Source organism: Dendrobates tinctorius, unplaced genomic scaffold (assembly GCF_039654945.1).
Source record: "Dendrobates tinctorius isolate UK_male_01 unplaced genomic scaffold, ASM3965494v1 ptg000030l, whole genome shotgun sequence".
Lineage (NCBI taxonomy): Eukaryota > Metazoa > Chordata > Amphibia > Anura > Dendrobatidae > Dendrobates > Dendrobates tinctorius.
This window is the reverse complement of record NW_027361698.1, coordinates 53,292,459-53,436,637: the sequence shown is the minus strand read 5'-3', so window position 1 is coordinate 53,436,637 and position 144,179 is coordinate 53,292,459. Positions and strand designations below refer to the sequence as shown.

Genomic DNA, 144,179 nt, shown 5'->3' with positions numbered 1-144,179 from the left:
AAAATGAAAAAAATTAAGGCTAAAAAAAATTTTTGTAAAAAAAAGTACTTTATCATTTTTATGGATCAATTTGTGAGGCACCTGGGGGTTCAAAGTGCTCACTATGCATCTAGATAAGTTCCTTAGGGGGTCTAGTTTCCAAAATGGGGTCAGTTGTGGGGGAGCTTCAAAGTTTAGGCACACAGGGGCATGCGATCACCGTACCCTATATTTAGCGTTGGGTACGTTTACCGTGCGCTGATCATGCGCTGGTATGTTTTTGCTGGCGCTGCGCCCTTTTGGCGCTGCACCCAGTGCACAAAAGTGCACTGTGTTGCATTTTTGTGCACTGGGCACAGCGCTAAAAGGGCACAGCACCAGTAAAATCATACCAGCGCACAGTCAGCGCACGGTCAGCGTACCCAACGCTAAATATAGGGTACTGTGATCGCATGCAGTGTCATGCGATCAGAGGAGGAACTGACCGGAAGGGGCACGTCCATCGGTGGGGCTTAGCGGCGGTCCTGCCCTGTGCCCGAGAACGCTAGTGTGAAACTAGCCAAAGAGTGGCAAATAGCCCTAAGGGTGCTTTCACAGTATGCTTTGTCCCTTGTTCTTAGGGCTTATTGAGGCTTATGTCTGAACCTTAGAAATATTATATATAATCGATGGTCATCAAACATAAAAAAACCTTGAAAATTATGAATTTTATTAAATATATTTAAAAATGGAAATAAATCCAAACTGAAAGTACAAAAAAAACAAGCTATAAATAATCATTAATTACCACCCTATAGATGCCCTAAGTAGCCATATATTCTAGGTCTTCCTTTTAGTGAATGTCGGCACCCTAAACATTGCCAGAAATGGTGCACCTGCTCCACGATGGCTGTTCCTGTGTATCCCAGTATATCCCTATTTCTTTTTCCCTTAATAACAAAGACCTGCATATAAAAACTCTATTTTGGGTTTACTTGTGTTATCTTCATCTAATATTTAAATTTGTTTAGTGATCTGATGCATTTAAGTATGACAAACAAGCAAAATAATAGGAAATCAGAAAGGGGGCAAACACTTTTTCACACAGGGCCCTAAAGGTTTGAATTTCTTTTGAACTTAATATTACAGACCTTCATTTAAAAACTGCATTATGTGTATACTTGTGGCATCTTGGTCTAATATTTAAATTAATTTGGTGATCTGAAACATTTAAGTTTGACAAACATGCAAAAGAATAGGAAATCAGGAAGTGGCAAACACTTTTTCACATAACTGTATATAATACAGGATGTCAGGAAAGGCCAGGTGGTTGACCGCGATGTGCAATCTGACAGGCTGATAGAGCTAAGTAGACAAAATGAAAACGGAAAACTGCAAATACAGACACCAAGAAAAGCAATGACGAAGGGGCAAAACTTGATTGGATATAGAATCAAAATAGTATCAATTTTGGCAGCTTCTACTTAGACCTACCACAGAGCCATCTGGTTGTCTGTACACTTTTTTATGTGCTGAAGCCTCATGGCAGACTTTTTTTTAACAAACCAAAAGACAGTTTAAAATGTTTGGTGTATTTGGTTTCTTTATATTATTATAGAGCAGGATGCCTCATGTCCATTATTCTTTATTTCTTTCAACAAAAACATAGCCATGCTTTCTTGTTTTCATCTCTTCAATAGTATGTTTTGTTTGAGGACATGAAACACAGTGTCCCAAGCGTAAAAATATTAAATGTTGTGAATACGCAACCATGTCCAACACAATATTAAAGTGTTTCCTTTATATTGCTATTGTTATTTCAGGTCCTTGCAAACCCCAGTCTTTGAGATAAAGGTGCTCATGGGTACAGGGACTGGTCCTGATGTGAAGATTTAGACAGCAGTGTGTCCGAGTAACCGGAGTGAGGCTGGAACACTGAACATCAGCAAGTGGTTAGTGGTATGCTTTTACAAACTTGTTTTTCCCATTTTTTATCTTGATTGTTCTTAAAATGGCCTTTTTAATTGTGCTTAACCCCTTTATGACCAAGCCATTTTGTAGGTTAAAGACCAGGCCTTAATTTTGAAATCAGACCACTGTCAATTTATGTGCTTATAACTCTGGAACGCTTCAACGGCTCCCGCTTATTCTGAGAAGATTTTTTCATGACACATTGTACTTCATGTTAGTGGTAAATTTTCTTGATATGACGTGCATTTATTTATGAAAAAAACGGAAATATGGTAAAAAATTTTAAAATTTTGCAATTTTCAAACTTTTAATTTTTATGCCCTTAAATCAGAGAGATATGTCACAAAAAGTAGTTAATACATAACATTTCCCACATGTCTACTTTACATCAGCACAATTTTGGAACAAAATTTTTTTTGTTTGGAAGTTATAAGGGTTAAAAGTTGACCAGTGATTTCTCATTTTTGCAGCAAAATTTACAAAACCATTTTTTTAAGGACCATCTCACATTTGAAGTCAATTTGAGGGGTCAATATGACAGAAAATATCCAAAAGTGACAACATTCTAAAAACTGCACCCCTCAAGTGTATTAACCCTTTAGGTACTTCACAAGAATTGAAGCAATGTTGAAGGAAGAATTAACATTTAACTTTTTTTCCCTAAAATTTATATTTGGACACTTTTTTTATTTTGTCAAGGGTTTCAGGAGAAATTGAACCACAATATTTGTTGTGCAATTTCTCCTGAGTACACTGATACCCCATGTGTGGAGGAAGACCAATCTTTAGGCACACAGCAGTGCTCAGAAGGGAAGGAGCATAATTTGAGATTTTGAATGTCAAATTGGCTGGAATTGAGAGCTCAGAAGGGAAGCAGCGCCATTTGACTTTTTTGGCTGGAAACAAGAGCGGGAGCCATGTTGCATTTGGAGAGCCCCTGATGTGCCTAAACCTCCCACAAGTGATCCCATTTCGAAAACTAGACCCCAAGGAACATATCTAGATGTGTGGTGAGAGCTCTGAACCCTCAAGGGCTTCACAGAGGTTCATAACATAGAGCCGTAAAATTAAAAAATCATATTTTTTCCAAAAAAATTTTCTTTTCATCCCCAATTTTTATTTTCCTAAGGGTTAAAGGACCCCAAAAGTTGTTGTGCAATTTGTCCTGGGTACGCAGATACCCCATATGTGGGGGTAAACCACTGTGATCGCCTTACTGCGAGCCTTGGGAGGCAAAATGCACAAATCCACAAAAGGTGAAGAATTGGTTTTATTTTTTACGCTGTTCCTCGTGCAGTATTAGTGATTAGGTGACTTTATTCCTCGGGTTGGTGCGATTACAGAGATACCTGATTTATATCCTTTTTTCGTGTTTAGCTTCTGTCACACACTAAAAGACGCTTTTTTTTTGGAAGAATTTTTTCTAAGAAATTTTTGCATTGCCATATTTTGAGAGCTATAATTTTTCCATATTTTGGCCGACAGTCATTTCCAGGCTTGGATTACTTTATTCTTCGAGTCACTACAATTACGGCGATACCTCATTAATATCGTTTTTTTATGTTTTGGTGTTGTTTACACAATAAAAACTTTTATAGAAAAAAATAATTATTTTTGCATCACTTTATTCTGTGAGCTATAACTTTTTTATTTTTCCACTGATGGAGCTGTATTGTGGCTTGTTTTTTGCGGGCAATATGTCGTTTTCAGCGGTACCATGATTATTTATATCCGTCTTTTTGATCGGGTGTTATTGCACTTTTTGCAAGCAGTATTATGATTCTTCTTGGAAAAAGTATAATTTGTTACTTTTTTGTGTTTTTATTTACGGCGTTCACTGAAGGGATTAACTAGGGTGACGCTTTTATAGATGGGATTTTTACAGATGCAGTGATACGAAACGTATATTTTTTGTTCATTTTATTTTTTTTACATAAAAATGTGTATTTTTAGGGGATTTTGTTTGTTATTTTTTATTTATGTCATAGCCAGCTGTCGGCACTGTACTGTCACTGCATGTTTACATGCAGTGACAGTTCAAAGCCATGACGTGCACCGTCCGTCCTGGTGCGGTAAGTTACAACCGCCCAAGACGGACTGTGCACGTCCATGGACATTAAGGGGATAACAAGGTTTTGGCAGCAATATCATTTTCATAAAAAAATCCAATCCAATATAAACAAGCAACATATATACAGAAGGCTAGATGTTTCATTTGACCCAACTGTCAGTCAACTATATGGATCTGTAGACACATTTTAATTGTTTATTTTTATGCCAAAATGTTTGGATCCAACTTTTGGGCATATTTTAGTAATTTTTGTTTATTTCTTTACATTTTATATAGACTTGGACTTATGAACATGATGGAATTCAGTGCTGAACCATTTCAAGAAAAGTCACAAACTTACAAGAAAAGCGACTCTGCTCCCTCCTTGCATCACCACATCAAATATTACGACTAACTACAGTTTGTCGTGCCCAGCAGGGGCTACCATCCGTAAGTAAAAACATTGTGTTCACATTGACAAATTGCTTATCTTGCATGCTATAATTTTTGCATTTTTGCAGCTATTCCCAACATAGAGTACAGCACAGTGTTTACTTGTCAACATCAGGTCATAATACTGAGAGACTACAGGATGCCGTAAACCCCCATGATAAAGGTGGGGTAGCACAGATTCAAAATACCGATGAAACAACCACTCATAAATTTACTATTCATGGAGGAGGTGGCTGTCCTCTATTATAAACCTGCACAGATGAAGCAAAGGGTACCACTCACACAGATACATGTGATGCACAGTGTCTGGCATGTAGACTATTAGTGATTTCCTTGCTATTAGAATAGGTAGGCTGCACAGCACTATGTACCTACACCTTACAAGAACAGACACCAAAATGCATCCAGCCAATATTATAAGGCCTGCCTGTATCCTGCATAAAAATAGAAACATATGCAATAAAAAGATGAAAAACATGTATAAAATGAACGTGAGGTATGAGTCTAGATTTTGGTAAAAATATACCACCTAAAGTTTGTAACACATGTTAGGAATCCTCACATTTTTCCATTTTTATGCAATCGGAATGTGGATGGAAGTATGCAAAACATATATTTGCAGTAATGAGACAGCCTGCTTTTACTGGCAACATCGGAGAATCCTGACAAGTGATGAGCAAATTTGTTCGGAAAGCGATCACGAAACATAAATTCAGCACAAATAAGGCACATTCAGATTCATAATCAGAAACCCAAGCAAAATTTCATAAAATTGGTAAAAATCTGTAACATTCATTAACAGTGCGGGAAAATGGTTGAGTTGCCACATAAGTATTTTCAGCACTTTAGCAACAATAAGGGTGGTGTATCATGAGCGTTTGGCACGTGTTTGATGAAAGGAGGGGGTTTGAAGTACTCAGAGGCGTGGCAATCTTGTAAACAGTCATTTTTTCCCCTAACTTTATGTGTGCACATTGCGGCCAACCAATCAAGGTGCAGGAAACACCCACAATGTCCTGACACAATGGCTTGTGTCATTGGCTACTGAAATCACATGTCCTTCTACATATAAATAGCAGACATCTTGTTTTAGCGCCATTTTGATACTGTAACAGCGCATAGAGGCTGCTCATGACGCTGGCACTGTTAACATCAAGATTTTAGCTAGTTAGTTAGGCGGTTGTATATCAGTCAGATAGTGGAGCTAGCTACTGTCCAGTGTGGCTGTTAAATTTACCCTTCAGCATTTTTTTTCTTTTTTGGACATTACTGAGGTGCACAAAGAAAGCCAGCAGGGCACATGTTGTGCACTGCTTCTGTTGTGCTCCATGCATGAGTATATCATTCTAATCAATATTTTTTAACTAGCTAAAAATGAAAAAGCCTGCTGCATCCCACATTTTAGCTAGTTAGCTAGGTGGTTATATATCAGTCAGATAGTGGAGCTAGCTAGTGTCAAGTATGGCTGTTAAATTTACATTTCAGCATTTTTTTTGTCATTACTGAGGTCCACAGACAAAGCCAGCAGGGCACATGTCCTAAAAATTCACTGCTTTTATTGTGCTCCATGCACAATTATAGCATTCTAATGAATATTTTTTCACAAGCTAAATGTGAAACAGCCAGCTGTATCCCATCTTGTCATTTAGTGCTGTGGTGAAAAAGAGAAGACTGAGAGGAGACTTAATAGCTGTCTACAAATATTTAAAGGGCTGTCACATTGTAAAAAGATCAACTTTATTCTCATTTGCACAAGGAAAGACTAGAAGCAATGGGATGAAACTGAATGGGAGGAGACACAGATTAGATATTAGAAAAAACGTTTTGACAGTTAGAGTGATCAATGAGTGGAACAGGCTGCAACGAGAAGTGGTGAGTTCTCCTTCAATGGAAGTCTTCAAACAGAGGCTGGACAGACATCTGACTGGGATGATTTAGCGAATCCTGCTTTGAGCAGGGGGTTGGACCAGATGGCCCAGGAGGTCCCTTCCAACTCTACGATTCTGTGATTCTATGATTCTATGATATAAAACTGTCTTCAGACCTAAGGAACATTAAAAACAGTTAATTTTTTTCTGTTGCTAAGTGTGAAACAGCCTGCTGTATCCCACGTTGTCATTTTGTGGTGGTGATATGAACCTGTCTGCAGACCTAAGGCACATTAAAAAAAATTAAAATTTTTCAGTTGCAAAAAGTTAGACAACCTGTCGTATCACACTTTGCCATTTGGTTGGGTTCAAATAAATCTGTAGAGACCTGATCCAGAGGCCACAAAAAATTCTTCTGTTATTAATGTCTTACAGTAAGGGACCTGACTTTAAAATAGTTTGTAGCATCTAGTGTGCAACAGAGGTCTGATAAATAGGCCACAAAAATTCTTCTGCCATAAACTTCATACAGTAAGGGACCTGACTTTAAAATACTTTGTAGCATCTAGTGTGTTATAGGGACCTGGTCTAGAGGCCACAAAAATTATTCAGTTTCTAGTGTCATACGGTAAGGGACATGACTTTAAAATAGATTGTAGGATCTTGTGTGTTATAGAGGCCTGATCTAGAGGCCACAAAAATTCTTCTGTCCCTAGTGTCATACAGTAGGGGACCTGACTTTAAAATAATTTGTAGCATCTAGTGTGCTATAGAGGCCTGATGCATAGGTCACAAAAAATGTTCTGTTATTAACGTCATACAGTAAAGGACCTGACTTTAAAATAGTTTGTAGGATCTAATGTGTTATAGAGGCCTGATCCATGGGCCAAAGAAAATTCTTCTGTTAATAATGTCATACAGTAAGTGACCTGACTTTAAAATAGTTTGTAGCATCTTATGTGCTATAGAGGCCTGATCTAGAGGCCACAAAAAGTATTCTGTTCCTAGTGTAATACAGTAGGGGACCTGACTTTAAAATACTTTGTAGAATCCAGTGTGTTATAGAGGCCTGATCCAGAGTTCACACAATTTTTTTCTGTTATTAACGTCATACAGTAAGGGACTTGACTTTAAAATAGTTTGTAGGATCTAATGTGTTATAGAGGCCAGATCCATAGGCCACAAAAAAATCTTCTGTTCCTAGTGTCATACAGTAGGGGACCTGACTTTAAAATAGTTTGTAGCCTCTAGTGAGTTATAAAGGCCTGATCCATGGGCCAAAGAAAATTCTTCTGTTAATAATGTCATACAGTAAGTGAACTGACTTTAATATAGTTTGTAGCATCTAGTGTGTTATAGAGGACTGATCGAGAGGCCACAAAATGTCTTCTGTTCCTTGTGTCATACATTAGGGGACCTGACATTAAAATAGTTTGTTGCATAACTTCTTTGCCTCATCCACACTCAAACAATTCTTTTTTCTGTGACTAACATGATACAGCACGCCATATTTCAACTTGGAATTTACTGTCGCTGAAATTCAGCTGTTAGCCGAGGTGGTGTAGAGTTTAAAATCTAATTTTTGTTGCTAATATTGTGCTCCTACCACACTATCTGAGAAACATGACTGGGGAAAAGCGAGGCCATGGTGGAAGGGGAGTTAGGCTTGGTGTTCAAGGTGTACATGGGATAGGTGATAGCGTTTGTGAAAATACTAGTGAAGCAACGTCACATTCTATGCAAAGACAACAGACAACTTATGTTACTGGACAGACTACACCAATACCTTTCTTTGGCAGACACACAGTGGTACGCCTTGTCAATGATGCCCAGAAAGAGCATGTACTCGAGTGGATGGCAAGCGCAGCTTCAAATGGTCTCTCCTCTTCCTCCACCTTAACATCACACCCCAGTACAGTCCACAGAGGTGGCACCCAAACTCATCTTGCTTCCTCCCGCAACCCAACTATCCAGCCGTTCAATTGACTCTACTGAACTACAGATGGATGAGTCTGAAGGGCTGTTCACACATTTTATGCCATGTTCATCAGAAGTGAACTCAAAAGCTTTGCAGAGTCAAGAGGAGTAAATTTGCAACGATGTCCAAAATTTTTCTAGCTTGGATCCGGGGCAGGACAAAGTACGGTCCGAACAGCTTCCTCACCCTCGCTATCAGAAATTAATCCCCGGGGGGGAGATGATCCTGATGAGACTCAGATATCTGAAGCTCACGTGGACTGTACTGTGCTGACAGGGCAAGAAGAGGAGGAGGGTGACTCCAAAGGTGAGGAATGTGATAACACAGAGGATGATGATAATGAGGTGTTTCATCCCATTCGGCGTGATCATAGAGGCACACAGTTGAGTAGGTCATCTGAGGAGGAAGACGAGAAGGTTATGTTGCACCGTACATTGCAGACATGAAGTGATGCAGCTACGACGAGCAATGCATCTTCAGTCACAACTGTCCCTGTGACCAGCAGCGTCCAGGGGTTTGCATCTCACAGGGGTGGAAAGGGTTGCCTAGCCTGGGCCTTTTGTGACACTGCAAAGGATATGCCAACTCACGTAATCTGCAAACTTTGCAAAAAAAACTGAGTCGAGGTAAAAAGTGCAATAATTTGACTACTACATGTATGAACCTTCACATGCGCAATCAACATACTTTACTGTAGGAATCTCACTGCTCAAAAATGCTGATCAAAGGACCTCAAAAATCATCGGCTGCCCCATCAATGGCATCTGCTGCTTCCTCCTCCTCTGTTACCGTGCCACCTATTGATACACATGTCTTTGACCGCAGAACCTCGAGCTCTTTACCCGCTTCAGTCACACTGACTGAGAGCCCGCCTTAAGCTGTAATGGAAGCCGACATGCCTGCTGTTTTTGACTGATCTCAGAGAACAAGCAAACCACAAGTTTCTCAACCCACAGTAAAATCTCTGGCTGCACCTCTGTCACAGTCCAGCAGTTTGTTCGGTTCACCGTACTCCACTCTCTAAGCACTGCAGGAAGTCCACGGTTCAGCTGTTGTGGTCACATAAAAGATTGCTTACTCCTACGCATGACAAAGCTAAGAGGTTGAATTCGACCATCTCCAATCTATTGGCCACGGAAATGCTGCCTTTCCACCTGGTTGATGCAGATGGTGTTATGAATGAGTCACCGAAGGAGGTAAAAACAAAAATACAAGCTAAGTCCAGAAAACCGGAGAGGTTGGTAGCTATCGGATTGCAGACCCCTGATCCTATCCACAACAACTAACAGTAGCCGTGGGGGGTTCTTACGATGCCCTAGACCCCTCGATCACAGCCGGAGAACTAAATAGGCCTAAAGAAAGAAAGGGGAAATCTAAACTGCCCCAGAGCAGACCCCAAAGCAATAGGAAGCCCCCAACATATAATGACGGTGAAGCAAGATGAAAACACTAACACAGATAGAAAGATAGGTTGAGCAAACGATGGGGCCCAAGCTAACTAAAAAGGACAGGATAGAAAAGCTGCTGTCTGTAATCCGTAAAAAACCCTACCAAAAAATGTCCCAACCATCTGATCAAAAAAACAGGCCCTGAAGTCGCTAGGACTTCAAAATGACTATATCAGCACTCAGTTAAATTCTGAAGACAGAGCAAAGAGACAAACTGATCAGAGACAAAAATGGAACTCAGCACACCCCCGACCGCAATGGCTGAACTCCAAAAAACAAGGTAAACAAAACAAAACTAATAAGTTTAATAGCAAAAACTTATCTTTGGGAAGCAGGAATCAGACTGGTCTCTAAGAATCAAGCAGAGAAATCACTAGCGACTCAGAAGGGCATCGGCAGCCTTATATCCAGTCAGAATTTCCTGTTACCCAGTCATCATCTACCAGATCAGGTGTTTGGTAATCAGCCTCACTACCTTCCTTCACCAGAAGAGGGAGTTCATCAGACGTCGACGGTGAAGGGGAAAATGAACTCACAACAGATGGTTTCTGAAAGCTGATGGTCGTCGCAGTCTCCCAGTACCAATTACCCAGTCTCCATTATTTTTCTAAGAAAGCTGTGCCTCAGCTACTCCAGCATGTTGCAGATAACAACACCCATTCCTTGATAAAATCTGTCTGCCAGGGTGCATTTCACCACAGACACTTGGACGAGTAAGAATGGCCAAGGGTGTTATAGCTCGCTGACTGGGCACTGCGTGACTCTGGTGGCTGTGGGGACAGGCACTACTCCACAAGTCATAAAATTCCCTAGGCTTGAAGGCCAAACCTTTACATTTAACACTTCCTCCACTGCTTTTGCCTCCTCTATCTCCTCTAGGGCCTCCAAATGCACCCTCAATGTCTGCCTTCATGAGACACGTGTTCCAGAAAGAACATAAGCTGTGTGCTCATTTCTACCATTCGCACCTCTACTATCAGGACTCCTAGCAAAGGGGGCCTACATCAATAAATCATCTACCTCATCTTACTGTGACATTCAATTGAAAGCTGTAAACGCTGTTCCAGACCCCAATACCTCATGCCTGGCTGATTGCTGCAGTTCCATGCTAAAATTTGAGCTGTGGGAGAATTAAGGCCATTTTCCTGGTGTCTGTCCCTCATTTTATATGTTTTGGCATCATTTGGGGCCGTTATAAGGTGTTGTGCATGAATGGCGTTCGGTTATGTTAAGCGAATATTCAAAGAATTAATCGGCAAATATTGCAAATTCTGCAATCGTAATTCAAACCGAACATTGAAGTATTCTCTCATCTCTATTCTTGACATTGTGTGCTGTGCATGCTTTTAGATTTCAGAGGTCTCCAGTCACATAGTGTGACTGCAGACTTTCACCAGTAGACTGGGCAACCCCTTTAATCCATAATGTTTGGCTATATATTTTAAATAATATTAAAGGGCTTGTCTGGTGAGTTCAAATTAATGTGGATATCTTTAGCATATTTCAAAACATAACAGATTGGTTGGGGGGCATGATGCCCTTCACCCCTATCGATCTGATATATTTTTATTGACCCAAAGGTAGTCCAATTATTTAGAAAATACCTGATAAGCCCTTTAAAGTGAATCAGTCAGCAAGTTTTTTGCTATGTAATTTGAGAGCAGCATGGTGTATTGGCAGAGAGCCTCATTCTAGTGATGTATTACTTTTTTCTCTCCTGTAGATATAGTAGTGATTATAATGCTGAGCTGTAGAGATGAGTGACTTTTCCTTTTTTCGGGTCGAGTCGGGTTTCATGAAACCCGACTTTCTAAAAAGTCAGGTTGAACGAAATCGGCCAACTATAGGGAAAAGTCGAGGTCCAGCTGAAACACGAAACCCAATGCAAGTCAATGGGGAAGCAAAGGCGGCAGGGAGTGGAGGACAGTAAACACACCTAAAGTGCCCATTTCAATGCCAACGACATCAATTCTTATTACTTAAGCTTGGCAACCTTAATTTACTTTATAATAATAGTTACGCATTGAAAACTGGGGGTTATTTGGCTAAAGTTGTGGGGGGGGTAGGGCTGGCACCAGGTTTTCGTGTGCCCTGGGCCAAAGAGTGTCAGTGCACCCTTTAAACACATACCACAATTCATAATGCTCCGATACGGCACAGAAATATAGGCATAGTACAATGAAAAATACTTCACTGCTTACATGACATGACTGATATCTATTTTAAATTCTACAATAGCTAAAAAAACGGACAGTATATTACTTCATACAGTATAATGGCCACCACCTAGTGCGCCATACAGAATAATGAGCCCCATATATTTCTCCATACAGAATAATTGGTCCCATATAATGTTCCATACAGTATATGATGAGCTCCACATAATGCTACAGTATATATTGGTCCCCATGGATGATGCTCCACTCTATTATGGGCCCAAATAATATTCCATATATAATGGGCCCCATTTCTAATGCTCCAGTGTATAATGTGCCCCGTAAATGCTGCTCCAGTGTCTGATGTCCCCCATTTGGAATGCTCCAGTATATGTTGGTCTCCATGGATGATGCTCCAGTGTCTTATGTGCCCAAATAATGCTTCATATATAATGGAACCCATTTCTAATGCTCCAGTGTATAATGGGTCCTGTATATGCTGCTCCAGTGTCTGATGTACCCCATTTGGAATGCTCCAGTATATGATGGGCCAAATGGATGATGCTCCAGTGTATGATGGGCCCCATATATCATTCTCCAGTGTATACTGCTCCCCAAAAAAATGCTCCCAACATTTAAAAAAATTAAATACCTCTTCTCGCTGGGCACTGCTCTACTCTGGACTCCTCAGCATTGCCATTTTAAAGCTCTCTGCACTTGTACTGTTTTGGTAGAGGGCATACAGACGTGATGTCATAGGAAGGACTTTCAGCTGCTGCAAATGGAGGAATTGGAGAAGTCAGAGGAGGAAGAGGACAAAAGCGAGCCTTTTTTCTGGCAACCTATGTGTTATCAGGGGAGGGTGGGACAAAATCTTTTGAAACCCATGCATGGTTAATTTTATTGAAGGTTAGATCATCAACATTTTGGGTCGACAGACGGGTCCTTTTTTCAGGATTGATCCAGCAGCACTGAAGACTCTTTCAGATAGCACACTACCAGCAGGGCAACCGAGCTCCTGTAAGGCATATTGTGCCTATTCAGGCCATGTGTCCAGTTTTGAGGCCCAATAATCAAAGGGGAATGACCTGTTAGGTGGAACATCGATATGGGAGGAGAAGTAGTTTGTAACCATACTTGACAACTGCTGTCTGCTGTCACTTGCAATCGATTCTGTATAAGCTATCGTGTGCGCGGGACTTGAGAAATCAGAACACAACATGGTCAGGAAAACCCTGTCTCCAACGCCAGTTCAGCTGTGTGCACCACCAATACCTCTTCCATTTTGCCCACTACGGCTCGTGGGAGAACCAGCTCCGCTGCTGTGTGCTGGGAATGCCTCAAACAACCTGTTTACCAGAGTTGCTTGTTTGTTAGCCAATATTAGCTCTAGGTTCTCCTGTGGCATGATGTTGTGTAATTTGCCTTTATAGCGTGGATCGAGGATGCTGGCCAACCAGTAGTCATCATCCCTCATCATTTTGGCAATGCGGGAATTCCTTTTTAGGATCCGCAAGGCATAGTCACACATGTGGGCCAATGTTCCAGGTGTCAATGCTGCATTGCCAGTGGTAGGTGGAGGAGCACTTTCTGGCAAATCCACATCCCTCCAGTCACGCACAACCCCTGTACCTGACCTTGGCACACCCACATGTTCTCTTGCCCCCTGAGAAGCATCCTCCTCCCCAAAATAACCATCCCCCTCATCCTCCTCCTCATCTCCTCTCCTTCCTCCACCTCGTCCATGACAGTTCCCTGACCAGACAATGGCTGACTGTCATCAAAGCTTCCCTCCTCCTCCTGTTCCTCTTCAGCTGTGGATGCCTGATCCTTGATGTGCGTCAAAGTTTGCATGAGCATATGCATAAGTAGTATGCTCATGTGTCATGAACTCATTTTCTGCTCCACCAGTTGAGAGTTCCCCTTCTGTTCTCCCTCTGGGGGTGACAGGAGGTAGTGTGCTTGGTTTAAGTGGTAGTGACCTGCCACCTGATGAGGAAGATAACGATTGGATCTCTGGAGTATCAGACTGGATATAAGTCAGCCGACGCCCAATCCGGGTGCTGGTGATTCAGTCTGCTTCTCAGGTCCTGAACTTCAGCTCTATTCCAGTCTTCTCAAGCTAAGTTTGTTTTTTGCTAATGTTCACACTTGCGCTTGTTGGTCAATTCAGTTTGTTGTGTAATCAGCCTGCCCCTGCTGGGGCTATGCTGAAATTCCCCTCCTATTAATCAGTATTTGCCAATCTGCTTTTTGTCCCTTATTAGATTGGCCTCTTTTTTGCTCTGTCTCAGAATATATCAGAGTGCTGATATAGGTTTAGAAGTCTAGTGACTTCAGGGTTAATTTTGCGATCAGAAGTGTTGGACAATATTTTTTTAGGTTGTTTTTGGTAGATTGCAGACAGTGTCTTTCCTTTACTGTCCTTTTTAGTTAGCCGGGCCCCATCGTTTGCTCAGCCTATTTTCATGCCTTTGTTTGTATTTTCATCTTTTCACCGTCAATACATGTGGGGGGCTGTCTTTCCTTTGGGGTCTGCTCTGGGGCAGTTAGGTTTCCTCTTTTCCTGCTTTAGGCTTATGTAGTTCTCCGGTTGTGATGAGGCGTCTAGGACTAACGTAGGAACGCTCCACGACTGCTGCTAGTTGTGCGGTTAAGATCAGGGATCTGCAATCTGCATAGTTACCAACTTCTCTGGTTTTCTGAGCCTTAGCTTGTTGTCTTGTTTTTCCTCCTCGGTTTCCCATTCATAACAGAATCACCAGCCATACCACAGATTCTAGGGTACTCAAAAGCAGGAAAGAATTGTCAGAGAAAGAAAAAAAAAAGAAAAAGTGTCAGAATTTTTTTTTTTTTTAATGTATTTTTTCCTCATTTTTTCTGGGGCCGTAGGAGGATTTTTTTTTCCTAATAGAGATTAAGCAACTGTCTGATCGTGTGGAGCAGCTTGCTGCTGAAGTACAGGGAATTTCCAACTACCTTATTCAGTCACATGCTGCTGAACCCAAGACTCCTACTCCTGATGTGTTTTCTGGGGATCGGTCTAAATTTCTGAATCTTAAGAATAATTGTAAATTATTTCTTGCTTTGAAGCCTAACTCATCGGTGAGCTCTGTGCAGCAGGTTAAAATTGTCATCTCCTTGCTGCGCGGCGATCCCCAAGATTGTGCTTTTTCTCTGACACCTGAAAATCCTATTCTGACTAATGTGGATGCATTTTTTCAGGCCTTGGGGTTGTTATATGATGAACCTAATGCCGTTGATCAAGCTGAGAGAACCCTGTTGGCATTAAACCAGGGTCAGGATCCGGCAGAGTTGTACTGTCAAAAATTCCAAAAGTGGGCGGTCCTTACTACATGGAATGATAGTGCATTGGCAGCTCTCTTTCGGAAAGGTTTGTCAGAGACCGTAAAAGATGTTATGGTGGGATTTCCTGTTCCCTCTGGTCTGAATGGCTCTATGTCATTAGCCATTCAAGTTGATCGGCGTTTACGTGAATGTAAAACTACACGGGAGGCGCTGCCACCTTTTGAACAAATTTCTGAACCTATGCAATGTGATGGGGTTTTGTCTAGGGCGCAACGTCGGGAGTTTAGAAGTCATAATAAGCTGTGTTTTCTCTGTGGAGATGCCTCTCCTACTATTTCTGTCTGCCCTAAACGAGAGAAACATTTTGCACACACATTTGCTGTGGGCAGTATACAACCTAAGTTCCTTTTGGCAATTATTCTGATCTGCTCCTTGTCCACATTTTCCACTAAGGCTTTTGTAGATTCAGGAGCAGCTCTGAATCTGATGGATTTGGACTTTGCTAAACGTTGTGGTCTGTCCATGATGCCTCTGCAGACGCCCATTCCTTTGAGGGGTATTGATGCGGAGAATAAACCTCAGTTTTGGACCCAAGTGATAATGCGAGTTGCCCCAGACCACCAAGAAAATTGTAAATTTTTGGTGCTGCATAATTTGCATGATACTATTGTTCTGGGGTTCCCCTGGTTGTAAACTCATAACCCAGTTTTGGATTGGAAATCTGTGTCTGTGGTGAGATGGGGTTGTCAGTGTGTTCTTAGGGACGCTCCTGTTTTCTCCACCTCTCCTCAGTCTCATGATATTCCTGATTATCTGGCTGATTTCTCTGATGTTTTTAGTGAGAGTAAGCCTCCGTCTTTGCCTGCTCATAGGAGTTATGACTGTGCAATTGAGCTGATGCCTGGGTGTAAATTTCCCAAGGGTCGGATTTTCAGCTTATCTGTACCCGAACATGATGCTATGCGATCCTATATTAAGGAGTCGTTGGAGAAGGGTCATATTAGACAATCCTTGTCACCGTTAGGCGCTTTTTTTTTTGTGGCCAAGAAAGATGGTTCATTAAGACCGTGTATTGATTATCCTTCCCTTAACAAGATGACGGATAAATATCAGTACCCATTACCACTGATGTCTGATTTATTCTCCAGAGTTAAGAGTGCCTGCTGGGTTACTAAGCTTCACCTCAGGGGGCGTATAATCTTATTCGCATCAAGCATGGGGATGAATGGAAGACGGCGTTTAATACTCCGGAGGGACATTTTGAGTACCTGGTGATGCCTTTTGGGCTTTCTAATGCCCCTTCTGTCTTCCAATCCATTATGAATGATATTTTCCGAGACTTTGTGGATAAGTTTTTGATCATCTATCTGGATAATATTTTGATCTTTTCTAGTGATTGGGATTCCCATGTGGAACATGTCCGGACTGTGTTCTGGATTTTGAGGGAGAATTCCCTGTTTGTTAAGGGATCGAAATGCCTCTTTGGTGTACAGAGGATTTCATTTTTGGGATTTATCTTGTCTCCGTCGACTATTGAAATGGACCCAGCCAAGGTACAGGCCATTTATGATTGGGTTCAGCCTACTTCTTTGAAGGCTCTCCAGAAGTTTTTGGGGTTTTCTAATTTCTATTGTAAATTGTATTGTCAAACCACTGACTGATCTGACCAAGAAGGGAGCTGATGTGATGAATTGGTCTCCTGAGTAGAGTTGAGCGAAACGGGTCGAAAAATTTCAAAAGTCGCCGACTTTTGGTAAAGTCGGGTTTCATGAAACGAAACCCGACCCTAGGGTGAGGTCGGCCACAAGCTCGGCGACTTTAGCGCCAAAGTCGCGTTTCAAAAGTTTGTTTTCCGCCCTTTTCAGCCAATCAGGATCCAAGGACACTGTGGGCAACGTGATGACATAGGCAGGGGTCACCACCATCTTTGAGAAGGGCATGCAAGTGATTGGCTTGCTTTGGGGGGCGTTACAGGGGGTATAAAAGGGCGTGCACGCCGACCGCCATGTTACTCATGCTGATCTCAGAATAGGTAGAGCTGCTGCTGATGATGATTCTGTAGGGAGAGCGTTAGGCAGGGAAGAAGACACCAAAAACTGCTTCTGCTGATAGCGATTTTGCCTGTACAACACACCAGTCACTGTGTGTGCAGTGCAAGTGGAGGCTATATTTTGCTGGATCAGCTGTGTTGATTGTTAGGCTGCCTTATAAGGCTTCCTGATAGCTGCATTGCTGTTTTCCCACTGCTCTGCAAACTGCTTTTTTAAAAGCAATCCAAATATTTTTTTTGTCCTGGTGAGGTACTGAGCGTGCATTTTTTCACACCATACAGCGGTGTATGCTCCTCACACAGTACCGTGTAATGGCTGTTATCACGGCCACAGTGAAGCTATCTGTGTGTGGCTCTGTAAGGATAAGTCGAGGACATGTTCCGTTCTTACATACCTCCACCTTCTAGTTTTGTCTGGTTTTCAACCAGTTAAGTATATTTGCCGTTTGATCACATTCAAAACTATAGAGAGACAGAGTGTGTCAGTCTGTATACTTAAAAAACACGGAGCTTGACAATTTTACGGACACCGGACAGCGGTGTACGTGCACGCTCCTCTCTCAGTACCATGTAACGGCCGTTATCACGGCCACAGTGAAGCTATCTGTGTGTGACTCTGTAAGGATAAGTCGAGGACTTGTTCCGTTCTTACAGACCTACACTCTAGGGAGATTCCTATTCTGCCCAATTCTATATACACCTTGTAGTTTGTCATACACTAGCCAATTTCTGCCTGTGACATAGCGGTGTGATATTCACTGGGCCTCACACAATCCAACAGTGTCCACAAGTTTGTTCAGAAATTCTACATCTCCTCTGTCCTGTAGTGACATTTTTCACACCTTCGACATTGAGCCTGTGACATAGCGGTGTGATATTCACTGGGCCTCACACAATCCAACAGTGTCCACAAGTGTGTTCAGAAATTCTACATCTCCCCTGTCCTATAGTGACATTTTTCACACCTGCGACATGGAGACTGTGACATAGTGGTGTGATATTCACTGGGCCTCACACAATCCAACAGTGTCCACAAGTGTGTTCAGAAATTCTACATCTCCCCTGTCCTATAGTGACATTTTTCACACCTGCGACATTGAGCCTGTGACATTGCATTGTGATATTCACTGGGCCTCACACAATCCAACAGTGTCCACAAGTGTGTTCAGAAATTCTACATCTCCCCTGTCCTATAGTGACATTTTTCACACCTGCGACATTGAGCCTGTGACATAGCGGTGTGATATTCACTGGGCCTCACACAATCCAACAGTGTCCACAAGTGTGTTCAGAAATTCTACATCTCCCTGTCCTATATACACCTTGTACCTTGTTTTACATTACTATATAGTTTGTGGGATTTTGTGTACATTTTTACCGAAAATGAGGAAGGCTGGTGGAAGAGGCCGTGGAATTTGGCGGGGATTGCCAGCTGGTAATGATGGTGTTGGTGGTGGATCTGATGGTAGTGGCAAAAGCAAAATAAGGCCGAATGCAGAAGGTGTTGAGCCTGCATCATCGTCTGGCTCCACAAGGCCTCGAAGGCTTAGTTTTCTAGGAGTTGGCAAACCGCTTTTAAAGCCAGAGCTTCAGGAAAAAGTTTTGGCTTACATTGCTGACTCAGCCTCCAGCTCTATCGCCTAACTCTTCTGAAGTTGTAAAAAATAAAAGCACTGAGTCGTCATTGGAGGCTCATGTTCATGAACCACACCTTTCCTTGTGTCCTTCACCCCAGCCAAGATTGAAGGATGACGCAGGCCATACAACTGATTACTCCATGGAGCTGTTTTCACATACCATGCCTGGGTTATCAAGTGAAATGGCGAATTACCCAGGCCAAGATGAATCTGACATGGAGTGCACTGATGCACAGCCACTGATAGATGATTCTGCTGGTATATTCACTCAGAGCACTACATTGTCCTCGCAGTGTACTGAGCCAGAATCTGACCCTGATGAAACTCAGGTGCCCCTTCCCGCATACTATACCACCATACACGATGACACTGAGGAAGGTGCACATGACATTGAAGAGGAGGTGATGGATGACCCAGTTGTTGACCCAGATTGGCATCCATTGGGGGAAGAGGGTGCTGCTTCCAATAGCTCAGATGAGGAGGAGGAGCATCCACAGCAGACATCGACATCGTAACAGCTGTTATCTGGCAGGCCCGAAGCACTCCAAAGACAGGTTCCAAAAATCAAAAGAGTTGCTGGACAGCTTGTCCAGACGGTCAAAACAGCACAGCGTGCTAGGCCGCAAAATGTCTTCCAAAGTAGGAAGAGTGCAGTGTGGCACTTTTTTGAGCAAAATCCTCATGATCAGGCCAAGGTTATCTGTAAGAAGTGCGCAAAGACCTTTAGCCGAGGGAAAAATCTGAAAAATTTGAATACCAGTTGCATGCTTAGACATTTAAACAGCATGCACTTGCAAGCGTGGACACAATACCAAACCTCAAGTACCACATGTGCAACTGATCACAAAGAAGGTAGTCAGCAACGCTACATTGTTTCCCCCACTGTAAGCCTACCGGTCAGCACAGCAGCAAATGTTGAGGTGTCGTTGCAAGGCCAAAGCAGTCAGGGAATCCCACTGTTATATCAACGAAAGACAGAATCTAGGCCATCAGAAAGAACATCAACTCCATCACCATCATCAACCCTCTCTCAGTCCACCCTGTCCACCGCTAGTTCCACCATATGCAGCTCTCAAGTCCAGCTCACCCTCCCAGAGACTATGAGTAGGTCAAGAAAGTACTCAGTCACTCATCCGCGTACACTGGGTTTGAACGCCCACATTGCCAAACTAATCTCGTTAGAAATGATGCCCTATCGGTTGGTGGAAAGCGCATAGGGCATCTCCGTGCACTCAAGCAGTCAGTGAGTGGAAATGTGCACCTCACAACAGATGCATGTTCCAGTCGGCATGGCCATCACTGCGCACTGGGTTAATGTGGTGGATGCAGGGTCCACAGGGGACAGCGGTGGTGGGACAGTGCTGCCTAGCCCACGGTATAGGAAACAGTTGGCTGTAGGCGTTCGACCCTCCTCCTCCTACTCCTCCAGAAGCGAAAGCTCGTCCACAGAGCGCAGTCGTACAAGCACTCCATCTGCAGCTGCCACTGTTGCACACGAGGTGTCCCCCTTTCAAGCAGCTAGTGGAAAGCGTCAGCAGGCTGTGTTGCAGATGATGTGTTTGGGCGACAGACACACCGCGGAAGTGCTGGCCGAGTACTTTCAGCGACAAACTGAGTCATGGCTGGGCAGTATACATCTTGAGGCAGGCAAGGTAGTTAGTGATAATGGCCGTAATTTTGTGGCAGCCATAGCCCTTTCAAAACTCAGCCACATACCTTGCTTGACTCACACCTTGCACCTGGTGCAGTGCTTCCTCAACAATTATCCGGAGTTAACAGCCCTGCTCCAGAAGGTGCGAAGACTGTGCGCGCACATCCGCCGGTCGCCTGTACACTCCATTCGTATGCAGAAGCTGCAGCAATTGCTCCACCTTCCCAACCACCGCCTCATTATCGACATTGCAACAAGGTGGAACTCCACCCTGCACATGGTTGAGCGGCTGTGCGAACAGAGGCAGGCCATAATGCATTTGTGGGAGGATACACAGCCAGGCACTTTGAGAGCAGACATGGAGTTGACAGATGTGCAGTGGTCGAAGCTGAAAGACCTCTGTAAAGTCCTTCAGTGTTTTGAGGAATGCACACGGCTGGTAAGCGCAGACGACGCCATCCTAAGCATGAGCATCCCACTTATGCGTCTGCTCATGCAAACTTTGACGCACATTAAGGAGCAGGCGTCTGCAGCCAATGTTGATGTGGAGGAAGAGGAGGAGGGAATTATTGATGACATTCAGCCATTGTCTGCTCAGGGACCTCTCCTGGACGAGGTGGAGGAAGAAGAGGAGGAGGAGGATGATGATGGGGATAATTACTTAGGGGAGGAGGATGCATCTCGTGGGGCAAGTGAAAATGTTGGCGTGGCAAGGTCTGGTACAGGGTTTGTGCGTGACTGGAGGGATGTGGATTTGCCAGAAAGTGCTCCTCCAACCAGCACTCGCAGTGCATCATTGACACCGGGAACATTGCCCCACATGTCAGATTATGCCTTGCAGATCCTAAAAAGGGACCCCCGCATTGCCAAAATGATGAACGATGACGACTACTGGTTGGCCAGCATCCTGGATCCACGCTATAAAGGCAAATTACAAAACATCATGCCACAGGAGAACCTTGACCTAATATTGGCTAATAAACAAGCAACTCTGGTAAACCGGTTGGTTGAGGCATTCCCAGCACACAGCAGCGGTGATGGCTCTCACACGAGCCGTACGGGCCGGGGGCAGCTTGGCAGAGGTGTTCGTGGTGCACACAGCAGAAGTGGCGTTGGAGACAGGGGTTTCATGACAATGTTGTGGACTGATTTTTCAAGTACCGCTCACAAAACTGATAATACTGCATCGATGGAAAGTGACAGGAGACAGCAGTTGTCAACTATGGTTACAATCTACTTTTCCTCCCATATCGATGTTCTCTCGCACAGGTCATTCTCCTTTGACTATTGGGCTGCTAAACTGGACACCTGGCCTGAATTGGCACAATATGTCTTACAGAAGCTCGCTTGCCCAGCTGCAAGTGTGCTATCGGAAAGAGTCTTCAGTGCAGCTGGATCAATCCTGACAGAAAAAAGGACCCGTCTGTCAACCCAAAATGTGGATGATCTAACCTTCATTAAAATGAACCATGCATGGGTTTCCAAGGATTTTGTCCCACCTTCCCTTGATGACACATAGGTTGACAGAAAAATGGCTTGCTTTGGACCTCCTCCTATTCCGCGAACTTGACCTGTTTCGCCTTTTGCAGCAGCTGAATGTCCCACATCAACATATGCCACTTTGTAAACCGCCCTAACTGGGCTGCCCCCCCCATGGCCGGGGTCACCACCTAGTGCATGAAACCGTGCGAGTGCCATTGCCCTGGACAGGTGGGTAGGCCGACTCTTGGGCACGGGCACTGGCACAGGGTCCCTCATAGTGCAATCAAGTGTCTCTGACGGTGGTGGTGCACACCCGCCGTCAGACACGCCGCCGTACTATGAGGGGCCCAGTGCCAGTACCGACGCCCACAAGTGTGCCCCCCTTGCTTGGGCAGGGCCCCAGCATTTGCAATGTTTACCTCTCCCTGCTCCTCCGCTGTGTAGTCTGGGCTGTCAAATCCTTCACTGGTAGTGCCACTACAAATTGATTGAACTGAAAGATGATGGTTAAGATGTAGCTATGCCCTGTCCTGCTGGCCGGGCTCTAGCTCCAGATGATCAATGACTTCCATTTCTTATAGACGTCGACTCACAATGACATGCAGTGGTGGTTTATCATCAGCTTTCACAGTTTTCCTACTCACAAACATGGGACATTCCGGCGCACATTTTAAAATGTGCCCTCTCATGCCAATCAAATAGAATCACCTACGGCCTGTGGTTTCTGTCTTTTGCACTCCAAAGTTACGTGACACATCATGATAGCCAGTGAGCACCATGTTTACATCGCTCCCTGTGATAAAAATTTGATTGAGATGAGTAACAGTGATGGAATCAATGGAAGTGCGATACAGCAAGACTTTATTCACAAAAAATGTTTTCACTGTCTCAACACAAATTAATTGAGGGTCAGCATCGCCTATGAGAATTGTGACGGAAGTTTTTCCCGTGAATAGTAATTCCTAGATTTCTGCAATCACTAGCCTTTATGTCAGTAATTGTATGCATCTCATTTCCTATTGCGGAGAGGCTGGACTGTATTACTGAGACAGAAATATATATGAAGATTTAAAAATAACACCAAAAGTATATAGTTGTGTACGCCTCAAATGCATTTCCTTTTTTCCACTTTTTAGATTGCTGTGTAATCCATACTGAGAACACGGAGATTTTACATGTTTAAACTATGCTATATATACCTGCTATCCAGTGATAAAGTACCCTTTCTCAACTTTGTACAATCTGGTCAAATCCATACTGGGCCTGAGAACATCTGAGTCTGCCTCCTGATCTATAGACATATATTTTTAATGTGTAAACTAGTCTACATATATATGTGTTATCCGGTGAAACTGTACCCTTTATCAACTTTCTACAATGTTGTTGAATCCATACTGGGCCTGAGAATGGCTGCCGAGCTGTTAAGCAAGCTACAGCACCTGTGGTTTGGACACGTAATTTTTTCAGGAATGACGGTTAGGCCTAACTCCGGAATTGCGGTTGACCTGAACTTACTGGGAAATCATCGTGCGCGGGGAATAATCTGAATCCCAGATCCCCATCACTAACGGAGTTCAGCAGGTTATCTGCACCTGTAAGCGACAAAAGCTGGTCCTTTCAGTGTAGCGTACATGCAGCCCTGGACATGTACGGGAATGCTAGACCTGTTATTGCTCGATCTCACGTGCCAGAGCCTTGCTTATCCCTCTAGTAAGCTTGACGCGTACTGCGGGGGCATGCCGGAGTCTCGGTTGTTAACGGAATAAAGCTGAGAAATCGCTAGCACAACTACAAACACACATACCACACCACACACAGAATCGAAAAAGCTTTCAAAGTGTGCATCTTTTCTTTAGGTGGCATGGTTGTGGTTTCCCGGGTGGAGTCCAATTAAGCCACAGGCTCCACTCCTGGTGGTGCCCTTTTGGACATTCCTTTAAGGTTCAGCTTTGCAATCATACTCGCCCGGAAACCAAAAACTTTGCCTTCATGGACGCTGTTTGGAGGTTCGTGGGAATAACGCCGCCCGATAAGCAGTCGGCATATGGATCGCCCTCCCAGGGCTGTGGGGTACTCGGTACCAGGCCGGTGTCAGTGGGATGTGTCACAGCAGCGGTGACCCGGACGGTGGCCCTGGGGTCCCATGTAAATGGCGTGTTATAATGGTAAAGAGTTTATATAGATAGTTTGGTGCCACCTGTGGTGTTCGGCAACATAGATGTTAGGCCGACGCTGCATGCAGATACTCTAGGACTGATGGTGTTGTGCAGCAAAGATGGTGAAGCTCCCCACAGGTGGAGCTGTAGTCCCAGGGAAGTTTAGATGTAGTGATGGGGGAAAGGCACAGGCGGTGTAGGTGCTGGTACCCAGATGTAGCAGTGCTGGAATAACTGTAGGACACCAGAGCGTGCAGTTCCAAAGCTTTACTCACAGTCTGCAGGTTACACAGATGCCTGCCTCCGTGCTGTGTCCTCCGGGTCAGGACCTCAGCCAACCTCCGGGACCAAAATGGAAAGCTCCCTTCCAGCACTCCGCCAACATGTACCTTCCTGAACGTCTCCTTTCTAGCGCTTGTGGGGGAAGCACTCACAGGACCGTGGTTCACTGAAGCGCCTCCTTGTCTAACAGATGTTCCTCAGACTTTACTTATATGGCAGACAGCTGTAGCCTTTTCCTTCTGGCTCCCACAGGTTGATGCTGGGGCCTCCGAGCCTTAGTTGGGTACAGAGCATTTATAGCTGCTACTTCCCACGGTTTCTGCTCCAGGAACGTCAGTGTCCCTACAAACTCGGAGACCGGAATCGGGACCATGCGCCCCAGCTAGGAGTGAGCCTTAACTCTGCTCATCGTCCAGCTCCCCTTCTCACGTCCACACACTTCCTCTTCCCTGCACAGAGTGCCCTAACTTACCTCCTCCTGACCACAGAGAGCAGTTCCTCAGCAGTCAGGTTCAGAGGTCTCCCTGCTAGCCTGGAGTGGGAAATGTGTTGTGTGTTGGTTTCACTGCTAGAGAGATCCTTCGTTGCTCCCAAGCTTGACAACACACTCCCTAGGAGGAAGGTAATGCCACAGTGGCGACCGTACTCTTGGGGACGCCACAAGTGCATTGAGGCCCAGCCACTGCTGGATGATGCTGCTGGTACATTGACCCAGACCACTACATTCCCCTCGCAGTCTACACTGCCAGAATCTGACCCAGAGGAAACTCAGGTTCCCCTTCCCACATACTATACCACCTTACACGGTGACAAAGAGGAAGGTGCAGATGAAAGTGCAGGTTCCTTGAGCAGGTGGGGGGGCATACTCATGGGCGATGGCACTGGCACAGGGCACCGCATAGTATGCACAAGTGTCTCTGCCGGTGGGAGGGCCTAAACAGCCAAGTGCAGTGAGATGGAAGATGGGGACGACAAGGAGTTCAGAGTAGTGCTGGGATTCCCTAGCAAGGAGACTTATGTAATTATTTTCAATGTTGGGACAGCAATTTTTGGGGAGCACTATACTCTGGTGAATGATATATGGGGCCAACCATACACAGGAGCATTCCAAAGGTGGACATCAGACACTGGAGCAGACTTTACAGGGCCCATTATACACTAGAGCAGTTGAAATGGGGCCCATTATATATGGAGCATTATTTGGGCCCATAAGACAGTGGAGCTTCATCCATTGGGACCAACATATACTATAGCATTATGTGGAGCTCATCATATACGGTTTGAAACATTATATGGGATCAATGATTCCATATGGAGAAATATATGGGCCTCATTACTCTGTATAGCGCACTAAGCACTGGCCATAATACTGTATGAAGCTATATACTGTCCGTTTTTGGAGGTACTGGAGAATTTAAAATGGATATCAGTCATGAGATGTGAGAAGTGAAGTATTTTTCATTGTACTATACTGCTATTTCTCTGCCGTATCGGAGCATCATGAGTTGTGGTATGTGTTAAAGGGGCGCACTTTGGCCCTGGGCCCACGAAAACCTGGAGCCAGCCCTCCCCCCCCACAACTGTAGCCAAATAACCCCCATTTTTCAGTGCATAACTAGTGTTATGAAGTAAATTAAGGTTGACAAGCTAAAGTAATAAGAATTGATGCTTTTGGCATTCAAATGGGCACTGTAGGTGTGTTTCCTGTCCTCCTCCCACTGCCGACTTTAATTCCCCATTGACTTAGATTGGGTTTCGTGTTTCAGTCGGACCCCCGACTTTTCCCTATAGTCGGCCGATTTTGCTCGACCCAACTTTTGGAAAAGTCGGGTTTCATGAAACGAAACTCGACCGTAAAAAACCAAAAGTCGCTCAACTCTACTCCTGAGGCTGTCTCAGCATTTCAGGAGCTTAAGCGGAGATTTACTTCAGCTCCAGTTTTACGGCAACCTGATGTCTCACTTCCATTTCAAGTGGAGGTGGACGCTTCTGAGATTGGTGCAGGAGCTGTTTTGTCCCAAAAAGACCCTGTGACTTCTAAGATGAATCCCTGTGCCTTCTTTTCTCGAAAGTTTTCCCCAACTATGACGTGGGGAATCGGGAATTGTTGGCTATGAAATGGGCATTTGAGGAGTGGAGACATTGGGTGGAGGGAGCTAGACATCAATTTGTGGTCCTCACCGATCACAAGAATCTGATTTATCTAGAGTCGGCCAAATGCTTGAATCCTAGACAGGCTAGATGGGCCTTGTTTTTCACAAGTTTTAATTTTGTGGTCTCTTTTCTTCCGGGCACTAAGAATGTTAAGGCAGACTCCCTTTCTAGGAGTTTCTTTGCTGATTCTCTTAATGTGACCAAGCCTACTACTATCCTAGGTGAGGGGGTAGTTCTTTCTGCCATTTTGCCCAATTTGAGACGCGCCCTGGAGGAATTTCAGGAGGATAAACCTGAGCGTTGCCCTATGGGAAGATTGTATGTTCCTGACCAGTGGAGAAAGAGAGTGATATCTGAAGTCCATTGCTCCGCATTGACTGGTCATTCGGGTATTTTTGGTACCAGAGATTTGGTGAGTCGGTCGTTTTGGTGGCCTGCCTTATCTTGTGATGTCAGGAATTTTGTAGAGTCCTGTGGGACTTGTTCTCGGTCTAAATCCTGTTCTCGTTCTAGTGGGTTGCTGATGTCCCTGCCGGTGCCCAAGAGGCCATGGACCCATATCTCAATGGATTTTATTTCTGATCTTCCCTGTCTCTCAGAGAATGACTGTTATTTGGGTTATTTGTGATAGATTTTCGAAGATGGTCCATCTTGTACCACTCCCAAAGTTGCCATTTTCCGCTGAGTTGGTGCCCTTGTTTTTAGAACAGGTGGTTCGGTTACACGGGATTCCTGAGAACATTGTGTCTGATAGCGGGGTCCAGTTTGTTTCCAGATTCTGGAAAGCCTTTTGTTCCAATCTGAGAATTCAGTTATCCTTTTCCTCCACGTTTCATCCCCAGACCAATGGGCAGACTGAGAGAACAAACCAGACCCTGGAGTCTTATTTAAGATGTTTAATATCTGCTGATCAAGATGATTGGGTCTCATTTTTGCCCTTGGCCGAGTTTGCGCTGAACAATAGAGCTAGTTCTGCCACACTGATGTCACCCTTTTTCTGTAATTTTTGGTTTCATCCTTAATTCTCTTCAAGGCAAGTGGAATCTTTGTCCTTCCCAGGTGTGGACACTGTGGTTGTGAGAATGCAGCAGATATGGAACCAAGTGGTGGATAAGTTGTCACTCTCTCAGGAAAAGGCCCAGCGTTTTTCCAACCGGCGTAGGACCATTGGTTCCCGGTTTAAAGTGGGTGATATGATTTGGCTGTCGTCTAAGAATATTCCTATGAAGGTTGCATCTCCAAAGTTTAAGCAAAGATTTATTGGACATTATAAGATTTTGGAGATTCTTAATTCTGTTTCTTTTCGATTGGCTCTTCCAGTTACATTCAAAATCCATAACGTATTTCACAAGTCACTGTTGAAGAGGTTTGTTGAGCCAGTGGTTCCTGTGGCGGCACCTCCTGATCCTGTATTGGTTAAAGGCAATGTGGAATATGAGGTAGAGAAAATATTGGATTCTCGTTTGGTTAGACGGAGACTCCAGTATTTGGTCAAATGGAAGGGATATGGCCATGAGGATAATTCTTGGGTTTCTGCCTCTGATATTCATGCCAATAAATTGGTTCGTGCTTTTCACCGGGCCCATCCTGATCAGCCTGGTGGCATGGATGAGGGTTCGGTGACCCCTCCTCAAGGGGGGGGTAATGTCATGAACTCATTTTCTTCTCCACCAGTTGAGAGTTCCCCTTCCGTTCTCCCTCTGGTGGTGACAGGAGGTAGTGTGGTTGGTTTAAGTGGTAGTGATCTGCCACCTGATGAGGAAGATAACGATTGGATCTCTGGAGTATCAGACTGGATATGAGATTAAGTTTGTTTTTTGCTAATGTTCACACTTGCGCTTGTTGGTCAATTCAGTTTGTTGTGTAATCAGCCTGCCCCTGTTGTGGCTATGCTGAAATTCCACTCCTATTAATCAGTATTTGCCAATCTGCTTTTTGTCCCTTATTAGATTGGCCTCTTTTTTTCTCTGTCTCAGAATATTTCAGAGTGCTGATATAGGTTTAGAAGTCTAGTGACTTCAGGTTTAATTTTGCTATCAGAAGTGTTGGACAATATTTTTTTAGGTTGTTTTTGGCAGATTGCAGACATTGTCTTTCCTTTACTGTCCTTTTTAGTTAGCCGGGCCCCATTGTTTGCTCAGCCTATTTTCCTGCCTTTGTTTGTATTTTCATCTTTTCACTGTCAATACATGTGGGGGCTGTCTTTCCTTTGGGGTCTGCTCTGGGGCAGTTAGTTTTCCTCTTTTCCTGCTTTAGGCTTATGTAGTTCTCCGGTTGTGATGGGGCATCTAGGACCAACGTAGGAACGCTCCACGACTGCTGCTAGTTGTGCGGTTAAGATCAGGGATCTGCAATCTGCATAGTTACCAACTTCTCTGGTTTTCTGAGACTTAGCTTGTTGTCTTGTTTTTCCTCCTAGGTTTCCCATTCATAACACTCATGCTTATGATGACGTCGTCTGTGCTTACCAGCCGTGTGTATTCCTCAACACACTGAAGGACTTTTCAGAGGTCTTTCAGCTTTGACCACTGCACACCCTACAATTCCATGTCTGCCCTCAAACTGCCTGCCCGTGTATCCTCCCACAAATGCATTACAGCCTACCTCTGTTCGCACACCCTCTCAACCATATGCATGATGGAGTTCCATCTTGTAGCCATGTCTATGTTTAGGCGGTGCTTGGGGAGGTTGAGTGATTGCTGCAACGTCTGCATATGACTGGAGTGGACGTTTGAACGATGGATGTGCAGGCACAGTCTTTTCACCTTATGGAGTAGGGCTATTAACTCTGGATAATTATTTAGGAAGCACTGCACCACCAGGTTCAAGGTGTGAGCCAGGCAAGGTATGTGTGTGAGTTTTGAAATGGCTATGGCTGCCACAAAATTCTGCCCATTATCACTGACTACCTTGCCTGGCTCAAGATGCCCAGCCATGACTCAGTTTGTCAATGCAAGTACTCGGCCAGTACCTCCGCGGTGTGTCTACTGTCGCCAAAGACATCATTTTTAAAACAGCCTGCTGCCGCTTACCACTAACTGTTTGATAGTGGGACACCTCGTGTGCGATATTGACAGATGTGGATGGAGTGCTCGTGCAACTGCGCTCTGTCGACAAGCTTTCGCTGTTCCACCGCCGCTGTCCCCTGTCGAGCCTGCATCCACCACATTAACCCAGTGCGCAATGATGAACACGTAATGGCCCTTGCCATGCTTACTGGTCCATGCATCTGTTGTGAGGTGCACCTTTCCACTCACTGATTGTTTTAGTGCATGGACAATGCGGTCTTTCACATGCCGGTGGAGGGCTGGGATGGCTTTTCGAGAAAAGAAGTGCCAACTGGGTAGGTCATAGCATAGGACAGCGTAGGCCATGAGCTCTTGGAAAGCTTCGCTTTCTACCAAACGGAAGGGCATCATCTCTAATGAGATCATTTTGGCAATGTAGGCATTCAAAGCCGTGTACGCGGATGAGAGGATGAGTATTTTCTTGTCCTACTCAGAGTGTCTGGTAGGGTGAGCTCTACTTGAGAGCTGCATATGGGGGAACTAGCATTGGACATGACGGACTGAGAAGGGGTTGGTGATGGTGAGGGTGTTAATGGCCTAGATTCAGTTTTTCCTCACGAAAATATTGTGTTTGCGTGATTGGTTTGGCCTAGCGACGACACCTCAACATTTCTTGATGGTGGTGTGCTTAGCGGTGGCCTTACAGTGGGGGAATCAATGGAGCGTTGCCAGCTAACTTGAGTCGGAGCCGGTGCACATGTGCTACCTGAGCTTTTGTAATCCGTCGACGCTTGCAAGTGCATGTTGGTTAAATGTCTAAGCATGCAACTGGTATTCAAATTTCTTAGATTTTTCCCTCTGCTAAAGGTCCTTCGGCACTTCTTACAGATAACCTTTGCGTCATCAGTAGGATTTTGTTCAAAACAGTGCAACACTGCACTCTTCCTACTATGGTACAAATTTTCAGGGCTTGCACACTGTGCTAATTTTACCATCTGGCCAAGCTGTCCTGCAACTCTTTTAGTTTTCTTGCCAAGTTTTTTGACAGCTACGGGCCTGCTGGATAACCGCTGCTGTGATGACGATGCCTGCTGCAGATCCTTCTCCTTTAGACCTATTGTCACCAGCACCCTCTTCCCCCCAGTGGATGCCAATCCGGGTCAACAACTGGGTCATTCATGACCTCGTCTTCAATGTCATCTGCACCTTCCTCTGTACCTTCCTCTGTGTCACCGTGTAAGTTGGTATAGTATGCAGGAAGGGGCACCTGAGTTTCATCAGGGTCTGATTCGGGCTCAGTAGACTGCGAGGACAATGTAGTGCTGTTGGTGAATGTACCAGCAGATTTGTCTAGCAGTGGCTGTGCATCAGTACACTCCATGTCAGATTCATCTTGGACTGGGGAATTCAGGATTTGACTTGATAACCCAGGAATGGTATGTGAAAAGAGCTCCATGGAGTGTGTGCTGCAGCATCCTTCACTTTTGGTGGGGGTGAAGGACACAACTAAAGGTGTTGTTCCTGACCAGAGGCCTGCACTGACGACTCTGTGCTTGCATTTTTTGTAACTTCAGAATAGGAGGCAATAGAGCTGGAGAGTGTTTCAGCAATGTAAGCCAAAACCTATTCCTGATGCTCCGGCTTTAAAAGCGGTCTAACTACTCCCAGATAAGGGAACTTTAAAGGCTTTCTTGTGCCAGACAATGACACAGGCTCAACACCTCCTGCCTTAACTGCTATTGTGCTTTTGCCAGAACCAGCTGATGCACCATCACCACCACCACCATCAGTACCAGCTGCGCCCGCCGGCCCACGTCCACGGCCTCTTCCACCAGACTTCCTCATGTTTGGGAAAATGTACCAAAATTACCAGCAGAGAAATGGTACTGTGTGAGTAGCGTACAGCTGGGTAAGGTGTATGTAAGATGTGAAATCTTCGTATATATTTTGTGAGTCACAGACGCTCACCCAGTATGTATTTCACCGTGATCCAACAAGCAGATATACGGTACTGTATCAGAGGTGTACAGCTGTATACGTTGTTGGTGAAACTGTCAATCTCCGTATATGTATTTACGGAATGTCACACACACGCTGACTCTGTGTAGATGTGACAGTAATAAGAAAACCAGATATCTGATACTGTTTGACAATCGGACTGCTCAATACGGTGTATAAAGAAATGGAAATGTCCGTATATGTATTTATGTAGTGTCACACACACACGCTGACTCTGTGTAGATGTGACAGTAATAAGAACACCAGATATCTGATACTGTTTGACAATCGGACTGCTCAGTACATTGTATAAAGAAATGGAAATGTCCGTATATGTATTTATGGAGTGTCACACACACGCTGACTCTGTGTAGATGTGACAGTAATAAGAACACCAGATATCCGATACTGTTTGACAATCAGACTGCTCAATACGGTGTATAAAGAAATGGAAATGTCCATATATGTATTTATGGAGTGTCACACACACACGCTGACTCTGTGTAGATGTGACAGTAATAACAACACCAGATATCCGATACTGTTTGATAATCGGACACCTCTATACGGTGTATGTATGGAAAATTGTTAATCTCGGTGTATTTTTTTACGGAGTCACACACATATAGCATGTATTTGTCCGTTATACCAGCTGGTACATGGTAGTGTGTGAGGAGTGTACACCTCTATACGGTGTGTGAAAAAATGTACGCTCAGTATCTAGTGTGCAGAAAAAAAAGAATAAAAGGATTTTTGGTTTTAAAAATGCAGTCTGCACAGCAGTGTGCAAACAGCAATGCAGCTATCAGGGAGCCTAAAAGGCAGCCTAATCACCAACAGAGCTGCTGCACAAAAAAGTGTGAAAAAATGAAGGATTGGTAACTGTGCAGAGAAAAGGAATAAAAATATTTTTGCTTTTAAAAAAGCATTCTGCACAGCAGTGTGCAAACAGCAATGCAGCTATCAGGGAGCCTTATAAGGCAGCCTAATAACCAAAAGAGCTGCTGCACATAAATATATCCTCCCCTGTCACTGTACACTATACAGTTGTGTTTTACAGTGACAGTCACAATCAGCACAAGCAATTTTTTTTTACTTTTTCCTTGCCTAAACACTCTCCCTATTGAGAACGATCAGCAGCAACTAGTGATGGGCGAGTCCTAAATTACTCGGAATCGCTTGACTCTAGCGAGTCCGAGCCCGGGACTCGCTACTCGTTGCGAGTCTAGCGAGTCCAATGTTATTGAATGGGGAAGCGAGTCTTAGCGAGTAATTTGCGATTTACAAATCGCAGATGTGTCTCGGAAAGCGCTTGCATTGGCGATTTGTAAACCCCACTCGCAACAGTTTGTTGCTGCTGTGTCCGAGTGCAAACTCGCATTTGTTTGTCTTATTTAGCGCCGATGAGGCGAGGGAAGCGATTTTCTCTAGCACACACCATGCTTTGAGCAAACAGGAAATAATCCGAGTTGAGTTGACATACACACACACACAGAGCAATACAGAGCAATCATGGCCCGTGTCACTGTCAACACGCTGCAGTTGATTGATCTGGTGGAGGCTCGGCCCCTGCTTTGGCTCCCCACTGACCCTGCCTATGGGCATAACATCCAGCGGACTACAGCCTGGAGGGAGATCGCTCAAGTGATGTTCCGTGCACTGCTACGGCCACGACCTCGTCCCTTTGCAACCTCTTTTTTGGGAAATTGTGGTTTTTGTGACATTGTTGACAAATGCACAGTCACCGAGATGGAGTTAGGTGGTGCTGTAGGCGTCACTTGCTGGCGGGGTAAGTGTGTGTGCTGACACCTAGCAGTGAAGCTGCACACTAGTCCCTGCACTGTGCACTGCACTGTAAGGCTTGATCCTCCCTGCCTGCCTGCCTACAGTCTACACAGTACTCCTCTGTCCTCCTGGTAGCTCTCAGAAGAGCTGTTTGGGTTTAATATAAGGAATCTTGAAGTTTCCCTACACTAACTGACAATCCCTATGATCTGCTCAAGCATCTACCTCACCCTGCTCTATCTCAGATCTCTCAGGAATGTAGAGGAAATGGCGGTGGAAAAGGCTTATATACAGCCTCGCCTCTCATACATGACATAGGCATCACGATGGACAGAAGCCAATCATAGTCCTGCCACAACCAACATTACTGAATATGATTGGCTAACATGCTTGTCCATCTAAAAAAGTTTTCTGACCTAACACGCTAGGCTGTCTCGGAAGCTTTGTAGGAACATAACAGATTCTATATTTGTGAGTCCCGAATCCAGTATACAGGACTCGGGATTCGTAGACTCGCTCAGACTCGCTCACAATCGCTGTGTGTTGACATAGGCTGTCTTGGAAACTTGTAGGAACATAACAGATTCTGTATAAGCGAGTCCCGAATCCAGTATACAGGACTTGGAATCGTAGACTCGCTCAGACTCGCTCAGACTCGCTGTTGACAGCGATGTGATATAGCGAGTCTAGCGAGTGAGAAAAAAAAACTCTGACAAAACTAGGATTGCCATTGACTTGCATTGGACTCGTTACTGTGCGAGTAATCACTGGGAGACTCGCCGAGTAACGAGTCCAGCGAGTCCCTTACTATTCGCCGAGTAACGAGTCCTAGCGAGTAGACTTGCCCATCCCTAGCAGCAACCTCTCCCTATACTTAGATCGGCTGAAGTAAGATGGCGGTCGGCGGTCACGGCCTTTTATAGGCAGTGTGACGCCACACAAACCAGCCAATCACTTGCATGCCCTTCTGTAACATGGTGGGGGCCGCTGCCGATGTAATCGCATTGCCCACAGTGTGCGTCCTTCATGATTGGCTGAAAATAGGCACTGGAAGGATTGTGGGAAGCGCGACTTTGGCGCTCAAGTCGGCGACCTCATGGCCGACCTCACGCTATGGTCGGGTTTCGATCGGCGAAACTTGACTTTAGCAAAAGTCGACGGATTCTGAATTTGGCCGACCCGTTTCGCTCAACTCTATTGAGCTGTATATATCTGTGCCCACAGCAGTGTTTAACAGATTCCTGTTTACAGTGAACATTTTAGCATGCTGTCAGTCAGTGGTGGGTAAGGCCAGACTGGCCATCTGGCAATTCTGGCAAGTGTCAGAAGGGACTGTCTGGCCGTGGGCTGCTTTGTCTGCTACATTGTTAACAGAATCAGTGTTCTCAAGTCGCCCACACTGTTAAGAGTTGTGATGAAGCACAAAGTGGCTGACTCCATCACTTACCCTAGTAGGCCATGGGTATCATTAGACATATTGGTCTTGTAGTAAATCTTGCTTTCCTCCATCCAGGTTAATATCGGTATTATATCCCATCTGGTGATCAGGGACAGTGACAGCATGGGCTTGTGTGATTTCAAATGCCAGGGCTGAATTTCAGTCCCAGTCCGTACCTGGTGGTGTTGACTGGGTTACACAGACTAACCTATCTAGCATATACTGTATGTTGTTAGGGGTCGGGATTCTCCTGCTGCGTGAGATCGACCCCAAGCATTGCCTGGTGCTGTGGTCTCCCATTCTGGCTCAGCCACTGCGAGTGCTTCTCAGCACAGACGATGGTCCCAGCATTTTGATCAGGCTCGTGATATTCGTTTGGTTACTGCCGGCTCCCCAGCCAAGTATATGGTAACCAGCGATAGGCAGGTGCAGCCTGATGCTTGGGAGTCTAAGTCCAAATATCATCCGATGGAGCATGTCCGTGATGTGGCATCTGCTCATTGGTGGTCAGACTTTTCCTGCTCTGGCGTGGTGGCAGCTCCAGATTGGTCGAGGCCTCGGCTGACTGGGAGTGAGTGTTTTAGGTGGAGCCTAATGTATAAAAGGCTTCCAGCAGTGCACGTGGGAACACTAGCATCACTTATGTGTGGTTTATGCGAGTGGATATTTTACCACTCTGTCTGCACGTTTGAGTGTGTCGCTCTAATGTCTCAGAGTACTTACGTAGGCAGGTAGGGTTAGGAGAGGGTAATTTTCCTTGGCTTAGCATCTGTTTCCTTCATATGTGCAGTTAGCACAGTTGAGTTACAGGGCAAGTCCAATCATCAGGCAATACTTCTCTAGGAAAGCGACAGGGTCATGCACCTAGCGTCCTGTGTGTTCTCTTCCGTGGCTTAACATCTGTCTCCTTCTTGAGTGTGGTTAGCACAGTTAAGTTTCAGAGCAAGTCCAACCCACATGCTAGTCCCCTGTGACGCTTAACAGGGTTTAGCACTTTGCTAATTTTTTACAGCACCACTCTGAGCAGTAACTTAGCTGGTACGCTGAGTTCCGTTCACACTGTGTGGCATTTAACACAGTACATTTAAGTTGATCGCTTGCAGTTTGGTTCCACCATTGTTCACTAGCAGCAGTTATACATCTCTGCACAGATGACCCGGGGTTGCGATTGCACTTTATTATTCATTTTTATTAAGTGCAATCCGCCAACCCTAACATGTGTGGAACCAAATCATGCATTGAAATTCTCCTGCTGAGAAAACAGATTGTATTGAAATTGCATCACACCGCCTAATAAATGACACATCCCTGGAATCATGCTATCTTGCTCAATACAGTATAATGTTGCTATCCAAATAATTAGCAAAAAACAGTTGACAAATTCCCTTTAAAGAATGTTAACTTTTTATGAAGAAAGTGGACATGAGTCTTGCCTAGCTGGTACAATGGCCAAAGCTCTTGTTCACTTGGATCAAACAATAATAAAGTAAAGTATGTGTGAAATCAAGAGAAGACATTCTGTTTAAATCAGAACAAAAAGCTTAACTGAGTAATTTTTATTTAGGCACAAATCAGCAACTTAATAATTAATTATCATTAGAAACCTGTTTTCAAATAAAAAAGGTGGAAAATATTAAAGTTTAGTAAAACAGGAAGGAGTTGGAAATTACAAGGATGAGTGACATTGGGTTGGGGTGTATGACTAATTCTGCGGGGGTATGAAAATGTTGGGTAGGGATAAAAAGAATTATAAACTGGGAAACAGCAAAGAGAGGGTTAAGAGGAAGGGGAGATGAGTATTGGTCATCCAAGTGTGAGGCATCTGTCTGAGAGTGGCAGGTTGAATTGAACATAGGGAAAACGTGAGGAAGATCTGATGAAAAGCCATCAGCCATCCAGAAGAGACTGATGAGGTTACCCCTATCAGGGGAGGAAGTGGCACTTCAAAGACTGCTGCCATGGATAAAAAAAAATGAGATGAAATCATCTCAAAATTGTTTTTCTGGCAACAAGCAACAGTGACCCAAAACGTTCCTAAGCATCATCCCAGTCAACCTCCGAATAAAGAATGGAGCCTCATCTTGAAGCTGGTTTATGTCCATATTACCAGGTCATCCTGGAAATATGAGCCTATGGTCAGGACTGAAAAGCTGGGTGGCGCAAAGAGTAGGAGTTCACATGTGTGGGCTGTGTTAGCTGATGTGCTTCATAATCCATTTCTTCCCTCAAGGAAACAGATGATAAATGTAGATGGAAACATTTAGATATTTCTGTAATTTCTCCATTTTTATTTGATACATTTGCATATTTGTGTGTCATTTTAATTTTACCTTTTTATATATTTTATTGTAATCACAGTATATTTTTATATTAAAGCTTAAAATCTTTAATAAGTTTTATCATTGTATGCACTTTAAGAACCATATCCCTTCAGAGAGTGTGTGACCTTTTGATTGTCTGACAGTAACATAATTTGGGGACTCATCACTCAGTGTGTTTCATAAGTGGTGGAAGCACGTTAAGTAATTGGAGTGTGTAGATTGTGTCAGAGTGTGATTTATGCTCAAAAATGGAGGTTGAGAGCTGGATTGCGTGAGATGTAAGAAGTTAACCCTTGCAGGTGCACCCCATGTCACATGAGGAGAAGTGTGCATGTGACAGTGATTTTGCTGGTAATTTGGAAATTGCTGCCAAAATTATTGCTTGCACCAGTGTGACCAGACTGCAGAGACCTGTGTGTCGTAATAAGCAAACACCTACAAGCATGGATGGGTTGAACAGGTCGGTCACAGTTTATTAATAAGCAGAGAGAGGCAAGTACAATTCGCAATGGACTCAAAGCTGTAGGCCCACGACCGCCGGGCACGTCGGCTGATGGGAGGTTACGAACCTTGCCCCCTCTACACTACCGCTGTGACAGAATAAAAAGATAACCTGAATAATAAATCTGCACAAAATCAAATATATATATATTATTATTTATTTTTTTTTAATATAAATTTTAAACATCATTTGCGCCGCACGTCTGCTAATCTATAAGGGAGGGAGGGTGGGACAAAAGCTTCTAGGTATCAGGCAGAGAGGAAAGAGAAAGACCCCCACCCCAGCACCTGAATTTAACCCCTGAGGGTGTGGCTGGATGCCCCTTCCTCTCTTTCCGTTGGTCAGTGGGGCACCCTAATTATGGCATCACCTGGGGGGAGTAGTGGGAGGAGGAGGCTCTGCACGGAGTTCGATTATCATCAAATCCATGGGGGCTCTACAGTCAGAGGCACGATCCTTATTCAGTACAGTGCCTGCCAGACTGCAGAGACCTGTGTGTCGTAAGCAGTGTCTTCCCGCCTCCCACCAATCCTGTAATAACCAAACACCGACAAGCATGGATGGGTTGAACAGGTCGGTCACAGTTTATTAATAAGCAGAGAGAGGCAAGTACAATTCGCAACGGACTCAAAGCTGTAGGCCTGTGACCGCTGTGCATGTCGGCTGATGAGAGGATACGAACCTTGCCCCCCTCTACACTACCGCCACAGAGGATCATGTGTATGACCTGCACAGGACTCCGACCCCCACACAATATCATTAAGGCCTGTTCCACCCCCCTCCTGCAAGTTAGTTAAAAACATATCTTGCCCGATATCTGTTAGATGAACGCCATCTGGTCTCAGGAAGAGTGAGATGTCTTCTTCCAGATTGTGGTGGTGAACCACGATGCCGTAGTTCTCTTTGACAAACGTTGCCATCTTTGCATTTATCCTTCTCCTTGACTTGTCAATGGCTTTAGGGTCTTTAGCTCTGTGCCAGACCGTTCGTGATATTATATCGGACCACACCACCACCATATCTGATATTAAGCAAACAGCCCGCTTTATGTCAGTTTTCATTGTCGTGAAGAGCTCCGCACCTGTTGTCTTGCACAAATCATTACCACCACAAATATCAGTGGCCCTTTTGCCATTTTAGAAATTTTAACCAACTCCGGGAAGATCTGATGCCACTGGAGCCCTCTGATGCCTCTCCAGTTGACCTCAAGTTGTGGGAAGTAAAAATTCTTTCCACCAGGGCGTATCTCGGCTCTTTTGCACGCCCAATAAATAAAAGAATGTCCCATTACTCAAACTGCGGGCTTATGACCTCCTGTAAGAAACAAGATGTGTTATAGCAGGTCTGGTCTTATGTATCTTGCAAAGCATGCAGATTTCCAATGTCCCAATCTCTGTACTTCAGCTTCTGCTACACCGGCCCTAGCTGCTTCAGTGGCCGCTCTGATTCTAAAAGAATGCGTTCCATTTCTTTGGGGTCTACACCGACAGCTTGTATACATTTCTTAAAGATTGTGTGAAATTGATATTTAGTAAGTGGGAACCTCGGTGTGTGAGAGGAAAAATCTACTTTCGTGCCTAATAGCTGCGTAGTGTCTGACTATTTTGACCGGGCATATGGGGCCGTCTAGGGCCTTGACCAGGAACCACGACCCTCTACCGGTGGGGTCACATTTTGATTTCCGCACTCTAATGCACAGAGCATCGCTGCATATTGCGAGATCCTCATATATTAACACGCCTATTGATGCTGTTTTAGAATGCGGCACTAGTCCAGTAATTCGCAGCGCCCCGAAGAATGCGATTGCAAACGCTGCAGATATTAGGGCTGACTCGTATTGTGACTTGCATACCGTTTTAGATATTGCTATAATATCATGCAACAGACTTAAAGAAATGGGGCGACGGCATTCCTGACTGGGTTGGAGCCTTTTCCAGCCTTTAACGGCTTGCTTTATGAAAAAATATTTAGTTACATCGGCCCATCTCACTAGCTGAAAGAAAAAGGCTACTTCCGATAAATGACGCTGCGGTAATGTACCTGACGCGCCTCTACTCTTGAGCTGATTCAGGAGTTCTACCACCACGTCGCATCTCGCCTGATCACACGTATCGACTGGCCTCCCTTTAATTAGCGAGCACCACTCTTTCCATGCCTTACCATAAACCTGCCGGGTAGCCGGTGTCACTGAGGCACGGATCAAGGGCATCAGTGATTGGCCACTGTGTCCCAGAAGGAAGGAGGACACAGTAGGCCCATTGGTTCTGCGCTTGGAAGGAAGACTTTGAAGGCCTGCCAATCAGAAGACAACAGAGAGTTAACCATCTTATCATCCACAGTAGATGTCACTCTGGCTCGGCACCAGATGTGTCTAATGCATAATAGAATTTTTTAGTTTGTCACCCCATAATTCGACTGATGTAACTATGGCAAATATCTCCCACAAAATGGGGTTGCGGCCCCAGTTGACAGAGGTCCACGGGACCGGCCATCTGCTTTTGCACCATTGGTTGCAGTAGATTGCGACAAAACCATTTGTGAGATCTGCACCCACCAGTAGACCTAGGGCGCTGTTTAGCGTTTCCTGAGACATGACACATGTATGCCCATTGTAGATTTCCAAAAATGTTTTCCAGACGGCCAAATCCGCTTTCATTGAGCGATTAATTCTGATTCGGTGGCCCGGCTGGGCAATGCCCTTTGTAGCTAAAGATAGCCTGCGTGAGAAAGCCCTGCTAACAGGCATAACTCGACAAGCAAAGTTGAGTAAACCTAGTAAGCACTGCATTTGCAGGAGGGTGACTTTCTTTTCAATGAGGAAACTTTTAACCATTTGGAGTGTTTTTCCAATTTATCTGTCAGTAAAAGAAAAATCATCTCATTTGTGTCTATTTCAATACCGAGGAGAGGGAGAACATTACACGGACCGATCGTTTTCTCCGGTGATAGTGGGACACCGAAACGCCTAGAAATAAATTTAAACTTTTGAAGAAGAAAAGAACAGAGTTTAGATTCCCTAGGTCCGACGAACAAAAAGTCTTTGAGGTAGTGGATTGTTGAATTGCTGCCTGTTTCGTGACATACTACCCAGTCTAAGAAGGTGCTGAAAACCTCGAAATAGTGACAGGAAATGGAGCAGCCCATTTGCAGGCACATGTCAAAATAAAAAAGCTGGCCCACCTTACAACCCAACAAATGAAAGCATTCAGGGCGCACTGGTAAAAGACAGAAAGCTGACTCGATGTCGGTTTTTGCCAGCAGGGCTTCGGGCCCCGCCGCGCACACAAGCTCAACTGCTCTGTCAAAACGAAGCGTAGGTTACCGACGAGTCTTCTGGGGGTATTGCGTCATTGACCGAATCGCCTTTTGGGTAGGAAAGGTGATGTATTAGCCGATATTTACCGGGTTCTTTTTTGGGCACAATACTTAAAGGCGAGATTCTGAAATTTTTAAATGGTAATGATTGAACTGGGCCCGCCATCCTGCCTAGTTGGACCTCATTTATGATTTTTTGCTGTAAAATCTCCGGGAACTCCCGAGCTGATTTTAGATTTTTTGCTGAAGTTGGAGCTCGATTAAATTTAAAGGGGATGAAAAAAACATACTTAAAACTGTTGTATAATTGCTGAGCAGCTTCTTTATTGGGATAAAGGCTTAGCCAGGGGCCCATTGTGGCTATGCTCACCGGGGTTTTGCCTCGTAGCAGTTCCACTTGCGAGGCGTGTACAACTTAAAGCAGGGTGTCCGCCTCCGCAGGCTGAGCAGTCGTGTCGATATCTGCATGCTGCCTGGAAGCGACAGTTTCCATTATTGTATAAGAAGCAGGCCCCTGAGTTCTGGCCTGCGGCTGCTGAGAAACTAGCATTGAAATTATTATTTTTTTTTTTAAGTAGATGTCTTTCTTACTATTGATTCATTATCGATTTATCAACATTCGCCAATATATGTCACAGGAGGAGTGATACCTGAGCTGGTATTCTCCGACTCCTTGATCCACCGACTCCGCTCCAGGGACTCTTACACATACTCCACCGACTGCACTCCAGAGACTCTTAATTTAACGAGGGTAAAGCCTGTAATGAAATCCATAAATTCTCTGCAGAGCAGCTCGTAAGTGCCTCGTTTGCTTAGGCGGGTATACCATGATGTAGGGTGTCCGCGTCCGCAGGATGAGCAGCCATGTTTATATTTACCAGACACATTGAATCCGCAGTATCCTTTGTTAAATAGTAAGCGGGCCCCTGGTCCATGTGCAACCGTTGAGTCCTGGAGTAATTAGTGGTCGCGTATGAAAAGGGGGGGGGCTGCTTTTTGAGCCATCATCAATCATAGCCAAACATCTGTTCCCAGCCAAATTTGGGCTGTAGGGTCAGGAACTGTACATTGTACCACCGCCAGGCGGAAACATAATCAATATTTTGAGTGATTTATAAAACGTAGATCACTGGGGTGAGATCACTCACCGCCATTTGACTTCGGCCGAGTGACTCCAGGTGATGGAGGTACTCAGGCTCCTGCAGTATCATAGGTTGAGGTTAGGTGTCTGCTGTGTCCAGAAGCCCAGGGAGTGAGGGATTGATCCGTGGCGGCTCCTATGTGGTCCGTGTCTGCAGTGTTAGCTTCTATGTGGTCCGTGTCTGTGGTGTTAGCTTCTATGTGGTCCGTGTCTGTGGTGTTAGCTTCTATGTGGTCCATGTCTGCGGTGTTAGCTCCTCTGTGGTCCGTGTCTGCAGTGTTAGCGTGATGACGGCTCTTAGAGGAATAGTGGGAAAGGTGAAGGAAGTTTGCTGAGGAGAAGTAAGAGGAGGAGCGGGAGGTCGTGCGTCGTCTACTCCTGGTACCACTGCTACTATGGGGAGTGATGTTAGCCTCTGCGCCCATTGTGGCTAGGGGCATAATTGATAATGCTGTGATGCTTTCACTGGCTGTGATGTGCATCTTGGGAGGGTGGGGTTCTGACCACCAATGGAATAGTGTGCGACGAAGGTGTTTGTGACATTGGGGGGGTTGGTGGTGTGTAGTGTGCTGTGTTTGTGCTTTGTGCTACACATAGGTTTTACTGCAGAGCATCCTGAATGGTCGGGTTGGACCGGACAGCACGCTTGGCAGCACCATGGCTATTTCCACCCGAACTCCCGATGTTCTGCACGGGCCGCAATGCTGCGCCCGAAGGAGAGACGTGGGAGACCAGGCTTGGTAATGGGACGTTGCTGCTACAGGAAAGGGTTAATCTGTGCACAGTGCATCGCTGCCTGCCCTCTAGAAGCTGCTGCCCTGGACTCAGTATTGTAGTGGTGGGGGCTGTGCTGGGCCGGCCACTGGAGCAGTGGTGACGCTGGGTGGGCGAAGCCTGAAGCCGGCTCTGATGACTGGCACCTATTGAAATAATAGAGGTGGGCGTACTGCTGGTCAGGCCTCTGTGGTGACGCTGGGTGGAAATGGGCGGAGCTTCGGACCAATTCCGCCCACCACTCTGCACTAGACAAGGGGTGGGTGGTGAGATAGGTGGACCGTTGGTGGAGGAAGTGGGCATGGCAAAGGGCTTGGATAGACACCCGGAGCCTAACAATGGAGTCTGGGCCTGCGGCCTACGTGAGGCGGCGTGAGTGGCCAGAACGAGGCCAGAGCAGCCGCAGCAGCAGTCCTGGGGCGTCGGTGACCAGGGGCGGTGCCACCACCGACATGGAGACGCTCTGGTGGGCGCGATCAGCGTTCAGAGCGCCTGCCAGGTCTCGCCGGGTCTGCTGAGTAGGAGGCCGGAGCAGCTGTAGTGGAGACAGGAGCAGCCCCAGATAAGCTGGGTGGCTGCTGAGAAGAGGATGTCGCAGGGGGAAGAAGGTCAGCATAGGAGACAGGTGAGGTCGGGGCATGGAGGGATGAGGAGGCTGAGTGCTGCGAGGGCAACGCTGGAGCTGGATGAGGGGGTGACAGAGAAGCCTGGGGCCCAGGGGAGGATTGGGCCCCGGGAGACAAAGTGGAGGCCTGCAGCAATAGGGGATCAGGAGAGGGCACAGGTGGGTGCGCATCCAGTTAAGATAAAAGGGCTATAATGCATGGATCACCCACCTGTGCTGCTCTCTGCCGCAGGGGCGTAATAAATTCCTCGGACATGGCTTCAGGGGATTCCTGGACACACAAAAGCTTCTAGGTATCAGGCGGAGAGGAAAGAGAAAGACCCCCACCCCAGCACTTGAATTTAACCCCTGAGGGTGTGGCCGGATGCCCCTTCCTCTTTTTCCGTTGGTCAGTGGGGCGTCCTAATTATGGCATCACCTGGGGGGGAGTAGTGGGAGGAGGAGGCACTGCACGGAGTTCGCTTATCATCAAATCCATGGGGGCTCTACAGTCAGAGGCACGATCCTTATTCAGTACAGTGCCTGCCATTCCAGAAGGTTTTGCTTGCTCTTTATCTGTTGCCACCGCCGCTTCATGAACAATTCCTTCAGCAGGGCAGAGGCAGCTCTTTATTTTTTAGATGACCTGTAAAGAAATATTGATTTAATTTTGGGAAATCAAAAAATAACTAATCAATTACTAGGTACAGATTCCACTGCAAACTGGATTTTTAAGCAATGTTTTGTATACTATTTTGAAACTATCTGCGAACATGTAAAAATGATAGCATGCAAGTTAAGCAATGCATGAATGGGAACACAGGTTGATTTTCCAAACTTAGAAGAAAAGATATGTGAATTTAAATTATAGCCTTTATTGTATCAAGATTAAAATTATTTTCATATTCTGTCATTGAAATATGTTGGTAAAACCACAAGAGATTTGAAAATACAGATAAGAGAGAATATTATGCATTTATGAAAAAAATGGGTGTACCCACAGGCATTTAACGAAACCATTCAAACCAACCACAATTGAGAAACATTTTAATAATAAACACTATTGTAACTCAAAGACTTTGAAAGGATTGGCCATATGCCAAGTTTAGATAGAGATATGAGGAGGTAACTTGCTGTTCTGCAAACAATGAAGGACAGCTGTGGATATAAAAAGGAGCCTATTTCAATCTACAGACTGACACTACAGAACAGTACATCTGATGATGGCAGAATAAAGCTACAGAATTTTTCACCTGGAGACGGATGCTGTTCCTCTTATATTTGTACTACAGAACAGTAGTCAGGGAACCATGGCACCAGCCGGAGGAATACAGATTTGATTCACTGCTCATCACTAAACCCACGGGGACTTTTAAAGAATTCAGCTTGGGGCAGTAAGGTCACTTGGCCACATGCTAGAATGGATTTTATTAGTTTCCCAAACTTGCCACTAGCTCTCTGTGGGTGCCTGTCAAAAGCAGGGTGGGTGCCACTGTTTGGGATAGTTGGCCTTGGAATCCTGAAGTCACATAATTCCTGGTAAGCCAGCAGAAGGCTAAGGTTCTGTAGTTTACACCATCTTATGTACCTGCAGGGACTGTACTACATGCTATTGACTATTGCTGATCCAACAAAATTAATACTGTAATGTGTTACTATCACACTATGCCATCTGAGCAGTATTCTGCCTGTGTATAAAAAAAGTGGCTGCATCTAGTGAGATGAGCCTTAGTCCATAAGGTCTTTGTTAAGACAGACAAGCCGGAAGATGAGACCCTTGTGTGTCTGCACTTGGTGCAACAGTGGAACACTACTCAGCTGGTGGATTTGAGGAAGCTGCAGGGACCTGGTAATCATACACATCGTTCAAGGGATCCACAACCAGAGAGGCAGAAAGACCCAACAGAGCATAGGTGAGGCATACATGGCAGGTTTCGAACAAAACCATGTCCAACCCCAACATCTCAGCCTTGGGAGGAGGACTGGAGGGGATATACAGCTGCAAAAACAAACAGAAGCTACAAAAGCTGTGCCAGCTTCGATGTATCAAATCCCAGGCTGCCGATACTTGGTTGGATTTGATCCAGTAATTGGACCACTGTGATCCACAGAACATCATGGGGGATGATGAAAACTCCACTGAGATGAACCAAGAGGATTTAAACTGCTTGCCAAATTAAGGTTCCACAGGTAGTCAAGATAGAAATATCCAGTCCCAAGCAGAAAAAATGAATGAATTGTTGATCGCATTGGGACCCGGAGAATCAAACAGGGAGAGGGTTTGTGTTATTAAATCAGTTTTTGGAGTTCCAGTACCCCTACTGCCAGCACCTGACCCTACATCCATGATGACCCATCACAAATGAAATCCAGTGCCAGTGTTTACTAAGTCCAACACAGACGTTGATGAACATCTGCAAAGCTTAGAGATGCTGTTTCTGATGCACCAGGTGCCCATGTCGAGGTAGCTATTTAGGGAGGGCTAAATTAACCCTTCACGGTTGATCCAGTGATTTCCAAATTAATCCACAATGCGTTGCTAGCAACTGGGAATGACCACACGAAGACGGGGGTCTCTGTATGGGAGGATCGAGACAGATCACTAGCCCCCTTTATTTTAGTCACTTCTTTTATAATATTTTGCTTAATTATGCAAATTTCTCAACTATCAATAGCATAATTTCACTTTATAAGCCAATAATATTGCAAGAAAACCGGAAACTGCATATATGTCCATATCCAAATAGCATAGAAAGTAGTATAACGGCATTTTCTTCAGAATTCTACACCTCCAGGTTCCCTTATCTTGCACCAGATGGGAACAGTCTGGCTTCATGACAGCCTGAACTTTTTCATCCTAATTACAAAAATTTATCTCACAGCAACAAAAATGGAGAAACGAAACCTTCAGAGAATGGAGAAAATGAAACTTCAGCTCTGATTTTAGTTTTAACCCTTCACACCCACAGCTGTTTGGGCCAAATACATGTGGACTAGTTTGACTGGCTGGGAACAGTATGCTGTATGGTCATTTGGGCCTCACAACTACCTGAATTATTGGACGAGTAAGATCACCCTGTTGGCCCCTTTTCCAACACCCCAAAGAGACCCTGATTTGCCCACCGTTCCCAGTAAACCCCTAAACCAAGGATTCTAGCATCCATCAGCCTTTCGAGCAGGACTATCCTGATACCCAGCAAAAACCCCACCAAAACAAAGGTTTACAAACAGTACCCATGATTTGCCCAACCCATGGCGTTGTTATATTTGTAGGCATCTTGGACATGTGGCCAAATATTGTCTACAGGGCAGGACCCTTATGCTTGAAGCCTATTTGCTAGCCCATCCGGTCAGCATCTGCCAAGATGAGCCATCAGCGTCTAAGTAATGCTAAACCCAGAATACACCAGCATCAAATGAAGTGACATTCCTGTCCACACTATATGGCAGATTGATCACCCTACACCACATAATGTCCATTGTCACATCCAGCCAGACAAGGTCTGTGATATCCTGGCCCAGTGACATCGGATATCTGAGTATTCCATCAGCATGGTAAACCCAGATATTGTCCCACCTAGAACACCACTTACCATGCCGCTAAGTGGCCATTTTCCTGGCTCGGGTTCAGCACTTTGGGTGCATTTACATGCATAATTTACCAGCTGATGTACAGGATAAGGAGCAGAGAAGTTGTTCCATCGGTACAGGCGGAGCTGTACTATCAGTCAGGTAGACGGTGCCACACCATTCGCCTTTATTACCTCCCAGGATCCACAGGATGCTGAGGATGCTGTGTGTGAATGCAATGGATATGAGTTTGGTTCTCATTGTCAATTATGTGCAGAGTTTCCCAGGTCAAGAAGGAGACCAGGAAAAGGATATGGGGATCCCCACAAGAGGACCGGACCCCTTCCCAGCAAAATAAATACAGAGTCCATCAGGAAATTGGCATAAACTGAAATATTCTATGAGAGAAGATGGAGATGTCTGCTATACTGATGTACCCAAGGACAGAATGGGGATTGTGGATTTAATTCACAAAAAAGACATGGAATATGCTTTGAGGAAACTGCATGATACCAGGTCTTGTTTTCATGAAGTTTAAACCTTTAGCATTCACATCTCTGCTGAAAGAAATGCTTATGGACTGTCTTCAACAAGTGAGAAAGATTATCAAAAGTCTATCACTTGTGGCTAATTAAGAAGGAGGAGAAATGTGACAAATTTTATTTATGCCAGACATAAATTCAGTAGGTACAAGTACATAAGCCATTGTTCATATGAATCTGAACATTGACTTATGTTGGAAGTTGAATTGATGTTTGCTGATTTGTTGAATGGCTGCTGATTACATATTGTATCAGTCCATACAACTTATTGTTCTGCTATCCTTGAGGGATAAAAACTCAAGATAATTGAACAATTGATCTTTGTTAATATGTTGACCCATTACATCAGTCCTTGCAGCTTACTGTTCTGCTTATGTTGAGGGACAACTGCACTGATTAATTCAACAATTGATATTTGTTAATATGTTGATTACCCATTGTATCATTTCATGCAGCTTGTTGTTCTGCAAACATTGAATGACAGCTGTGGGTATAAAATGGTACATATCTCCTTCTATACACTGACTCTACTGAACAGCTGCCAGGGAACCATGGCACCAACTGGAGAAATAGAGATTTGAATCACTGTCCATCGCTGAACTCATAGAGACATTTAGAGAATCCAGGTTTGGGACAATCAGGTCACCTGGCCACATAACTGAATAGACTCTGTCAGTTTCCAAAGCTTAACAAAAGGTTGAAAAAAATGATACTGAAGAAAAACAGTTGGAAAAATTTAAAATTGTTTAATTTTTGACTTCTGATATTTGTTCTGTTATATTCAGAGTTCCAAGTTTTCTTGAATTGGGGTTCTATCATTCACTATTTCTTATATTCCCTACGTTTTGAGTCTTTTTAGCCAGCAATAGTAGAAATCCCTTACATTGTATATACTGTGCATACTAGCTATGAACCCGTTCTACAATGGGTGGCGAGCATTTTTATTCGTATATGGTCTCCCATCCTGGTATGCATGGCACCGCTCATCCCTATCCTGTTATGCATGGTACCCCCTCATCCCTATGCTGGTATTCATGGTTCCCTCACCTGGTATGTATGGTACTCCTCATCCATATCCTGCTATGCATGGCCCTTTCATCCCTATTCTGGTATATATGTATGGTCCCCTCACCCTCCCTCCAATCCTGGTATGCATGGCACCCTATTCCTCATCCTGGTATACACGGTCCCCTCACCCCCCAATCCTGGTATGCATGGTACTTCCTCATTGCTATCCTGGTATGCATGGTATCCCCTCATCCCTATGCTGGTAGTCATGGTTCCCTCACCCCCAATCCTGGTATGAATGGTACCCCCTTATCCCTATCATGGTATGCATGGTCCCCTCACCCCCCATTCCTGGTATGCATGGTCCCCACAACCCCAATCCTGGTATGCATGGTACCCCCTCATCCATATCCTGGTATTCATGGCTCCCTCACCCCCAATCCTGGTATGAATGGTACCCCCTTATCCCTATCATGGTATGCATGGTCCCCTCACCCCCAATCCTGGTATGCATGGTCTCCTCACCCCCAATCCTGGTATGCATGATCCCTTCACCCCCAATCCTGGTATGCATAGTCCCCTCACCATCAATCCTGGAAAGCATGGTCCCCTCACCTCCAAATCCTGGTATGCATGGTCCACTCACCCCCAATCCTGGTATACATGGTCCTCTCACCCCTAATCATGGTATGCAGGATCCTCTCTTCCCCCTATCCTGGTATGCATGGTCCTTTCACCCCCTTTTCTGGTATGCATGGTCCCCGAACCCCCCAATCCTGGTATACATGGTCTCCTTCAACCCCAGTCTTTGTATGTATGGTCCTCTCACCCCCCAATCCTGCTATGCATGGTTTTCTCACCCCCCATTCCTGGTATGCATGGTCTTCTTACCCCCCCTTTCCTGGTATGCATGGTCCTCTCACCCCCCAATCCTGATATATATGGTCTTCTCACCCCCTATCCTAGTATATCAAAAGAAATACTCATAAACACAAACAGGCTGAAATAACACATTATATGCATACTAAGTGCTCGATCTGTATGTAACCGTCAATTGAAAAGGACCCCAATAAAGATCCATCGTAAAAGTACTATGAAAAAGAGGGGGTGGAAAAAGATCCACTAATATACGACCGCAGATCCAGTATAAAAATGGAATATCTTTATTAGACAGGTATGCAGAACAAGACAAAAACAGTGTGGTAATACACATAGATTAACCGCGTAGCATGGAAAGCGTAGCAGACCCCACCCAAGGACTCATAAATTAGTATTACAAATCAGATGAAATATAAATATATGCATGTACAGTACTTATCTAGGCACCAAAATAACTCATACTGATAATAAACCGCATTAATGGCCGGTCTAGTGGGCCCTGCAGGTATATCATGGCATCCCAGTGAGTAAATAAATCGCTATATTTTAAAGATCAAATAACTGCCATCCAAGGGAGACTATAGCGAAAATATATAAATGCCACCATCATCTTTCTCATACCACAATCGGCAGAAAGTGAACACTGGCTAATGTACCAGTCAAAAATATGTTGCATCACCATATAGCTAATGCGATGTATGTAACCATGTTCACCTAAACGACGAGCATCCGAAACGCGCGTCGGGGCAGACGCGCGGACCCCCCAGGACCCCTGTACACCACCGCCATACTTTGGTAAGATGCCACCTCATCGACCCCTGGCGTTATGTTGCCCGGTTTAGGTGAACATGGTTACATACATCGCATTAGCTATATGGTGATGCAACATATTTTTGACTGGTACATTAGCCAGTGTTCACTTTCTGCCGATTGTGGTATGAGAAAGATGATGGTGGCATTTATATATTTTCGCTATAGTCTCCCTTGGATGGCAGTTATTTGATCTTTAAAATATAGCGATTTATTTACTCACTGGGATGCCATGATATACCTGCAGGGCCCACTAGACCGGCCATTAATGCGGTTTATTATCAGTATGAGTTATTTTGGTGCCTAGATAAGTACTGTACATGCATATATTTATATTTCATCTGATTTGTAATACTAATTTATGAGTCCTTGGGTGGGGTCTGCTACGCTTTCCATGCTACGTGGTTAATCTATGTGTATTACCACACTGTTTTTGTCTTGTTCTGCATACCTGTCTAATAAAGATATTCCATTTTTATACTGGATCTGCGGTCGTATATTAGTGGATCTTTTTCCACCCCCTCTTTTTCCCCTATCCTAGTATGCATGGTCCTCTCACCCCCCAATCCTGATATATATGGTCTTCTCACCCCCCTATCCTGGTATGCATGCTACCTCTCACCCCCCTATCCTGAAATGCATGATCCCCCTTACCCCTATTAAACTGCACACATACAAAAAAAAATATACTCACCCTTCTTTCCTGTGTTCCAGCGCTGTCCCTTTCTGTCAGAGGCCGGGGGTGGAGTGTGGCGCCGGAGTACTCACATGCCCATACTGCGCTGTCCAGCGCCATAATGCTGAAGACACACTGCAAATGTGTCTTCAGTAAAATGGCACCGATAGCACTATGAGCATGCACGATTCTCACGCGCACTCCTGCCCCGGTCTCTGAAAGAAGATAAATGCCACGGAAACTCTCCTCCCAGTGAGGTATTTAAGTATGGCACCAGACATTGCGGTATGCAGTGTCTTAGCGTACGGCCATCTCCAGCGCCATACCCGACACCTGTAACGCTGGATGCCTCATTCTGTCTGGAGCCACACTGCGCAGGCACGTCGCGCTTGCGCAGTCTATAAAGGCTTCAGACAGAGTGACGCTCCCAGCGTTATATTATTGAGACATATATATATATATATATATATATATATGAATTGCCATAATTGCATACGGTATATAACAGGTTCAGGTGCCCTGGCTTTTACATGTACCTGATGTAGCATAGACTTATAGTGAATCCCTGTGTAATTTGTCTTTTTTCTTAAATGAGGTTTCTGATCTGCCATTCAATTTAGAAATTCGCCTTGGGTGTACTTCAAAATTATTATTTTGTTAGCTAGTAATTCATTTTTATTTTATTTTATTATCATGGAAAACTGTGTATAGGAACTGGGAATCTTTTTTTTTTATAAATGTATATACACTCACTGGCCACTTTATTAGGTACACCTGTCCAACTGTGTGTTAAGACTTAATTTCTAATCAGCCAATCACATGGCGGCAACTCAGTGCATTTAGGCATGTAGACATGGTCAAGACAATCTCCTGCAGTTCAAACCGAGCATCAGTATGGGGAAGAAAGGTGATTTGAGTGCCTTTGAACGTGGCATGATTGTTGGTGCCAGAAGGGCTGGTCTGAGAATTTCAGAAACTGCTGATCTACTGGGATTTTCACGCACAACCATCTCTAGGGTTTACAGAGAATGGTCCGAAAAAGAAAAAAAATCCAGTGAGCGGCAGTTCTGTGGCCGGAAATGCCATGTTGATGCCAGAGGTCAGAGGAGAATGGGCAGACTGGTTCGAGCTGATAGAAAGGCAACAGTGACTCAAATTGCCACCCGTTACAACCAAGGTAGGCAGAAGAGCATCTCTGAACGCACAGTGCGTCGAACTTTGAGGCAGATGGGCTACAGCAGCAGAAGACCACACTGGGTACCACTCCTCTCAGCTAAGAACAGGAAACTGAGGCTACAATTTGCACAAGCTCATCGAAATTGGACAGTAGAAGATTGGAAAAACGTTGCCTGGTCTGATGAGTCTCGATTTCTGCTGCGACATTCGGATGGTAGGGTCAGAATTTGGCGTAAACAACATGAAAGCATGGATCCATCCTGCCTTGTATCAACGGTTCAGGCTGGTGGTGGTGGTGTCATGGTGTGGGGAATTTTTTCTGGGCACTCTTTGGGCCCCTTGGTACCAATTGAGCATCGTTGCAACGCCACAGCCTACCTGAGTATTGTTGCTGACCATGTCCATCCCTTTATGACCACAATGTACCCAACATCTGATGGCTACTTTCAGCAGGATAATGCGCCATGTCATAAAGCTCGAATCATCTCAGATTGGTTTCTTGAACATGACAATGAGTTTACTGTACTCAAATGGCCTCCTCAGTCACCAGATCTCAATCCAATAGAGCATCTTTGGGATGTGGTGGAACGGGAGATTCGCATCAGGGATGTGCAGCCGACAAATCTGCGCCAACTGTGTGATGCCATCATGTCAATATGGTCCAAAATCTCTGAGGAATGCTTCCAGCACCTTGTTGAATCTCTGCCACGAAGAATTGAGGCAGTTCTGAAGGCAAAAGGGGGTCCAACCCCTTACTAGCATGGTGTACCTAATAAAGTGGCCAGTGAGTGTATATCAGAACATTTTCTAACATGCCCCCATATTTTGCACATTTTAAATGGCTTTTCATTTCAAGTTATTATATAAAATTGCAAAATAATCCACTCTCTAGTACAGTAAAAACAAATTGCTCATTATTTTATTGTCTATGTTTTCCATCACTAGAAACTTATGTGCATTGTTTGCTAATTTAATGATGTATCCCATCAATAAAAATTAGCATTAGGACTCATGGAGGCTGATGCTACTTAGTTTGGGAATCAGTGTGTAAAGGGAGCAGGGGAATATCTAATATAAATTGATGATGCTTTTACAGTGCATCTCATTAAAGTCATAAAGAGACTTAGAATTTATGTCAAGGGTAAATAACACATCTCTGTCTGGACAGCTCATTAAATTCTAGAGGTGAAAGACTATATGTATAAAGCTATTTCAGGTAACTGTACAAATTGTTTTCTATTGGATTTTCTATGTCATTAGAAATGGAGAAAAGTTGATTCCAAAGTAATCTCTTAAAATGCACTTCTCAAAACCATATGTCATTCTAAACCTTGGAAGAGAATAATCAAATTGAAAAGGGAATAGAAAAGACAGATGATTCATTTTAGAGATACAATATAAGCCATAATTGATATCACATCAGCAAACTGATATTTTGCCCTTTTCCTTGAAAGGCACATCCCTAAATAACAAGTGCAGTCAAGAAAAATATGAACATTTGCTTATTAGTATTGCTAACATTTTTTTTCAAACAAGAAAGTAAATAAGCCATTAAGAGAAATATAATAATATTCAAAATATGTTCTTTTAAATATAGACATATTTAATAATTTTGTACACATTTATTTTCCTATATATCCAACCCTTTTCAATCTCCCTTATGCAAACACAGCCTTGGTAATGTCAAAGTGACCTCACCATAGAAATGGTTGGAAACCGAGTAGTAAGCAACAGGCCAATTAATAACACAGTGCACTGACAAGGTAACAACCTTCTGCTGTGACGTAGATAAGTGATTTGTTGGTGGACAAAAAAGAAGCGCATTCTGCTTAATGGGAATTGCAGTCTGGACTTGGGTATACCCAAAATCAAACTGAAGAAGAAGAAGCCGCCACACTCAATAAATGTTTTTTTCTTTGCAAAAATAATGTATTTATTTCCATGTGCATAAAAAAACACCACAGCAGGACCAAACAGTAATGTTAAGGTAACGTTTCGACCCTATTCAGGGTCTTTGTCAAACCCCACTGAAAAATAAATATATACAATATTAGTGTACTGTACACAAATAAGCAAACATAACAAGAGTCATATATACAAATATACAAAAATACAAGAAAATCCCCTGTAAGACATATTAAATAATAGAATAGTATCAAGGAGATCTGAAATAATGTCTAATGAGGGAAGGCATAATGATCAAATAAAAAATGTTACGGTAAAGAACGAACTAACAACACTGGTGTTTATAACATATATACCTTGAAACATTGATATCACAAAACATAGTGGTGGATAGTGTGAGCCTGAAAAAAGGGGGATTTATAGTAAATGCTAAGCTGGAGTGTGTGAAGAAAATATTATAGGTGAGGTCCCTTTAAGGGCTGTGGGAAAAACAAAAACGCAAAAACATCCATGGTAAATTTTAGGAAAAATCCAGCAGGGGGTGTAAAGAAGATATCATATACTGACCTCCGCTTTGCTTGAAAAAATGTGTTCTGCGTCTGCAATGGTATATGCAAAGCACATTGGTGGCAGTGGGTCTTATATACCGCTCTGCTAATGTGAGTTCGCATCTGATGCGGCTGTCAGAGTGAGATAAGTGATTTGACATAAATTCCATAACACCCTTCACTTCCTCCCCATTGATATGGTTCTCAGAGTCAAATAAGGTTAATTGGGAAATGCGTTTGATAGTACTACTACTGTGATGGCTAGGTACAATTTCAAGCCTATTTCATGAGTTTTATGTTTTTTTTTATTCTGTGGAAGCATGGTTGAAAAGCAATGTCTGACTTTCATTTGTTCATTTTCATAGATTTTTGTTTTATTATTACTTTTGTCAGATTCAAGTTATTGCTGTGACAATTGTGGGTTTTTCTTTCATTAAACGAGGGGTACCAACAATTTTTACCATGTGTGTAACAGTAAAATCTGCACTTTAGTATACAGTAGAGCTCCTTCTCTTCTGATCTTTGCATTGTGCCTCAAAAATATTTCTCGATTACTTGTAGGTTAGGCTGGTTTCACATTTGCGCTTTTGTGCGCAGCGCATCGTGCGCACCAGTGCGCATGCGCACTGCGCACCTACTGTATATTTAACATGACGTGCGCATGGCCTTGCGCATACTTGCGCTTTCGTGCGCATGCGTTTTTTTGTCTTTCGCGCCAGGCGCGTCAGACGCAACATGTTGCATTTTTGGTTCCGCCCTGTCTCGTCAAAAAAACGCATGCGCACGCTTGCGCACGGAATGCGCAAAAACACCACATTGGAGCCTATGGGAGCGCATATGTGCGCATGGTCTTGCGCACGCTTGCGTTTTTATGCGCATGCGTTTTTAAGATAAACACGACTGAAATGTGGTCTAGACAGTAAAAAAAAAAATTAAACCAAGGTGATAAAATGGTGTGGGCACTGGGATTCCACAATACTTTAAGGATTGCTCACGAGTGGACACACAGCACAAGCTGCACCAATGTAAGTATGAAAAACCTAATGTCTGGCTGAAATTTCAATACATTTCTATGTACTTATGTCTCTTTTTTTTTTATTGCAGCATGTCTTCATCTGGTGAGGAATATGTCCCCGGGACAGAGCAAGAGGCAGAAGAAGTGAGTACCATGCTTCCGTATGGATTGGAAAAAATAAACACATGTGGTTAATTTTTTTTGTTTAATTTTCAGACCTCATCCTCCATCACGCCACCACCACCGGAGGAACGGCAGGAGCAGCAAGGCCAAGTGCGGGCGGGAAGACGTGATGTAAGTACAGACGGACTGTTTTTTTTTTTACTTAATTTCTATGCTGGTTTATTTTCTTTTTTTTTTGAACTGCATTGAAAATTCTTTCAGGTGTTTATTTTTTTTATGTTTTTGGTAAATTTTTATTAGTATTTTTTGGTAATTTTCCTTGTTTTTTTTTGCTGCTTTTTTGGTTACAGATTTTTTTTTAAACTTAATTTCTAGGCTGGTTTATTTTCTTTTTTTTTTTTGGTATTTTTTTAAGCATTTTTTTTAAATTTTCATGGTTGTTTTTTTCGATGTTTGTTGCTTTTTTTGCATTTATTTTCATTTAAAACAAAAAATTTTTTCATGGCTTGTGAATCAATATCTAAAGCTCAAAGTGTGTATGTATGTGTGTGTGTGTGTGTGTGTGTGTATGTTTGTTTGTTTGGGTATATGGGCACGGGACTATGGGATGGAGGATATGTATGACGGGTATATGGGCACAGGACTATGGGATGGCGAATATGTATGATGGGTATATGGGCACAGGACTATGGGATGGAGGATATATATGATGGGTATATGGGCACGGGACTATGGGATGGAGGATATGTATGACGGGTATATGGGCACAGGACTATGGGATGGCGAATATGTATGATGGGTATATGGGCACAGGACTATGGGATGAGGATATATATGATGGGTATATGGGCATGGGACTATGGGATGGAGGATATGTATGATGGTATATGGGCACGGGACTATGGGATGGAGGATAATTATAATTTTCTATAACTAACCACAGTTAGTTACTATGCCCGGGCAGCGCCGGGCTCTTCAGCTAGTTTTTGAGATTTTTTATTTTAAAATCTTTCAAAGATTAATGTTTGTCTTTCTTTTCTAGGCTCCACAGCGGGAGGAGGACCTCGCCCTGGACAACGACGAGCTCATCCGTCTAGTCCAGGAGCGAGTCCCGTTGTGGGACACCCGTCACCAACTGCACTCGGACAACGTGGTGATCCGGCGGCTCTGGAACGAGGTGGCCGCATCGCTGATGGATGGCTGGGACAACGCCTCTCCCCGGGTCCGCAAGGATTTTCGTAAGTATTTAAATGCAGTGTGATGCAGCAGTGATCTTGGCCGGGATCACCCAACTGTGTGTGATGCTATTAACTCCATGGAGTTTCTATCATCACACACAGTTGGATGATCACAGCCTCCAGTGCATAGTCTTACTTTTTTTCTTTTTTTTTTTTCCACCACAGTGAACAAAGTCAGAACCCATTGGCGCTCGATGAAGGACCGCTTCAACAGGGATATCCGTCAGGAGAATCAGGTTCGCAGTGGTGCTGCGGCAAGGACCGGCACGAAGTACAGATACCATCGTGCCTTGGCATTTTTAAGACCGGTCCTTGCCTCCCGAACGTAAGTATTTTCTAGTTGTATTGTGTTTTATTCTGTGCTTTTCTATTCCACAGGAGTTGGCGATTGTTAATTTATGGTAGTAATTTCTTTCTTTTCTTTTCACAGCACCTGGAGCAGCACCCTGCAACCTGGGCCCGAAGCGGTCCTTCATCAAGCTGCCCCGGACCCCTCCCAGCCATCCATCAGCGAGGAAGCACCTTGCAGGTCTGCACCACAGTCATCTGGAGACCAGGAAGCTGGTCGCTCAGGTGTTCCCCTGTCCCAGGTCTCTGCCACTGGTTTTGCGGGCACTTCCCGCCAGCAGCGGCAGAGGACCTCGGACAGGCCTCTCATGCCCGAGTTCGTTGAATTGAGCTCGGTCTTTCAGAGTAGCCTCAAGGCACTCTCCGATAGACTTGAGAGTGGTTTCCTCCTTTTGGACCAACGCTACAAGTCTATCGAGGGTCGCCTTGAGCGCCTGGAAGTCGACCTCGCCAGACCAGCGCATCATTTTTATACCCAAATAGCTCGGGACACGGCGGAACACCTTACCCCTGACCTCCAGTTGACTGTCATGCACGCCAAGGCAATCTCATATGGGGGGTCCTACTCTACATTTTTATTTATTCACTGTGCCATTTCGGCCTCCTAAATGTTTTAAAAGCAAGACCATATCAAATGCAATCCATACCTGAAGCATATCTGCATCACTCCCGTGCAGCCAGATGGATCAGGTACAGATAAAGGCCAACCAGGACTAAACACAGACATCTCAGGTTTGACCTCCACTCCTAACATTTAGGAGGCCGCAATGGCACAGTGAATAAATAAAAATGTAGAGTAGGACCCCCCATATGAGATTGCCTTGGCGTGGCGGGGTGGCTCAATATATTGATCAATATTTTGCTAAATGTCTCATTTTGAATGCAGTAAGATATGTGCATATGCACCTCATGTTATGCGTTCTGACCACTGGCAGTGCTGGCTCTTCTCTCTAATTATTGCAAATTGGTTTTGTGGCTGACCACCACTGTTGCCGTGCACGCTGGGTCATGTTCGCCATCTTTTCTGTGTTTATTGTGGTTGATCTAGGCTGCTGTGCACACTCACGGCAGCCCCGCCCTGCCCCAGGCTTTATTTATTTTTGCATCCATGTCTGAGCCTGCGCTGCCCTTCATCGTTGTTTGCTGGTCAGGCAGTGTGTGGAGGTCAAACCTGAGATGTCTGTGTTCAGACCTGGTTGGCCTTCATCTGCACCTGCTCCATCTGGCTGCACGGGAGTGATGCAGATATGCTTCAGGTATGGATTGCATTTGATATGGTCTTGCTTTTAAAACATTTAGGAGGCCGAAATGGCACAGTGAATAAATAAAAATGTGGAGTAGGACCCCCCATATGAGATTGCCTTGGCGTGGCCGGGTGGCTCAATATATTGATCAATATTTTGCTAAATGTCTCATTTTGAATGCAGTAAGATATGTGCATATGCACCTCATGTTATGCGTTCTGACCACTGGCAGTGCTGGCTCTTCTCTCTTTTTATTGCAAATTGGTTTTGTGGCTGACCACCACTGTTGCCGTGCACGCTGGGTCATGTTTGCCATCTTTTCTGTGTTTATTGTGATTGATCTAGGCTGCTGTGCACACTCACGGCAGCCCCGCCCTGCCCCAGGCTTTATTTATTTTTGCATCCATGTCTGAGCCTGCGTTGCCCTTCATCGTTGTTTGCTGGTCAGGCAGTGTGTGGAGGTCAAACCTGAGATGTCTGTGTTCAGACCTGGTTGGCCTTCATCTGCACCTGCTCCATCTGGCTGCACGGGAGTGATGCAGATATGCTTCAGGTATGGATTGCATTTGATATGGTCTTGCTTTAAAAACATTTAGGAGGCCGAAATGGCACAGTGAATAAATAAAAATGTAGAGTAGGACCCCCCATATGAGACTGCCTTGGCGTGGCGGGGTGGCTCAATATATTGATCAATATTTTGCTAAATGTCTCATTTTGCATGCAGTAAGATATGTGCATATGCACCTCATGTTATGCGTTCTGACCACTGGCAGTGCTGGCTCTTCTCTCTTTTTATTGCAAATTGGTTTTGTGGCTGACCACCACTGTTGCCGTGCACGCTGGGTCATGTTTGCCATCTTTTCTGTGTTTATTGTGATTGATCTACGCTGCTGTGCACACTCACGGCAGCCCCGCCCTGCCCCAGGCTTTATTTATTTTTGCATCCATGTCTGAGCCTGCGTTGCCCTTCATCGTTGTTTGCTGGTCAGGCAGTGTGTGGAGGTCAAACCTGAGATGTCTGTGTTCAGACTTGGTTGGCCTTCATCTGCACCTGCTCCATCTGGCTGCACGGGAGTGAAGCAGATATGCTTCAGGTATGGATTGCATTTGATATGGTCTTGCTTTAAAAACATTTAGGAGGCCGAAATGGCACAGTGAATAAATAAAAATGTAGAGTAGGACCCCCATATGAGATTGCCTTGGCGTGGCGGGGTGGCTCAATATATTGATCAATATTTTACTAAATGTCTCATTTTGAATGCAGTAAGATATGTGCATATGCACCTCATGTTATACGTTCTGACCACTGGCAGTGCTGGCTCTTCTCTCTTTTTATTGCAAATTGGTTTTGTGGCTGACCACCACTGTTGCCGTGCACGCTGGGTCATGTTCGCAATCTTTTCTGTGTTTATTGTGATTGATCTAGGCTTCTGTGCACACTCACGGCAGCCCCGCCCTGCCCCAGGCTTTATTTATTTTTGCATCTATGTCTGAGCCTGCGTTGCCCTTCATCATTGTTTGCTGGTCAGGCAGTGTGTGGAGGTCAAACCTGAGATGTCTGTGTTCAGACCTGGTTGGCCTTCATCTGCACCTGCTCCATCTGGCTGCACGGGAGTGATGCAGATATGCTTCAGGTATGGATTGCATTTGATATGGTCTTGCTTTTAAAACATTTAGGAGGCCGCAATGGCACAGTGAATAAATAAAAATGTAGAGTAGGACCCCCCATATGAGATTGCCTTGGCGTGGCGGGGTGGCTCAATATATTGATCAATATTTTGCTAAATGTCTCATTTTGCATGCAGTAAGATATGTGCATATGCACCTCATGTTATGCTTTCTGACCACTGGCAGTGCTGGCTCTTGTCTCTTTTTATTGCAAATTGGTTTTGTGGCTGACCACCACTGTTGCCGTGCACGCTGGGTCATGTTCGCCATCTTTTCTGTGTTTATTGTGATTGATCTAGGCTGCTGTGCACACTCACGGCAGCCCCGCCCTGCCCCAGGCTTTATTTATTTTTGCATCCATGTCTGAGCCTGCGCTGCCCTTCATCGTTGTTTGCTGGTCAGGCAGTGTGTGGAGGTCAAACCTGAGATGTCTGTGTTCAGACCTGGTTTGCCTTCATCTGCACCTGCTCCATCTGGCTGCACGGGAGTGATGCAGATATGCTTCAGGTATGGATTGCATTTGATATGGTCTTGCTTTTAAAACATTTAGGAGGCCGCAATGGCACAGTGAATAAATAAAAATGTAGAGTAGGACCCCCATATGAGATTGCCTTGGCGTGGCGGGGTGGCTCAATATATTGATCAATATTTTGCTAAATGTCTCATTTTGAATGCAGTAAGATATGTGCATATGCACCTCATTTTATGCGTTCTGACCACTGGCAATGCTGGCTCTTCTCTCTTTTTATTGCAAATTGGTTTTGTGGCTGACCACCACTGTTGCCGTGCACGCTGGGTCATGTTCGCCATCTTTTCTGTGTTTATTGTGATTGATCTAGGCTGCTGTGCACACTCACGGCAGCCCCGCCCTGCCCCAGGCTTTATTTATTTTTGCATCTATGTCTGAGCCTGCGTTGCCCTTCATCATTGTTTGCTGGTCAGGCAGTGTGTGGAGGTCAAACCTGAGATGTCTGTGTTCAGACCTGGTTGGCCTTCATCTGCACCTGCTCCATCTGGCTGCACGGGAGTGATGCAGATATGCTTCAGGTATGGATTGCATTTGATATGGTCTTGCTTTTAAAACATTTAGGAGGCCGCAATGGCACAGTGAATAAATAAAAATGTAGAGTAGGACCCCCCATATGAGATTGCCTTGGCGTGGCGGGGTGGCTCAATATATTGATCAATATTTTGCTAAATGTCTCATTTTGCATGCAGTAAGATATGTGCATATGCACCTCATGTTATGCGTTCTGACCACTGGCAGTGCTGGCTCTTGTCTCTTTTTATTGCAAATTGGTTTTGTGGCTGACCACCACTGTTGCCGTGCACGCTGGGTCATGTTCGCCATCTTTTCTGTGTTTATTGATATTGATCTAGGCTGCTGTGCACACTCACGGCAGCCCCGCCCTGCCCCAGGCTTTATTTATTTTTGCATCCATGTCTGAGCCTGCGCTGCCGTTCATCGTTGTTTGCTGGTCAGGCAGTGTGTGGAGGTCAAACCTGAGATGTCTGTGTTCAGACCTGGTTGGCCTTCATCTGCACCTGCTCCATCTGGCTGCACGGGAGTGATGCAGATATGCTTCAGGTATGGATTGCATTTGATATGGTCTTGCTTTTAAAACATTTAGGAGGCCGCAATGGCACAGTGAATAAATAAAAATGTAGAGTAGGACCCCCCATATGAGATTGCCTTGGCATGGCGGGGTGGCTCAATATATTGATCAATATTTTGCTAAATGTCTCATTTTGAATGCAGTAAGATATGTGCATATGCACCTCATGTTATGCGTTCTGACCACTGGCAGTGCTGGCTCTTCTCTCTTTTTATTGCAAATTGGTTTTGTGGCTGACCACCACTGTTGCCGTGCACGCTGGGTCATGTTTGCCATCTTTTCTGTGTTTATTGTGATTGATCTAGGCTGCTGTGCACACTCACGGCAGCCCCGCCCTGCCCCAGGCTTTATTTATTTTTGCATCCATGTCTGAGCCTGCGTTGCCCTTCATCGTTGTTTGCTGGTCAGGCAGTGTGTGGAGGTCAAACCTGAGATGTCTGTGTTCAGACTTGGTTGGCCTTCATCTGCACCTGCTCCATCTGGCTGCACGGGAGTGATGCAGATATGCTTCAGGTATGGATTGCATTTGATATGGTCTTGCTTTAAAAACATTTAGGAGGCCGAAATGGCACAGTGAATAAATAAAAATGTAGAGTAGGACCCCCATATGAGATTGCCTTGGCATGGCGGGGTGGCTCAATATATTGATCAATATTTTGCTAAATGTCTCATTTTGAATGCAGTAAGATATGTGCATATGCACCTCATGTTATACGTTCTGACCACTGGCAGTGCTGGCTCTTCTCTCTTTTTATTGCAAATTGGTTTTGTGGCTGACCACCACTGTTGCCGTGCACGCTGGGTCATGTTCGCCATCTTTTCTGTGTTTATTGTGATTGATCTAGGCTTCTGTGCACACTCACGGCAGCCCCGCCCTGCCCCAGGCTTTATTTATTTTTGCATCTATGTCTGAGCCTGCGTTGCCCTTCATCGTTGTTTGCTGGTCAGGCAGTGTGTGGAGGTCAAACCTGAGATGTCTGTGTTCAGACCTGGTTGGCCTTCATCTGCACCTGCTCCATCTGGCTGCACGGGAGTGATGCAGATATGCTTCAGGTATGGATTGCATTTGATATGGTCTTGCTTTTAAAACATTTAGGAGGCCGCAATGGCACAGTGAATAAATAAAAATGTAGAGTAGGACCCCCCATATGAGATTGCCTTGGCGTGGCGGGGTGGCTCAATATATTGATAAAAATTTTGCTAAATGTCTCATTTTGCATGCAGTAAGATATGTGCATATGCACCTCATGTTATGCATTCTGACCACTGGCAGTGCTGGCTCTTGTCTCTTTTTATTGCAAATTGGTTTTGTGGCTGACCACCACTGTTGCCGTGCACGCTGGGTCATGTTCGCCATCTTTTCTGTGTTTATTGTGATTGATCTAGGCTGCTGTGCACACTCACGGCAGCCCCGCCCTGCCCCAGGCTTTATTTATTTTTGCATCCATGTCTGAGCCTGCGCTGCCCTTCATCGTTGTTTGCTGGTCAGGCAGTGTGTGGAGGTCAAACCTGAGATGTCTGTGTTCAGACCTGGTTGGCCTTCATCTGCACCTGCTCCATCTGGCTGCACGGGAGTGATGCAGATATGCTTCAGGTATGGATTGCATTTGATATGGTCTTGCTTTTAAAACATTTAGGAGGCCGCAATGGCACAGTGAATAAATAAAAATGTAGAGTAGGACCGCCATATGAGATTGCCTTGGCATGGCGGGGTGGCTCAATATATTGATCAATATTTTGCTAAATGTCTCATTTTGAATGCAGTAAGATATGTTCTTATGCACCTCATTTTATGCGTTCTGACCACTGGCAGTGCTGGCTCTTCTCTCTTTTTATTGCAAATTGGTTTTGTGGCTGACCACCACTGTTGCCGTGCACGCTGGGTCATGTTCGCCATCTTTTCTGTGTTTATTGTGATTGATCTAGGCTGCTGTGCACACTCACGGCAGCCCCGCCCTGCCCCAGGCTTTATTTATTTTTGCATCCATGTCTGAGCCTGCGTTGCCCTTCATCGTTGTTTGCTGGTCAGGCAGTGTGTGGAGGTCAAACCTGAGATGTCTGTGTTCAGACCTGGTTGGCCTTCATCTGCACCTGCTCCATCTGGCTGCACGGGAGTGATGCAGATATGCTTCAGGTATAGTGTTGAGCATTCCGATACCGCAAGTATCGGGTATCGGCCGATACTTGATGTATCGGAATTCCGATACCGACTTCCGATATTTTTTCAATATCGGAATTCGGCATCGGAATCGGAAGTTCAAAGTTGATTGACGACCTGACGTCATAATGATGCGCGGTGTGTGCGCAACATGATGCGCCGTCATTTCGGGCCTTCCGGGGGTCTCTGCCGGCCTGCCGGGGGGCTGTGTGGACTGCCCGGGGTCGGTACCGGCCTGCCGGGGGGCTGTGCCGGCCTGCCGGTGGTCTGTGCACCCTGTGGGGCTCTGTACCGGCCTGCCGGGGGGCTGTGCCGGCCTGCCGGTGGTCTGTGCACCCTGTGGGGGTCTGTACCGGCCTGCCGGGGGGCTGTGCCGGCCTGCCGGTGGTCTGTGCACCCTGTGGGGGTCTGTGCCGGCCTGCCGGGGGGCTGTGCCGGCCTGCCGGGGGGCTGTGCTGATGTCCGGGGGTCTGTGCAAGCATCGTCCGATGGGACTACAAGTCCCATCTGGCGATGCCTGCTACCATGACAGTGATTGACACATTAGCCAATGATGGGACAGTAGTAGTCCCATCATCCGGCTAATGTGTTAAATGTTAAAAAAAAAAAAAAAAATACGACATACATACTACATACATACTACATGCTACATACATACTACATATATACTACATGCATGCTACATACATACTACATGCTACATACATACTACATATATACTACATGCATGCTACATACATACTACATGCTACATACATACTACATATATGCTACATATATACTACATACATGCTACATACATGCTACATACATACTGCATGCTACATACATACTACATACATACTACATACATACTACATACATACTACATGCATGCTACATACATACTACATACATACTACATGCATGCTACATACATACTACATACATGCTACATACATACTACATGCTACATACATACCACATACATACTACATACATGCTACATGCTACATACATACTACATACATACTACATACATACTACATACATGCTACATGCATGCTACATACATACTACATGCATGCTACATACATACTACATGCATGCTACATGCATGCTACATACATACTACATGCTACATACATACCACATACATACTACATACATGCTACATGCTACATACATACTACATACATACTACATACATGCTACATACATACTACATGCATGCTACATGCATGCTACATACATACTACATGCATGCTACATACATACTACATGCATGCTACATACATACTACATGCATGCTACATGCATGCTACATACATACTACATGCTACATACATACCACATACATACTACATACATACTACATGCTACATACATACTACATATATACTACATGCATGCTACATACATACTACATGCTACATACATGCTACATACATGCCACATACATGCCACATACATACCACATACATACCACATACATACTACATACATACTACATACATACTACATACATACTACATACATACTACATGCTACATACATACCACATATATACTACATACATACAATACATACATAGACATACAGTACATATAACATAGAGTAACATACTTACCAATACTTGTCACATTGTTCCCCGAAGCCATTGTCTTTTCCGGAATAAATATTAACATAACAAACCACAAAAATACTCACCCACGATCCGAAGCAGTCCACGAGTGTGTCCCACGACGATCTTGGGTAGAGAACTGCAGCATCAGATGATGCTGCCGTTCTCTACGGGCTGCAGGAATCCAATGACGGAAGGTAGGTATCCTTTCGCACTGTATTCCTCCGCCACTTAAAAAAAAAAAAAAAGTCCCTAGTCTCACTTTATGCCATTGCTGCGTGGGAATTTCCCACACAGCAATGGCATAAAGTGAGACTAGGGACTTTTTTTTTTTAAGTGGCGGAGGAATACAGTGCGGAAGGATACCTACCTTCCGTCATTGGATTCCTGCAGCCCGTAGAGAACGGCAGCAACAGCTGATGCTGCAGTTCTCTACCCAAGATCGTCGTGGGACACACTCGTGGACTGCTTCGGATCGTGGGTGAGTATTTTTGTGGTTTGTTATGTTAATATTTATTCCGGAAAAGACAATGGCTTCGGGGAACAATGTGACAAGTATTGGTAAGTATGTTACTCTATGTTATATTTACTGTATGTCTATGTATGTATTGTATGAATGTATTGTATGTATGTAGTATATATGTGGTATGTATGTAGCATGTAGTATGTATGTAGTATGCATGTAGCATGCAGTATGTATGTAGCATGCATGTAGTATATATGTAGTATGTATGTAGCATGTAGCATGTATGTAGTATGTATGTGGTATGTATGTAGCATGTAGTATGTATGTAGCATGCATGTAGTATATATGTAGTATGTACGTAGCATGTAGTATGTATGTAGTATGTATGTGGTATGTATGTAGCATGTAGTATGTATGTAGCATGCATGTAGTATGTATGTAGTATGTATGTAGTATGTAGCATGCATGTAGTATGTATGTAGTATGTATGTAGTATGTATGTGGTATGTATGTAGCATGTATGTAGCATGCATGTAGCATGCATGTAGCATGCATGTAGTATGTATGTAGTATGTATGTAGCATGCATGTAGCATGCATGTAGTATGTATGTAGCATGTAGTATGTATGTAGCATGTAGTTTGTATGTAGCATGCATGTAGTATTTTTTTTTTTTTTTTTTTTTTTTTTAACATTTAACACATTAGCCGGATGATGGGACTACTACTGTCCCATCATTGGCTAATGTGTCAATCACTGTCATGGTAGCAGGCATCGCCCGATGGGACTTGTAGTCCCATCGGACGATGCCTGCACAGACCCCCGAAGCCTGCACAGACCACCGGCAGGCCGGCACAGCCCCCCGGCAGGCCGGCACAGCCCCCCGGAGCCTGCACAGACCACCGGCAGGCCGGCACAGCCCCCCGGCAGGCCGGCACAGACCACCGGAGCCTGCACAGACCACCAGCAGGCCGGCACAGCCCCCCGGCAGGCCGGCACAGACCACCGGAGCCTGCACAGACCCCCTGGCAGGCCGGCACAGCCCCCCGAAAGGCCCGTACAGACCCCAGAGAGGCTGTACAAGGCAAAAACAGGGTTTTTCTTATTCCGATACCGGAAGTCCCATAGACTTGAATGGGACTTCCGGTATCGGAATCGGCGATACCGATACTTTTTTTAAAGATCGGCCGATCCATTCCGATCCGATACTTTGAAGTATCGGACGGTATCGCTCAACTCTATTCAAGTATGGATTTCATTTGATATGGTCTTGCTTTTAAAACATTTAGGAGGCCGCAATGGCACAGTGAATAAATAAAAATGTAGAGTAGGACCCCCCATATGAGATTGCCTTGGCGTGGCGGGGTGGCTCAATATATTGATCAATATTTTGCTAAATGTCTCATTTTGAATGCAGTAAGATATGTGCATATGCACCTCATGTTATGCGTTCTGACCACTGGCAATGCTGGCTCTTCTCTCTTTTTAATATATATATTTATATATATATATATATATATATATATATATATATATATATATATATATATATATATATATATATATTTATATATATATATATATATATATATTTTTTTTTTTTTATGGTGGTTTCCCTTTCTTTACTTTAACCTGGGCAGGTGAGTAGTGGAGTTTATTAAGACACAGTACACTGGATACAGGTATAAAAAAACATGTATTTTATTTTTAACAAACAACAAAACTATTAAACCATTTGATCCTGCCATGCTACACGACCCACATCGGATAAAAAGAAGTCCGCAAATTGGTCCCTCATTTGGGCAACTTCGACTGAGGACCGAAGAGGGTGCTGAGTAAAATCTGGCAAAGGGTTGGCAGCAGGCTCATCCATGTCAAAGTTCGGCCGCTCCTTTGCCATAACAAAATTGTGCAGAACCACACATGCCTTCACCACCTCATCCACTGTTTCCATTTTGAGATTGATGGCGGTGCTGAGAATTCGCCATCTGGACACTAGAATGCCAAAGGCGCACTCTACAGCCCTTGTAAGCCTGTAGTTGAAAATTTTCTTGGGGTGGTCCAAGTCACGGCTGGAGTACGGCTTCAGCAGGTTTGGGCACATCTGAAATGCCTCATCCCCAACCACTACAAATGGCAGTGGTGGAGTTTGGGTTTGGGGAAGAGGCCGTGCCAGTGGAAAATTGAAATGGTTGCCGTACAACCTCCAGCCCATATCAGAGTTCTTAAAAGTCTGTGAATCGTTGCCCCGTCCGAATGCCCCTATGTCCACCGCCACAAACCGGCAGTCTGCATCCGCAATGGCCATTAGGACTGTGGAAAAGTACTTCTTGTAGTTGTAGTACTCAGAGCCACTTCTTGCAGGTTTTGTGATCTGGATGTGCTTCCCATCCACCGCTCCTAGGCAGTTCGGGAAATTGCAGACTGCCCAGAATTTCTCTGATATTTGAAGCCACTTTTCGGCAGTGGGCAATCGCAGAAACTCCGGACACAGAACATCCCACAGAGCCCTGCAGGTGTCGGCAACAATCCCGGATAAAGTAGAGATTCCCAGCCGGTACTGGAAATGCAGGGATGAAAGACTCTCTCCAGTTGCCAGGAACCTGCCAAACATAAAAAGAAAAAATAATTATATTTCTGTCTTGGGTATTACTAAAAACACTGAAATTAAAAAAGTACATGGCCTAACTATTTTGCATTTTTTTTAATACAACATAGCAAAAAAAATGTTATAAAGGCTTGGGATTAGTACATGCCAGAAGAAAAACCATTATGCAAAAAAGCAATTTCCCAAAAATAATGTTAAAATTCAATAGCCAAAAAAAAACCTAATTTTTTGGATCAAAAAAAAAAATGGGATTAGTACATGACAGAAGAAAAACCATTATGCAAAAAAGCAATTTCCCAAAAATAATGTTAAAATTCAATAGCCAAAAAAAACCCTAATTTTTTTGACTAAAAAAAAAAAATGGAAAATGCCAAAAAAATTATGCAAACATAACAACATACATACCGTAAGGTGACAAGGAGCCTTTCTTCGGGAGGAATGGCACGCCGGAGCTGAGTGTCCCTTCTCTGGATGTTTCCTTCAACCATACCCAGCAAGTCAAGGAAGCTTTCCTGGGACATCCGTATATAGTCAGCAAATTTCTCCGGGTTTTCCTGTAGCTCGCTGTACAGCGTGTGATATGCTCCACGGCTTGCCCGGAGTTCGATGATTGGATGCCTCCAAAACCGACGCCGCTGCCGTCTCTGCTGTCTCTCCCTCTCCCTTTCTTGCTGGCAACAAAAGGCATACGCCTGAGACAGCGCGATGTCAAGATCCAGCTTGAAGCGGAAATTATCCAGACGCAGGTCCATCTTGACACCGGAAACAGCAGCAAAATCTGATGAATTCAGCAGTACAGGGTCTATAAAACATTCCAATGACACACGCCCACTGGTGACCCATTGGTGTTCAAGGATTTTTCTATTGTGAAATGTCACACCTAAAAACGCATGCGCATAAAAAACGCAACCACATGCAAAAACGCATGTAAAACGCAAGTAACGCTGCGTTATTTTGACCCATCAGCGTGCGCATGACGAAAAAAAACGCGCGTTTGTTTTGCGTTTTTCTTTGCGTTTTTTATGCGCACGATGCGCTGCGCAAAAAAACGCTAATGTGAAACTAGCCTAATTGCCACACTCAAGAAAAAATGGATCTCAGTTTGGTGAAGAAAAAAATCCTATTAGCCCTTAGAAAATTAAAAACTTGGGGCTAAAACAACTTTTTAGTGGTAAAAATGTAATTTTTTTTCTTTCTTCACCACCCAATTTTATAAAATTCTGTGAAGCACATGTGGTGTCAATATGATCATTGCACCCCTATATGAATCCTTTGGGGAGCATAGTTTGAAGAATGAATTCACACATGGGTTTTTTTGCTATTCTGGCACCTCAGGGGCTCAGCCATTGTGAAATGCTATCTTCAAACTTTTGCAACAAAATCTGAACTCCACACGACATGACATCCTATAATTGTCCCAGCAAATTGTGCATTCAAATAGTCAAATGATGCTCCTTCTCTTCCGAGTTCTGCCATGTGCCCAAATAGTGATTTTCTCCCACATAAGGGGTATCGGCATTGTAAGGAGAACTTGTACAACAAATTTTGGGATCCATTTTTTTCCTGTTACCCTTGTAAACATAAAAAATTTTGGATCTGAATAAAGTTTTTGTGAAAAAAAGTTAAATGTTCATTTTTTTTTCCACATTCCAAAAATCCCAGTGAAGCACCTGAAGGGTTAATAAACTTCTTGAATGTGGTGTTGCGCATATTGAATGGTGCAGTTTTTTATAGTGGTGTCACGTTTGGGTATTTTCTATCACATAGACTCCTCAAAGTCATTTCAAATGTGAGGCGGTCCCTAAAAAAATGGTTTTGCAAATTTTGTTGGGAAAGGGAGAAATCACTGGTTAATTTTAAACCCTTATAATTTCCTAACAATTTTTTTCAAAAATTGCACAGATGCAAAGTAGACATGTGGGCAATGTTATTTATTAACTATTTTGTGTTACACATCTCTCTGATTTAAGAGCATAAGAATTCAAAGTTTAATAAATGCTAAACTTTTAAAATTTTTGCTAAATTTCCACTCATTTTCACAAATAAACACAAGTTATATCTAAGAAATTTTAACACTGTCATGAAATATAGTATGTCACAAAAAACATTCTCAGAATCAGTGAGATCCATTGAAGCGTTCGAGAGTTGTAACCTGATCAATTGACATTGGTCAGAATTATAAAAATTGGCTTGGTCATTAACATGCAAACTACCATGGGAGTAAAGAGGTTAACCCCTTTCTGACATTAGATGTAATAATCCATCCATGAGCCCTGGGCCTATTTGACCCAGATTATAACGTCTGCGCAATTGCTCATGCACTCTGATTCTGACATCTGACACCTGGCACTAAGTGTCAGGAGCGGTCACAGACCGTTCCCGGCATTTTTATTTTATGAAATGCTGTTTTTGAATGAGATCGCAGCATTCTGGGAGTTGGCAGAGGGCTTGTCTCAAATTTTCTCTTCTCTGTGGGTGTGTGTTAGTTCTTATTGGTGTAAATCTCCTACAGACCTTTGGATCGGAGACCCCACAGCGTGATGTGGTGTCCCGATCATTGCCATGGTGACCCAATGTCGCCATGATGACATCTGGGTCGCCAGACCTAACATACTTACTGATTATGCCCAGTGCATGATGAGCAAGTTTGTCTGTCAGTGCAGAACTGACAGTTTCTACAGCATCCCCATGTGGTAGAAGCGATCAGCCTGCAAAAAATGATTGTCCCATAGTGGGACAAAGTTAAAAAAAAATAGAAAAAATTAAAAAAAAAAATAATCAATTGTAAAAATATAAAAAAATCAAAAATAATAAAAAACTGAAAATATTTTAGACCGCTAAGTAAATATTTGAATGAAAAAAATTTGAACAATAAAACTACACATATTTGGAATTGCCGAGTACACAACAACCCGACCTATAAAACTGTCCCACTAGTTAACCTTTTTAGTGAACACCATAAAAATATAAATAAAAGACAAGGCAGCAAACAATGCTTTATCATCATACCGCAGAACAAAAAGTGAAATAAACGCGATTAAAAAAGAATATAAATAAACATGGTACCGCTGAAAACGTCATCTTGTCCCTCAAAAAGAAAACCACCATACAGCTCCATCAATAGAAAAATAAAAAGTTATAGCTCTCAGAATAAAGCGATGCAAAAATATTTATTTTTCCTATAAAATAGTTTTAATTGTGTAAAACAAACGTAAAAAATATAGAAATGAGTTATTGCTCTAATCGTACTGACTCGACGAATAAACTCGTTTATCAATTTTACCACACACCGAATAGCATAAACCCCCAAAAGAAATTCCTGAATTGCTAGTTTTTGTTAATTCTGCCTCCCAAAAATCAGAATAGAAAGCGATCAAAAAATATCATGTACCCAAAAATAGTACCAATGAAAAGTCAACTCGTCCCTCAAAAAACAAGATCTCACATGACTTTGTGGGCAAAAATACAGAAAAATTATAGCTCTCAAAATGTGGTAATGCAAAAACTATTTTTGGAAATAAAAAGCTTTTTATTGTTTAACAGCTGCCAAACATAAAAACCCGATATAAATCTGGTATCGCTGTAATCACATCGACCCAAAGAATAAAGTCACCTAATTGCTTATACTGTACGAGGAATGGCGTAAAAATAAAAAAAAACAATTCTTCACATGCTGCTGATTTTTTAATTCTGCATCGCAAAGTTTGTAGTAAGCCTTGGCACACATTTATCCTGCACTCTGCGCTGAGTGCTTCCCCCGTGGTTTCTGTGTAAATCTCTGAAATACATTAATCAGGCAGAACCCACGGCAAAAAATTCCCTATAATGATGAATATGGAGGCACTGTGGATGCAGTCTGACCTATGATCCGGCAGTGTCCATCTTTTTAGGATTGCATAAAAGTGCCATTGGCCACAGTTTTGTGCACTTCTGAAAAGAAGGACACCACTGAACAAAGGCCAGATGGAGTCCAGAGTAACTCTGCTACCTCATTATAGTGAACGGATCCTTCAGTTGTTTCATCTGAATCATGTCTCTTGGAGATTTAGATGGAAACCCCAAAGTAAGTGCTTGGCGTAGAGTGCCAGATAAATGTGATCCCAAATGTTATGTAAAATGTTCCCAAAAAAAGCTTCAACTCAATTTACAAAAAAAAGCTAGCCCCCAATCAGATCCATCATCTGTTAACAGAAATATAGGGAGCTTCCATGTTACTGGTAGCACAAAGGCTCTGGAAAAACAAAATGGCTCCTCACTCACCAAAAGAAATTCAGCAAATTCTGCGCTTCCAAATCCAAATGCCCCCCTCCCTTCTGAGCCTCACAGTGTACCTAAACCACATATTGCATCCACGCTTGGCATTTTTGAAGTGACGAGAGCCCACCTAACTTATGGGTGCATGCCTTCAGAAGCACGGGTTGGGCATAACATACTTGTGACTGAAAAAATACCCATGGAGTCAAAATCAACACTACACTTGTAGCACTTGTAGATAAATTCCACAAGGGGCATAGGTCACTCGAGAGGGGATTCTGCTCTTCAAGCAATTAGGAGATCTATATATGGAGTCTGCAAATTGTTCTAGGAAAATCTGTGCTCCAGGAGGCAAATAGCGCTCAGTTCCTCTTGAGTGTCTCTCCGCATGGCTAAAAAGTACTGTTCTGCCACATATGGGGTATTGCCATGTCCAACAGAAATTGTGGAACAAATCTTGCTGCCAATTTTACCTACTTGTTGTATGAAAATGTAAAATCTGGGGCTGAAATAAAATTATGGTGGTAAAAATGTAGTTATTTTGTCTTCACTGCCCAATGGTATAAAACTCTGTGACATACCCATGGTGTCAATGTGATCACTGCACCCCTAGATGAATTCATTGAGAGGTGTAGTTTGTAAAATGTGGTCACTTATGGGGGTTCTGATGTTCAGGCACCTCATGGGTTCTCACAGTGGGTCATGGCACCTGCAAACCATAACTGTAAAATCTGGTTCCCCTTGCCTACTGAGCTTTGCACTATACCTGAAACATATTTCCTGTTACATGTAGGGTACTGGACCTCAGTTTGTTGTAAAAAAATGTCCTATTTGCCCTTAGAAAAATTAAAAACTTGGACATAAAACATTTTAGTGATAAAAATGTAATTTATTCTTTCTTCACTGCTCAGTGGTATAAAACTCTGTGAGACACATGTGCACCCCTAGATGAATTCATTGGGGAGTGCAGTTTGTAAAATGAGTTCAGATATAGAGGGATTCTCTTGTTCTGGCACCTCAGGGGCTCTGTCAATGTGACATGAGGCCCTCAAACCACTCCAGCAAAATCTGAACTCTAACACGGTGCCTTTTCCCTTCTGAGCTTTGCACTGTGCCTCAAAAGTAGTATTCCCACACATATGGGGTATCGGCATACTCAGGAGAAATTGTACTACAAACTGTAAGGTGCAAGTTCTCCTGTTACCCCTATGAAAATGTAATATTTTGTGCTAAAAACATATTTGTGGGGAAAATTTTAATTTTTTATATTTTTAAAGCTTAACATTTCAAACTTTTGTGAAGCAACTGAGAGTTCAATGTGCTCACCACACATCTAGATTAGCTCCCTGAGGGGGTTTAGTTTCCAAAATGGTTTTACTTGACTGGGATTTTCAGTGTTGATGTACATTAGATGCTCTCCAAACGTGACATGACATCCACCAATTTTTCCAGCAAAGTTTGCATTCAAAAAGTCAAATGGCGCTTCTTCCCTTTCAAGCTCTCCTGTGTGCCCCAACAGTGATTTTCTCCCTCATATGGGGTATCAGCTTGCTCAGGAGAAATTGCACAACAAATTGTATGGTGTAAATTTTCCTATTGCTCATAAAAATGCAATATTTTGAGCTAAAAACATACTTGTGGAGAAAATTAGATTTTTTAATTTTTATGGCTCAAGGTTATAAACTTCTGTGAAGCACCTGAGTGTTCAATGTGCTCACGACAAATCTAGATCAGTTCCCTGAGGGGTCTGGTTTTTAAAATGGTGTCACTTGTGGGGGATTTTCACTGTTTCAGCACATCAGAGGCTCTACAAACGTGACATGGTATGCGCAAATTGTTCCAGCAAATTTTGCATTCAAAAAGTCAAATGGCGCTCCTTCCCTTCCAAGCTCTGCCGTGCGCCCAAAAAGTTTTATGCCTCATATGGGTTAATGGCATGCTCAAGAGAAATTACACAACAAATTTTGGGGTTCATTTTTCAACTGTTACCCTTGTGAAAATGAAAAAAATTAGATTTGAAGTACATTTTTTGTTAAAAAAGGTAAATGTTCATTTTTTTCCCACATTCCAAAAATTCTGGTGAAGCACCTGAAGGGTTTAATTTCTTGAATGTGATTTGAGTACCTTGGTGGGTGTAGTTTTAAGAATGGTGTAACTTTTGGGTATTTTCTATCATATATACCCCTCTAAATGACTTTAAATGTGATGTGGTCCTTAAAAAATGGTGTAAAAATGAGAAATCGCTGGTCAACTTTTAACCCTTATAACTTCCTAACAAAAAAAATTTATTTCCAAAATTGTGCCGATGTAAAGTAGACATGGGGGAAATGTTACTTACTGAGTATTTTGTGTGATATATCTCTGTGATTTAAGGGCTTGCAAATTTAAATTTGGAAAATGGCAAAATTTTCCAAATTTTGGCCAAATTTCCATTTTTTTCACAAATAAACTCAAATCATATCAAATAAATTTTACCACTATCATGAAGTACAACATGTCATGAAAAAAACATTCTCAGAATCACCAGGATCCATAGAAGAGTTCCAGAGTTATTACCTCATAAATTGACAGTGGTCAGAATTGTAAAAAATTGGACTGGTCATTAACGTGCAAACTACCCTCGGGTATTTTTTTTAAATCATTCCCCTTGCCAAAAAATTACAAAATAAGAAATGAGGTGTATATGGATATAAAATTTAACTAACAAAACAAATATTCAATATCTAAAAAATGGTTTATGATATGCATTTAAATAAATTAGCAAAAATTGTGCTTATAAATGTTATTTCCTATATCATGTGTGGTATTACACTTCAAATAGCAGCAATACAGCCAAATACAAAGGAGAATATAAAGCAAGGGAATAGAGAAGTTAAAACCAAAAAAAGTTTAGGCAGAAAAAACAAGTTTTAATAAAGATATAAAGTAGTCATTGGTTTAATATAAGAATGATGTGTATTCACAAATTCATAACAAATCAATTAGAATTTACAAATAAACCATAAATAAAAAATATTTTAACCCCTTCAAGACCAAGCCTATTTTGACCTTAATGACCAGGCCATTTTTTGCAATTCTGACCAGTGTCCGTTTATGAGGTAATAACTTAGGAACGCTTCAATGTATCCTAGCAATTCCGAGAATGTTTTTTATGACATATTGGGCTTCATCTTAGTGGTAAATTTAGGTTGATAATTTTTTGCGTTTCTTTGTGAAAGAAATGGAAATTTGGCAAAAATTTTGAAAATTTCGCAATTTTCAAATTTTGAATTTTTATTCTGTTAAACCAGAGAGTTATGTGACACAAAATAGTTAATAAATAACATTTCCCACATTTCTACTTCACATCAGCACAATTTTTGAAACAATATTTTTTTATTAGGAAGTTATAAGGGTTAAAAGTTGACCAGCGATTTCTCATTTTTACAACAAAATTTACAAAACCATTTTTTTTAGGGACCACCTGACATTTGAAGTCACTTTGAGGGGTCTATATGGCAGACAATACCCAAAAGTGACACCATTCTAAAAACTGCTCCCCTCAAGCTACTCAAAACTATGTTCAAGAAGATTATTAACCCTTCAGGTGCTTCACAGGAACTAAAGCAATGTGGAAGGAAAAAATGGACATTTTAATTTTTCCAACAAACTTTTTTTTTAGCATCAATTTTTTCATTTTAACATGGGCAACAGGATAAAATGAATCCTGCAATTTGTTGGGCAATTTCTCCTGAGTACACCTATACCTCATATGTGATCATAAACCACTGCTTGGGCACACGGCAGGGCTCAGAAGGGAAGGAGCGCCATTTGACTTTTTGAATGGAAAATATGCTGGAATATTTAGCGGTTGCCATGTCGCGTTTGAAGAGCCCCGTGCACCTAAACATTGGATCACCCCCACAAGTGACCCCATTTTTGAAACTAGACCCTCCAAGGAACTTGTCTAGATGCATAATGAGCACTTTGAACCCCCAGGTGCATCACAAATTGATCCGTAAAAAAAAGTACTTTTTTTCACAAAAATTTTTTTTTAGCCTCTGTTTTTTCATTTTCACATGGGCAACAGGATAAAATGGATCCTAAAATTTGTTGGGCAATTTCTCCTGAGTACACCGATACCTCTTATGTGGTCATAAACCTTTGTTTGGGTGCACGGCAGGGCTCAGAAGGGAAGGAGAGCCATTTGACTTTTTGAATGGAAAATATACTGGAATATTTAGCGGTTGCCATGTCGCGTTTGGAGAGCCCCTGTGCACCTACACATTGGAGCTCCCCCACAAATGACCACATTTTGGAAACTAGACCCCTGAAGGAACTTATCTAGATGTGTAGTGAGCACTTTTAACCCCAAGTGCTTCACAGAAGTTTATAACGCAGAGCAGTGAAAATAAAACATTATTTTTTTCCTCAAAAATGATTTTTTTAGCCCGGTATTTTTTATTTTCACAAGGCTAACAGGAGAAATTGGACCTCAAAAGTTGTTGTGCAATTTGTCCTGAGTACACCGATACCCCATATGTGGGGGGGACCACTGTTTGTAAGCATGGAAGAGCTCAGAAGGGAAGGAGCACCATTTTGGAATGCAGAGTTTGATGGAATGTTCTGCGGGCATCATGTTGCTTTTGCAGAGCCCCTGATTTGCCTAAACAGTAGAAACCCCCCACAAGTGACCCCATTTTGGAAACTAGAACCCCCAAGGAGCTAATCTAGATGTGCAGTGAGCACTTTGAACCCTCCAGTGCTTCACAGAAGTTTATAACGCAGAGCCATGAAAAAAAAAAAAATTTCCTCAAAAATGATTTTTTAGCCCGCTATTTTTTATTTTCCCAAGAGTAACAGGATAAATTGGACCCCAAAAGTTGTTGTCCAATTTATCCTGAGTACGCTGGTACCCCATATGTGGGGGGAACCACTGTTTGGGCGCACGGCAGTGCTCTGAAGGGAAGGAGCGTCATTTGACTTTTTGAATGGAAAATTAGGTCCAATCGTTAGCAGACACCATGTCATGTTTGGAGAGCCCCTGTGTGCCTAAACATTGGAGCTCCCCCACAAATGACACCATTTTGGAAACTAAACCCCCTACGGAACTTATCTAGATGCATAGTGAGCACTTTGAACCCCCAGATGCTTCACAGAAGTTTATAACGCAGATCCGTGAAAATAAAAATATTTTTTTATTCCTCAAAAAGTGATTTTTTAGTGCGCTATTTTTTATTTTCACAATGGTAACAGGAGAAATTGGACCTCGAAAGTTGACGTCCAGTTTGTCCTGAGCACGCTGGTGCCCCATATGTGGGGGGGAACCACTGTTTGGGCACAAGTCGGGGCACAGAAAGGAAGTAGTGACGTTTTGAAATGCCGACTTGATGAAATGGTCTGCGGGCATCATGTTACATTTGCAGAGTCCCTGATGTACCTAAACAGTGGAAACCCAGCACAAATGACCCCATTTTGGAAACTAGACCACCCAAGGAACTAATCTAGATGTGTGGTGAGCACTTTGAACCCCCAAGTGCTTCGCAGAAGTTTATAACGCAGAGCCATGAAAATAAAAAAAATATTTTTTTCCTCAAAAAATGATTTTTAGCCCACTATTTTTTATTTTTACAAGGGTAACAGGATAAATTAGACCCCAAAATTTGTTGTCCAGTTTGTCCTGAGTACGCTGGTAACCCATATGTGTGGAGGGACCACTGTTTGGGCACACGTTGGGACTCAGAAGGGAAGTAGTGACATTTTGAAATGCCGACTTGATGGAATGGTCTGTGGGCATCATGTTACGTTTGCAGAGCCCCTGATGTGCCTAAACAGTGGAAACCCCCCACAAGTGACCCCATTTTGGAAACTAGACCACACTTGGAACTAATCTAGATATGTGGTGAGCACTTTGAACCCCTATGTTCTTCACAGAAGTTTATAGCGCAAAGCCGTGAAAATAAAAAATAATTTTTTTTCCACAAAAATAATTTTTTTAGCCCCCAATTTTTTATTTTCCCAAGGGTACCAGGAGAAATTAGACCCCCAAAGATGTTGTGCAATTTTTCTGGAGTACACTGATACCCTATATGTGGGGGTAAACCACTGTTTCGGCACACGTTGAGGCTCAGAATGGAGGGAGCACTGTTTGACTTTTTGAACGCAAAATTGACTGCCATGTCACATTTGGAGACCCCCTGATGTGCCTAAACAGTGGAAACCCCTCAATTCTATCTCCAACCCTAACCTTAACACACCCCTAACCCTAATCCCAACCCTAATTATAACCCTAACCACAACCCTAACCCCAACACACCCCTAACCCTAATCCCAACTCTAACCCTAATCTTAACCCTAATTACAACCCTAACCCTAATTACAACCCTAACCCTAATCCCAACCCTAATTCCAACCTTACTCCTAATTCCAACCGTACCCCTAATTCCAACCCTAACCCTAATTCCAACCCTAACCCTAATTCCAACCCTAACCCTAATTCCAACCCTAACCCTATTTCTAACCCTAACCCTATTTCTAACCCTAACACTAATTCTAACCCTAGCCCTAGCCCTAATGTAAAAATAAAAAATATATGTTTTCTTTATTTTATATATGTCCCTACATATGGGGGTGATAAGGGGGGCAGTGATTTACTTTTTTATTTTGATCACTGTGAGACTTTATTACAGTGATCAAAATAAATGAATGAATCTGCAGCATTGCAGATTCGAGCAGGCGCACTGCGCATGTGCCGGCCATTTTCCAAGATGGCGGCGCCCATCATTGGAGATGGTGCGACCCTGGGACGGCCAGAGGGACGTTGTAGGCACCATGGAGGTTGGAGGGGGAAAGGAAGGCGGGGGTGCGGAGGGAAGGGGGGCAGATTATGATGGCGGCTGCCGATCGGTGCTGTCAGTCGATGACGTCAGCTGATCGGCGCCTCAAGTCGGTGGGGGGGGCTGATCGGTTTCTCCAGCCATGGCAGATGCTATTGCAGCATCTGCCTTGGCTGAATTGTAATATTTCACTAAATTTCATTTATGCAAAATTCTCCCCAGGAATCCAGGATTACATTTCGGAGAGCCCCTATCACTAAAGATCTTATAGCCCCTAGCCGTCTGAGATCCTTTATGAGCTCGGGTGTTAGTCATACCATTAGTTCCATTAAGGGGATTTTTAAATGTGGCCATAGAAATTGTCTATGTTGTTCTAATATAAATCACAAAGCTGATCACATAATCTCTTTTTCTACAAAAGAAAAATTTATGAATCCCTTTTTTTTAACTGTAATTCTGATTTTATAATTTATGTCATTGAATGTCCTTGTGGTAAGCAGTATGTGGGGAGAACCACGCAGCCCCTACATCTCAGGCTAAATTCTCATCGCCACAATATCAAAATAGGTTTGCTTACTCATGGGTTATCCATACACTACACCCTGGCACATAATAAAGAGTTTAAGTCCTTGAAAATCAGCCCGATTGACCATATACCTAAGCACCTTCCGAATAGATCCATGAAATTAAATAGGAAGGAAGTATACTGTATCTATAAATTAGGCAGCCTAAAGCCGCAAGGTTTAAATGAAATCACTGAGGTTTTTATCTGAATTCTACTGCCCTCTTATGTGGAATGTGTATGGATTTCCTATAAATATATTTTTATATTATCATTTTGTATGGTTTTATAAGAATAGGAATATGTGTACTTATAGATATAATTTCATTGTATTTTTGTATATATATTCATATTTTTGTATTATGATCAATTTGTGCTTATAAAGAAAAATGCCAGATTTTTATTCCTATAGCGCAGTCCCCCCGTCAAAGTATTTTTTGATAATTCATTATTACCTTTTTTTCCCTAGTAATTTTATGCCTCTACCCCTTTTTGTGACTTTATATTTATAGATATTTACTGAGTCTTTTGTGGATATTAAGCCTCTCATTTTCCATTGTCACCTTATTTATATTTTTACATTTATGATTATATTTGTATTTTAAAAAAAGATTCTCCTTGTAGGTGAGTGATCACACTCCTTGCGGTTTATAACCCCTGCTGCAGTTACTTTCCTTCCTGTTTATCTCTTTTTCTCCTTGATCTCTGAGGCATGTAATTTGTTGTGGCGCAATCCTGGAGTGTAATAAACCTGTCAAGCGGTGAAAGCTCCTTGTCTGCCGCTGTGCAGTGGTGCGCTCCCACCTTCCTTTGCAATAGTGAGCATGGCCCGGTAGTTCACTCCCGCTCCTCTGGAAAGAATGATTTCAAAAAAGTTTTTTTTCTACCTACCAGACCTGTTTTAACTTTTAGGACAATTGAAACAGTTAATTATCCTTGACTCTGCTACATAGCGGTAACACAGTGTGTCAGCTGTAGATTTATAGAGATATTTTTTACTTGTCTCCATGTAATACTTCTCAGACAATTCTTTTGGCATAGATCTCATTGGAAAAAAATTTTTTTATTATATTATCATGATTTTATTTTTAGTTTATTTTAATAGAAACTAATAACATACAATTTCATTTATTATTTCACATCTAATATAAATATTTCATTGGACTTTCCAAAAATAAGTAAGTTTTCCTGGTCCATCGGTAGTCCATGTGTAAGGCATCTGCTTCCACGCTTGAAGGTTCATTTTAGTGTGAGTTCTTGTCCATTCAGTAAAAGTCGGCATTTTTCACTCTCTCTTTTTTTATCTTTTTCTTTTTTGAAAGCTGTAAACTGAATTTGTCTCCTACAAATGTAAGACACCATTAATGTCACCAGTTAATAATCGTTTTATTGTACATTTTTATGTGGTACAATCCATGTGAACCGTTAACCCTGTAGTGACTATGAACTTTGACACTGTGTCATCTGATCTGTTGGTGCTCGTTTTTTTGAATCCCAGCATCCTGTCTCAACTATACTCTATATACGTGTGATGCCTGTACATACTATGTGGTATTTCCTGACGAAGGGGGCATGAGACCCCCGAAACACGTAGAATAAACCACTGTGAATCTTTGACATCTATCTCCTGGAATACTTTCGTGCAGCAGGGCGGAATATAACTACAAATTCCCCTGAATACGAAAATTTCATTGGTGAACTATTATAATTGCTCTGACTGGCTGATTCACTTTTGACAGCCAATCAGAGTGATCGTAGGCATGTGGGGGCTAAGCCACGCCCCCTGGGGTTAACTTTGAAGGGTCCTCTGTGTGCGGGTCGAGTGATGTTTCAGTGACCCCGGTCACCCGACCCGCAGGGGGGCTTTAAAGTCATGATGCCACATAGGCGTCACTGGTCATAATGGCACCGGTTTTCATGACGCCTATGTGGCATCATTAGTTGGGAAGGGGTTAATGTTTTGAATAGAAATAGGTAACTAAATAAACAAGGATTCTTTTGGATCTTCAAGTTGCTAATTGCATCTACAGGTGCTTCTCAAAAAGTTGGAATATTGTCAAAAAGTTAATTTATTTCAGTTCTTCAATAGAAAGTGAAACTCATATATTATGTTGAGTCATTACAAACAGAGTGATCTATTTCAAGTGTTTATTTCTGTTAATGTTGATGATTATGGCTTACAGCCAATGAAAACAAAAAAGTCATTATCTCAGTAAATTAGAATAATTAACAAAAAACACCTGCAAAGACTTTCTAAGCATTTAAAAAGGTCCCTTAGTCTTTTAGGTTTTCATTGGCTGTAAGTCATAATCATCAACATTAACAGAAATAACCACTTGAAATAGATCGCTCTGTTTGTAATGACTCTATATAATATATGAGTTTCACTTTTTGTATGGAAGAAATTAAATAAACTAACATTTTGATGATATTCTCATTTTGTGAGAAGCACCAGTATTTCATGATGACCGTAACAAAGCATTGGAACTTCTGTGATGAAGGCAGGTGGTGGGGTTTGACATGTTTACACCATACTTTATTTTTTTGTTTGTATATTTTTGTGCTCTAATTAATTGTAATGATTTGTGGAAAACTTTTAGTGCAAAAAGATTGTTTTTGTCATATTAACTTCAAAATGAATGTTTAGTTTGCACCTTTTAAACATCATTTTAAAAAGCGCAAATAAGAAAATATATGTTTTGATTTCTTATACTCAGAAAAATGAGCCATGTTTAGGAAATTAGGGGTAGCATGAGAATATCTGCTTATCCTTGTATTGCGAAAGTATAGATAAAAATGAAATGCTATACTGTAAATGTAGAGACACAAGGGTCAGTGGGTACTCTCATCCACTGGTCTGGCTGTTTTTAGAAAGACTGAACACTCGTACTCCTTTCTCCATAGGCATAATACTACGCCGACAACACAGGGTGAGGGTAATGAAATGGGATGATACATTATTGTATTCACAACAGGCAACAACATATAGAGCAGTCTCTGCAAGCACAGTAAGGTGGCATGAATTACAAAGTCTATCCCTTCCGCTTGCTTGCCAGGGATTAGAACTTCTGTGACTTTGAGGCATCCAGGGTCAACTACCCCAACCAATAGCCCCCTATTTTGGTGGGCATTCAGAGAGAGGAGGTAGCAGCAAGATTAGGAAGCTGGCAGAGTACATCGAGGTATGTGGCCAGGTGATCCGATTGTCCCAACCAGGGTTCTCTGAATATCTCCATGTGTTCAGAGATGGGCTGTGGATCAAATCTGTATTTTTCCAGTAGGAGCCTTGGCTGCTGTCCTCTAGAGTGTCTGAAAACAGAGGCAGATCCCTTTTATTGGTCACTGCTCTTATTCAGGCATTTTTTCACACAGGTTTGTGGGAAGCTGGGAGATAATCCCTCATTATTCATGTGTTTAATTAATTTAACCTGTAGATTTTGTCCTTCAGTGTTTTAATAAAACAAGCTGCATGGATTGATACAATAGGTAGTCAGTAGGCATTCACCAAATTAACAAACATTGATTGTTCAATTAACCTGCACCTTTGTTCCTCAAGGATACAAGAACAATAAGCTGCAGGGATGATACAATAATTAATCAGCAAGCATTTAACAAATTAACAAATATCAATTCAACCTACAACAAAAGTCAATGTTCCTACTCATGTGAGCAATGACTTATGCCTCTTGACCTGCTGAATAATATATCTGGTATAATTAGGAATAATTGCAGTGCTGTATTTAAAGACAAATATCTGCACATGACCTTTCTGCCACTTCTTAGTTGCAAGTTGGAAGATGAAGAGTGATCCATCTTTTCTGGAATCTGCAATAGTTAATATATGTACTTTTCCCAACATTAACTCACTTTCCTTGTAGCTACCAAAAAGCACGTAATCTCTTTGTGGTAATGTCTATATAAGCAAAATGGAAAGGATTTCTATGCTCAATTTTCTAATGAATATTGTCAAGAAAGAGAAAACCAGTGAATCAACAACAATAAATCTCCAAATGTGAGTACGTAAGGGCTATTTTTAAGCTCATTTATCAGGCCTATGTTATTGTAGAACTTCTAAAGCACATGCACAGTATTCCCTATGAACAGCTAATCATTACCATGTAAAGATTTGGACTCTCATTTATATGATATTGATAGCAGATTCAGAAGTAAATTCCAGACAACTCCTGCAATCATAGCCATGATAGAAAGTGTTATACCACAGCGTTCAACTCAGTTTGCCATAAGTGGGATTAAATATACACAAACTTGTCAGAATGGCCTTGCTTCACTGGACAAAGAAATACATCATAGGGCTCCTATATAATCTGGTTTGGTATAATTAATTGTCTTGTTTTGTCAAGATGGTTCATTATTGATCTAGTTAAATTTCGATACATCTGTACATAAATTGGGGAATTATAACAAATAAAATAATAACTTATTTTATGGAATTACTGTGTAGAAAAGTGCCTAATGTATGAAAGCTTTTTTATTTTTTTAACATAGGTATTACTTACATATACAGTAGACTGATATACGTAGAATTAACAAGAACAATTTTCTTTGTTCTGTTTTTTTTTAATTCTTGACACTATCATACATTGACAGATTGTAGTAAATGCATTATTGGCTAGATGGAAAAATGGGTAAAGTGGGTAATTATTTGAAAGCGTTGCATTATAAAATGTTCTGCCAAGAATTTGTGCATAGTCTGTAGAATTATGTCTCGTTTTTCACTACTTGGACATTCATTTTAAATTTTCCTCCTACCAAAATGCAAAAAGATAATGGAATTGCCTGTAGCAGTCATTTTGGTGGTGGTATTCAAGTGAATTAGATCAGGCAGCAATTTTAACTCCTTTCCTCTTTCAATGATTCCACATAGCCAGAGCTCCATCTGCAAATGGTAAACATTTTAATGGCCATAGCTTGTCTATTTTCTTCTATCTATAATTTATGTTTCTATTCTGAGTTTGAATCTAATAGCTGACCGATTACTTTGAATTCAATGGGAAACAAAATGTAATTTAAGCTCATTTCAACTCTTTTTTATCATTTATGTTTGGCTATGTGATATTAAACTCATAAAATATACCTACTACACTTATTTAAAGAATAATTATGCAGAAATGCTTGCTATATGATTATGTGTAAATTAGAAAAAAAATTAAATAGATAGATGGACAGATGGAAATATTGATAGACAGACAAAATATATAAATAGCTATGTGCATAGATACCGTAGCTAGATGCGTTGTTAAAAGAAAAATCCCACTGGTTTTCAAGGGAAGTTTGATTATCAGAGAAGTTATTGTCTGTTAATTTAACATACCTTTGTAGTGCCGGCGTCTCTGCATCCTACCTCTCTTCCCCTGCAGAGATGCCAGCTTACTCACCACCATGACGCCGCCCCTTACTTGTTCCTTTCTCCATGCCTGCGGGGGATATGTACTACTTAAGGCACCTCCTCCAGCATAGAGGTGCCTGAGCAACGTGATAAGTTAGTCCATAGCATGCTTGCTAGTTGTCAGGTCCTCAGTACTGCCAGCCAGTATTCTAGTTTAGTAACAGTCTGTTCGAACTTGCTTGTCTATCTGCATTCCAGCCTGAACCTGCCAGTATTCATCTGCATACCAGCTAGTGCAGCCCACACCTGCCAAGGTTCATCTGTTTATCAGCTGGTCCAGTCCAGTCTGTGCTCATCTGTTTATCAGCTGGTCCAGTCCAGTCAGTTCTCAGCTGTATATCAGCTGGTCCAGTCTTCATCTGTGAGTGATCATTTTAATATCAGTCAGCCTAGTCTGTACCTGCCTATGAGCATCTGTATGGTATGTCAGCTGGTCGAGTCTGCACCTGCCTGTGCACATCTGTATGCTAGACGGACCAGTCCACTTCTTCCAGTGCTCTTTTGTATACTATCCAGGCCAACCTACACCTGCCAGTGCCTATCGGTCTACTAACTGGATCCGTCTGTATCCATGACTCCTTTGTTCCTTCAGTGTGTGCCTGCATCTGCTGTCCTACCCATTGCACCATTCCTGATAATTCCTGCCTCCTGTCCCTGGGGAGTCAGCTGCCATCTACCGAGGTCAGCCCTGGTGTAGAATCTGGTCCCGTCTTCCTTGTCCCTCATTGGATTGCGGTTTTGTCAGCTGCCATGAATCCGAGGTCAGACTTGGTAAGGCACCTAGTCATGCTTCTGCAGGCTCCCCTCAGATCATGGCATAGTGGTTCCACCACCCAGTTCATTACAACAATTTTATGCTATGAGGTGTCTGAAGACATGAGGACCCTCGCAAAATAATAAAAACCCTTGATGTGATTTGCGAACGTGCATATTTTTGCCTAAAGATAAACTAATACCTCATTTATTTTTTAAATCTTCTGCAGGGTTCAGTCTGGCCTTCTGGTGCTAGTGGGGAGAATTGGGGTGCCTGTTCTTGTGTGGTGCACATATAGATTGCTGAGCAGCCTACTTGATCTAAAACTTTGGACATGACAAATAGGCTGTAAGCTGCACATGTTCTGCCTCTGCTTTTTATTATGGATTTCTGCTTCATCATCTTACAGTGCATTAGTATATGACTTGGTATTGAAAAATATGGATGCTTTCTCTGTAAAACTTTTTTGTATTTTAATACTTTTTTGGTGAATTAATTTTAAAATCAACATAAATTTAACCAACACTTTTTAAACAACATCAAAATTGATCAATATTTTCTGCAATTTCTTGTCATAAGCTTATGAGTCTAAAATCTATTCAGCAGATTTAAAACAAAACACTGCAGAACACGAGATCTGCAGCATTGAAATGACTTGACATTACTAACAAAGTTAAAGTTTTATAAAAGTTCCACAATACATAAATGTTTGGGACGCATCAACTAGAAATATTGCAAATTTATCCATTGAATAAAAAGTTTACCTGAATTTCCATCAGTTTGCCATTGGATAAAAAAACCTAAACAGAATCTGTGTTCTACCTCCCCTTTTTAAAAATTACATCACTTTCAAAACTCTAACATGCATTATTTTTTGAATACACATCAAAAAATATGCTTAACTGTGAGTGCTTGCTCACTAACTCAAAGTGAGAATATTACTTCCCTTATCCCAGAGCCTGTTTTCATCTTCATGACCAGGTCAAATTTTACAATTTTGACCAATGTCAATTTATGTGGTAATAACTCTAGAACATTTCAACACATTCTACTGATTCTGAGATTGTTTTTTCATGACATATTGTACTTAATGATAGCCCTAAATTTCTTTGTTATGACTTGTGTTTATTTGCAAAACAAATCAGAAATTTGGTGAAAATTAGGAAAATGGTGGAACTTTCAAACTTTTAATTTCTATGCCGTTAAATCAAAGAGCTATTTGTCACACATAATAATTAATAAATAACATTTAGTACCTGTATACTTTCCATCAGCACAATTTTTGAAGCATACTTTCTTGGTTACTAAGTTATAAGAGTTAAAATTTGACCAGTTATTTCTAATTTTTAACACAATATTTACAAAACCACTTCTTTTAGGTACCACATCACATTTGTAGTGACTTTGAAGGGTATACTGCTCTGGCAAAAATTAAGAGACCACGTCCAAATATTCAGTTTGTCTGATTTTTCTCTTTATAGGTATACTTTTGAGTAAAATGTAAATTGTTCTTTCAGTCTGCAAACTTCTGGCAACATGTCTCCAAATTTCCAAGCAATAAATTTTGTTTTTTTTTTCTGAAAAGGAGAAATGGTCAAAATTGAAAAAAAACAGTTCTTTCAGACCACAAATAATGCAAAAAAAAATAAGTTCATAATCATTTAGAAACAACAATACTAATGTTTTAACTCAGGAAGAGTTAAATCAATATTTTGTGGAATAAATGATTTTTAAAAACAGCTTACATGAGTATTGGCATGCTTGCCACCAGTCATTCACACTGCTTCTGGCACAAAAATTTAAGCGGCTCTTTATTTGATGGCTTGTGACTCTCCGTCATCCTCTTGATTACATTTCAGAGGTTTTCAATGTGTTTCAGGTCCGGAGAATGGACTGCCCATGACAGGGTTTTGATGTGGTGGTCTCTTAACCCTAGAACGCATACCTGGGGCCTCGCAGGCCTGCCAGGTTACTTGTTTTCTATTTTCTGTAAAAGTACTTCAGTTAGAATTTTGAAAATCTAGGTAATCCTCAGGCATATAGTTGTTAGTAATTTCCAGTTATTCATATATTTTTATGTTACAGACATTTCGGTATAACAACCTTTTTTTGGGACTACCAAATATTCACGCACGCACCTGGGGCCTTTTAGGCCTTTACTAAGTTTACATGTGATACTCAGTCTTTTTGTCTGTATTGTTGCTGGGGAAGAACTTTTATGACTCTGCTATTGCTGGGAAGAGTGTGGGTTCTGCATGACAACATGGTCATGTGATCTTGGAAGGGAGGCTCTCTCACAAAGTCATGTGTCTCTGACCTCATCGCAGGTCTTTTTGTCCTAATTGCTGGAGAGACTTTGGAGGAAGAAGTCAGCTTTCTTTTGTCTGGAAATAGAAACTTCCTGAGCTCCAAAACCAGAGGCTTCTACTGCACTACAAGAAAGTGATCTGTGGGAGGTAAGAGGAGGGGGGCTGCACTTTACCTGCTTTATATCGCTTGGTGTGCTGGGACCCTAACAAAGAGTCTTATCACATACTGTTTACAGTGCACAAGCCTGATTGTAATCTTTTTTTTTTTCTTTTTAGTTTACTGACATCTAAAATTACAATGGCACAGTCTACTTCCAGGGGATTGACTGACCATGAAATCGAGGTGATTGTTTTCAATAGTGATTAAGAAAGTGAAATTTCTTTGTCTGATGAAGAGTACATGCCACCAGCTAATGTATCAACTTCATCGTCCAGCGATTCTTCAGATGATGACGAAGTAGTGGATCCAGCAGAACGTTCAAATAGAACATCTAAAACGAATATTTTTTGGAACAGTACTGCTGCGGCTCCTGCACGCACCCCATCACATAACAATATTAGAGTTGCTCAAGGAGCTGTCGGAATTCCCCAATTCATGTCCAAAAGAGATGTTTTCTGTAAATTTGTTTCGGATGATATTGCAGATGAGGTAGTTTTGTGTACTAACGTAGAAGGAAAATGTATCGCGTCAGGAAGAAAAAAAAATGGAAAAATATAACTAAAGAGGAACTATATGCTCCACACTACAAAGCTACTATGTCCATCAATAGATTTGAGGGTATTCGGAGATGCCTTCGTTTTGATGAAAAGAGAACTCGCCCTGTGAGGTTGGCAACTGATAAATTAGCCCCTATTAGCTATATCTGGAATCTTTTTATCAAGAACTGTACAAAGCTTTACCATTCCAGTGATAATGTGACAGTGGACGAGCAACTTCTTGCCTTTAGGGGACGTTGCAAATTCATTCAGTATATGCCCAGTAAGCTAGCTAAGTATGGCATAAAAATGTTCTGGATGTGTGATTCAGCAAGCTATTATGGGATGAATGGTCTGATTTACTGTGGCAAAGAAGCTGATGCTCCAGTCCAGAAAGACCTATGTTCTGACATAGTAAAAACACTTGCTCTACGGATTACGGATCCATTACGGATCACCTCCTGGCGGACCCCAGCGCTAGTGGGAATCCATCCTTACTTTGCAATTGTAAAATAAATTTTGAAAAGTATTTTTATTTGAGTTATTCAGTGTTATTTGCACACAGGCCTAAAAGGCCCCAGGTGCGTGAATATGGGGTAGTCCCAAAAAAAGGTTGTTATACCGAAATGTCTATAACATAAAAATATATGAACAACTGGAAATTACTAACAACTATATACCTGAGGAATACCTAGAGTTTCAAAATTCTAACTAAAATAATTTTACAGAAAATAGGAAACAAGTAACCTGGCAGGCCTGCGAGGCCCCAGGTATGCATCCGCCAGCCTTAGCTGGGGTCACCAGGAGGTCAGATCCATTACGGAATCCCATCCTGGCGGACCCCAGCGCTAGTGGGAATGCATCCTTACTTTGCAATAAACTTTGAAAAGTATTTTTATTTGAGTTATTCCATGATAATTGTAAACAGGCCTAAAAGGCCCCAGGTGCGTGAATCTGTAGATTTCTATGGGTATGCGTTCTAGGATTAATCTTTGCCAGAGCTGTATTTTAGAGAAAATACCTAAAAGTGACACCATTCTAAAAACTGCACCCCTCATGGTGTTTGAAACCACATATAAGAAGTACATTTCAGGTGCTTCATAGTACCTGTAGCAATGTGGAAGAAAAAAATGAACAAGTAACTTTTTTTCATCATCTCTCCCCGGACAGAAAATGCAAGGCGAAGTGGAACTGGGAGAAGAACAAGGACCAACTGGTCTGGTGAGAATTTAGCCGCTGGGCTGTTTGTAGATAAACCAAGTTCTTGTGAAATGGTGAACACCTGGAAATGGTGGCGAGCCCCCTCCAGGAGGTGTCTCCACTCTGAAAAGGCCAACTTCATCATCGCTAGCAACTCCCTGTCCCCGATGAAATAATTCCTCTCCGCCGGTGTGACGGTCCTGGAGAAGAAGAAGCATCGGTGCTTCTGACCTTGTGAGTCCTTCTGGAACAGGACCGCTCCAGCACCGACGGAAGAGGCATCCACCTCCAGAATGAAGGGTTTATCCACATCGGGGCGATGAAGAATGGGAGCGTTAGCGAAATGGGACTTAATGGAGGAGAAGGCCTTGGAGAAAGGTTCCGACCACAACTTGGGGTTTGCACCCTTCTTGGTGAGGGCTACCAAGTTGTCTACCGAAGTCGAGAAGCGGGGGGATGAATTGGCGATAGTAATTTAAGAACCCCATAAAGGCTGCACTGCTTTGACAGAATGGGGTTCCTGCCAATCCGTCACTGCCTGTAACTTGGCAGGATCAATGGCCAATTCCTGGGCGGAAATGATAAAGCCCAGGAAAGAAAAGGACTCCTGCTCAAACACACACTTCTCCAACTTGGCATAGAGGGAGTTTGCCCAAAGGAGGTCAAAAACTTTGCAAACATCTCTCCCGTGGAAGTCATCCTCATCTATTCTCCAAATATTGACTTCCACAGGAGAGATGATTGCAAAGTTTTCAACCAGATAGACTACTACCGAGGTGGTAAGCATATCCCGGAAGATATTGTTCACAAAGTCATGGAAGACGGCCGGGGCATTACAGAGCCGAAGGGCATCACCCGGTTTTCATAGTGCCCATCCCTGGTGTTAAATGCCATCTTCCATTCATCCCCCTCACAGGTGCGAATCAGGTTGTAAGCCCCCCTCAGATCAAGTTTGGTAAACACTCTCGCTCCCCGTAGCCTATCAAACAGCTCCGATATTAGGGGCAGAGGATACTTATTCTTAATGGTGATGGTGTTAAGACCCCTGTAATCGATGCAGGGACGTAGTTCCCCACTCTTCTTTTGGACGAAGAAGAATCCCGCCCCCGCTGGTGACACTGACTTCCTAATGAATCCTCTTGCCAAATTCTCCCTGATGTATTGAAACATGGCCTCTGTCTCCAGGAGAGATAGGGGATAGACTCGACCTTGGCAAGAGGTCAACAGGACAGTCATAGGGGCGGTGCGGCGGCAGGGTCTCCGCCACCTTCTCGGAGAACATGTCTGTGTGCTGTTGATAGTGTTTTAGGAGAGGAAAGATCTGCGGGGACTTTGGTGGAAGCAACCTGAATGCACTCCCTCAGATATCTACCCTCACAGGCTTTACCCCAACCGAGAATTCTCCCCGAGGACCACACTATATGGGGAGAGTGGAACCGCAACCAAGGAACCTCTAAATGGACCTGATCGATACCCTTGGGCATGACAAGCAGGGATATTGCCTCCTGATGCGATGGAGACACCGAGAGTATCAATGGGGCGGTCTGGTCGGTAATTTGTGAGGATAGAGCTGCGCCGTTCGCCACCCTAATGGTGACTGGCTTGGCCATCATAACCAGAGGTATTGCGTGCCATTGAGCAAAGGCAGAAGACATGAAATTGCCCTCTGCTCCAGAGTCCACACAAACCTCCACCACCAGAGTGGATGAACTGACCTCAAGCGTTCCCTTAAAGGTCAGCTTGAAGGAAAACACAGCTGATTCTAGTGAACCCCCTCCTATGTCCACTAGAGGCGAGCTTTTTCCCGACTGCTGTGGGCACCAGTTGGCAAGGTGACCAGACTGCTATCAAACATGACAAACCACAGGTGCTCGAGCGGACCGGGACCAGGATCCCGCACAAGGAGCCCCCTGAGGCTCGGACGCCCAATCGGGAGGTTCCAGAGGTTTAACAACAAGAGGGAAACAACAAATCCTACCTTAGCCCGCTCAGAGGGGAATCGTGCAGCCAGCAGCTCTAGCTGTATAGCGCACTGGCTCACAAAACCCCTACAAGAGGCACTATCACCCGGGAACTTCTCGGGCAGCGGGAGGTGAGACAAAGTTGGAGCAGGGATAGTATTGGTCACACGGGAGACAGCCTCTGTGGCTGCCTGGAGCACAACCGCTGTAACATCCGCAGCTGAGGCTGGACGCTCAAGAGCCACCAACCTGCCCTCCAGCTGCCAGATGTATGCAAGGAGTCGCTGCTCGTCCACCATTACTAGCCAGACCCTGGCGCTAGTATAATGTTAGGGTTGCAGATCGCACTAAATATAAAATATAAGGAAGTGCAATCGCAACCCGGAGTCCACCATGCAAAGATGGAAAACTGCTGTTTAGTAATGGCGGAGTACTAAGTGAACACCGGCGGGTTAACCACTGACCCGGTGTGCACAGGAGCGAACTCTGTCACTTCACAGAGTCGCTGAAAGAAACGCCGGAGCATAAGGTCACAGGACTCGATCCTTAGACAGCAGGACTGGAGTCCCTCTAGACCGCCTGTGCTCGGCGCCGCTACTGTTGTGCCAGCAACAGTTACTATAATAAATAACGCATATAAGTGTGCACTGTGCCGCTCAGGCGGATGCCACTAATCACCCAGGATTGGGCCAGATAAGCGCACAGGTTGCGCAAGGCATTTCACAGGCGTGACTGTCACTTGCCATGGTACGATAGTGCCCTGAAGTGGGCGACACCATCGGACTCTAGTGTGCAGGTGACTGGAATGCACTGTGGCATATACACTAGCCACAGACAGGTGCTGACTATAACCGCTAAACCCTAACAACAGACACAACCAAAGGTAGGGGTTTCATAAGTCACCAGATACATGCATCCATCATCATACACTCCATAAGTATTTGAGTCTATACTAGTACACGGCCGAGCAGTCATGCAAACCTTTTATAGCAGCATCCTTCCGGGACCTTCCTAGTGGTCTAATGGGAGCAGCAATAGGACCTGAGCTTGTGACCCCAGACCTCCAATGAGAGGACTTCCCACGGGCTTGCGCAGTGGGCCGAAAGAAGGACTTAGTCCCAGGAGCTGCTCGCTCGCTGTGGTATGTTTTGGATCATGAGCTGTACCACGCCTTCGCCATACTTTTCTCTTTCCATCATTCTGGTAGAGGTTGATCTTGGTTTCATCTGTCCAAAAAATGTTCTTCCAGAACTGTGCTGGCTTTTTTAGATGTTCTTTAGCAAAGTCCAGTCTAGCCTTTTTATTCTTGATGCTTATGAATGGCTTGCACCGTGCAGTGAACCCTCTGTATTTACTTTGATGCAGTCTTCTCTTTATGGTAGATTTGGGTATTGATACGCCTACCTCCTGGAGAGTGTTGTTCACTTGGTTGGCTGTTGTGAAGGGGTTTCTCTTCATCATGGAGACTATTCTGCGATCATCCACCACTGTTGTCTTCCGTGGGCGCCCAGATCTTTTTGCATTGATGAGTTCACCAGTGCTTTCTTTCTTTCTCAGGATGTACCAAACTGTAGATTTTGCCACTCCTAATGTTGTAGCAATTTCTGGGATTGGTTTTTCTGTTTTTGCAGCTTAAGGATGGCTTGTTTCACCTGCATGGAGAGCTCCTTTGATCGCATGTTTCCTTCACAGCAAAACCTTACAAATGCAAGCACCACACCTCAAATCAACTCCAGGCCTTTTATCTGCTTAATTGAGAATTACATAACAAAGGGATTGCCAACACCTGTCCATGAAATAGCCTTGGAGTCAATTGTCCAATTACTTTTGGTCCCTTTAAAAACAGGGTGGCACATGTTAAGGAGCTGAAACTCCTAAACCCTTCATCCAATTTTAATGTGCATACCCTCAAATGAAAGCTGAAAGTCTGAACTTCAACTGCATCTGAATTGTTTTGCTTAAAATTCATTATGGTAATGTCTAGAACCAAAATTAGAAAAATGTTGTCTCTGTCCGAAAATATATGGACCTAACTGTATCTGATACATTCTGCATTTAGCCTAGTAAGAGGCAGTTGCAAGAGCAGAAAGAGTGGCAGAATTCAATTAGTCATTTGTACAGTTTAACTGTGTTCTTGTTACACTATGGTGGTATATAAAACAAGCAAAAACATAAAAAATTTGGGGGATTTAAATATTCATTCATACAATTTAACACAGCTCTTGCAACATTGCAGTGGTATATAAAACTAAAAAAAAACTTCCAACAGTTTTTATTGATTCAGTTAATGCTCCTTACAGCTTGACATGGCTATTGGTACATTATGGTGCTATATAAAATTCCAAAAAAACTTCCAAAATAATTTATGGATTCAATTAGTCATTCATACAGATCAGCGCAGTTCATTATGGTGGTATTTAAAACTACCAAAAGACCTTAAACTTTTTTTGTAGATTGAATTAGTCATCCATACAGTTTAATGTGCTTTGTGTAAAATTACGATGGGTTAAAATTTTTAAAAACCGTTTGGCTTGGTACAGTTCACAAAATATTTTTGTTAAAAAATTTGACATATACTGTAGAACCTGCTTTGTGTAAAATTTCACTGGATAAAAGTAAAAATCAAAATCGGCTTGCTACAGGTGTACAAATTTAATTGTTAAAAATGATTATTGTCATGCATACTTGGTTTCTGTGCAATATTGTTGGTTTGAAATTAAAAAAGTGGCCTGCTGCAGGTATACAAATTTGATCGCTTGCTTCTCAGTCACCAGCCGCCATTATTTCTCATGCTGTGTTATTCTCAGCTTGTACCATCACATATCCAGTAACATTATACAGTCATATGTAAAAGTTTGGGCACCCCTATTAATGTTAACCTTTTTTCTTAATAGCAATTTTGGTTTTTGCAACAGCTATTTCAGTTTCATATATCTAATAACTGATGGACTCAGTTATATTTCTGGATTCAAGTGAGGTTTATTGTACTAACAGAAAATGTGCAATCTGCATTTAAACAAAATTTGACCGGTGCAAAAGTATGGGCACCCTTATCATTTTCTTGATTTGAACACTCCTAACTACTTTTTACTGACTTCCTGAAGCACTAAATTGGTTTTGTAACCTCATTGAGCTTTGAACTTCATAGCCAGGTGTATCAAATCATGAGAAAAGGTATTTAAAGTGGCCACTTGCAAGTAGTTCTCCTATTTGATTCTCCTATGAAGATTGGCATCATGGGCTCCTCAAAACAACTCTCAAATGATCTGAAAACAAAGATTATTCAACATAGCTTTTCAGGGGAAGGATACAAAAAGTTGTCTCAGAGATTTAATCTGTCAGTTTCCACTGTGAGGAACATAGTAAGGAAATGGAAGAACACAGGTACAGTTCTTGTTAAGCCCAGAAGTGGCAGGCCAAGAAAAATATCAGAAAGGCAGAGAAGAAGAATGGTGAGAACAGTCAAGGACAATCCACAGACCACCTCCAAAGACCTGCAGCATCATTTTGCTGCAGATGGTGTCACTGTGCATCGGTCAACAATACAGCGCATGCATAACGCCTTTTTGTATGACCAAACAACTCAATCTTTGTTTCATCAGTCCACAGGACCTTCTTCCAAAATGTACCTGGCTTGTCCAAATGTGCTTTTGCATATCTCAGGCGACTCTGTTTGTGGCGTGCTTGCAGAAACGGCTTCTTTCACATCACTCCCCCATACAGCTTCTCCTTGTGCAAAGTGCGCTGTATTGTTGACCGATGCACAGTGACACCATCTGCAGCAAGATGATGCTGCAGGTCTTTGGAGGTGGTCTGTGGATTGTCCTTGACTGTTCTCACCATTCTTCTTCTCTGCCTTTCTGATATTTTTCTTGGCCTGCCACTTCTGGGCTTAACAAGAACTGTACCTGTGTTCTTCCATTTCCTTACTATGTTCCTCACAGTGGAAACTGACAGGTTAAATCTCTGAGACAACTTTTTGTATCCTTCCCCTGAAAAGCTATGTTGAATAATCTTTGTTTTCAGATCATTTGAGAGTTGTTTTGAGGAGCCCATGATGCCACTCTTCATAGGAGAATCAAATAGGAGAACTACTTGCAAGTGGCCACTTTAAATACCTTTTCTCATGATTTGATACACCTGGCTATGAAGTTCAAAGCTCAATGAGGTTACAAAACCAATTTAGTGCTTCAGGAAGTCAGTAAAAAGTAGTTAGGAGTGTTCAAATCAAGAAAATGATAAGGGTGCCCATACTTTTGCACCGGTCAAATTTTGTTTAAATGCAGATTGCACATTTTCTGTTAGTACAATAAACCTCATTTGAATCCAGAAATATAACTGAGTCCATCAGTTATTAGATATATGAAACTGAAATACCTGTTGCAAAAACCAAAATTGCTATTAAGAAAAAAGGTTAACATTAATAGGGGTGCCCAAACTTTTACATATGACTGTACATGTCCTTACCAACACAGTTACAGGGATTGTCCACTTAATGACTAACACGTAGACTAGAGCTTGTGGCCAGGGATGGTACATTTCACTGATGGCTTACTGGGTTAACATTGTGGAGACTGGGGCTGATTCCCACCCTGGCATGACACATGTGCTACCTACAGATGACCCTACTTCTATCAGGGTTTCCTCCACCTCGTACACCAGTTCCTGCACCCCTTCCTGCTTCTCCTCATCCTCCATCTCTGACTTGTTATATCAGAGCACACATCAGATGGAAGCTCTGCAGCACTGCCTCAATGAACTAGCGCCAATCTCTGCTGAAGTTAATTTTTCTTGAAGACCAACCACACACCATGGCACAGTAATTGAAAGGAGTAACCAACCAGACAGATCTATGGCTCTCTCCACTAAACTTCCAACTATGCATGATCATGTGTGATAATCACCATAACCTGGAAGCTGCTGTGAAGCTTGGCAAGCTCACACACAAATTGAGCTTGGCCCTTGTGCTCTGCTTGGTAGTTCAGCAGTTTCTGAAAACCTACTTATATTTGACAGAGTTTCTGGTCAAGGTATGCTATGTATGTCCCCCTTTTCACAAATCAGCTGCAGCTGGTGCCTCTCTGGCAGTGCTGCAGCAGTGCATACAAGCATCAGCTCACCAACTGGTGCGCAACATGACCATGCGCTGGAACTTCACACTGCACATGCTGTCTAGGTTTTATGAGCAACAGAGGCCAGTTGTGGAATACCAGCTCCAACAGGTCCTATGGTTTTCTGATCAGTCTCTGCGCATAACAACTGAAGAGTGGGCATGGATGTCTGACATTTGTGCAGTTCTCTAAGACATTTAGTACTCCAAAAAGATGGTGAGCGGCAATCATCAGTGCAGTGATCCTGCTACTGTGTCTTCTTAAACAGTCACTGACGACAATTAAACATGAAGCTTTGCATGCGGGCCAGGTGGAGACATGGAGATAGAGGAATATATTGGACAGGGAGATAATACCCAGCCCAGCCTCATCTCATCTACTCAGCGCAGATTGTGTAATAATGAAGATAAGGAGGAGAAGGAGGAACAGGAGCTGGTTGGCACAACAGAGACTATTTCCCACACAATCTTTGTCCCGTATCTTCAATGTGGATGGTCTAAGGAGGGGGAATAAGGCCTCTTTCACACTTCCATTTTTTACAATCAGTCACAATCTGCCAGGTTTTGAAAAAAACGGATCCTCAAATTTTTTTTGAGGATCCGTTTTTTTCCCCATTGACTTGCATTAATGGCGGATTGTGACGGATTGCTGTCCGTTGCATCCGTTTTTTTTGAGGATCCACCAAAAGTTGCTGTCCGTCACCATCCTCAAAGATTTCAAAACGGACCTTGTAACGTTTTTTTCCCTGGCGGATCCTCCAGACACTAATTTAACCCGAAATTCTTTCTGGGTGCCGGACAAAACAAAAATTCTCTCTCTCTCTCTCTCTCTCTCTCTCTCTCTCTCTCTCTCTCTCCCCTTCCCGGCCAGCATTTACTTTAAATTTCCGCATTTTCAGGATCCGTCTAAAAACGGATCCTGTGCCATCCGTTCACATCAGTTAACAACGGATCCGCTTGTATGACTTTTTGGCGGATTTGAACTGATGCAAAAAAACTGAAGTGTGAAAGAGGCCTAAGGAGGAAGAGATTTAGGAGGAGAAGATGGAGAGTAATCATGATTGTGCAGGCAGGGATATGTTAGCTGTAGGGACCTTGGCACATATGGCAGACTTTATGTAACGTTGCCTTTCCTTTGACCCTCGTGTTACATTCATCTTTGACAAAACCTTATGTCTCTCCTTCCTGAGACAGAGAGGTCTACTAAAATGATGATGTAGCAGAAGCCTTTTATGGAAAATATGTTGGAAAAATAATGATTTTGCACAAAGTGCAAAGCCAGGAAAAATTATAATTGCAGTGATCCAGTCATCCATAGACCCCTGAGAGGCAACAACTGGAGGACGTCATTCAAATATTGAATATTACAGACATTTTATGTGCTTCTGTCATCTAGTGGTCTGGAAAAGTCAGGTCTTATCCAGGCTTTATTTATTTTTATCAAAGTGAGCCTTTCAACATTTTCTGGTGACAGGTGAAAGTTCCTGTCTGTTAAGACCCCCAGTCAACACTAAAACCCGGTCAGACAAGATGCTAGCAGCAGAGCAGCACAACACTTACAAGGCAATGAGTGACAGCTAATGACAGGTTTCCAGCTTGAGACCCAATAGTTGAAGGTCACAGAGGAATTAAAGAGTGATTTTTTTAGACAAGTATTGCTTGAACATATTTAAAAATGTTTCCTTCTTTGTCAAAAATACTCTGTCATCAAAGCCTGGATGCTAGGAGGGTGCATAAAGTCGGCCATATTTACCAAGCTCCCTACAGCTAACACTTCCCTGTCTCCATATAATGATGACTCTCTATCTCGTTTTCCTTCACCTCCCTCTCTTCCTCATCGTTCCCCTCCTCAGTCAGTCCCCGTGGGATAGACTATATGTATCCTGTATGGGAATTACCTCTGTTGATCTAGCGACCAGTTCCTGCTCCTTCTAATCCTCAGTCTCCACCTCCTCATTGTTACGTAATACACCTTGAGTAGATGAGATGAGGCTGGTCTGGGTGATATCTCCCTGTCTCTTGTCTTCCTCCATCTCCAATTTTTTGCATGCACAGCTTCCACTTTAATTATGCTCAGCGACTGTTTAAGCAGGCACAGAAGCGGGATCATTGTGCTAGTGATGGCATCACAACCGCTCACCATCTTTGTGGACTCCTCAAAGTCTTGGAGAACAGCACAAATTTCATGCATCCATGCCCACTCTTCAGTTGCTATGAATGGAGGCTGACCATAAAACCAACTAGCGTGTTGGAGGTGATGTTCACCAACTGGTCTCTGCTCCTCACAAAGCCATGCCAGCGTGTGCTATGTGGAGTTCCAGGGCATGGTCATGTTCCACAGCTATTGGTAACCTGGCACTTGCATGCAGTGCTGCAGCACTGCCAGAGCTTTGACAGCTGTAGCAGACTTGCAGAAATGGGGACAGACATGGCGTACCTTGACCAAAAGCTCTGGCAAATGTGGGTATGTTTTCTGAAATTGCTGAAATACCAAGTTGAGCACAATACATGGTATGTGTTTGAGTTTGTCAAGCTTCACAGCCACCACCAGTTTATAGCCATTATCACACACAAACATGCCTATTTGTAGGTTTAGCTGCCAAAGCCAAAGATTTGTCAGATCCGTTATTCCTTTCAGTAACTGTGCCGCAGTGTGCGTTCATAATGTCTATTGAAAAACTGAGCTTCAGCAGAGACTATTGCCACTTCGCTGAGGCAGTGCTACAAAGCTTCCAGCTTCCGGCTGATGTGGACAAAGTACCTGAGATAACAAATCAGAGATGAAGGATGAGGAGAAGCAGGAGGGGGTGCATGAACTGGTGTGGGAGGTGAAGGAAACCCTGACATAAGTAGGGTCAGCAATCCTCAGTGTTGGTAGCACATGCGCCGTGATCTACAATGGTCTCCCAGCGTGATGTCAGGGAAATGTAGCATCCATGGCCACAAGCACTTGTCCACATATCGGTTGTTAAGTGGACAATCCAAGTAAGTACAGGTGCATCTCACAAAATTAGAATATCAACAAAAAGTTAATTCATTTCAGTTTTCAATACAAAAAGTGAAACTCATATATTATATAGAGTAATTACAAACAGAGTGATTTATTTCTGTTAATTTTGATGATTATGGCTTACGGCCAATGAAAACCCATATAACTCCAGCTTGAAAAAATTATTTTAAAATCCAAAATGTTGGCCTACTGAAATGTATGTTCAGCAAATGCACTCATTACTTGGTTGGGGCTCCTTTGGCATCAATTACTGCATCAACGTGGCACGGCATGGAGGCGATCATCCTGTGGCACTGCTGATGAGTTATGGAAGCCCAGGTTGCTTTGATAGCACCTTCAGCTCGTCTGCATTGTTGGATCTGGTGTCTCTCATCATCCTCTTTAGAATATCCCATAGATTTTCTATGGGATTAAGGTCAGATGAGTTTGCTGGCCAATTGAGCACAGTGATGCTGTTGTTTTTAAACTAAGTATTGGTACTTTTAACAGTGTGGACAGGTGCCAAGTCCTGCTGGTGAATTAAATTTCCATCTCCAAAAAGCTTCTCGGCAGAGGGATACATGAAGTGCTCTAAAATTTCCTGCTAGACAGCTGCGGTGACTTTGGTCTTGATAAAACACAGTGTACCTACACCAGCAGATGGTATAACTCCCAAACCATCACTGATTGTAAACTTCACACTAGACCTCGAGCAGCTTGGATTGTCTATCTCTCACCTCTTCCTCCAGACTCTGGGACCTTGATTTCCAAGGTCTAGTGTGAAGTATCCACAATTAATGATGGTTTTGGGTGCCATGTCATCTGCTGGTGTAGGTACACCGTGTTTTATCAAGACCAAAGTCAGCACAGCCGTCTACCAGGAAATTTTGTACACGTACTAAATATCCTAAATGTGGTGGAAAACTACTACTGTTATCGCACATGGCAGGGATCGGAAGGGAAGGAGTGGCAATAGAATTCTGGACCACAATTTTGTCTGGAATAGATAGCGGACACAATGTCACATTTCAAGAGGCCCTGTCAAGTAGAAACCCCCACAAGTGACCTCATTTTGGAAACTACCCCTCTCGAGGAATTCATATATGGGTGTAGAATATATAGGGTGGTTCACAAAAATATATAGCATTGGACTGAGTAAATTTAATATTTCATTTTTTTCCATGAAAAAGGTTGCTTTGACGTCAAGTTTTTAGTTTTCAAAAGTGATAATAATAAAAGAAAATGAATGGTATAATTAGTTACACAATTTCTCCCAAGTACGCCAATACTCCGTACAGTATGTGGTGGAAAAATACTGTTGATGCATGGGGTGCATTATATTGTATGGATATCTTTTCGGTGCATTATATTGTAATGGCTATAGGTAGGGATGAGCAAGTATTGAAGTATTTGGACTCGCTATACTCGTACCGAGTATACCCTAATACTCGGGTATTCGGTACGAATAGCGAGTCCAATGATAGTCAATGTAAAATGCGAGTAATTGTCTGCTGGACCGTTCAAAGTGGCCTGGGAGCTGAGGAAAACGCTAAAAAATGTGTAAATGTTAAAAAATGTATGCTGTAAACAAATGTATATATCATGGGGGCACCTGGTTAGGGGCTGCACGATTGTTTTTACACCACTGCTTCACTAGAATGTACAAACACTCTTTTAAGTCCTTTGGTTTTTTGCCGGAACAGCGGGACTCAAACACCACTTATGCAGTGCCAGTCAGTGATATATCAGAAGTACCGTAAGAGCGAGTGATGCTGGAGGCAATCTACTGACAGCTAAGTGTGTAAGAGGTGTAAGGAGAGCAATCTGCCCTAGGGGTAGGGGCTGTGTTATGGTTAACGCAGGAAGAAGCCACCCATCATCATCATCACAAGGGATTCACAATTATAAAGCTTGGACTACTGTCCTTGTTGTGCCCCTGCTCAATGTGTAGGCATAGATTTAGTGTCTTCAAAACATTAGCACTAGGGGCTGTATCATGGTTGATGAAGGAAGCAAGGCAGGTCTGAAGGGCCAAACCATTATGATAAAGCCAGGGCAACTAGCAAATAGGTGGCCATGCCCAGTGTCCAGGCATAGCAATAGTGTATCCAAAAATTAGCCCAAGGGGCTGTATCATGGTTGATGGAGGAAGCAAGGCAGGTCTGAAGGGCCAAACCATTATGATAAAGCCAGGACTACTAGCATAGAGGTGGCGGTGCCCAGTGTCCAGGCATAGCAATAGTGTCACCAAAAATTAGCCCAAGGGGCATGATAGCATGGTTGATGAAGGAAGAAGGGTCTCACTCTCATCACAAGTGCCTCCGATGGGAAATACTAATTAACATAACATTGTTTTAGCTTATTGACCATGTACATGTGTGAGAAGCAGGTTTTGAAAACATGTGTAAGAGGAAGAAAAGGGGCTTGTATGGGAAAGGAATGGGATGGATGTGATCACCAATTATAAAAAAAACAACGTGTTGGGTGACTTTAGGTTGGGATACTGTCATCTGGAGGGCTTAAATACTGTTGCAAAATCCAGTCCTTGTTAAATTTTATCAAAGTCAACCTGTCTGCATTCTCTGTAGTCAACCGTGTGTGTATCTGTGATGATTGCCCCAGCGACACTGAAAACACTCTCTGACATCACACTAGCAGCAGGGCAGGCCAGCACCTCCAAGGCAAAGAAGGAGAGGTCGGGCCAACTATGCAGCTTGGATACCTAGTAATTAAACGGTACAGAAGCGTCAGGAAGGACGCAGGTATGTATGGTCACTTAGATAGTCGTTGACCATCTTGTTCGACTTCTCCCTCCTTGACATTGCAACTGTTTCAGCTAATCCTTGGTGATGAGCCAGTTTATTGAAGATGGCCCAGTTTGTGGACATTTTACCACCACCTCTTTTGGACCTGCTTGGCATAACACTCCCCATTAATGCATGTTGTTGCACAGAGCTGGTATCTCTGCTAGCAGTGGTGTCTGAGGGTGCTGTTGCCATCAAATTATCGACAACGGCCTTCTTGAAGGATTCCATTCTGAAACCTTTTGGTGACTGCAACAGTAGTGAAGGAAATTTGTCCTTGTACTGTGGGTCTAGAAACGTGGCCAATCAGTATAGGTTGCTATTGAAAATGTGGATTAAGCGAGGGTCTTGGCACAGACAGTCAGATATGAAGTGTGCCAAGCTGCATAGAGGCAAATTTTCTGTGACCCCTGAAAGAGGAACAATACCCATCCTCTCCTCACACTGACTCTCCTACTCCACCTCCTCCTCTTCAGCCCACCCATGCTGGACAGACATGAAGCTGGGGTTTGGATTCCCCTCTGTAGCATGACGTGTCCCCTCGGTACCACTGAAAAAGAAGTCCTCTCCCTCCTCATTTTTATCATCCTCTTCATCCCCCAATGTTACCTGATGATATTGGCTGGGTTGGGTAGGATCACCCATTGTGAAATCTTGCTCCATACCCAGCTGCTGGGCACGCAAAGATTCCATTTTTTGATTCTGCAGCGATTTTTTTTCAGCAGACATAGCATAGGGATGGTTACGCTGATAATAGCCTGATCACTGCTAACAAGCTTGGTGCAGTACTCAAAGTTATCAAGCACCTCACAAATATCAGCGATCCACACCCACTCGACAGTTGTTATGTGTCTTGGCTGAGTCTCATTGTGACGGGCATGTTTAAGCTAGTATTCAGAAAGTGCCCTCTGCTGCTCACTTTCCCTTGCCAACATATGATATGTTGAGTTCCACCGTGTTGGCAGGTCACAAATTAGTCTTTGGTTTGGCAAATGAAATTGCTTTTGAAGTGCTGCAAGACCGGCAACAGTGCTTGAGGAGTGGCGGAAATGGGGGCAAATACGGCGCACCTTCTCAAGTAGATACGGCATGTCAGGGTATGTTTTTATAAATTTCTGCACCACCAGGTTAAGCACGTGAGCCATGCATGGCATGTGTACCAGCTTCCCGAGCTTTAAAGCCGCCACCAGGTTACGCCCATTGTCACAGACAACCAGACCAGGTTGGAATTGCAGTGGGGAGAGCCACTGATCGGTCTGTTGTTTTATTCCTTGCCAAAGCTCTGCTGCAGTGTGTGGTGTGTCACCTTAGCAGATCAGCTTCAGCAGAGCGTTTTGCCGCTTTGCCGATGCGCTGCTGCACAGCTCCCAATTTGGTAGTGATGTGGAGGGTAATTCAGCATAAGATGATGAGGCGGAGGAGAAGGAAGAGGGGAGACTGGTCGTATATGATAAGGTGGAAACCCTGATTGAGGTTGGGCCCGCTATTTGTGGCGTGGATAGGATATGTGTTGATGGTCCAGTCTGAGACTTTGTCACACCCTCCACCAGGTTCAGCCAGTGTGCCGAGACAGAGATGTATCGTCCCTGGTCACAAGTACTTGTCCACATGTCTGTTGTAAGATGGACCTTCCCGGTTATGGCGTTAGTGAGAGCACGCTTTAGATTGTTTAAGACGTACTGGTGTAACATGGGGATAGCACAGCGGGAAAAATAGTGCTGGCTGGGAACTGAGTATCGTGGGGCAGCCACAGCCAAAAGATCATGGAAAGACTGTGTCTCCACAAGCCTAAACGGCAACATCTCCACAGCTAGCAACTTGGCAATGTGCGCATTCACTATTTGTGCTTGTGGGTGCGTGGCTTGGTATTTACGCCTCCTTTCATACATCTGGGGCATGGACAATTGGACGCTTTCCTGGGACAAACAAGTGGATGAGCTTGATGTGGCCTGTGTCTGTGCAACCGCAGCTTGTGAGCAAGAGGTATGATGATCAACTGCTTCCTGCCCAGCAGATTGGTGAGGCCATGTCACAGGCAACAAGCAGTGGTTAGACCCGCAGTCGCAAACACTGATTTGGCACCCTGTTGTTCAGCCCACCGAATAGGAAGCTTGGCTGCCATGTGTTTCCGCATACTGGTGGTGCTTTGGTTGCCTTTGCCCTGGCCTCTGCTCAGCTTCCTATAGTAGATGCTACAGATGACAACATTTGGTTCAGAAGGACTATCGGAAAAAAATTTCTAGACAGTGGCTGATCGCACCCTTGCCTTGACTTGGGGCACAGAGGGATTGCTCTTGGCAACAGTTGACACACTTCACATTCTGCTCAAACCAGTAGCCCTTGGTCCCTTTGTTGGTGCTATGTATCCACCTTCATCCTCTGTGCTGCTGTGCTGGCTATGCATGTCAACAGCCCAGGTCGGATCGTTGGTCTCATCATCGACCACCTCGTCATCCATGTCATCCTCCTTCCGTGTTGATATTGGCGACTGGACAGATGGCAACTGTGTGTCATCACCATCAGCCTCCACCTCTTCACTCAGTATATCACGTGGATGAAAGTGGCTTTCTTCTGTACATGGGGTTTCAAATATTTGGCCATCTTCAACAGATGATACCCCCTCACGTTCCTCTTCAATGGCGCGCGGTGAGAGGCCAGAGGCAACGAAAGAAAATGGACCAAACAGATCCTCGGAGTGACCAAGGTTGGCGTCAAATGTTTCCTATGACTCCTGACCGGGTGATGAACTAGGAACAGGTTGAGAATAGGATGACCCAGCGTTATCTGTATGGACAGTAGACTGTTTTGTCATGGACGATTGGGTGCTGCTAGAACATTTCGTGGAGGTCTTGTCAGCCATCCAAGACAGTATCTTGTTGCTCTTGTTCTTCTGGCTTCCAGGCCTGTTTATGTTCCAGACCGGGAAATTTCACCAGGAAACTAGATGCATCAACCTTCTTCAATCTCCCAGACTCTGTGCCTTGTTGGGCACCAACGACCCCACGTCCATGTCCCTGTCCCTTCACAACAGCCTTTTGGATTTGGATTTTGGATTTTTCTGCCATAGTTGCAGATGTTCAGATGCAGATATTGGGGAACAAGGAGCAGTTAGTGCTTTGTGGAAGGTAGCACTACAGCCTAGTACTGCTTTGTGTTTTACAAACAGCACCGCAGCAGCAGAAAAAAATTGCCCTGAGGTTTAAGGTGAGATTACACACCCCAGGAACCACACAAGATGGCGGTGCTACCACTAAAAAATTGCCCTGAGGTATAAGGCAAGAAAACGCAGCCCAGACACCACACAAGACAGCGGTGCTGGTTGCATGTCAGTTGTGCAGTACCATGTGTGCTATTCGCTGTGAACGGAGCACGGCAGCAGCACAAAAACTGCCCTGAGGTTTAAGGCAGGAATACGCAGCCCAGACACCACACAAGACAGTGGTGCTGGCTGCGTGTCAGCTGTGCAGTACCGTGCATGCGTACTATTTGCTGTTATTATGTGAACGCAGCACGGTAGCAGCACAAAAAAATGCCCTGAGGTTTAAGGCAAGAATACGCACCCCAGTCACCACACAACACAACATTGGTGCTGGCTGCGTGTCAGTTGTGCAGTACCGTGCATGCTATTCGCTGTGAACGCAGCACGGCAGCAGCACAAAAAAACTGCCCTGAGGTTTAAGGCAAGAATACGCAGCCCAGACACCACACAAGACAGCGGTGCTGGCTGCGTGTCAGTTGTGCAGTGCCGTGTGTGCTATTCACTGTGAATGCAGCACGGCAGCAGCACAAAAAACCTGCCCTGCAGGGGTAAATGTGACCTAAGAAAAAGCTGGGAAAACGGTTACTACTCGGTCCCTAACCTTGAACTTTCAGCTCTGAAAAGAGCTTTTGGGTTTCACAGAGGATTTCTGGCTGATTTCAATCAAAAAACACAACTCTCCCTAGCAGCTGCTCACACCCCCCTACACTAGCTGTGTTCTGCATGCAACATGCAGAAAATGGTGGCAGCAGGCAGGGCTTAGTGCCAGGCTATGATTGATGACTCATAGGAAGCTGGGTGGCCAGCCAATCATAGTAATGCTGCCCACAACCAAGAAGGGTGCGGCATTACTGTGATTGGCAACTGCTGGGTGGGAGAACCGAATAGCGAGGCAAGTAGTGAAATACTTGCTTTGATTCGAGTACCGCGAGTACCACATTACTCGCCGAGTACCAAATACCCACGAATATTCTTGCTCATTCCTAGCTATAGGGTTCACTAAACTGTATGGACTATTGGTTGCATTATACTATACAGACTATTATTATGCTGTATTGGCAATAGTAATATTTCCTATATATTCAGATCTGGCCAGCGATAGTATGTGTGCTTGGCCACGTGTGCAATACATTTTAAGTGCAGTACTTTAAAAGTGTATATGCCGTTATACATGGCACTTGGACTGGTCACTAAACAGGTAAACTGCACCAGACACTCAAACAAACATTCTTCTTGGTCAGTTGTACGGCATTATATATTGGTCATATCACTGCTCAATATATAATTTTTACCTTCTGCTTTATCTCAACTCTCATGCCCTCTTACATATTATTTGCACTCTCTCCATATCAGCCATTCCCTTCTCCCTTTTCCCATGTTTAAGGCTATGTGCACACGCTGCGGATTCACCAGCGGATTTTTCTATGCAGACCCGCAGATAAAACAGCAGATAAATTGACCTGCGGTTCCTCTACGGATTGGCCAGTGGTTTTCCCCTGCGGTTTGACACCTGGACAATGGAATAGGTGGCAAACTGCAGCGGAATCCGCAGAAAGAATTTACATGTCAATTCTTTCTGCAGATTCAAAACCGCAGCTTTTCCGCAGTGAAAAAACCGCAGCATGTGCACAGCAGATTGTAAATCACATAGACTTACATGGTACTGTACACTGTCTGCAGAACTGCTGCGGATCCGCAGAGGCCAAATCCGCAGCGGATCCGCAGCAAAATCAGCAGCGTGTGCACATACCCTAACTCTGAGGAGTTACTGACATTTCTCACATACACCAAACCATTCACTAACACCATACAGCAATCAACATGTTCATGCAAATTAATGCACCAACTGCTCTTTCTCTTTTTTATGATTTGAATACCTGACATGTGCCATGAACAGCCATTGGTAGAATCGCGATCCACCCGCAGCTCATGGCCGGTGGACACCGCATCTGGAGGCACGTTTGCCCCTCTCCTATACACTGACAAGCTCATTACCTTGGAGAGATTATTCTCCTCATAACTGAAGAAGGTCACATTGACCGAAACGTCTTTTTTCGTGTACTACAATAAACCTTCTTGCAAATACCTTTAAGTTGAGTGCTAGGTCTATATTTGTAGCTTTAACGGTTTGGGAACCTAACCTTAGCACCATCTTGAGTTGTGCTCACGGTGTTTTTTCTATATGAACTCATACTGACCTGGAAAATCCTAATGGGAGGTTGATTTTACAATTTAGTGAACCTAGTAAAAAAGCAAAACAAAAAAACAATTGTGGGATTGCACTTTTATTGCAATTTCACAGCACTTGAAACTTTTTTCCCATTTTTGAGTACACAATATGGTAAAACCAATAGTGCCATTCAAAAGTACAACTTGTGGCACAAAAAACAAGCCCTAACATGGCCATATTGATGGAAAAATAAAAAAGTTATGGCTCTGGGAAGAAAAACAAAAAAGGGCAAGGTCTTGAAGGGGTTAAGGTGCTCTGAGTGTCAGTGTAGAAAATCGCTTTTAGCAAAAGACTTCATCCACTATAAGCTCAGGCTCAAAACTTGTAACTCTGCCCTTCTGGCCAAACAATCCTACTTCACCACTCTCATCACTTTACTAGCTAACAATCCAAAATTACTTTTTGAAGTCTTATACTCCCTCCTGAGCCCTAAAGCACAGGACCCCATCACCAACCTCAGTGGTGAGGATCTGCCCACTCAATTCTTAGAAAAAAATCAACCACATTCGTCAGGACATTTCTGCCCAAACCCAAATGAATAATAAAGTAACTTGGCACTCAACTTGAATGATCCTTTTTTGAAAAAGTATTTTATTGTGTGCAGTCTTAGAAATGTTTCGGCCCACAGCAGGCCTTCGTCAGTCTGCTATGACAAGTATGAGACAGAGATATAAAAATCATAACAAGTCCTCATATACAATGCATAATTGACAAGTATGTTATATCCAGTCACAAAGAAGAAAATCACAAAATCACAGAGATTACACACAAAATTCATTATATAACATGTAGGAAAAATGAATAAAATAAGTGACAAAAAAAAGGTGGCCTACCTGACTGCAGTCACAGTATGGTGACTAAAGGTAAATCCACAAGAAAGAGAATGATTTCATCTATATTGATTCCTAAAATAGGTAAGTGCAATGATGTAAGATAATTGCGGCTTATAATAATCAAAATCCTAAAAAGGAATGATATTCTGGATATACCTGCTATAAAGATTGGTGCAGGTGTGCACTGTGCACTCCCTTGATGTTGTTGCGTGTTGTGCTATAATACAAGTAAAGATAACATTGAGAAATACGCCGTGGAGTGCAGAATGGAAGGAACTCGTGGATAATCAATATGTACCTGGTAAACCAGCCCAACCCAATATGTGTTGCTTTTGGTATAGTGTCTGACTCTTTAGGTTCAGATTGGGATCATGCAAATGTAACATGCTTGGCCTGAAATGGTTAAGAGAGGGTCAAGGCAGGGCTCCGGAACAGTTCAATGGAGTGTAATGATTAAATACAGTCATGGCCAAAAGTATTGACACCCCTGCAATTCTGTCAGATAATACTCAGTTTCTTCCTGAAAATGATTGCAAACACAAATTCTTTGGTATTATTATCTTCATTTAATTTGTCTTAAATGAAAAAACACAAAAAGAATTGTCCTAAAGCCAAATTGGATATAATTCCACACCAAACATAACAAAGAGGATGGACAAAAGTATTGGCACTGTTCGAAAAATCATGTGATGCTTCTCTAATTTGTGTAATTAACAGCATCTATAACTTACCTGTGGCACCTAACAGGTGTTGGCAATAACTAAATCACACTTGCAGCCAGTTAACATGGATTAAAGTTGACTCAACCTTTGTCCTGTGTCCTTGTGTGTACCACATTGAGCATGGAGAAAAGAAAGAAGACCAAAGAACTGTCTGAGGACTTGAGAAACCAAATTGTGAGGAAGCATGAGCAATCTCAAGGCTACAAGTCCATCTCCAAAGACCTGAATGTTCCTGTGTCTACCGTGCGCAGTGTCATCAAGAAGTTTAAAGCCCATGGCTCTGTCGCTAACCTCCCTAGATGTGGACGGAAAAGAAAAATTGACAAGAGATTTCAACGCAAGATTGTGCGGATGTTGGATAAAGAACCTCCACTAACATCCAAATAAGTTCAAGCTGCCCTGCAGGCCAAGGGTACAACGGTGTCAACCCATACTATCCGTCGGCATCTGAATGAAAAGGGACTGTATGGTAGGAGACCCAGGAAGACTCCACTTCTTACCCCGAGACATAAAAAAGCCAGGCTGGAGTTTGCCAAAACTTACCTGAAAAAGCCTAAAACATTTTGGAAGAATGTTCTCTGGTCAAATGAGACAAAAGTAGAGCTTGTAGGGCAAAAGCATCAACATAGAGTTTACAGGAGAAAAAAGAGGCATTCAAAGAAAAGTACACGGTCCCTACAGTCAAACATGGCGGAGGTTCCCTGATGTTTTGGGGTTGCTTTGCTGCCTCTGGCACTGGACTGCTTGACCGTGTGCATGGCATTATGAAGTCAGAAGACTACCAACAAATTTTGCAGCATAATTTAGAGCCCAGTGTGAGAAAGCTGGGTCTACCTCAGAGGTCATGGGTCTTCCAGCAGGACAATAACCCAAAACACACTTCAAAAAGCACTAGAAAATGGTTTGAGAGAAAGCACTGGAGACTTCTAAGGTGGCCAGCAATGAGTCCAGACCTGAATCCCATAGAACACCTGTGGAGAGATCTAAAAATGGCAGTTTGGAGAAGGCACCCTTCAAATATCAGGGACCTGGAGTAGTTTGCCAAAGAAGAACGGTCTAAAATTCCAGCAGAGCATTGTAAGAAACTCATTGATGGTTACCGGAAGCGGTTGGTCGAAGTTATTTTGGCTAAAGGTTGTGCAATCAAGTATTAGGCTGAGGGTGCCAATACTTTTGTCCGGCCCATTTTTGGAGTTTTGTGTGAAATGATCAATGTTTTGCTTTTTGCTTCATTCTCTTTTGTGTTTTTTCATTTAAGACAAATTAAATGAAGATAAAAATACCAAAGAATTTGTGTTTGCAATCATTTTCAGGAAGAAACTGAATATTATCTGACAGAATTGCAGGGGTGTCAATACTTTTGGCCATGACTGTATACCTGCTTAATTTTTCTTTACAAGGTTTTATGTTCCAAGGCCCATATGGGGCTGGAAATAAGAGAACGCACATATCAACAAAAATTTAAACATGGCAGTGTCAGTTAATTAAAGACAGGCTGTCACATCACTGCTTACCATGAAAGGCAGGCGTTAAGTATATAAGGCTATGTGCTCTTGAACCAAAGGTCCATATGGGACTGTAGATGAGAGGGAGCACCAAATAAGCAGTATGGTCAAGGTGGTGGTATCCCCTAGAGCTGCAATTCAGTAAGAACGCAAGTGAATACTGGTGACATCAGTGGTGGTGATAATTGGTAAAAAGGCGCGCTATTAATCAGGAATCCTTACCATGTAGAGGTCGGCTTGGGGTATGCAGGTCCAAACGCGGTATCCACCACTAGTATGACAGCCCCATTAGCCATAACCGGCATGTTTTTATGCAAGGGGGCGGGACTAAGACCGCACTAACCGGAAGTAGTAAACCGGAAGTGCCCGGCTGAATCTGTCAATCACACTGCGCTGTGTGTTCAGTCATGGAAGGAATAGGAACTACCGTGCTCCAATAAAATGAGTGAACCAGGGTCACATGTCAGGAATAGGAGGAGTAATAGGGCTCCATGTCAGGGCTGGCAATTAGCCCATTGTTATAGGGAATGATGTGATGTTCCAGACAAAGGAGTATAGCCATGTAAAATATAGCACGTGTATATTAGAATGAAAGGAAAAATGGGAAAATTGTATCAAAATTATAGATATATTTATGAACCATTAATTAGGACATATACATTATTATGCATGTAGTATATATGTAGTATGTATGTTGCATGTAGTATATATGTAGTATGAATGTAGCATGTATGTAGTATGTAGTATGAATGTAGCATGTATGTAGCATGTAATTTTTTTTTTTTTTTTTTTTTTTTTTTAACATTTAACACATTAGCCGGATGATGGGACTACTACTGTCCCATCATTGGCTAATGTGTCAATCACTGTCATGGTAGCAGGCATCGCCCGATGGGACTTGTAGTCCCATCGGACGATGCCTGCACAGACCCCCGAAGCCTGCACAGACCACCGGCAGGCCGGCACAGCCCCCCGGAGCCTGCACAGCCCCCCGGCAGGCCTGCACAGCCCCCCGGCAGGCCTGCACAGCCCCCCGGCAGGCCTGCACAGCCCCCCGGCAGGCCGGCACAGCCCACCGGAGCCTGCACAGCCCCCCGGCAGGCCGGCACAGACCACCGGAGCCTGCACAGACCCCCTGGCAGGCCGGCACAGCCCCCCGAAAGGCCCGTACAGACCCCAGAGAGGCTGTACAAGGGCAGGAAAGGGTTTTTCTTATTCCGATACCGGAAGTCCCATAGACTTGAATGGGACTTCCGGTATCGGAATCGGCGATACCGATACTTTTTTTAAAGATCGGCCGATACCATCCGATACGATACTTTGAAGTATCGGACGGTATCGCTCAACTCTAGTTAACATAATTAATTAACAAGATAAATTATGTCATGTGCTATATCATTCATGTAGTGTTACATGAAAATTCTAATTCTTTAACTACAATAGCAGCTACAATATTAAAGCAGTATTATAAAAACCAACAGCCTGTAGTCTCACTATTTATGAGGCTTTTGACACGCTTTTGCTTTACATTAGGAGATATTGGAGTAAAAATTTGAGAAAACAGACATTGTAGTTCCATTCTTATTTTACTTTTTTCAGAATAAATAAGAGATTAAGAAATATAATCCAATTTCTAATTCTCAATTTTGAAACTACAACACCAAGGGGGAAAAGTTGTGAAATTCTCTAAATCACAGGATCTATAAACATGCTAGTGATGTGCAAATTATATAAAAAAAATGTTGAAAACATCTGGTTTTATTCAATACCAAGTACAGTATGAGGGTCACACACACACACACACACACAGTACAAGCAATTACACACCTTGGCTGCTATCAATGAGGTTATTTACGGTTATGCGAGGAATGTTCTGCTATGCTGAATTTACTTTTGCACACAAATAATCAAGATCTGCTGCTGTCAGCTCCCTTTGCAATTGCTGTCCAATGACATCCCAAATGTGTTCTGTGGAACACTAGTCCTGAAATTCTGAAAGCTAGGAATCCCTATTTAAGCCTCCAATTCTGATCAATAGCATGGCTTATATGCAGCCTGTTCTTATTGTGTTGAAAATGGTTCCTGGAATGCTCCTGCAGCACTACTTGTTCCACTATCACATCAATTTATCACTGATCTTTTAGCTTACTTAGAATTAAGGGCCCCGTCACACATAGCAATCTCGCTAGCGAGATCGCTGCTGAGTCACAAGTTTTGTGACACAACAGTGATCTCACCAGCGAGATCGCTGTGTGTGACAGCGATCAGCGAGCGGCCCCCCTGCCGGTATCGCTGACCACTGCAAGAAACCTCTGGACATTTCTTTTGTCGCTGATCTCCCGCTGGCCAGCACACATCGCTGCGTGTGACAGGTGGGAGACCAGCGATCAGCTGGTAACTATCGTACACATCGGGTATCTAAGGGATGCACGTCCCTTGGATACCCGATGTGTACGTTAGTTATCAGCTCCCTGCATCAGCATGCTGGTAACTAACGTACACATCGGGTATCTAAGGGAAGCGCACTGATGCAGGGAGCTGGTAGCTAATGTACACATCAGGTATCTAAGGGACGCACGTCCCTTGGATACCCGATGTGTACGTTAGTTACCAGCTCCCTGCATCAGCGCGCTGGTAACTAACGAACACAGCGACGCCGCTCACTCGGCGTCGCTATGCTGATCGCTGGTGAAGCTGTCTGTGTCATCAGCGATCACATAGTGACTTACCAGCGATCCTGACACGTTGATATCATTGTCGGGATCGCTGGTAAGTCACTATGTGTGACTCCAGCTTTAGACTAGAGGAGTCAAGCGACAAAACATTATGCTAACCCACACTACAATTCCAGATGTAGGACTGGTGTGATGTTCCATCACAAAGACCTTTATATGGCATGATAGTGAAATCAGATACAAATAATGGAGTTCAATGATCTGTGAATAAAATTAGATGTCACAAACCAAGCCTAGGGTATCAAACAGCGCTCATACAAACCATAAGAAGTTGTTTGAATAACATTCGGCTACAAGCCAGGTACCCAGCTACAGGTGTTCCAATGACTTTACGCCATGGTGTCAATAGTGAAGTATATTCATGGGAATGTCCTTATGTGTGGATGCATGACTACTCTTGTTGTCGGGGAAATATATTGCATTATGGTATCATGAATTTACAGATGAACTACTGTATATTGAAAGAGAAGATACTGCCATCACTTCTTGCCCTTGGCAGATGTGCAATTTTCCAGCATGACAATTATCCAAAGCCCACAGCTTTTGCATTTCTGAATAACAGGGTGATCCAGGTGCCAAGTATATCTTTTGGTTTAAACCCAACCAAAACACCTATAGGGACTTCTGAAGAGACAAATACAGCATCTCTCTCTATCCAGCATCAAAACACCTAAAAAAGTAATTATTCACAACACAAGTAAATACATAAGTAATACAAAGTGAGTTCTAGCCTCACAAGATAATATAACCGATAGCAATGAAATCTGCCACATTACAAAATCACTAGTATATAGTACATTGATGATACAGTGACTTAATGCAGACTTTGTAATGGTGTCTGGTAGCTTCTGGTTATGGATTGAAAACTATAGTTTTAATTGCAAGATTAAAATGTTAAAAACTATTTAAAAAGATCTTCCCAAGAGAATGACATGATTAACAGATAGAAAAATAGTCTGCCATCGGCAGACAATCAGCATCTAGGAGCTCGGTGACCCTAATGAGGGTTGTGCCCACTTGATGGGTAATACCCAAAAGGAAGATCGAGTTCATCTGTATCCATGGGGGCAGTAAGGAATATCCAGTGGCCAGGATGATCCTCGAGATGACCAGGGACATTGCATTCCATGATTTCGCTATAGTCCCAAACTTAACCTGTCCGGTGATTGTAGGACTCTAGACAGTTCTCAGACTTGTGGGAAAGGGGAGCTCCTCTACAGCAGGAGGATGGAGGTCTCTCTGCTGATGGGGTTGCATACTTTAAGGCAGTAATACCTCCAAAAATTGATGAGACAGACTCCAGGGGTGACTGTGACGTGTTATTGCCAGTAATAACCACTAGTGCTGAGTACGATGTTGTGCTGTCAGAAGCACTGACACAGTGGAACGACAGTGCTCCACAAGGTGAAGTCATGATGATGATAGAATCATAGAATCGTAGAGTTGGAAGGGACCTCCTGGGCCATCTGGTCCAACCCCCTGCTCAAAGCAGGATTCGCTAAATCATCCCAGACAGATACCTGTCCAGCCTCTGCTTGAAGACTTCCATTGAAGGAGAACTCACCACTTCTCGTGGCAGCCTGTTCCACTCATTGATCATTCTAGCTGTCAAAAAGGTTTTTCTGATATCTAATCTGTGTCTTCTCCATTCAGTTTCATCCCATTGCTTCTAGTCTTTCCTTGTGCAAATGAGAATAAAGATGATCCTTCTGCAATGTGACAGCCCTTGAGATATTTGTAGACAGTTATTAAGTCTCCTCTCAGTCTTCTCTTTTGCAGGCTAAACATTCCCAAATCCTTCAACCTTTCCTCATAAAACAGGGTTTGCACACCGATCACCATTCTGGTCGCTTTTTTCTGAACTTGCTCCAGTTTGTTGATGTCTTTTTTAAAATGTGGTGCCTAAAACTGGACACAATATTCCAGATAAGGTCTGACCAAAGAGGAGTAGAGGGAAATAATGACTTCACGTCATCTAGACTGTATGCTTCTGTTAATACATCCTAGAATTGCATTTGCCTTTTTTGCTGCTGCATCACACTGTTGACTCATATTCAGTCTGTGATCTATTAGTATACCCAAGTCTTTTTCACATGTGCTGTTGCTTAGCCCTATTACTCCCATTCTGTATATGCTTTTTTCATTTTTATTGCCCAGATGTAGTACTTTGCATTTTTCTCTGTTAAAAAACATTCTGTTAGTTGCTGCCCACTTCTCCAGTTTATTTATATCTTTTTGAATCCTCTCTCTCTCTTCTCTAGTATTAGCTATCCCTCCTAGCTTTGTGTCATCAGCAAATTGAATCAGTTTACCCTCAATTCCTTCATCTAAATCATTGATAAAGATGTTGAACAATACAGGGCCCAGGACAGAGCCCTGTGGTACCCCACCCCAATGATGAACAATGATTCCAAGAATACTTTAGGGTTCATCAAGGCTTGGCTTAAGATGAATTCCTGGAAGATGTAGTGGCCATCACAGTTGCCTGACTTGAACTCGACAGAAAATATTTGATAACATTTTAAAAAGTTTGCTGCAGCATGTAAACCAAAGAAAATAAGTGAACTGAAAGGTGCTGCCCATAAAAATGGGCTGTTTCCTCGGGAACACTGCCAGAACCAATGTTTGACTTTACATCTCATTAGTAGCAGGTTATAAAAGCCAAAGGCTGCTCTACTTATGGCTAAATAAGTATACTTGACATGAATAATTCTGAGACTGTAGTGGTCATTAAGAGTGACATGTTAAATTTGAAGAAACCACTTTTGATATTTATTGTATTCAGGTAAATGAATTGTTCTTGATTGATTGGTTTAAAACTGTTGGATGTTTGTGACATGCCCACCAGGGCCGTGGGGTACTCAGAACCGGGTCGGACAATTCTTTGAGAAAGTCCCGGGGCTGTGGCCCAACTCCGTGGCCCTGACTGTGCTGTAAAATGGGGAATATGTATATGGGTTTTAACTTGATGCCACCTGTGGTGTTCGACAACAGATGGCCGACGCTGCTAACGGAGACCGCTATGGCATGTGGTGGCGCAGCTGGAATGTTTCTCCTCCCAACAGGTGGAGCAGGGCCCCAGGGCTACCAGTTCTGTTTATGTCAAGCTTCGTGTACCTTGTGGTGCAGGACTCTGGGTGCAAGAGATCACTGGAGGACACAAGGACTGTAGTTTTCTTTTCCTTTACTTGATGGCTTATAGTACAGACTGGGGCACTGGTAACAGATCGTGATGGAGAGCCGGGCAGTCAGGAAGCAATTTTGGATCACCTGGTCAGGTACGGAACCCTTTCTTCTGCTCTGTCCTTCCTTTTTCCTCGCTGCCTTATAGCTCACCCTCCTGCTGCTAACTGTCTCTCTCTGTTTTAAAAGCAAACCAGTGTCCACATGGCAGGCAGCTCGAACCTATCACAGGTGCCACTCCTTTGTGTCGGCTCTGGCCTCTGGTATGCTGCTGTGCTGCCGGGTATTAGATCGGGTCAGGAGACCTGCAGTCCTTTGCCCTCTGAATTTAGCTGCCGGGACTTCAGTACCCACGCAACCACAGAATCCAATATCCGGTTCCAAGCGCTCAGCTCTGGGGTGAGTTTAATCACAGCTCCACTCCCCAGGTTCTGCTCGATTTCTCTCCTACTGACACCTGGTAAGGGGACCCCTCCATGCTTCCAGGCATGACATTACTCCCTGTGAGGGAGGCAATGCCACTGTGGCAACTGGACTCCTGGGGTGCCACATTTGTAAACTTGCTAATAAACTTAATTTACAATGGCAGTTGTTAATTTTTGACTGCTACTTAAGGTCTATGATGTCTATGATCTTAATTCATTCTTGGATTATTTAGACTTGCTGTATTCAATTTTATCTTCTTTTCTTTGGTTTTCATACAACAATTACAAGATTATTTTCTTTTTGTAATTCTTATGAGTCAGTTGCATTGGTCTTTCTTTTCTCTCATAAACAGACGTAGGTAAAGTGAAGATTCATTGCAATGTACTCTAGGATTTCATATTTCAGCAGATAATGATTCCACTTTTTGAAAATGAAAACTATTTCCACATAAAGTAGCACATTTCAGGATAGGCCATGAACCATGAAACACAATTTATTCAATCAATGAGATCTGACAGCAAGTCATGTTTCTATACATAAAAAGCAGAAAATGTAAAGGTGTAAATACAATACAGATTGCCATCTCAATTCATCTTCAAGGAGTAAAAGCTGAACTCTGTAATTTCTTTTAAATAGTTTCACTATTCATAAAATGACACCCAGAGTTCTGGATAGCCCTTTCCTCCTGATAAATCATATTCTTTTCCCCAATGTTTTATTCAGTTCATTGTGTTGGCCATTACCTAGTCTTTTCCCATTGAGAACTGATGTATGATAATTCATGTCCCCTAGGAAGTAAATTTAAATGAAGTAATACTAAGTGTTACTTTGCATTTCATTATAACATTATCATATGTCAACATTAAATATCAGACTCAATAGTCATCAAACACCAATTTACACAGAACATAGAAGGCTGAAAATGAGAAAAGATAATTGTCACTGTAGTGATGTTTATTGTTCCCAAAAAGTAATTGTTTGATTACATATTAATGCTTGAAAATTAAAACTAAGGCCAAGATAAAAATTGCTGTCTACTGAATTTAGTGTTTTTCTTAACTTGTTTAATTTAAATATGTACATATTGTTTCAAGAAATAAATTGATGGAAATAAATGCTGTTTGATTTTTAAACATTGGGAAAACAATAATGTGGCATACTCACTGAATTCAAGCGTGGTACTGCAATAGGGCGCCATATTAGCCACAGATACTCAGCCACAAAATGTCCAGCCATGACAAAGTTACAGATCAGTGTTAGTGAATACTGAGGAGGATGTTGCATAAATGCTACCAATGCTCTTCTGACTCAAAGGCTTTAAACGTTCAAATCTCCTCTGGAATTAATATCAGCATAAAATCTGAGCGCCAGAAGCTTAATGGCATTGGCTTCCATGGCTACATGCAAGCCTACAATAAGCACAATGTGAAGTGGTGTATATCAGGCTACAAATGGATTTTGGAAAAGTAGAAGAATGTTTTGTGAAGTGACAAATCATGGTTCTCTATCTGCCCGTCTAATGGATTAGTTTTAGCTTATTGAATGTCAAGAGAACATTACTTTCCTGACTGAATTATGCTAACTGTTTGGTGTAGGAAAGAAGAATAATTTGATGATGTTGTTATTAAGGGTTTGGCCTAGACTCTTTAGATTTAGTTAGGAGATGTTTCAATGATTCAGTATATCAAGATATTGGAAGATTTGCAAAATTGAATGCTTTCCAGATTATAGTAACGGCTTAGGGAATGCCCTTTTTTGTTCCTGTGTGACTGTGTTCTAGTGCACAAAGCATAATCCTTATAGGTACAGATGGATGATAGTTCAGCAATCCAACCATAGTTGAGTCAAGAACAAAATTGGTGAAATTTGTATTCAGACATTTACCCATATCTAGAAAAGTAATTCAATAAGCCTCCAGCAATCAACAATGTCCCAACATGCATCAAGTCATGGCCACACACTTCACTGAAGTTGCACTGACTAGGCATTGAGTAAAGTACATGTGTAAAGTGGATAGTGATATCATGACACAGGAGGCCTACTCATTGCTGAAAGCCCAGGTGTCAAGTGAAGATGATGACAGAGCCATAGAGGATGACTGGAGCACTGAAATGGCAGGCTGTACTGAGAGGACAGGAGCAATGACATACAGTAAGTACTTTTTTTTCCACCTATCTACAAATCTGCATTTTGCATTTGGCATGAATTTGCAAAAAGCAAATTACATTTTTTTTTCATTCAGGAAAGTACATTTTTTTGTCCGTTTCAATGTGTATATAAATTTGCCCAAAGTCAACTTGCTTATCTCTGATGGATAGTTTTGTTGTGGAAGAACTTGACTAGCCTTCTCAGAGTCCTTACTCCCTGACTTAAGCACCAATTAAGGCCTTCAGTTTGAACTAAAACAGATATTGAAATGCAAGCCCTGTCATACAAAATCAGTGTCTGACTTTTCTTTTATATAAATGGGTAACCATTCAGACAAACTCCAAAATCTTGTTACGTCTTCCCAGAATAATCAAATAAGATTTAACTGCAAGGAGGACCAACCCTGTATTACCATATGTACGCAAGTATAACCCGACCCGAGTATAAACCGAGACACCTAATTTTGCCACGAAAAACTTGGTAAGCCTATTGACTCAAGCATAAGCTGGGTATGCATTGTCCCCTCATCCCTGTCCTGGTATGCATGGCTACCCTGTTCCTGTCCTTGTATGCATGGCTCCTTATCCCCTATCATTGTATGCATGGCACCCCGGTCCCTTTCCTGGTATGCATAGCTCCCCCATTACTGTCCTTGCATGCATGGCTCCTTATCCCCTATCCTTGTATGCATGTTTCCTATTAAAAAAAGCAAACATCCTACTCACTTGCCTGCATGTCCTAGATGCATCGTGTTCCAGCTCCAGCAGCTCTTCCTGCCGAGCAATCATGTGGCCCCACTCATTAAGGTAATGCATATTCACTCCATGCCTATGGGAGTGGAGAGGCGTACATATTCATTACCTTAATAAGCAGGGCCATGAGATTGCTCAGCCGGAAATCATCCTGGACCCGGAACCAATGAGATGCAGCAAGGGTGTGCACGAAGGTGAGTACAGTAGGATGTCTTCTGGAAACCAGTGGCTGCGGGTGAACATTAATGAAATTAATGAATATTAATTTCTTTTAAGCAGCGATCACAGTTACAGCCGCAGCCACCAGCTCCTGCCTCCTGTGACCCACTGCTCAGCAGCTCCACCTTCCCCGCTGGACCTTCTGGCACAGTTGACTCGTGTATTAGCTGAGGGGGGTGTTTTCAGCACAAAAAAGTGTGCTGAAAACAACAGGAATAAAAAGGAGATATGTGCAGAACATTAGAATTCGAATTCAACAAGAGATAGAATCATAGAATCGTAGAGTTGGAAGGGACCTCCTGGGCCATCTGGTCCAACCCCCTGCTCAAAGCAGGATTCGCTAAATCATCCCAGTCAGATGTCTGTCCAGCCTCTGTTTGAAGACTTCCATTGAAGGAGAACTCACCACTTCTCATGGCAGCTTGTTCCACTCATTGATCACTCTAACTGTCAAAAAGTTTTTTCTAATATCTAATCTGTGTCTCCTCCCATTCAGTTTCATCCCATTGCTTCTAGTCTTTCCTTGTGCAAATGAGAATAAAGTTGATCCTTCTACAATGTGACAGCCCTTTAGATATTTGTAGACAGCTATTAAGTCTCCTCTCAGTCTTCTCTTTTGCAAACTAAACATTCCCAAATCCTGCAACCTTTCCTCATAAGACAGGGTTTGCAGACCGGTCACCATTCTGGTCGCTCTTTTCTGAACTTGCTCCAGTTTGTTGATGTCTTTTTTAAAATGTGTGCCCAAAACTGGACACAATATTCCAGATGAGGTCTGACCAAAGAGGAGTAGAGGGAAATAATGACTTCACGTGATCTAGACTGTATGCTTCTGTTAATACATCCTAGAATTGCATTTGCCTTTTTTGCTGCTGCATCACACTGTTGACTCATATTCAGTCTGTGATCTATTAGTATACCCAAGTCTTTTTCACATGTGCTGTTGCTTAGCCCTATTCCTCCCATTCTGTATATGTTTTTTTCATTTTTGTTGCCCAGATGTAGTACTTTGCATTTTTCCCTGTTAAAAACCATTCTGTTAGTTGCTGCCCACTTCTCCAGTTTATTTATATCTTTTTGAATCCTCTCTCTCTCTTCTCTAGTATTAGCTATCCCTCCTAGCTTTGTGTCATCAGCAAATTTAATCAGTTTCCTTCATCTAAATCATTGATAAAGATGTTGAACAATACAGGGCCCAGGACAGAGCCCTGTGGTACCCCACTTGAGACATTCTTCCAAGTGGATGTGCAGCCATTTACGACCACTCTTTGGGTCCGATCACTAAGCCAGTTATGAATCCACCTAACAGTTGCCTTGTCCATTCCATACTTAGTCATTTTTTCAATAAGGATTGTATGAGATACTTTGTCAAATGCTTTGCTGAAGTCAAGATATACTATATCTACAGCATTTCCTTGATCCACCCAATCAGTGATTCCGTTATAGAAGGAAATTAAGTTAGTCTGACATGACTTATTAGTTACAAACCCATGCTGACTCTGTTTAATCACTTCATTCTTATCCAGGTACTGACATACATGTTGTCAGATGTGGGTGTGGGAGAGGAGAGAGGATCAGAAAGAGAGCGAAAGAGCGAGGGATAAAGAGAGATATTTTGTATTAATACAATCTATCTATTCTGCTTCCCAGAGAATCTGGAGATGAAATCCAACTCTGTTGCACACACTATCATTCACGAGCCTGACAGTATTCCAGTAGGAACCACTGATCTCCGATGACCCAGTGGTGTGCTGACCACCATTGTACCAGGTGTGAAAATGATTTATAAATTATGATGTGATGTCATAGCTGTTGAACATTATGGAGGAGCTGCCAAGAGTGGATATTGATGATTTGTGCATGTAAGGCTGGTTTCACATTTGCGTTTTTTAGCGCTGGAAAAAAACGCATACCTGCGCATGCGTTTTCTCCCCTATATTTAACATGGGTGCGCATACCTGCGCGCTGGTAAGCGCATGTATGCGATTTTCATGCGCTGCGTTTTTTTGGGGTGTGCGTTTGGATTTTCCAGACGCAGCATGTTGCATTTTTTGGCCCTGCAAAAAAGCGCATGCGCACATATGCGCACGTTTTGCGCTAAAAATGGCCATTATAGCCTATGGATGCGCATACATGCGCACTGGCATGCTCATGTTCTTGCGGCGACGCCATCTTGGATCGGCGAAATCCCGCGATACTCAAGATGGCGTCGCCGTAAGAACATGTCGCCGGCGTGGATGACGTTGGGATCCAGGATGGCATCGGCGAAATCGCGCACGCCATCTTGGATCCCGCAAAATTTCGTCATTTACCTCACGCCGACTTGCTGTGCGGACGTGTTGCTTTGCTCCTCTGCCTGTTCACTGCCGGTGTCTAATTACATTGCCAATTTGCCTCTACCGCCATAGCTACTGCTGCCTTGCTCCTCTGCCGGTGTCTAATTACAGGGCCAATTTGCCTCTACCGCCATAACTACTGCTGCCTTGCTCCTCTGCCGGTGTCTAACTACAGGGCCAATTTGCCACTACCACTTCATAACTACTGCTGGGCAATTACAGGGTCAATTAGTATCTGTTTACTCTACAATACTCCAGGATGCCTTCTTCACTGCCAGATAACTGCCAAATAGACTCCTTTACCTGTGCCAACATGAGTCATAACAAAAAGTATGCCAATGCCAGTGAAAGGAAAGCAGCTTTAGCACTACGACAAAAACAACGCCGTGCTAATGAGACTCCTGAGGAAAAACACCATCGCCTTGACAAGATTAAGGCTTATAAAAACCGGTATCCTCACACACAAATCCCCTAACTCTAAATCCATTAGATTGGCTGAAGAAGCCTTTGCACGCCGTCACCGCCGACAACAGACGGCTTCTTCCTCATCATTATTATTAGACTCACAACAGGATGCTTCCACATCAGCATGTGGAAAAAGTTACTACCACACATCATCCTATATGCCGTTCGCTGACATAACTAATCAGCAATCTGTTTCTGCCCTATTAATACCACCATTAGTCAATACCGACGCACAGTTTCTTCACATACAAGCTGCAACAGTTAGCCCGCAGAAATTACAACCAAGACAAATATACGTTGGTCTCAAAACTAGGTGCAACCCCCCCCCCGGTTGGACATGCACTTCTACTACAACCTCACATTTTCACTAATGATGAAAATAGTATTACTGATCACAGCTGTGGTGACATGACCCATGTATGTGAGCATTGCCAAGCTTTGCATTTTGTAGCAGAGATATCTTCTGATAACAACTTTACGCTGTGCTGTCAGAAGGGTAAAGTCCATGTACCCATACTACAATAACCTGATGTCTTTACACATTTGCTGAAAGGTCAAAGTGAATTTAGCAAAAAAATTTCATGGATAATATTTGAAGTATTAACAGTTCCTTTGCTTTTGCCTCCATGGGTGCAAATATTTCACCACCTCCTGGATATGGCCTATACTGTTTCCGCATACATGGGCAGATCTATCATAGAATTGGAACACTACATCCCTCAGATGACCAACAACGCGCATTTGCCCAACTTTACATTCTTGATACCGCTACCACAAACGAACAACGCTTACGATATAAAGAAAATCAAAAATGTCATCCTACATTGATGAACATTATTGCCCTTCAAATCCAAACTATTAATCCTTTTGTGGCAGCTTATCAAATGTTACGTGATGTGGAAGAACAAGAAAAAATTAAATCTCTACAAAACAGAACTGTCATGCCAAACATCACTATGGCTATTAAACAAGATCGTACTCCAGACCCTCGACGCTACAATAATCCCACTGTCAGTGAAGTAGCAGTCATGTTTCAAAATGGCAATGGTGAGCCACCTTTCAATAGAGACATATTAATTCATTTAAAACCTGATCCCCACAACCCTTTAGCTCCAAAAACACAACAAATTAGCATTCTCCATAGCAATTTGGATGCCCTCCTCTATCCAATATATTTCCCTTATGGAGACCAAGGATGGCATGATGGACTCAAACAACAAGGCAAAAGTCCGAGGAGGATCACACAACTCCAATACTCAATGCTATTGCTATATGTTATCTGTCAGAAATTACTTTAATCCACTCCTCAATGGTGGTAAGCTAACACAGCAATATTTAGTAGATGCTTATGTCAAAATCGAAGCTAATCACCTACATTACATCCGCAACCACCAAAAAGATTTAAAAGTGGAGGATTACTGCCTCCTTCAAGAACATCTACCCAAAAAATCGGTTCTAAAGGGCATCCCTATTGGAAAAACCATCATTTTACCATCTTATTTTGAAGGCAGTCCAAGAAACATGCAGCAGCGCTGCCAGGATGCTATGGCTATTGTTACGAAGTATGGTCGACCAGATCTAGATCTATTTATCACCATGACATGTAATCCTAAGTGGAGTGAGATTACTACACATTTAGAACCTTGGCAGCGTGTTGCACGCGTCTTTAAAATTAAACTGGAATTCCTCTTAAAAGACATTAGCAGTGGATTATTTGGAAACGTCACTGTCCATGTCCATGTCATTGAATTTCAGAAGCGTGGTCTCCCACACGCTCATATTTTAATTATTCTTGACAGCCTGTCTAAATTAAGGACTGAGGTGGACATAGACAATATAGTCTGGGCTGAAATACCTGATGAAACAATCTACCCTCAGCTCCATAACATTGTTCTTCAACACATGATTCATGGTCCCTGTGGAGAACACAATCCTAGTTCTCCCTGTATGGATCTTGGAAAGTGTAGCAAAGGTTTCCCTAAACAATACAAACTATATACCATCAAAGAAAAGGACGGCTATCCCACTTACCGCAGACCCATTGGCAAAACATATGAACACCATTCTAAGACGATTGACAATTCATGGGTAGTTCCATATAACCCATTTTTACTCACCAAATACAAGTGCCATATTAATGTAGAAATATGTGCTTCCATTCAAAGTGCAAAATATTTATTTAAATACGTTTACAAAGGACATGACAAAGCCAACCTTGAAATTTCCCAAAAATAACATCCAACATGATGAAACACACCAATTTATGGATACCAGATATGTTAGTGCACCTGAGGCTGCGTGGCTGATATTTGCTTTTCCTATGCATAAACAATCTCATGCCATCATTCGCCTAGCCGTACATCTGCCTAATTCTCAACCACTCTATTTTCATGAGAATGACTCTGCAGACAACATCCATCAAAAGCTCAATTCCAATTCTACACTTATGGCGTATTTCAACCTTAATAAGATCGACCACAATGCACATAACTATTTCTACCGCGAAATTCCAGAACACTACGTTTGGAAACAAGGCACATGGGAACAAAGAAAACGAGGGGGTCTCACAGTTTTTGGAAGAATGTATACAGTACTGTTAGTGTGAAAGACCAAGAACGCTATTATTTATGTTTGTTGTTACTGCATGTAAAAGCTGCTACCAGTTTTGACAGCATTAAAACCGTCAATGGAGTTATGCATGAAACCTGTAAGGATGCTGCGTTAGCACTCGGATTATTATTCGATGATAGCATCTGGAGACATACTTTAAGAGATGCTTGCATTCTTAACATGCCTTCCCAACTTAGAGACATGTTTGCTTATATCTGTATTTTTGCCCCCCCCCAGTAATCCACTTGAATTGTGGAATGAATTTAAGGACCATTTTTTACAAGACTACTGTCATACATACCACAGCAACACTGAAAAGTGTATCGATTGTGAAGGATATGCTATGAAAGATGTCCAAGATGTCCTCATAGTCCATGGAAAAACTTTTGCTGATTTCAATTTACCACGCCCAGCAAAAAATATTAAACACTTCCTTAAACAATATGATAAGGATTATGAGTTAAAAAAGCTGCAGAGATGAAAGAAACTCTTAATCAGGAGCAACTTTTTGCCAATGATGTCATTACTGAAGCTTTACAAAATAGCAGTTTAACACCAAAGTGCTTTTTTCTCGACGGACCTGGTGGCAGTGGAAAGACCTACCTCTACCATCTACTTACACATCATTTAAGAGGACAAGGAGAAATTGTCTCACCTGCGGCGACTACAGGAATAGCATCTAACTTGATACAAGGAGGCCGAACAATCCACTCTCTATATGGCATACCTATTCCGATCAATGAAACATCCGTTTCCAGGATTAAAAACGATACAAATGCAGGAAAACATTTACAGAGTACAAAACTTTTTATTATTGATGAGTGCACTATGGTCCAAAAACATACATTGAATGTGATAGATAGACTTCTACGTGACATAATGACAACAAATGTTGCTTAAAAAAATAAAACACAGCTTGGAGGTAAAGTTATTGTTCTTGGATGAGACTTCAGACAATGTCTTCCCGTCATCGCTCATGGAACAAGAATAGACATTGTAGATTCCTGCATTAAATATTCAGAACATTGGCAACATTTTGCCAGACTACCGCTAATCAACAACATGCGCTCCACTGATCCTGAATACAGCACTTGGTTGCTTAAACTTGGAAATGGTGAGCTGTCTAATGAACATAACTTTGGAGAGGATGTCATTGAAATTCCTCCAGACATGCTTTGCACTGGCTCTATAGTAACCGAGATCTTTGGAGACCATATTTGCATTGATGTTAATGACCAACAAAGCCTCAACACTGCTGCATCACATGCTATACTATGTCCAAAAAATGATGACGTAGATTTTCTGAACTGTAAAGTAATGGATCGCATCAGTGGTGATTATACTGTATATACAAGCGATGATTATGTCGATGCTGATGAGGCAGAGGAAAGTGAAAACTACCCAGTTGAATTTTTAAACTCTCTGACACCATCAGGAATGCCATCACATCTCTTAAAACTTAAAATTGGCACCATTGTGATGCTATTAAGAAACCTAAACACCAAGAAAGGTCTCTGCAATGGCACTCGCCTCATTGTCACTGCCTTACTCCGCAACATCATACAGGCTAAAGTGATTACTGGCTCAGCTGAAGGAGACATTGTATTTATTCCACGCATCGATTTGTGTCCTTCAGAAACTGGGTTACCTTTTAAATTAAAATGTCGACAGTTTCCTCTAAAACCTGCTTTTGCTATGACCATTAACAAATCCCAAGGACAGACCCTCAATCGAGTTGGCATTTTTTTGCCCGAACCTGTATTTGCCCATGGACAATTGTATGTTGCATTCTCCCGAGTAAAGCAACGCAGCAACGTTAGGGTCAAAGTGGTGGATACACCACTTCAAGGACAATTGCTACCCAATAGCCCAAAAATCTTCACTAGAAATGTCGTTTACAAAAATGTCTTACTTTAAACTATTTAAGTTGGTCCTGGAATGGATAGATATATAGATATATAAATGATAGTTACATTCTAAATAGATATAGATAATATTTAAATCCATAAAAACATACATAGGTATAGGTATATATAGATTAAAAAAAAAAAAAAAATTTAGACACACATACGTAGATTTCAACTACATAGCTAACACATACCTACATAACTTAGGTAATAATAATTAATTTTTTATTTATTTATAGAGTACTATTATTTCAATAGCACTTTACATATGTCAGTAATACTGTCCCTCTTGAGGCTCACTATGCAAATATCCTATCCACATAAAAACATAGGTGTGATACATTTACACATAATTCTCAATATTACTGTAACACTCATTAAGTACAAAAGGGGAGATGTGTATCATCAAAATTCTTTCATTTGGTGATATAAACCCGGATGTCAAGGTTCAGCATCATATTTGCTGCTGAGATATGTTATTTCCTCTTTTAACAGGACCGGGTTTTTGTGAACAGCTAAAAAGATGGGCGGGATGGCTGTTCACCACATCTCCTTCTCAAGGTGTGCTGCTCACAGTGCCGCACAACACATGGTCAACGCTACATCACTATCCTCCCGATGCGATAGCTTCGGGCCTTAATCTAGTATTGTATAATTCTTTAATATTGCATTATTCCCTGCAGTGATTGGCTGAAACTATCACCCCCTTTACTGTTGCTGCTAATTTCCTGTTCACTGGTAAAGTATACATATGTGGATGTCATTGGCACAGTTTGGTTATCATGAGATTTATCATTTAATTATTTACAATGATACTTTCTTTAGCTAATTTTGTTTTAAGTCTTGAAAAGTCCTTATAAATCTAGAATAATGACACTTTATGAAATATTATTTAAATGTTTAACTAAGCAGTTGCATTAATCTTCCATTTGGCAAGTGTGAGTGTTTTTTAGTTAATCTATATAGATATATTATTGGCTATATGACATGGGAGTAATTAAATGACTGGTACAGTTTTAAGTGTAATTAAATTTGTAGCTACCATATTTACTCATGTATAAGCTGTGATTTTCAGCACATTTTTTTGTGCTGAAAATACCCCCCTCTGCTTATACACGAGTCAGACATCAATACTCACCCTCCATTGCTGGATCGCCATCCTCCCTGCATCTCCATTGTCCTGGCTGGCAGCTCTTCCTGCTTGTTCCTGAGCAGAGCGAACACGTGACCCTGCTCATTAAGGTAATGAATATGGAAGCGTCTCCACTCCCATAGGCGTGGAGTGCATATTCATTACCTTAATGAGCAGTACCACATGATTGCTCTGGACAGGAACAAGGAAGAGCTGCCCACCCCGGGCTAGGACAACTGCAGGGAGGTTGGAGATCCAGCAACACCAGGAGGGTGAATAGGATGGGGGGTACAATGGTACTGCTCATAGGGGCCCTTGGGCACTATTTGTTCATATATACCCTCTGGAACTGCTTGTGTACTGTCTGCCACTGTTAATGGGGGCACTCTGGCACTGTTTGTGTGCTCTTTGGTATTGTTTATGGGGACAACTGACACTGTTTATGGGGAAATTCTGGCACTGCTTATGTGTACTGTCTAACACTGCTTATGGGGCACTCTGGGGCAGTTTATATGTACTGTCTGACACTGTCTATGGGGACAATATGACTCTGTTTGGGGGCAATATGGCACTGTTTATGGGGGAACTCTGGCACTTATGTTTATTCTCTAGGACTGCACATGTGTACTGTCTGGCGCTGTTTATGGGGCCACTCTGCTACTGTTATATGTACTCTGGCATTGTTTGTGTGTATTCCCTGACTGCTTATGGGGGAACTCTGGTATTGTGTACTCCCTTCAAACAGTATAAGCCAGCTCACCGACTTCCATAGGAGCACGGATCACCATCCTGCAATGGTTGATTCAACAAAGAAAGGAGAAAATTATCCAGCGCCACACGAGTTTCGATTTTAAGGATTTATTCCAATAAAGGCAATATAGATCAGCTCCAGGACTGCATCAGCTCACACAGGAGCGACATCAGCTGAAAATCGAAACTCGTGTGGAGCTGGATAATTTTCTCCTTTCTTCATTGTGTACCCCCTGCCTGCTTATGAGGGCGCACTGGTGTTGTTATGTATATTCCCTTAATGCTTATGGGGGTGCTTTGGTATTGATATGCATACTTCTTGACTGCTTATGGGGGCACTTTGGTATTGTTATGTGTACTCCCTGACTGCTTATGGGGGCGCTCTGGTATTATTATGTGCACTCCTTGACTGCTTATGGGGGCGCTCTGACAGTTGAAGCTTTCTCAGTGTCATCGGTGATTATACCATTATTTCATGATATTATGTGATGACTGTGGCCGCCTTGTGATGCCACTTGCCGGCAGTGAGTACCCCTGAGCAGCAGTGTCCGGTTTCTTTCCCGTGAGCTCGTTATGTAAGCGGCTCCATCAGTGATTCGCTCTCCCTGTCCTGAATGACCCCACACCAGCTAATATCTGCAGTCTTTTTAAGAAAGGTTGCATAGCAAGTCAAGCATTCCCCACTGGACAGGACGGGGGAAGCCACACATACCAGGACAGGGATGAGGGGACAATGCATACCCGGCTTATACTCGAGTCAATAAGCTTACTCAGTTTTCCGTGGCAAAATTACGTGCCTCGGCTTATACTCTGGTTGACTTATACTCTAGTATATACAGTAATTTAAAAAGTAAAGAAATCAACTCAAAAACATAATCACATTTTTAGATGATTTGAAGAATTGTCTGTTTATTATATCAAAATGTGTCAACTAAGGATGAGCAAAACGGGTCGGTCAATTCAAAAATCGCCGACTTTCGCCAAAGTCGGGATTCATGAAACGAAACCCGACCATAGCGTGAGGTCGGCCATGATGTCGGCGACCCGAGCGCCAAAGTCGGGTTTCAAATGATGCTTCCAGCGCCTTTTTTCAGCCAATGATGGAGGACGCACACTGTGCGCAACGCGATGACATAGGCAGCGGCCACCACCATCTTAGAGAAGGGCATTGAAGTGATTGGCTGGCTTTGTGTGGCATCACAGTGGGCATAAAAGGCTGTGACTGCCGACCGCCATCTTACTTCTGCCGATCTTAGCATAGGGAGAGGTGCTGCTGCTGATTCTGAATAGGGAGAGCATTAGGCAGGGAAGAAGAAAAAAAAACCTTCTTCTGCTGATAGCGCTTTTCACTGTACAGTTAGTGTGCAGTGAAAGGGGAGGATTTTTGCTTTTGTGCAGCAGCGCTGGTGGTGATTAGGCTGCATTGTAAGGCTACCTGCTAGCTGTATTGCTGTGTGCACACTGGTGTTCAAACTGCTTTTTTCAAAGCACTCCAACTTTTATTATTTTGTCCTGGTGAGTTACTGAGCGTTCATTTTTTCACAGACCGTATAGCCGTGTACGCTCCTCACACACTACCGTGTACCGGCTGGTATCACGGACAAATAGAAGCTATCTGGGTGTGACTCTGGAAGAAAGAGCCGAGGAGTTTGTCCATTTTTCCAGACCTACACCTTAGAGTGCTGTCCGCTTTTCAAACAGTTTTGTATATATCTGCTGCTTGACTATGGTGAAAACTAATATAATGAGACTAGGAAACAAAAGAGCGCAATAGGGTCTTATCTGGTGATAAATGGAATAGATATGAAAAAAGTCTACTCACCCTTTCCAGGAGAGGTATAAGCATATAGACTCGCCGTCAGCTTGCTGCACGCCCGAAGGTCCACTGCGTGACCTCCAATGCAAATCCTTAGGGATATAAAGTTATTCTCGGGCTTACTGTGTGCTGCTTGACCGTAATGAAATCACCACAATGTAAGAAATTTGACCATTTAATTCCCTACGCGTTTCAAAGTGTAAACCACTTCTTCTTCAGGGGTTGACATAACAGTTATGGTTAAGGATATGGTGAAAACTAGACAGAGGCAACGTGTGTCAGTCCCTATAGAAATAGACGGAGATTGACGATTTTCCATATAGACACCATATAACGGTGTACGATCCTCACACACTACCGTGTACCGGCTGGTATCACGGACAAATAGAAGCTATCTGTGTGTGACTCTGGAAAAAAAAGCCGAGGAGTTTTTCCGTTGTTCCTTCCCGGGGAAAGACCTGACTAGTCATTGCTTGCATTGAGAAACACGTGATGGTGTCTCCGCGGCTTGTGTCTTGCATGTTTTTGCATATTTCCCATAAGGGATGGGGGCATTGCTCTAGAATCATTGCATTGAGAAACATGTGATGGTGTCTCCGCAGTGTTGGATGTTGATCTCCATGAGTTCATTCATCCTCATTTCTCACAGTCTTTTAACTAGGCATTGCTCCTACTAGCCAGTTTCCTACTCCACACTGATGAGGGGCAATACCCCGAAACAGCTGTCTGTGGATGGATACCATGTTTTGGCATAGGTGGTTTCCTTCATTGGACACTGCCCTTCCTGTGGTTGTTCCTTCTCGGGGAAAGACCTGGCTAGTCATTGCTTGCGTTGAGAAACACGTGATGGTGTCTCCGCGGCTTGTGTTTTGCATGTTTTTGCATATTTCACATAAGGGATGGGGGCATTGCTCTAGAATCACTGCGTTGAGAAACATGTGATGGTGTCTCCGCAGTGTTGGATGTTGATCTCCATGAGTTTATTCATCCTCATTTCTCACATTTCCGGTTTTCCAGACCTACACCTTAAAGTGAGTGCTGTACACTTTTCAAACAGTTTCGTATATCTGCTGTTTGATTATGGTCAAAACTAGACAGAGACAGCGTGTGTCAGTCCCTATACAAATAGATGGAGATTGACAATTTTTCACACAGACATTGTATAGCGGTGTACGCTCCTCACACACTACCGTGTACCGCCTTGTATCACGGACAAATAGAAGCTATCTGTGTGTGACTGGAAAAAAAAGCCGAGGAGTTTTTCCGTCTTTCCAGACCTACACCTTAGAGTGAGTGCTGTCTGCTGTTTGAATACGGTCAAAATTAGACAGAGACAGCGTGTGTCACTCCGTATACAAATAGACGGAGATTGCAAATTTTCAATACACACCGCATAGAGCTGTCTGTTTCTCAAACAGTATTGTATATCTGCTGTTCGCATTACAGTCACATCTATACAGAGTCAGCGTGTATGTGTGACACTCCGTAAATACATATACGGAGATGGTTATTCACACAAAAAACGTATACAGCTGTACACTTCTGATACAGTTCCGTATATCTGCTTGTTGGATTACGGTCCAATACATACTGTTACTCAGGGCACCGCACCAGGCAGGGCGGAGTTCTCCGGAGTGGACCCTCTGGACCGTGGCACCGAGGGACCCCGAACGAGCAACCAGGTGTGGCCGACCCCTATACAGGGACAGTTAGGTGCAGGTCCGGGGGTTCGAATGCCACGTTAGCCGGAACCAAGAGGGGCGGCTCGTAATGGATCCGGTAGACTGGACTGGAACAGGACAGCGAGCTGGAACCCGGGTTAGCACGGCTTGTGACGGACAGCAGGTACGGACTCGGGTAGGCAGTGCTGGAGCAGGTACGGAGACTGGACTGGAACAGGTACAGACGCAGGACTGGAGCTGGTATGGACCCAGGACTGGGACAGGTGCGAACACGGAACTGGAGCAGGTGCGGACACAGGACTGGAACAGGTACGAACACAGGGCTGGAGCAGGTACGGACACAGGGCTGGAGCAGGTACGGACACAGGGCTGGAGCAGGTACGGACACAGGGCTGGAGCAGGTACAGACACAGGGCTGGAGCAGGTGGAGACAAGAGAGATTAGCACAAGGAGCCTGATGACAGGCGAGCGCACGGACCCAAGAGCGTTGAAGGAACAACAGCGGTCAGGCGCCTCCACTAAGGGAGGATGACCTGATATAGCTGCCGCTGCACCCCCATTGGCCTGGCGCCGCTATCAGGGCAGGGTGCCGCCGAAGGCCTGGTCAGATGGGGAGAGCCGACCGCGGCCTACGGCGCATGCGCGAGGCCCGCGGTGACGTCACCAGCTGCGGGCCGCACAGAGGAGGAAGCCGACGTCGGGGCAGGGAGGAGCGCGGCTGCCGGACGCGGTAAGTATGGCTGCGCATGCTGGGACACCTGGCGGGGAGCGTGGCAGGGGATCCGGGAGCCGAGACAGCAGGGCCAGGGACCGTGACACATAATGTGAGTGAGTCTGTGACTAACAAAATATATACGTAGATTTAATTTTTTTTAATACACCTTACACAGCTGGACGCTCCTCATACAGTACCATCTCTCTGCTGATATTTTTGGTACATTTTCCCAAACATGAGGAAGTATGGTGGAAGAGTCCGAGAACGTGGGCAGGGGGGCACAGCTGGTACTGATTGTGGTGGTGCATCAGCTGGTTCTGGCAAAAACAAAATAGCAGGTAAGGCAGGAGGTGATGAGCCTGCGTCATCCTCTGGCCCAAGAAGGCCTGTAAGGTTGCCTTTTCTTGGAGTAGGATAACCGCTTTTAAAGCCGGAGCATCAGGAACAGGTTTTGGCTTACATTGCCGAAACAGCCACCAGCTCTATTGCCTCCTCTTCTGAACTTTCGAAACCTGCAAGCATGGAGTTGTCAGTGCAGGGTTCTGGTCAGGAAAAACACCTTTCCTTGTGTCCTTCACCCCCACCAAAAGTTAAGGATTCGGCAGCCCACACTTCAGATTACTCTATGGAGCTCTTTTCACATACCATGCCTGGGTTATCCAGTCAAATTCAGAATTCCCCAGTCCAAGGTGAATCTGACATGGAGTGCACTGATGCACAGCCACTGCTAGATGATTCTGCTGGTACATTGACCCAGAGCACTACATTGCACTTGCAGTCTATTGAGCCAGAATCTGACCCTGATCATAGAATCATAGAATCGTAGAGTTGGAAGGGACCTCCTGGGCCATCTGGTCCAACCCCCTGCTCAAAGCAGGATTCGCTAAATCATCCCAGTCAGATGTCTGTCCAGCCTCTGTTTGAAGACTTCCATTGAAGGAGAACTCACCACTTCTCGTGGCAGCTTGTTCCACTCATTGATCACTCTAACTGTCAAAAAGTTTTTTCTAATATCTAATCTGTGTCTCCTCTCATTCAGTTTCATACCATTGCTTCTAGTCTTTCCATGTGCAAAAGAGAATAAAGTTGATCCTTCTACAATGTGACAGCCCTTTAGATATTTGTAGACAGCTATTAAGTCTCCTCTCAGTCTTCTCTTTTGCAAACTAAACAATCCCAAATCCTCCAACCTTTCCTCATAAGACAGGGTTTGCAGACCGGTCACCATTCTGGTTGCTCTTTTCTAAACTTGCTCCAGTTTGTTGATGTCTTTTTTAAAATGTGGTGCCCAAAACTGGACACAATATTTCAGATCAGGTCTGACCAAAGAGGAGTAGAGGGAAATAATGACTTCACGTGATCTAGACTGTATGCTTCTGTTAATACATCCTAGAATTGCATTTGCCTTTTTTGCTGCTGCATCACACTGTTGACTCATATTCAGTCTGTGATCTATTAGTATACCCAAGTCTTTTTCACATGTGCTGTTGCTTAGCCCTATTCCTCCCATTCTGTATATGCTTTTTACATTTTTATTGCCCAGATGTAGTATTTTGCATTTTCCCTGTTAAAAACCATTCTGTTAGTTGCTGCCCACTTCTCCAGTTTATTTATATCTTTTGGAATCCTCTCTCTCTCTTCTCTAGTATAAGCTATCCCTCCTAGCTTTGTGTCATCAGCAAATTTAATCAGTTTACCCTCAATTCCTTCATCTAAATCGTTGATAAAGATGTTGAACAATACAGGGCCCAGGACAGAGCCCTGTGGTACCCCACTTGAGACATTCTTCCAACTGGATGTGCAGCCATTTATGACCACTCTTTGGGTCCGATCACTAAGCCAGTTATGAATCCACCTAACAGTTGCCTTGTCCATTCCACACTTAGTCATTTTTTCAATAAGGATTGTATGAGATACTTTGTCAAATGCTTTGCTGAAGTCAAGATATACTATATCTACAGCATTTCCTTGATCCACCCAATCAGTGATTCTGTCATAGAAGGAAATTAAGTTAGTCTGACATGACTTATTAGTTACAAACCCATGCTGACTCTGTTTAATCACTTCATTCTTATCCAGGTATTGACATACATATGTTTAATAATTTGTTCAAAGATCTTTCCTGGTATAGAAGTGAGACTCACCTGCCTATAGTTGCATGGGTCCACCTTCTTCCCCTTTTTGAAGATAGGAACAACATTTGCTCTTCTCCAGTCTTCTGGGACTTCTTCTGTTCTCCAAGAATTTTCAAAGATTATGGAGAGGGGTTCAAAAATTTCTTCTGCTATCTCCTTCAGTACTCTGGGGTGTAATTCATCTGGACCTGGAGACTTGAATTCATTTAGGTTAGCTAAGTGTTTCCTCACTATCTTTCTGTTTATAGATATCCTGGATTCTTCTATTCCCTTAATAGGACAGTGAAGAACAGTTGATGTTACATTTCCTTTCTGAGAGAAAACAGATGCAAGATAGGAATTTAAAAGTTCGGCCTTCTCAACATCCTGTCTTACCATTTCATCATTTTCATCCTGTAAAAATCCTATAGCATCTTTTGACTTTTCTTTTACTTTTGATATATCCCCAAAATCCTTTATTATTGCTTTTGACATCTCTTGCAAGCCTCAATTCATTGTCAGCTTTAGATAATCTGATTTGTGCCCTGCAGGTTCTGCAGACAGCATTATATTCTTCTTTAGATATGCCTCCCTCTTTCCATTTTATAAACATTTATTTTTCCATGTGCTTAAGTTCTGTGTTCATCCTTCCTGGCTTCCTTAAATACTTCCTATTCTTCCCTCTTTTCGGAATTGTTAACAATTGTGTTTTGAGAATTTCATTTTTCAAGATTTCCCATCCTTCCTGGACATTTTTGTCTTTAAGGATATCCAGCCATTGGATCCCTCCAATTCTCTTTCTGAATCCCTTAAAATCTGCCTTTCTGAAATCTAACCTTGACGTCTGAGTCTTCACAGGTCTTCCTCCTCTAGTTATCCAAAATTCTAAAATAGCATGGTCGCTACCTCCTAGGGTCCCAGCCACTTTTACCTCCTCAACCATTTCCTCCCTGTTTATAAGGATTAGAATTTCCTTGACCAGTTAGTTTTGCCTGAGAGAGATTCCCAACAAATGTCTGGATAGTTGAAATCTCCCATGACAACTATGTCATATTTTTTGGAGAACTTGGCCATTTGATGCATAAAGAGTTCATCCATATCTTCAGCTTGCACAGTCGGCCTGTAGTAAATGCCTACAATGGTGTCCTTTCCATTGTTCTGTCCTTGTATTCTTACCCAAACAGTTTCCACAGAACTCCCAGTCTCTGAAGCTTTGATTTCTGTGCAGATATACACGTTTCTAACATACGATGCGACACCTCCTCGTTTATCAAGTCTGTTTCTTGCAAATAAGTTGTATCCTTCTAGTCTTGTATTCCAATCATGTGTATTGTCCCACCAAGTTTCAGTGATTCCAATGACATCATATTTCTTTTCCTGTGTTAGTAGTTCCAATTCTCCTTGTGTGTTGCCCATGCTTTGTGCATTAGTATAGAAACACTTTAGTTTGTGATTGGTTTCTCTTTCTCCAATATTTTTATTATTTAGATTGTTTTGTCTTTGTTCTTCCTTTCCACTTCTAATAGCAGAGTTCTCAATAGCATTTGTCAGGTGTATGACTTTTTCTGGTCTTTTGCTTCCCTTCCCATGTTGTTCTAGTTTAAAGCTCTCCTTACAAGTTTAGCAAGGCGACTCCCAAATACATGTTTTCCAGTCTTCGTAAGGTGCACCCCATCTCTAGCAAGTAGTCCATCGCAAAGGTAATTCACTCCGTGATCCATAAATCCAAATCGTTGCTGATGGCACCATCGACGTAGCCAGTTGTTCTCCTGCAGAATCTTATTCCACCTCCTTGTTCCATGGCCATCCACTGGGAGGATGGAAGAGAAGACCACCTGCGCTCCCAGTTCTTTCACTTTCTTGCCTAAGTCTTCAAAGTCTCTGCAGATGATTTCCAGGTCATTTCTTGCGGTGTCATTTGTCCCCACATGTAGTAGCAGGAATCGCTAGTCATCTGTAGGTCTGAAGAGTCCTGATATCCTGTCAGACACATCTTTAATTTTTGCACCTGGAAGACAGCACATTTCTCTTGAAGTTATATCCGGTCTGCAGATAGCGGCCTCTGTTCCTCTCAACAGGGAATCCCCCATGACCACCACTCTCCGTTTCTTCTTCACAACATTTTTCTTTCACCATCCAGTAGGACTCTGAAGGTGTACAAGGTTGCTGTTTGTGGGCAAAGTCTTATCCTGATGTATTTCTTCATCATTTTCCTGCATGAGAGCCTGGTACTGGTTCCTGAGCAGTATGGGTGCTGACTGCCTCCTGATACTCCTGCTTTTCTGGGTCACATGTCTCCATTCCTCTGTTACTTCAGGTGCACTTCGAATTTCTTCTCTTTCTGTAACATGAAGAGATAATTCTGCTCTGTCTAAGAACTCTTCACCTTCCTTAATGATCTTCAACGTAGCTAACCTTTCTTTGAGATTTTGCAACTTTTCCTCCAAAAGGGACACAAGCTTGCATTTGTGGCATGTGAAGTTTGGCTTTTCCACTGGTAAGCCTGTGAACATGTAGCAAGAAATGCAGCTCACCAAATGGTTCCTGGCCTCTTCCATATTGAGATTTCTTAAAAACAATGAAAGATGAGCCAAAATTCGCGCGCCGATAGGTTTTCCTGGTTTTCCGATCTCCTCTTTTCAGCTGCAACGGCCAAAACCCAGTGATCGTTGAGCTCGCGGAGACTCTTCACCTGTCCCAGAAGGCACTGGGAATATGCAAATGATCTCCTCAAGACTCTTCACTCAGGTGCCCCTTCCCGCATACTATACCACCTTACACGGTGATACAGAGGAAGGTAAAGAGGAAGGTGCAGATGACTTTGAAGAGGAGGTGATTGATGACCCAGTTTTTGACCCGGATTGGCATCCATTGGGGAGGAGGGTGGCGATGGCAATAGTTCAGATAAGGAGAAGGATCCGCAGCAGGCATTGACATCGCAGCAACGGTTGTCTGGCAGGCCCGTAGCTGTCCAAAAATGTGGACCAAAAACTAAAAGAGTTGCAGGACAGCTTGGCCAGACGGTCAACTTAGCACAGCGTGCAAGGCCAGAAAATGTATACCATAGTAGGAAGAGTGCAGTGTGGCACTTCTTTGTCCAAAATCCTACTGATGAGGCAAAGGTTACCTGTAAGAAGTGCGGAAGGACCTTTAGCTGAGGTAAACAACTCAGAAATTTGAATACCAGTTGCATGATTAGACATTTAATTAACATACACTTGCAAGCGTGGACAGACTACAAAACCTCAGGTAGCACGTGTGCACCTGCTCTGACTGAAGGTAGCCAGCAACGCTCCATCGCTTCCCCCACTGTAAGACCACCACCACCGTTAAGCACACCACCAGCACTAAATGTAGAGGTGTCATCGCAAGGCCAAAGCACTCAGGGAATCACAATGGTTTTGCAACACAACACTGAATCTAGGCCATCACCACCAATACATCACCAAATACCCTCTCACTCCGTCCGGTCCACCGCTACTTCCCCCATATGCAGCTCTCCAGTCCAGCTCACCCTACCAGACACTCTGAGTAGGACAAGAAAGTACTCATCCTGTCATCCGCGTACACTTTGTTTGAATGCCTACATTGCCAAACTAATCTCATTAGAGATGATTCCCTACCGTTTGGTTGAAAGTGAAGCTTTCTTCGACCTCATGGCCTACGCTGTCCCACGCTATGACCTAACCAGTCGGCACTTCTTTTGTCAAAAAGCCATCCCTGCCCTCCACCAGCATGTGAAAGACCGAGACCGCATTGTCCGTGCATAGACAACAGTCTGTGAGTGGAAAGTTGGACCTCACAACAGATGCATGGACCAGTAGGCATGGCCAGGGCCGCTACATGTCCATCACTGTGCACTGGGTTAATGTGGTGGATGCAGACTCCACTGGGGACAGCGGCGGTGGAACAGTGCTGCCTAGCACGGTATAGGAAACAGTTGGCTGTAGGCTTTCGCTCCTCCTCCTCCTCCATCAGTGAAAGCTCGTCCACAGAGCGCAGTCGCACGAACACTCCATCCGCAGCTGGCAGTATTGCACACGAGGTGTCCCATTATCGAACAGCTAGTGGTAAGCGTCAGGAGGCTGTGTTAATGATGACGTCTTTGGGCGACAACAGACACATTGCGGAGGTACTGGCCGACTACTTGAAGTGACAAACAGAGTCATGGCTGGGCAGTCTACATCTTGAGGCAGGCAAGGTAGTCAGTGATAACGGCCGTAATTTTGTGGCAGCCATAGCCCGTGCAAAACTCACACACATACCTTGCCTGGCTCACACTTTGAACCTGGTGGTGCAGTGCTTCCTTAATAATTATCCGGAGTTAACATCCCTGCTCCATAAGGTGCGAAGACTGTGCTTGCACATCCGTCGCTTGGCCGTACACTCCAGTCGTATGCAGAAGCTGCAGTGATTGCGCCACCTCCCCAAGCACCGCCTAATCATAGACGTTGCAACAAGGTGGAACTCCACCCTGCACATGGTTGAGAGGCTCCACGAAAAGAGGCAGGCTGTAATGCATTTGTGGGAGGATACACGGGCAGGCAGTTTGAGGGAAGATATGGAATTGTTGGGTGTGCTGTTGTCAAAGCTGAAAGACCTCTGTAAAGTCCTTCAGTGTTTTGAGGAATGCACACGGCTGGTAAGCGCAGACGACGCCATCATAAGCATGAGCATCCCACTTATGCATCTGCTCATGCAAAGTTTGACGCACATTAAGGATCAGGCGTCTGCAGAGGAGGAGGAGGGAAGCCTTGATGACAGTCAGCAATTGTCTGGTCAGGGAACTGTCCTGGACGAGGTGGAGGAAGAAGAAGAAGAGGAGGAGGAGGATGATTATTTAGGGCAGGAGGATGCTTCTCAGGGGGCAAGAGAAAATATTGGCGTTTCAAGGTCACATGTGCAATTATGCCTTGTGGATCCTATAAAGGGACTCCCGCATTTCCAAAATGATGAGAGATGATGACTACTGGCTGGCCAGCATCCTTGATCCACGCTACAAAGGCAAATTACACGACATCATGCCACATGAGAACCTCGAGATAATATTGGCTAACAAACAAGCAACTTTGGTAAACAGGTTGTTTGAGGCTTTCCCAGCACACAGCAGTGGTGCTGTTTCTCCCACGAGACGCAGTGTTCACAATGTAAGAGGTGTTTGTGGTGTACACAGCCGAAGTGGCGTTGGAGACAGGGGTTTCATGACCATGTTGTGGAATGATTTCTCAAGTACCGCTCACACCACTACTAATACTGCATCGATTAAAAGTGACAGTAGACAGCAGTTGTCAACTATGGCACAATATGCCTAACAGGAGCTCACTTGCCCTGCTGCTAGTTTGTTATCTGAAAGAGTCTTCAGTGCTGCAGGATCAATACTGACAGAAAAAAGGACCCGTCTGTCTACCCAAAATATTGATGATCTAACCTTCATTAAAATGAACTATGCATGGGTTGCAAAGGATTTTGTCCCATCTTCGCCTTTAGCAGCAGGTGAATGTCCCACATCAACATATGCCATTTTGTAAACCTCCCTAACTGGGCAGCCTCCTCCCCCCAATGGCCGGGGTCACCACCGAGCACACGCAACCGTGCGAGTGCCATTGCCCTGGACAGGTGGGTGGGCCGACTCGTGGGCATGGGCACTGGCACAGGGTCCCTCATAATGCAATCAAGTGTCTCTGATGGTGGTGGTGCACACCCGCCGTCAGACACACAGCCGTACTATGAGGGGTCCAGTGCCAGTGCCGACGCCCACGAGTGGGCCCCCCCTTGCTTGGGCAGGGCCCCAGCATTTGCAATGTTTACCTCTCCCTGCTCCTCCGCTGTGTAGTCTGGGCTGTCAAATCCATCACTGGGACTGGCACTTCAAATTTGGTGATCTGATAGAAGATGATGGTTAAGACGTAGCTATGCCCTGTCCCACTGGCCGGGATCCAGCTTCAGATGATCAATGGCTTCCATTTCTTATGGACGTTGATTCACAATGAGATGCAGTGGTGGTTTCTCATCAGCTTTAACAATTTTCCTACCCACAGACGTGTAACATTCCAGCGCACATTTTTAAATGTGCCCTCCCTCTCATGCCAATCCAATTGAATCGCCTACGGCCTGTGGCTTTTGTGTTTTGCACTTCAAAGTTACGTGACAGATCATGATAGGCAGTGAGCACCATGTTTACATCTCTCCCTGTGATCAAAATTGGATGGATATGAGTAACGGCAATGAGATCAACGGTACTGCGATACAGCAACACTTTCTTCACAAAGAAAGGTTTTTGCTGTGTCCACACACTAATTAATTGAGGGTCAGCATCGCCTCTGAGAATTGTGACAGAAGTTGTTCCCGTGAATAGTAATTCGTAGATTTCTGCAATCACTAGACTTTAGGTAAATAATTGTATGCATCTAATTTCCTATTGCAGAGAGTCTGGGCTGTCTTACTGAGACAGAAATATAAATGAAGATTTAAAAATACCACGAAAAGTGTATCATGGTGTACGCTTGAAATACATTTCCTTTTTTATATTTTTTAGATTGTTGTGTAATCCATGCAGAGAACACGGAGATTTTAAATGTTTAAACTATGCACTATATACCTGCTTTCCAGTGATAATGCATCCTATCTCAACTTTGTACAATCTGGTCTAATCCATACTGGGCCTGAGACCGTCTGAGCCTGCCTCCTGATCGATATACATAGGTTTTTAATGTGTAAAATATGCAACATATATATGTGTTATCCGGTGAAACTGTACCCTTTATCAACTTTCTCGAATCTTGTAGAATCCATACTGGGCCTGAGAACGGCTGCAGAGCTGTTAAGCAAGTTACAGCACCTGTGGTTTGGACATATAATTTTTGGAATTTTTTTCTGGAATGGCGGTTAGACAGAAATCAGGAATTGCTGTTGACCTGCACTTGCTGGGAAATCATCGTTCATGGCGAATTATTGGAATCCCAGATCCCCATCACTAACTTTGTTCAGCGGGTTATCTGCACCTGTAAGCAACAAAAGATGGTCCTTTCAGTGTAGCACGCATGTAGCCCCGGACATGGAAGGCCTTGATAGCCCTGTTATTGCTTGATCG

At 43.3% G+C, this 144,179-nt stretch overlaps 1 protein-coding gene across 1 annotated transcript; it reads left to right on the top strand.

Annotated features, from left to right (window-relative positions):
* The first annotated feature begins 56,572 nt into the window (after positions 1–56,572).
* LOC141086085 (uncharacterized) lies at positions 56,573–100,541 on the top strand. Its single transcript, XM_073571778.1, has 5 exons — positions 56,573–56,979; positions 57,145–57,304; positions 57,410–57,869; positions 83,877–83,985; positions 100,348–100,541. Exons 1-5 carry the CDS (start codon positions 56,934–56,936, stop codon positions 100,539–100,541), a joined length of 969 nt encoding a protein of 322 aa, XP_073427879.1. The 5' UTR covers positions 56,573–56,933.
* Positions 100,542–144,179: the final 43,638 nt, after the last annotated feature.

Bases quoted from the DNA above. Each gene is read 5' to 3' on its own strand.
- LOC141086085 (XM_073571778.1), top strand. From the start codon at position 56,934: ATGGATGGCTGGGACAACGCCTCTCCCCGGGTCCGCAAGGATTTTC. The intron at 56,980-57,144 runs GTAAGTATTTAA...TTTCCACCACAG, and splicing joins CCGGGTCCGCAAGGATTTTC to TGAACAAAGTCAGAACCCAT. The intron at 57,305-57,409 runs GTAAGTATTTTC...TTCTTTTCACAG, and splicing joins CCGGTCCTTGCCTCCCGAAC to CACCTGGAGCAGCACCCTGC.